This window comes from Mirounga angustirostris, unplaced genomic scaffold, assembly GCF_029215605.1.
Source record: "Mirounga angustirostris isolate CCGP_5_RB_7025 unplaced genomic scaffold, mMirAng1.0.hap1 SCAF_14, whole genome shotgun sequence".
Taxonomy (NCBI): domain Eukaryota; kingdom Metazoa; phylum Chordata; class Mammalia; order Carnivora; family Phocidae; genus Mirounga; species Mirounga angustirostris.
Window position 1 is genome coordinate 71,669,956 of NW_026991722.1, and position 114,121 is coordinate 71,784,076.

General features: G+C 50.4%; 3 protein-coding genes, 5 non-coding genes and 1 pseudogene across 22 annotated transcripts; 6 read left to right on the forward strand and 3 right to left on the reverse strand.

The window, feature by feature from the left end:
* Positions 1-3,535: 3,535 nt before the first annotated feature.
* BRI3BP (BRI3 binding protein) lies at positions 3,536-32,970 on the reverse strand. 2 transcript variants are annotated; one of them, XM_064578210.1, is made up of 4 exons: positions 32,652-32,970; positions 19,166-19,268; positions 8,864-8,947; positions 3,536-8,459 (listed from the first exon to the last, which is right to left on the reverse strand). In XM_064578210.1, the coding sequence occupies exons 1-4, from the start codon at positions 32,853-32,855 to the stop codon at positions 8,038-8,040; spliced, it is 813 nt and encodes a 270-aa protein (XP_064434280.1). In that variant the 5' UTR covers positions 32,856-32,970; the 3' UTR covers positions 3,536-8,037. The 2 variants fall into 2 exon arrangements, with proteins under 2 accessions (XP_064434280.1, XP_045743797.1); XM_045887841.3 differs by lacking the exon at positions 8,864-8,947.
* Positions 32,971-35,824: 2,854 nt separating this feature from the next.
* On the forward strand, positions 35,825-67,178 carry DHX37 (DEAH-box helicase 37). Of its 14 annotated transcripts, none has more exons than XM_064578213.1 (30): positions 35,825-36,040; positions 37,478-37,647; positions 39,907-40,019; positions 41,369-41,669; positions 44,611-44,759; positions 45,911-46,003; positions 47,609-47,705; positions 48,607-48,720; positions 48,935-49,036; positions 49,311-49,425; positions 50,694-50,789; positions 51,227-51,309; positions 52,071-52,218; positions 52,814-52,890; positions 53,283-53,515; positions 55,136-55,247; positions 56,356-56,462; positions 56,602-56,790; positions 57,472-57,596; positions 57,683-57,799; positions 59,067-59,239; positions 59,960-60,074; positions 60,222-60,359; positions 60,561-60,655; positions 60,750-60,823; positions 62,059-62,156; positions 62,293-65,144; positions 65,418-65,514; positions 66,155-66,260; positions 66,791-67,178. In XM_064578213.1, exons 1-27 carry the CDS (start codon positions 35,935-35,937, stop codon positions 62,376-62,378), a joined length of 3,426 nt encoding a protein of 1,141 aa, XP_064434283.1. In that variant the 5' UTR covers positions 35,825-35,934; the 3' UTR covers positions 62,379-65,144; positions 65,418-65,514; positions 66,155-66,260; positions 66,791-67,178. The 14 variants fall into 14 exon arrangements, with proteins under 14 accessions (XP_064434283.1, XP_064434286.1, XP_064434289.1 ...); XM_064578216.1 differs by having other exon boundaries at positions 66,183-66,260; XM_064578219.1 differs by having other exon boundaries at positions 65,423-65,514; positions 66,183-66,260.
* Positions 64,807-64,878, reverse strand: TRNAA-UGC (transfer RNA alanine (anticodon UGC)). Its single transcript has one exon. It is a non-coding gene; the product is annotated as a tRNA-Ala (tRNA).
* On the forward strand, positions 65,128-65,199 carry TRNAD-GUC (transfer RNA aspartic acid (anticodon GUC)). The gene has a single exon. It is a non-coding gene; the product is annotated as a tRNA-Asp (tRNA).
* TRNAF-GAA (transfer RNA phenylalanine (anticodon GAA)) lies at positions 66,854-66,926 on the forward strand. The gene has a single exon. It is a non-coding gene; the product is annotated as a tRNA-Phe (tRNA).
* A 240-nt stretch (positions 67,179-67,418) lies between the features above and the next one.
* Positions 67,419-67,490, forward strand: TRNAD-GUC (transfer RNA aspartic acid (anticodon GUC)). The gene has a single exon. It is a non-coding gene; the product is annotated as a tRNA-Asp (tRNA).
* A 2,348-nt stretch (positions 67,491-69,838) lies between these two features.
* Positions 69,839-69,910, forward strand: TRNAA-UGC (transfer RNA alanine (anticodon UGC)). The gene has a single exon. It is a non-coding gene; the product is annotated as a tRNA-Ala (tRNA).
* A 6,260-nt stretch (positions 69,911-76,170) lies between these two features.
* UBC (ubiquitin C) lies at positions 76,171-79,076 on the forward strand. The gene is given in 3 exon segments (XM_045886481.2): positions 76,171-76,328; positions 77,175-78,968; positions 78,970-79,076. Coding segments are annotated over 2 exon segments (1,815 nt in total). The 5' UTR covers positions 76,171-76,328; positions 77,175-77,177; the 3' UTR covers positions 78,994-79,076.
* Positions 79,077-92,912: 13,836 nt separating this feature from the next.
* LOC123853345 (U6atac minor spliceosomal RNA) lies at positions 92,913-93,031 on the reverse strand (annotated as a pseudogene).
* Positions 93,032-114,121: the final 21,090 nt, after the last annotated feature.

Below are 114,121 nucleotides of genomic sequence, written 5' to 3' on the forward strand. Positions count from 1 at the left end.
TCTGAAAACAAAGGGAGGCGATGTTGCAGTCTTTTGAAATCTAAGTTGATACAGGACACAATTGGTGCTCGGTTTTGTCTGATTCCTGAGGCCAGAACGATTTCACTCTCCCTGTGACAAGATCTTAAATCCTAGTAAATCAATGGCCTCTTTGAATAGAATAGGGCATCCTGAGACCCCTGAAAAACAAGCATATCCAGAAGATATCAATCCAAGCTGGGGGTTCTCCTGAGCATCTAATAAGCTGTAAATGTACGTGAAGCTCCAACTTGCCCAGCGTAGCTGGAGACAGGAGAACCTCCAAAGGCACGCATCTATAAGTTCTCATACTGTCGGGAGGAAAGATGGCTCCGTGTAAACGCTGACCATACGGAAGGTGCTCTCTATGCTTCAGGGTGCGGTGGCACCCTGGATGTGGATCAGAGCCACTGGGTTTCGGTCCTGGCTCCCCACGCTCCCTTACTAGCTGTGCCACTTTATACAAGTCACTTAACATCTCTGGGCCCCCGAACGAAACAGGAATTCGTTGTAAGGCTTAAATTTTTTAAAAAACAGTAAGCTGTAAAACAAATACAGTTGATCCTTGCTTCCAGCTGTGACACTTCAGAGTAGAGAAGATGGTGGCTCTTTGGTTTGGGGTGGGGGGGGGTTAAGATTTTTTTTTTTTTTTTAAGGAATTTCTATTCTCATGTGGAGATCAAGACTCATATGCTCCACCAACGGAGTCAGCCAGACACCCCTTGAGTTTTTTGATTGTTAGGATCTATAGTCATTGTTTCCTTAGGGTCACCAATGAACATCTCCGTTGATGCAAGTCCCAAAAAACAAAAACCCACCAAACAAAAAAAAAACCCATGAAAGCTACAGCTTCTACAGAAAGGAGATCCTGGAGGGACTTTTGCCTTTAGGGAGGTAGCCTGCAAGACTGGGCTCTCACCCAGGTTCCCCGAGGACTGGCCATTGACCTTGGGCAATGTTCCTCAGCCTCTCTGAGCCTGGGTGTTCCCCTTTGCATTACCGAGATAATCTGTTCTTAGCAGAGTGGTTGTGTAACTCTAACAAGCTGGGGCCGGTAGAGCGGAGCGGAGACACACACAGAAGGTTCTTAGTTTCTATGACTGCTGTCATTTATGGGGTACATCCAGTCACCACACCCCTCCCTCATCACCTCCTACAGCAACCTGTGGTGCTCTGGGTCCTGAAAATTCATCTCAAGGAAAACTGTTCCTCTGCTCACAACACTGGCACCAAACGTGAGTTTTCCCTCCCATTAAGCAACTCTGACACTAGCTTCCCAGAATTACTGCAGACCCCACGGGTTAAGAGCGGAGCCCCACAAAACCATCCCTTGCCTTCAGACATCAATCCCAAGTTCAGGGACCCCGGGGTTGCCCTCACTTCTGTTCCACTTGGTGACAAATCAGAGGTTCCGTGACCGCCTCCTCGGGTTCAATAATTTGCTAGAATGACTCACAGACCTCAGGGAAACACGTTATGTACTATTACTGGTTTATTATGGCTTAATTAAAGATGGCCAGCTTTCAGTTGAGACGATACCTTTCAGTAAATGAATTTTTTTTTTTTTTTGAGAAAAAAACTGACCATACCAAGTATTGGTGGGGATGTAGAGGAACTGAATTCTCATACACGGCTAGTGCAAATGTGGGTGCAAACCCCTCAGAAAATGGTGTTTTGACCAATTAAACATATGCCCATTATAGGATTCAGCCTTTCCGCCCCTAAGTATTTGCCTAAGACAAACGAAAGAAAATGTTCATACAAAGATCTGCACATACATGTCCACGGCAGCTTTATTTGTAATAGCCCCAAACTGGAAACCGCCCAAGCCCATCAGCAGGTGAACGGAGACACAGAAGTATATTCACACCGTGGAATACTACCCAGCAATAAAAGGAAGGGAGCTGCCCACACCCACAACCTGGATGAATTTCAAAATAATTATTCTGAGTCAAACAAGACAGGATAGACTAGCAAGCACCTGCTGTTTGATTCCATTTATGTAAAATGCTAGAAAATGCAAGCGAATGTGTGGGGACAGAGAAGCGATCAGGGGTTGCTTGGGAACGGGAGACTGGGGAGGTTCAGAGGCAGGGACAGGAGGGACTCCGGAGGTGGGGGACGTGCTTCCTTTCTTGATGGTGGCCATGTTTCCACAGGTACAGAAATATATCCAAAGTGATCAAAATCGACACCTTAAACATGCCTGGTTCATCGTATGTCAATCATACTTCAGTAAAGCTGGGGTTTTTTGGGTTTTTTTGTTGTTTAAATGAAACGAACAGCACAAGAGCCCAGGCTGGGGACGGGGGCCGAGGTATCGCTGACCAGCTCGCCGCCCTGGGTATCAAGTAAACCACCTGCTGGCTGGAAGAAGCCGGTGGCTTTTGACAGAAGGGATAGCAGAAGTGGAGACGGTCCATCGGTAAACCGAGGCCAGGCCGGGGGCAGGGCCGTGCATGCATGCTCTCCGCGGCTCTGTGGCACCACGCTGCTCAGCCCAGCACAGCGCCCGGCAACGCCTCATTTCAGTTAATGTTCTTCTTGCTCCTGGGACCTGCTCCCACCCCTCCTTTCCCACCTACTGTTTCACTGCATCTTTTTTTTTTTTTTTTAATGTGCTCTTGCACGATGATTAACCACATGTATTTAGTTCACTCAAATGGACAACGTTTTCATATCTCACTCTGGTTCCTACTTAAGTCACCCAGAACTGCGGCTGAGGCTACTCACTGCTGTCCTGTCCTCCAGGGTGTGGGGTCCCTTCCTCTAAGCTGCTCTTTCCCAGGCTGGGGCCACCCAGAGGGCCTCCAGAGAGCACCCCCCCCCCCACGAGCAGTAGTTTTGGGTCATAAGTGTATTTAGCTGGACTATTCTGTTACATTTGCTTCTGAATATTTGCTAAGGAAATAATGTTTACCACCCATGAAAGCATCTCGGTCCAGGGTGGGATAGAGGGGTATACATCTATTGCAAAACCCTGTTAGGGTTGCCCGGATCCGCAAATATAAATACAGGATTCCTGGTTAAATCTGAGTTTCAGATAAACAACCGGTACTTTTTAAAATATATCTCATGCAATGTTTGGGATATACTTTTAAAAAGTATTGGTTGGGGCGCCTGGGTGGCTCAGTCGGTTGAGCGACTGCCTTCGGCTCAGGTCATGATCCTGGAGTCCCGGGATCGAGTCCCACATCGGGCTCCCTGCTCAGTGGGGAGTCTGCTTCTCCCTCTGACCCTCCTCCCTCTCGTGCTCTCTGTCTCTCATTCTCTCTCTCCCAAATAAATAAATAAAATCTTTAAAAAAAAAAAAGTATTGGTTGTTTATCTGAAATTCAAATTTCACTGGGTGTGTCTGTATTTTATCTGGTAACCCTCCTTCCAATTGAACACATCAAGATTATTTGACTCTTCTCAGACAGGGGAATAGAACCATAAAATCACCATTACATGTCAAGACTGGGGAAGACTCCACAAATGCTTGGTCAGAAATAATGAAACATATTTAAGAAATCTGTACAACAAAATTACAATAAACGTTTATTAAGCTGTAATTTTCACAATATTTTCATTCCGTTCTGAAATCAGTCTACAAATATCTCTACAGAACACTAAAGCCAGTGATTTAATAAATAGGAGGAATGTAGGTACCATTTTGCAAATAAAATAAGCCTTATACATTTATGTCTATATTTGATATTCATAGAATCAGTTTTCCAAGGCTTACGGAACTAAAGGGTGCACACATCACATACACACACACCACCATATTCAAATCAAATGGGTTTATATTAAGTGTGAAATCAAATGCTATAGAAAATTTACTATCAGATACACAAAATATGAACTGAATCATGAATACACTGTTGATAATGGACACCATACCTCACAAATATGATTTCCAGTTAAGAGGGGAAATAGTTGCTTCGCTGGATTTTAAGTGAGCACTAATCACCGTCACCACCACAAGAAATCAGTTTAATTACACGGTATCCAGAGATTTAACACACATGCGAATATTAAAGCTGACAGTATAACAAAAACTTTAAATCCGCAAAAAGACATTAGAACATAGGGTCAATGACATCATTAGCTGCCACAGGTTTTTCAGTAGACGACGCAAATGACAATCAGCCTTTTATGCCACCACAATGGCAAAACCAGTCCTGGTATATCTCCTGCAAATCGGGGAATCATTGAGGAGGAAAGCACAGAATTCAGTGCGCTGAACTAAGTTTGGTTATCCCAGATACTGTACATCATATTGACGGCTGTCCAATACTAATTTTAAGGGTACTACGTTAGATCCTGCAAAAAAATATATAATTCTATTACTCACTATTCACCAGTGAGAAGCAAAAGTCCAATTACTCAGATGACCATAAACAAAACTTTGCAGAATGGAGATATATATATATATATATATATATTTTTTTTTTTTTTTTTTTTAAGTTGTGGAAGGGGGAATGACAACTTAGGGCCTTAGGAACTCCTTCTAACATGAGCCAGTTAGACGGCCAGAGCTGGCTTTTGGGTTAAGTCAATCAAACCTCATCAGGGAGCGGTGATCAGGTGCCAATCATCTAGAGCAGCTTAAGAAGCAGAAGGCGTAGAAATGAAGCGGTTCGGGATTGCCACCAGGCACAGGGTGTATGCACCATGTTTTCGATGCTGCATTGGCTACGTGACATTGTTCCTCACCTCTCCGTAAGGCTGCTGAGTCAGAGACAGACTAGCAGCCAATGGGGTTTACATCTTCCCCACGAGCCTACCCTCAGCAAAGTCCTAGTATAATCCTCCCAACCACTGACCCCAATCTGCACGTTTGCCCCTGGCACCCAGGAGGGGTTGTTCGAACCTGGTCACCTCCCACGACCACAGTCATCAAGCACGGACCCCCTTCTCTGATTCCCGACCCTGCACATGAAGGGCTTCGGGGGGCCCTGCGTGGCATGCAGTGCCCATTGGCTTTAGGGAACCCTGTGACAAACCTTCTTTCAGTGGTATTGGCCTCCCGTGCCAGTCACCCAGTTACCTTTCTCAATAAAGACCGTGGCACAATGCACAAGACCGGCTTTCGAGAAATTCTATCGCTGCATTTTGTTACCAGAAGGGATGGGGGTAATCGCTGAAACAGAAAGCCCCAAGCCCCCAGAAGGCTGATGATGCCGATCCCGGTCGCTGCGGGGAATGTACTGATGGAGGCCGGTGCGCCGCGGAAACACCTTTGTTAGCTCTCAGGGCAGAGGTCACTGTCAACCCAGACTCCGCAGCAGCCGCACAAATCCAGCCAGTCAGAGAGAGAGTTGGTCCTTTCCCTTTTCTATTCGTGGCGTGTGTCGGGACACTGAGGCACTGGGAAATAAACACTGATGAACTTTAAGAGATCTAGAAAACAGAGTTGTAGTGACAACCCATTCACAGTAGTTCTCATCAGGACTTTTTACATCACATTGACCGAAGGGTTGCACTAATATGTTCTACGGCCCGGGAGACATAAAAAAAGGGTTTCTCTTCCAGGTATGAGCTATGGTACAAAAATACATTTTTTTTTTCCATGTACAAAAGAGAGGAAAAAGAAAGAGATGGGGAGCTCTGGGAGAGGCCAAGTACCCTAACAAACTTCCATGGAAGGGAGAAAGAAAAAAAAAATCCCAAACTATTTGGAGGTAAGAAGATGCCCAAAACAAAAAGCAAACATGTGCATCAAAGAGCAAGATTTATCCAGATCTAACATCCACGATTCCTACCCAAATTTCAAATAACGTTCTGCCCTGAAGTGATACGCCTATTTAACTATAGGTTCTTTCATTGAAAATAAAGCCATCTTTCATCTGAGTGTATCAGATTCTAAGACTGGCCTCAGAGCCCACACTTGGCTCATTGGGTAAAAGTGGTGCATCTTCCCAACAGCGATTTCTAGTTGCTGCTCCCGGTCTCAGCGCAACGGGGCCCAGAGGCACGAGCCGTCCTTGATTTACTGGAGATTAAAACAGTGTTCCTGTCTACACCTTCAGGCTTCCTGTGGGAAGGTGGCAGGGGGAACGAAGTGGATATTCTATCCAGACCCATGATAGTTGAGGACTTTAAAGCCTTGCGCACCAAATGCCAATTCTCCCCCCGCCAACGTGGGCAAAGCAATGTTTTATTTAGTACCAAACACTCCCAATACACAAAAGCCAAATGCACAAAAGGAAGGAGGGCAAGGATGGCCTCCCTGGAGGCCTTATTCTGTGCCTTATACCCTGTGCTAAAAGAGATTTGTCTGGAAGTATCTAAATGGCAAAACTGGAACAGCTTCGATCCAGAAACCACGGGCTCCAGATGCCCATGGATAAGGATTTGCCCGAGCACACCCTGGAGAACAGGTATGCGTTTCAGGACATGAACCAAGTTTGGGTCCCATTATGTGCACCTTAAAAGCAGAAGTTTCATCAACATTCTCAAAAACAGCTGCTCCTGTTTTCCCGATACTTGCAACCCAAAATAAAACTTCCCGGGAATACCGCACAAGAGTTGACAGACAGCTGGGTTTTCTCCAGAATGCTATGTGGACCGTGCGCTCTTGGTTCTGCCCAATCTGACAGGGGTCTCTGCAAATCTGCATACAGGGGCTCCGTGAGGGGACCCCCGGGGCACAGAGGGGGGCCGGGAAGGATCGTGGACGGAGTCACAACCCCTGGCCGCCTTCGAAACTGACTTCCACCAAAGCCTGAGCCTCCCCTCCTTGCTGTGTGTTCCCCGGTGCTTACCGACAGGCCCAGGGGGCCGAGACTGGGGTGTTTCCCTGCACCCCTGACCCAGCCTCGCAAGGCGCCCCTGCCGAGGCCCCCCACTGCTGTCTGCCTGGTACGTCCCTCTCTGCCCCTGGGCACTACCTAAGATGAGGGCACCACGGACTTCAGACAGAAAGCACCTAACACATGGATGGTAAAAATTTCAGGAAAAATAATTCGGATCTTCTCCAAGGAGTGTTTCTCGCTGCTTATTGTTCCTGAGAATGCCTTAGAAGCAGCGACAGACTCAGAAATGTTATTAGCTGCTACGGTTTGTCTTCCTTCCATGGTCCTGAGTCCACCAAAACCACAAGGAAACAAACAACAACCCTGCAGGGCAGACCTTTCGTCCGGAGGTCTAGCTGGCAGATGGCGTCACGAGGGCATCAGATAGACTCCTGCCAGAGGGAGCTTCGGTCCTCCCCCGCCCATGGCTCTCGGCATCAAACCCCAGAGACGTTTCTTCGCCTGGTCCTTGAGTTTTCCTTTACAAAACGTGGAGGTTAAAATACATCAAAGTTCAGAAGGGAAATAAACAAACCAACCAAGGAATCTCAGGTTTTCCACAAATAATAATCTTTCCTTTTAGAAATATAGTTGACAGGCACCTGGCTGGGGTCACTAGGACCCAAAAGATGTTTAGTTCCGTCCTGGACCCCAAGCGCCCACACCCAGGACCGACAACATCCATCAGCCCAGTCACCATCAGCTGAAAGTAACATAAAATGAAGCCCACCGTTTTGGAACATGAGAATAACGCACCCAGACCTCCCCCACCAAGCCCTATGCTGTGAAAACAAATGCTAGCATTGGAGCTTTTAGTCGAAAGTGTCCCATTAGCATATTCTTCCCCTCAATGTAAAGTTTTATTAAACTTGACTCGATCTGCCTTTGTTAAAAAACCTTACAAAAGATGTATTTAAGTGCTTGAAAAAATTAACTTTATGCTCTATGCACAAACTCTTACTATACAGCTAATATGATTATATCCTTTGTTTAAAAAATATTTTTCCCCCACTAATGACACTTGGTGGGTGGTTCTACACAAGCGATCCCGTCATTCCTCTGGGAACGTGTCCTCAGGGTCGACACGTGGCCGGAAAGACCCTCACAGAGCGCCCCCCGCCGTGCTCAGGAACGTTTATTGAGATTGTTTGGGGTTTGGTGCTCTTTTCTTCCTTCTCCGTTTTTGTTTTCTGAGAGCGGGCGCTGGCGTGAGGGGACCCGGCCGGCTGGCTGATTGTCACTTGCCGTTGGCGCGGTCGAGACTCTCCAGCACTTTGTTGAGGCGGATGTTGAGCAGTCTGACCTGGTTCTCCAGGTGCTCCAGCTTCTCCTCCACGCTGGGGCCGCTGGGCCCGCTGCGCCAGTAGAAGCCCATGGGCCCGGTCATGAAGTAGATGGCCACCACGAAGCAGAGGGGCAGGACGGCGTTCTCCGGCTCCCCCTCGTACTTGTGCAGGACATACACGCACGACATGGAGAACAGGATGACCCGCGCGACCCAGAAGAAGCGGCCGAACACCACGTGCAGGAGGCTGAAGGTGAAGCCCAGGGTCAGAGACAAGAACCAGTAGGCCAGGAGGACGACGCCGACCAGCAGGAGGGCGCGGGCCGGGCTGTTGGCCACCGAGGCCGGGCTGAAGTACTGGGACAGGTTCGACACTGCGGGACAGAAAAGAGGGACAGTGGCCGGTCACCAGGAGCCAGGGGTTTCTCTCCAAGTGGGGCTCGGGCAGCTCAGCTCCCTTGCTGGGTCTCTACAATAAGATGTCCCCAAAGTCGGCTGCCTCGCGATCCTTTGTGCTAAGCCCTGGGAGACTACCTGCCATATCCTGAGTTTAAGTCGCCTTTTTGTGGCAGGGCAGAGCTTACAAATTGACCTTGTATTTCCTCCCTTCCTGTCTTCCGGAGTCACAAACGCCCAATTTTAGGCCGGGTATGCGGCTGCCTAGGATGAAGGCATGTCTGGCCTCCCCTGTAGCTACAAAACCAAACTTTGGTCAAGGAGATGTTTTGTGGTGGCCTCCAGGGGTTTTTCCTAAAAGTAGCAGGAATGTGCCCTTTACCTCCTTTTCTTCTGTCTGCTGGAATGTGGACGTGATGGCGGGAGTGGGAGCAGCTGTCTTGGGCCATGAAGTAAGGGAAGTCACCTATTGGGAAGCAATAAGATGGAAGGTGCCTCGGTTCTGAGGACAACGTGCTGCAAAGCCACCTACCTGCCTAACCACCTACCTGTGAACTTTCACATAGAGAAATAAGCTTCCATCTTGTTTAAGCTGCTGATATTTTGGATCTCTTACTCACAGCCAAACCTAATCATACATGAAGTTCCATCTTAAACATGGAGTGAAATGGAGGAGTTGCATCTTCTGTGTACCCAACTTAAGAAAATTTTCAAACAGAAAAGTTAAAAGGATAGTAAAATAAATACTCCTATTGAAACCACTAGGTTTAATAGTTGTTAACATTTTACCATATCTTGTTTTGTCACATACTTTTTTTTTTTTTACCAAGCCATTTGAAAGATGCAAAAGATCATACTTTGGCATATTTTTTTCCAGTTTTATTGAGCCCTAACTGACATAAAGCACTGTATAAGCTCAAGCTGTAAAGCATGACTTATTACATATATTGTGAAATTACTACAATAAACTTAATTAACATCCATCACCTCATATAGATACAAAAAAAAAAAATAATTTTCTTGTCCTGAGAACTCTTAAGATCTACTATTCTCTTAATAACTTTCAAATATGCCATACAACAGAGTTAACTATAATCATTACATTGTATGTTACATCCCTGGGTACTTATTTATCTTGTAATTAGAAATTTGTACCTTTTGACCATCTTATTACAATTCCCCCACCCACTACCTCCTACCTCTGACCACAAATCTGATCTCTTTTTCTATGAGGCTTTTTTTTTTTTTAAAGATTCTACATATAAGTGAGATCATACAGTATTTGTCTTTCCCTGTCTGACTTATTTCACTTAGCATAATGCCCTCAAGTTCCATCCATGTTGTTGCAAATGGCAGGATTTCCTTCTCTTTTTATGGCTGAGTAATATTCCATTGTGTGTATGTATCACTTCTTTACCCATTCATCCATCGATGGACATTTATGTTGTTTCCCTGTCTTGGCCATCGTAGATAATGCTGCAGTGAACATGGCGGGGCACATGTCTCTGTGACATAGTGTTTTCATTTCCTTTGGGTATATTCCCAGAAGCGGGATTGCTGGATCATATGGTAACTCTAATTTTTATTTTTTTCAGGAACCCCCATACTGTTTTCCATAGTGACTGCACTACCTGACAATCCCACCAACAGCACACAAGGAACGGTTCCCTTCTGCACACATCCTCGCCAGCATTTGTAATCTCGTCTTTGTGACGATAGTCATTTCAGTAGGGTGTAAGATGATATCTCATGTGCCTTTGATTTGCACTTCCCTGATTAGTGATGTTGAGCATCTTTTTACATAACTGTTGGCCGTTTGTATATCTTCTTTGGAAAAATGTCTGTTTGGGTCCTTTGCTCGTATTTTAATCAGACTGTTGGTTTCTTGCTATTGAGTTGTAGGAGTTCTTTATATATTTTGGATATTAACCCCTTAACAGATATATGGTTTGCAAATATTTTTTCCCATTCCATAGGTACTTTTCATTTTGTAGGTTGTTCCTTCTGCTGTGCAGAAGTTTCTCGGTCTGATGTGGTCCCACTTGTTTATTTTTGCTTTTGGTGTCAAATCCCAAAAAAATCATTGCCAAGACCGATGTCAAAGAGCTTACCACCTGTTTTCTCCTAGGAGTTTTACGGTTTCTGGTCTTACATTTAAGTCTTTAATATATTTTGAGTTCATTTTTGCAAGGGGTGTATTATAGTGGTCTAGTTTCATTCTTTTACACATGAATATCCAGTTTTCCCAGCACCGTCTATTGAAGACACTGTCTTTTCTCCACTGAGTATTCTTGGCTCCCTTGTCAAATACTAGTTGACCAGAGATCCGTAGTTTATTTCGGTACTCTCAATTCTCTTCCATTGGTCTGCGTGTCTGTTTTTATGCCAGCACTATACTATTTTGATTACTACAGTTTTATAATACAATTTGAAATCAGCAAGTACCACTTTGTTCTTCCTTCTCAGGATTCCTTTGGCTAGTCTGGGTCTTTTGTGATTCCATATAAATTTTAGGACTTTTTTTCTACATCTGTAAAAAAAAAAGCCATTGGAATCTTGATAGGGACCACACTAATCTGTAGATGGCTTTGGGTAAACAACAGACATTTTAACAACATTAATTCTTCCAATCCATGAACAAGGGATAACTTTCCATTTATTTGTGTTGTCATCAATGTCTTGCAATTTTCAGAGTGGAGATCTTTCACCTCCTTGGTTAAGTTATTCCTAAGTATTTTATTGTTTTTGATGCTATTATAAATGGGATCATTTTATTTCTTTTTCAGATCATTCATTGTTAGTGTATAAAAATACTGCGATTTTTGTATGTTAATTTTGCACCCTGCAACTTTACTGAATTCACTGATCAGATCTAACAGTTTTTTGGTGGAGTCTTTAGGATTTTCTATAGATAAAATCATGTCTGCAAAGAGAGACAATTTTACTTCTTCCTTTCCAAATTCCGATGGCTTTGTGTTTTAAGAATAAACATTCTCCTCAAAACCATGATACCATGATTGTAACTAAGAATATTAAATTCCCTATTATTCATCCCCCTGACCGCCACCACTCCCACTGGGATCCAATCATGGTTCATGCACTGCAATTGGCCATGCTGTGTTTGCCATCTTTAATCTAGAAGAGTCCTGTGACAACGACTTTCTGAAGACCAGTTTTCAAGGCTAGTTTTCTTGCAGAGGGCCCTATATCCTGGAGCGGTCTGTCTCCTCATGGTGTTGTTTACCACATTCAAGGGGAGTTCTATCCTGAGTGCCTTCAATGTTCAACCAAAGTTCTCAACTCGAGTGTGTGCCTCAGACTGCCCTGGAGGGCCCTTCAACACACACAGCTCAGGCCCACCCCCAGGATATGGGATTTTGTAGATCTGAGGTGGGCCTCACTTTGAGACCTACTGGCTGATGCACAATCCACTCCATGCACGAGGGGGAAGGCATGAGGGGAGAGGTGGGACATGAGGATTTGAAGTGAGCATGAGATGGAAGACTTGAACCTTTCTGATGCTTTAAATGCATCCACAGCGCAACTGTCTCCCGTCCTCCCTTCACCCCCAGCGGCCTGCCGCCTCCAAAGTGATCAGATTACTGTGCATCAGCTGGCCACTTCATGGGGCCCAACCTCGGAAACTAAAACCTTGTCCAAGCTGAAGGCACGGGGTCACCCAGCACTCACTCCCCAAATGCCAGGGTGCTGCACTCCTTCATTGTGCCTTCCGGAGGCATCAGGAGCATCTGACTGAGTGTGGCTTTGACTTTGGAGTTTTCACACTTAACCCCAGCAAAAGATGAGACAAAACCAACTGTTTTGGTCTTAGGACTCCCAAGAGATTTTGTTTATATGGGTTCTATCTATTTATATTTATCACAGTATAAACTAAAACTAATTTCTAACCAATTGTTTTTTAAACACTGACCATTTTATTTTAACTTTTATTTATTAAGTAATCTCTACCCTGGACGTGGGGCTCAAACTCACAACCCCGACATCAAGAGTCACATGCTCTTATGACTGAGCCAGCCAGGCGCCCTTAATAAATTCTTAATTTATTATTTTTATTATTTTTTAAAATAAATTCTTTTTTTTTTTAAAGATTTTATTTATTTATTCATGAGAGACAGAGAGAGAGAGAGAGAGAGGCAGAGGGAGAAGCAGGCTCCCAAGGAGCAGGGAGCTCGATGTGGGACTCGATCCCAGGACCCTGGGATCATAACCTGAGCCGAAGGCAGACGCTTAACCATCTGAGCCACCCAGGCGCCCCTAAAATAAATTCTTAATTTAGGGGCGCCTGGGTGGCTCCCGTCGGTTAAACGTCTGCCTTCGTCTCAGGTCATGATCCTGGAGTCCCGGGATCGAGTCCCACATCGGGCTCCCTGCTCAGCAGGGAGTCTGCTTCTCCCTCTGCTCCTCACCCCACTCTTGTGCTCTCTTTCTCTCTCTCTCTCAAATAAATAAATAAAATCTTTTTAAAAATAAATAAATAAATTCTTAATTTAAAAAAGAATTTCATTGGGGGTGTCTAGGTGGCTCAGTCAGTTAAGCCTCTGACTCTTGATCTCAGCTCAGATCTTGATCTCAGGGTCATTGAGTTCAAGCCTCATATTGGGCTCCACACTGGGCATGGAGCCTACTTAAAAAAATAAAATAGGGGTGCCTGGATGGCTAAGCGACTGCCTTGGGCTCAGGTCATGATCCCAGAGTCCTGGGATCTAGCCCTATTTCGGACTCCCTGCTTGGCAAGGAGCTTGCTTCGCCCTCTCCCTCTGTCGCTCCCCTTGCCTATGTTCTCCTGCTCTCTCTCTGTCAAATAAATAAAATCTTTTAAAAAAAATAATAAAATAAAGTAAAATAAAATAGAACTTCATCATGATTTTGTACTTAGATATACCTCATATTTTAAGGCTAGTTTTTTCTTAAAAATTTTTTTTTATTAAATGGCCTTAATTTTTCAGAGTTTTAGATTTACAGAAAAATTAAGCAAAAGGAATAAATTCGTTTTTAAATATTATTATTATTTTTTTAAAGATTTATTTATTTATTTATTTGACAGAGAGCGAGAGCAGGAACACAAGCAGGGGGAGTGGGAGAGCGAGAAGCAGGCTTCCCGCCGAGCAGGGAGACCGATGCGGGACTCGATCCCAGGACCCTGGGACCATGACCTGAGCCGAAGGCAGACGCTTAACGACTGAGCCACCCAGGCGCCCTCGTTTTTAAATATTATTATCAATTTGTTTAAAAATAACAGTGAACCCATTATAGGTTCACACAAATAATATATTTTTCATGAAAAATAACTGCTTTCCAAAACAAAACCCCAAAACCCCCCACAATGAAAACAGTGGAGTTGTTTTGCGTTTTTACAAATCTCTGTAATATCCGCTTTGAGAGAGGAGGGCTGGATCCTCAGATCTGGTTTTGAATCCACAGAAACAGGATGCCAGCCACAGAGGTAGGCCACAGATGTAATTTAAATATTTCTAGTGGCCACATTAAAAAGGGCAAAAAAGAAACAGGTAAAAATTAATGTGAAGATACTTAGCCCAACGTATTCAACATATTATCGACGTGGAATCGATGTAAAAAACTATGGAAGCACTCCTTGAATGCCTAACCTCACGGTATTCCCTGAGGGGCCTCAGGGAACCCCCCCAGGGCTCCTCAGAGCATACTTTGAGAACCGCCAGACTAGCCTCTTACATCCAAAGCCACATAGCATGTACTATCAGGTTATCAAGGGGCCAAGTTCGGTGACCAGTGGGCCCAAGGACCCCCAGGTGGAATACCAGACTGGGGCAGAGAATGGTTAACACAGGTACAGCGACTCTAATAAAAACTGCACTTCTCTCCAGCGAGGCTCGTAAGAAGCACCCCGCCTCCCGCGGAGGCCCTAAAAGTCCTAAATAGGACCTGAGCAGCTCTAGATGTCCTGCCTGTATCTGCTTCCTGGGCCTGCCACAGTGAAGAACCACTGGCTGAGTGGCTTAGACAAGAGGATCATATTCTCACACAGCATGGAGGCCACGAGTGTGAGGTCAAGGTGTCGACAGGCGGTGCCTTCTGAGGCCGTGAGGAAGAATCCATCCCAGGCCTCTCCCCGGCTTCTGGGGTATGCGGGCCATCCCCGGCCTTCTTGACTCATGGAAGCATCCCCCGATCTCTACCTTCATCTTCGCGTGACCTCGGTGAGGTCGCCGGTCATACTGGATTAGGGGCCCACCCGATCCAGAGCCCAGGGAGAGCTGGCTCTGAGCGAAGCCGGGCACAGGCGGCCCTCAGCGTAGAGAATAGGGATTGCGTGAGTCCCAGAAGCGCATGGTGACGTATTTTTTAGAGCACAGCCCCTTCGTAAGCCATGGAGTGTTCACGAGGCCTTTACCGCGGGCCCAGGCACTGTTCTAACGGCTCTGCACCGATTGTCATCTGGTCCTCACGACGTGCTGAGGACACGTGGCATTTCCCACGTGGGGACTCGGGCGCAGAGCGTGACTTGCCCCAAGTCCCACAGCTAGAGCGGGGCGGGGCTGGGATTGCGATGCAGGGCGTCTGGCGCTTGGAGTCACCCACTACCTGCACTATCCTGATGCGTGGTCACAGCATGTGTGGGAAGTGGCTTCCAAGCCTTCAGAGAAAGCAAACAACTTGATGAAGGCATGAGACTTAAATCCATCCTTCCGACTCCTGGACAAGGGCTCCATTTCCCAGAACAGTGGCTTGAGCCACCAGGTCTAGAGTGGGGCTAACGCCATGGTGTCCATTGTGGTAGCTACTGGCCATGTGCGGCCACGGAGCGCTTGAGATGGGGCGAGATGGAACGGAGATGTGCTGTGTCAAATGCAGGCTGGCTTTCGACAGCTTAATACCCCCCAAAATGTAAGATACCTTAATAATTTTTTGTATTGATCAAAAGTTGAGATGACAATATTTTGAACCTATTGGGTCAACTAAAACATCTTATTAAGTTAATGTCTTTTTACTCTTCTAATGGAAACTGGGACGTGTAATACCATCTGGCGTTCTATTTCCATTGGACCGCTCTGGCTCAGGAGGCTCCAGGACCCTGAAAACTTCTGGAGTCGGAAGTTAGAGGATTGTACTCATGGAAACATTTTGCACCAGAATATCCAACTTTGGGATACAGTTTCCTGCCTTTTGCACACTCAAACTTCTAAGCCTAAGATGCAAATTCCAAAGGCCTTTGGATGCTTTGAAGCTGATGCACCAACTACGAGGGGAAAACATGACGTGGAAGGGAGTTCTTTCACCTCTGGGATGTCCAGCGACCCTGGCCGTGAACACAAGCACGTGGGGCCTCTGTGGAACGATACTGTTCTGATCCTGTCCCGTGTAATCAGGAGGCTGTCGCTACTCTAGCTTTCCGTTCCAAGCTGCGTGCAACTTTTTGCAATCAGGCTCGCTTCTGCAGGGCGCGTCGGTCGGGGATGGAATCTGGGCAGGTGGTGAATACGGAGGCCGAGCAGGTTGCACGCAGTTGCTGTATCTGTGCTGTGTGTTGACTCAGCCTGACTCCCAGGAGGGGTCCCCAGCAGCCCCAGGAGGGTGCAGGTGGCACAGCATCCTCCCAAAGGGCCGTCCCGCTGCCGCGGATTCTTTGCCTGAGCGGTGAGGTGCCCTGAGCTGGTCTAAGGTCTCTCACAGGTTGAACTCGGTGACTCAAGGCTGGAGTCAGGTTCCCAGGGGCTGAGGGGGGACGACAGCGGGTGTGAAGCAGGGAGCCCCACCTGTGGGGCCAGTCTCCAGTCCGTCAGGTGGGAGTGTCAAAGGCAAGCAGGAGGGCTCCCAGAGACCCTACACGTGGCCAGGGTTTCCCTCAGCCGCTGTAACAAATGACTAGATGAGGTGGCTTAAAGCAATAGGAATGCACTGTCTTGCCGGCTGGGGGCCAGAATTCCGAAATCAAGGTGTAGGCAGGGCTGCTCTCCCTGAGCACTCCACAGGGGTCCCTCCTGCCTCTTCCAGCTCCTGGGGGCTCCAGGCGTCCTGGGCTTGTGGCCGCAGCTCTCTGGTCTCTGCCAGCGCCGTCTCTTCTCTGGGTATTTCTGTCTCTGTGTCCAAATTTCCCTCCTCATACAAGAACATTGGCCATAGGACCCACCAGGATGACCTCATCTTAACTTGATCATATCTGCAAAGACTATTCCCAAATAAGCTCATGTTCACAGATATGGGGCTTCTGGGGTGCTTCAGGGGGGACACAAGTGAACTCACACCAGCAGCGAAGTAGTGGGACCAACAGTCCTCCAACTTTTATGAGCGATGGGCCCCTGTGCACCAGGGGCAGAGTAAGGCAGAGGGGGCAGTCTGGAGGAGATGGGCAAAGCCCCACTCACAGGAGCAGAGATTCCAGAAGGGAGATGAGCAATAAACACACACACAGGCGCATGCGTGCGTGCACACGGGACATCACAGCTGGTGAGGGATGGTGGGTGTGAGGACAGATGGGGTCCCTGTACATGGGTTAGTCAGGATGGGCCCCTTGGAGGAGGTGTCATGTGCCAGAGAGCAGAGGATAGGAAAGACTCAGCAGGCAAAGGGCTGAGGGACTGCTCCTGGCAGGGGACACCTAACGGAACCAAAGCTGTGTCCAAGAGCAGGATGGAGGCGGGGGACTGGGTAGGGGGCTGGGCAGATCCTCAGTGCTGACTGTCCTCGGTGGGAGCTCTGTGTCGATTCCAAGTGCGACAGGGGTCACTGGGCAGTCTGAAGGTGAATGACTTGACCTGACTAAGGTTTTTGTTTTTTTTTTTAATCACTCTATGCAGCAAAAGTTGTAATAAAAACAAAAAACACCCTGGCTATCGGTTGAGAAGGAACCACAGGGGCCAAGAGAGGACGCTGAGTTAGGAGGTGTGCAGGAAGGGTTAACACAGCGGGCCTGAGGCTGCTCTCTAGAAAGGTGTGCAGGTAAGTTGGGCCCTTGGCTGGCATCTGGGAACTTGGATTTCTGGAGTGTGATATGGTGATTTGTAATAAGAAGTATATATATTTGGTCTTTGTCCCTATGCCTGGCACAGAGCAGCTAAATCCTTTGGAGTTTTCTAAGGGACGAGAGCGATAACGGTATCTTGATAATTCAGAACAAGCCCCTTTGAGCCACACCTGAGCACGTTCCAAGGCGGTGACTTTTGGAAAGGCCCTAAGGAGGGGGGCTGGGTGCTGGGAGAACCAACTGTGAGGAGGGGGCTGGGATTTCTGTCCCATGCCCTGACCTCCAGGGAGGGGAGAGCGGCTAAAGGTTGAGTCAATCACCGACAGCCAAGGACTCGGTCAATCATGCCTCTGTCACGGAGCCTCCATAAAGACCCCGACAGGACGGGGTTTGGGGAGGTTCCAGGTCGGGGAGCTCAGAGAACATTAAGGCTCCCTGGCCCTTCCCACGGACCTCGCGCTGCATATCTCTTCCATCTGGCTGTTCCTGGGTTACATCCATCTATAACAAACTGGTGACCTAGTTAAGGAAATGGGTTTCTGGAGTTCTGTGAGCCGCTCTAGCAAATCAGTCAAAGCCAGGCAGGGGCGCGTGGCCACCTTCGATCGAGAGCCGGTCACTCAGAAGCACAGGTGGGCTTGCAACTGACATCTAGAGAGGAAGGGGCAGTCTTGTGGGGGGAGCCCTTGCCCTGTGGGTTCGCTCTGACACTATCCAGATAGACAGGGTCAGAATTCAGTTAAATTTCTGGGATGCCTGGTCAGTGTCCACGGAGGACGGAGTTTATTGCTTGGTGGTGTGGAAAAAACATATGTATGGAGGGGACTTCCCTCCATTCCCTCATAAGGGACTGTGCCTGGACTGTTCGTACGAATCACGTGGTTTATGCTAACCGCCTGCTTTCCTGCGGGCAGTCAGGAGTTTTGGTCGGTGCCAGGCGGAAAGTGCCTAGGTGACCAGCCCTAAGAAACACCCCGGGCACTGGGTCTCTAACGGGCTTCCCTGGTAGACGACACTTTACACCTGTCGTCTCAAATTGTTGCTGGAGGAATTAGAGCGTCCTGTCCCCCTTGCTCATGGTGCTTTGTGTCCTTGCGCTCTAATAAGTCACAGCCATGAGCATGACCATAATGCTGAGTCCTGGGTCTTCCTAGTGCCTCACCGAACCTGGGGCTGGTCTCGGGGACCTCAACACAGGCTACTGGAGACTTCCTGGCAAAAGAGGTGGCAGCCTGGCCCGGGGCCCGTGACCTTCAATTCAACCGTCCCAGAGGCAGCCTCCTGATTCCTGGGGCTGAGCAGCAACTCCCCTCACAGGCCAGTTCGGTAGTGTTCTGGGGGCCACACACCGCTTCTTCTGTCCTTCTGATAACTCTGTGAGTGCCCCAAGCTCTGTATGAAATCCCTTTCTGCCTAAATAACTGTCTAGTCTGATGGATCCCAACAACCCAGAGGCTTCACCTCTGGTCCGTGCGGCTTTGCCGGGGGCAGACGAGTCAGCACCACCCACCCGTACCTTACCCTAAACAGCATCTGTGAATCTCAGTTTGGATGGGCCATTTCTTTATGCAACTATTACAAGAAAAAATGTTCATTTGTGTCCCCCTGCCCCCCTCCAAGGGGTCCCCTGTGCCACCCACTGCAGATATTGCATCCACACCTTGAGAACCACTAGAATAAAAGAGCACCTTAAATGAATGCCCCCCCCCCCCATACACGTACCATCAAGTCCAAGAACATCCAAGAGCTCCATCCAAACTTTCCACAACGTTTCGACAAACATATCCACCCCCAGCACGAACCTCTCCGTCAGCCTGGTCAGGAACTGCAGAAAGAAGAGAATGGTCACTATGCTGACTTGGACAACGCTCCCTTCTCCTCGTCCAGCCAGGCCCGGTGGTGTACACGTCAACGGGAAACAGAGCCGGGTAGCCTGGGCGCTGTCATGAGCCCGGTCGGCCAGGAGCTGGGGGAAGTCTGGTCAAGCCTCCTCCTCCACAGGCCGAGCGGCACGCCTATGGGAGACGGGAGGTCCCCGCAAAGCAGCTTCACTCCACTTCTGATTTCTCCTAGAGCCCTGCTGCTCACGACAAGGTGAAGGTCTCTGCTTTTCTCTGCCTGATTTCTCATTTTTATTTTTATTTTTTTTTAAGATTTTATTTATTTATTTGAGAGAGAGAGAGAATGAGAGACAGAGAGCATGAGAGGGAGGAAGGTCAGAGGGAGAAGCAGACTCCCTGCCGAGCAGGGAGCCCGATGCGGGACTCGATCCCGGGACTCCAGGATCATGACCTGAGCCGAAGGCAGTCGCTTAACCAACTGAGCCACCCAGGCGCCCTGATTTCTCATTTTTAAACAGTGGGAGTTTCCGACCCCCAACCCATTTCGCCTGGAGTGTGGGTGCTGCCTCGAGGGATGAGGACGAGGGTGATGGTGGTTCTCACATGTGAGCTGTATCCCATGTCCTGGGCACGTGGAAATGCTAGAAGCCCACGCCCCACCCAGCTGTAAGGACCCGGGCCGCCGGAGGGCTTCGTGAGCTCTCCGGGTGATTCCGGAGGAATACGAATAGGAGGTGCAGCCTCGTTCACCTATTTTTCTGGAGTAAGTAATACTCTGCACACATGGTATAAAACTCAAAGCTGCAAATGGGAACTCAGTGAAAAGTAAGCCTCCCACTTCACTCCCCATGATGCAAACCTCCGTCCGGAGGCACCTGCTGTTATCAGTCGCTTCTGTGGCCTCCCTTAGAGCCGCCCAGGGAGCGATGGCGGACAAATGTTCTTCCCACCAGCAGCAGCGAATGTGCACGGTTTTGCAGTTTTTCTCCCGTGCCACTCTGTCTTGGTGATTACTCAACCTCAGCCTGGACAGAGCTGCCTCATTCTCCATAAAGAGGTTTAAGCAATCCCTCCCCATGGGCACCTCGGTTGTACCCACCTGCACTATTACAGCAAACAGGAGTGCCGAGCGGAGCCCTGGACTAGTGCCCTTTGACTCACATGTGGGCAAGAAGTGCCTCGGAGTGAAGTGGCTACGGCATTTGGAATCAGACTTCGTGGGTGGATCGCTGCCCCAGGACAGGGGTAAAAGAGGCAGGGTTGAATCAGCAACCGGGAGAGAGAGGACTCAAATAACCTCCATGTCTGTTCTGTGTCTTGGCTGAGAGTGCGTGCGGCTGGGAGTCTAAGTGCCTGGGTTCAAATCTCAGATCTGCCTCTTACTGCTAGCTACGCAGCCGTGCGTGTGATACACAGATACACACGTACCATACACAGCAGAGCTCCAGCTCAGAGATACATGCCCTTGTACCACCCCATCTGGTTTTCCGAGCAGTAAGTGCGCTATTCACATGAAGTGCCTTGAGCACCCGGTAAGTGATCACAATCCCTACTGACATCCCATATTCTCACAGAGCATTGACCCCAACATATCCTGCAAGGAATCATCCTTTTATCCTGAGGTCATTGCCCTAACGGGGTTTGTACACGCAAAGACCGTGTGGCCATCAGCTGATGGATGGACGAACAAAGCCTGGTCTATCCAGACAACGGGATATTATTTGGCCATAAAATGGAAGTACTGATGCATGCTTCCACGTCAGCAAACCTTGAAAACGTGACACTCGGGGAACGAAGCCAGATGCAAGAGGCCACATAGCAAATGATTCTCTTTGCATGAAATGTCCAAGAGAGGCAAAGCCATAGGGACGGAAAGTAGATGGGCGGTTGCCAGGGGCTGTGATAGCTAAAAGGTACACGATTTTCCTAGAAATGACGAAACATCCTACCACGGACTGTGGTGATGAGTGCACAACTCTGTGAACAGACTAACGAGGGTTGAACGGCACACTTTAGGGGGATGAATTGTATGGTACTTGACTTATACCTCCATAAAGCTATTTTAAAATGGAAGGGTAAAAAAAAAAAAAAAAAAGAAGAGCTGTGATTAAAAAAACCAAAAACCAAAAAATAGGGCACCTGGCTGGCTCAGTCAGTGGAACATGTGACTCTTGATCTCAGGGTCCTTAGTTCAAGCCCCACGTTGGGTGTAGAGTCTCCTTAAAAAAAAATAAAAACAAAAAACAAAAAAACACATACATACACAAACGAAAAGACTGTGTGGAGAACACCAGAAGGAAGCATACGTGCCACAAAAAAGAGAGGGCGGCTGCCCCTCTTGTCAGTGGAGGAGGTGGTGTGATGCATCTTCCCCCAGGGTAGAAGGCCCATTGGTAATGGTCTAATTAAAACTCCGTTTTTAGGGGCGCCTGGGTGGCTCAGTTGGTTGGGCGACTGCCTTCGGCTCAGGTCATGATCCTGGAGTCTCGGGATCGAGTCCCGCATCGGGCTCCCTGCTCGTCAGGGAGTCTGCTTCTCCCTCTGACCCTCCCCCCCTCTCATGTGCTCTCTCTCATTCTCTCTCTCAAATAAATAAATAAATAAATCTTTAAAAAAAAAAAAAAACTCCGTTTTTAGGGGTGCCTGGGTGGCGCAGTTGGTTAAGCATCCAACTCTTGGTTTTGACTCACATCATGATCTCAGGGTTACGTGACTGAGCCCAGGGTTGAGCTCTGTGCTCAGAGGGGACTCAGCTTGGGATTCTCTCCTTCTCCCTCACCCTCTGTCCACTCCCCTCTCTTTCTAAAAAACAAAAACCAAAAAAAAGCTCCTTTTTAAAAAAAGAGCTTTACTGGCATATGATTTACACACCATTAAGTTCATGTCTTCAAAGTGTCCAGTTGGGTGGTCTTTGGAATAGTCACGAGGTTACAAAGTTATACAACCATCACCATAATCTAATTTTAGAACATGGTCATCGCCTCCAAAGAAACCCCGCATCCCTCCACCTCAATGTAGGCAACCACTAATCTGTCTCTACGGATTTGCCTTTCCTAGACTTTCCACACAAACGGAATCGTATGACACGTGACCTTTCATGTCTGGCTTTGTTCTCTCACAATGACATTTCCTATGTCATACCAGGAATCAGGAGTTCATTCCTTTTTATGGCCATATAGCATTCCACTTTGCAGATATGCCCTGTTCTGCTCATCCTGTTGCATAATGGATGTACGACCCGTACATGTTGGTCTGGAATTGGGTAGCAGTTTTTTTTTTTTTTTTAAAGATTTTATTTATTTATTTGAGACAGAGAGAATGAGAGACAGAGAGCACGAGAGGGAAGAGGGTCAGAGGGAGAAGCAGACTCCCTGCCGAGCAGGGAGCCCGATGTGGGACTCGATCCCGGGACTCCAGGATCATGACCTGAGCCGAAGGCAGTCGCTTAACCAACTGAGCCACCCAGGCGCCCTGGGTAGCAGTTTTTATACTTTGTTCAAATGGAGGAAAAAAGAAGGGCCCTAGGCTTTTCTAGAAGAGGCTTTTGGGCCTTTGAGATGGCACCAGCTCCCCCAAAAAGGGTGTGAGGAAGCAGCTATTTTGGAAGGAAGAGGCACCAGTGCTCACGCCACTGAAACTCTCTGTGCCTCAGTTTTGTCAGCTGTCAAATGGGGCCAAGACAGGATTGGACACTGCAACCTGGAAAGGCCTCCGCACGGGGTGGGCACGCACCGGGGGCCCAGGCACCGGAGCTGCTAAGGATGCTTGTCACAGCACCTAATCACGCAGGTCTCCAGGTAGGTGACTGCAGACCTGCCATCCTGGGGAAATCCCCGTGCCCACGCAGGACGGGCATTGCTCAGAAGGAAGAACAGGCCCTTCCTGAAAACTGGCCCAGGGCAGGAGAGGCTGAAAGCAGAGAAGGGCCCACCCTTGGCCTTTTAACCACGCTTGGGCAAGCTCGCTCTCTGCCCTGTGGACACACTGTTGCTTTAGCTACTGCTCCCAAGATGTAGGACACCTTGGCCCATTTCACTGGGCGAAGACACGGGAGCCCTGAGGGGGATGAACTGTGTTCTCCCTAAACCCCTACCTTGAAGCCTGAATCCCCAGGACCCCAGAACGTGACCGGAGTTAACGATAGGGTCTTCAGAGAGGTAAGGAAGGTAAAACCAGGTCACTAGGGTGGGCCCTAACCCAATGGGACCCATGTCCTTATAAGAAGAGGAGATCAGGACACAGACACACAGAGAGGGAGGGCCACGTGACAACACGTGTGCGCATCAAGGAGAGAGGCCTCGGCAGAAATGACCCTGCCAACACTGTGGTCTCGGATTTCTAGTAAATTCCTACTGCTGGAGCTGCACTGTGTGGCCCTGTTCGGGCAGCCCCGAGCCACTCCTACAGGGGTTATACCGCAGCCCGGAGCCCAGAGCGCTGCACCTGCCCAGTGTGGACGTGGACTCACCTCAGGATGAGGGCCCGGCTTGCCCACCACAGAAGCCACAGGGGACACAAGAAGCAGTGAGAGGGAAAGAGCCCTTCAAACTAAGGCCACTTGAATCAGGCCGAGAGTCTGTGCCCTTGATGTGTCTTCCACTCAAACCCACACGAGAAAAACCTCAGACCCATCAGAGCTGATGGGTGTCTTGCAGAATCCTTGACCGGGGCTCCTGCAAACTGCCCAGGTGGCCTCCACCAAGGAGAGGCCAAGAGATGTCCCAGCTCGAGGACAGCTAGATCCAGTGCGCTGTCCTGGATGCGATCCTTGGACACAAAAGGATGTGGGGTAAAAACCAAGGACATCGAAAGAAAGCATGGACTCTGAGCTACTAATAATCTATCAATACTGGTTCATTCACACAACAAATGTGCTATAAGAATGTAGGACGTTCCCAACAGGGGAATCTGGCTGCAAGGTATGAGGGGATTCTGTACCATCCTCTCAGTTTTTCTATAAATCTAAAACTGTTCTTAAAAAAATAAAGTTATACCTATTTTTAAAGATTTTTTTTAAAGTCATCCCTACGCCCACCATGGGACTCGAACTCACAACCCGAGATCAAGAATCGCATGGTCCACCGACTCAGCCAGCCTGGCACCCCTTAAAGGAAAGACATTTTTTTTAAAGGGTGCCTTAACAGACACATTGGTTAAATGCAGGGTAAACTTCGTTTGGATCCCAATGCAAAGGAAGCAATTTTGTCAGGAGACCTTTCGAGTCCGTTGAAAAACTAGAAAATGGACTGGGGTTATCACTACAGAATATTGCCATGAGCCGCGTGTTTTGTGGTCATGTTTTTGTTGTTTGTTAAAGAAAGACTAAGGGGCACCTGGGTGTCTCAGTCATTGGGTATCTGCTTTCGGCTCGGGTCATGATCCCAGGGTGCTGGGATCGAGCCCCGCATCGGGCTCCCTGCTCGGTGGTAAGCCTGCTTCTCCCTCTCCCACCCCATTGCTTGTGTTCCCTCTCTCGCTGTCTCTCTCTCTGTCAAATAAATAAAAATCTTAAAAATAAATAAATAAGTAAAAAAAATACAGACTACAGTATTCTCAGGTTAACTAATATGTCTTGGATTGGCTTTAAGATATTATTGCAGGTTAAATGTCGTTTTTGGCAAGGGGATAAACGTAACAGGAATGGCAGAAGGTTGATAAACAGAAGCCATGGGTGTTAGGTGTAGGGTTCATTACAAGATTCTTTCTCCCTTGGTGCAGGTTGTACAATGTTCGGGATGAAAAGTTAGAACAAGGGAGAATCAGGTGAACAGACTCGGGAGGCCCGCAGCTGTCCCCGAGGAAGGGACAAAATTACTCAAGCCAGGATTTCATTATCCCTCTTCTTGCGGCAGAGAAGCCTGGACACCCACCTCCGGGTGGCGTCCTGCATCCCAATCTCACCCCTGTCACCCTCTGGCTCATGCAAACTGACTCCAAGGAAAATCAGCAAATGTGTCTTGATGAGCAAGTCAGAGAAGGAATGACATTTCTGTTTTCAAGTTTGCCCGAGCATGTGAAGGACACACCACCTGCAAAGACTGCATGAACGAAAAATACCGGGACATACACAGAGATCACAAATGAGTCACAAAGGGGAAAGGCACCCTGATGTGCCTCCAGGGCAAACACACAGACCCCTTCGGTAGAATTCTTGCCAGATATGTACATGTGCCCTTATGCAACCGCGAAGGAACAGACAACACACACTGCAGGACATTTCAAGAAACGACTGGTCTGGGGGCACCTGGCTGGCTCAGTCAGTGGAACTGCGACTCTCGATCTCGGGGTTGTAAGTTCAAGCCCCAGGTTGGGGGTAGAGATAACTTAAAAATAAAATCTCAAAAAAAAAAGAAAAGAGTGGTCTGTCAAGACCACAGTGAGATACCATTTCAGCCTTACTCCGATGGCTATAACCAAAAGGACAATGACAAGTGTTGGCAAGAATGTAGAGAAATGGGGATCCTCATATGCTGCTGCTGGGAATCCAAAATGGTGCGTCTATACAATGGTTGCTTGAAATGTCAGTTACCATGTGACCCAGCAATTCCACTCCTACTTATACACCCCAAATGTTGAAAACATATGTTACATAAAAACTTGTACATGGGGCCACCTGGGTGGCTCAGTCGGTTCAGCGTCTGCCTTTGGCTCGGATCGTGCTCCCAGGGTCCTGGGATCGAGTCCCGCATTGGGGCCCCTGCTTCTCCCTCTCCCTCTACCTATTGCTCCCCCTGCCTGTGCGCTCTCTCTCTCTCAAAAAAAAAAAAAAAAACCCAAAAAACTCGTATGTGAATGTTCACAGTAGCATTATTCATAGTAGCCAAAAAGCGGAAACAACCCAATATCCATCAACTGATGAATAAATAAAAAGTCATAAGAAGGGATGAGGTTCTGATGCAGGTCACACCATGGATGAATCTTGATGGCAGCCAGTTACACTGTGTGATTCCCTTTGTAGGAAACGTCCAGAATAGGCAAGTCTACAGAGCCAGAATGCAGATTAGGGGTTGTCTAGGGATGGGGGAAGGGGAATGACGGTTAATGGGTGCAGGGTTTCTTTCTGGGGTGAAGAGGATGTTCTGAAATCGATTGTGGTGACGGCCGTACAGCTCTCTGAATATACTCAAAACCGCTGAACTCTCCATGACCGAAGGGTATGGTACCTGAATTATAGCTCCCTAGAGCTGTTACCAAAACAAGGGGGAAGAAAAGGCAATTGGTCTGTGCTGTTCAAAAATGTCAATGTCAGGGGGCGCCTGGGTGGCTCAGATGGTTAAGCGTCTGCCTTCGGCTCAGGTCATGATCCCAGGGTCCTGGGATCGAGCCCCACATCTGGCTCCTGGCTCGGCGGGGAGTCTGCTTCTCCCTCTCCCTCAGCTTTTCCCACTGCTCATGCTCTCTCTCTCTATATATATCTCTGTGTCTCAAATGAATAAATAAAATCTTAAAAAAAAAAAATGTCAATGTCAGAAAAGCTCTCCACACCCACCCCTCCAAGAAACTGAGGGAACTTTGACAAAGTAAAGGACACTAAGGAGATGTGAAAACTAAATGCAGTAAGCAATGCCTGATTATGCATTAGATTTTTATGATTACGCATAAGCTGTAAAGGAAATGTAAATATAGACTGTATATGATGAGTTTTTATTGTACTAAATGTAAGGTTTTTTCTGGAGGCGTGGACAATAGTATTGTGGTTCTGTAGGAAGAGTGTCCTAACACCTGCAACTCACTTTCAAATGTTTCTGTGAAGAAAAAAACATGCCTGTGCATGTGCACATGGGAGCGTGTATGCATTTGTGTGCGTGTGCATGTGTGTGTGGTGTGTGCAAAGAAAAAGAGAAAAACAAGTTTGGGGAAAATGTGAACCATCAGTGGGCCAGGTGAGGAGTTTCTAGCTGTTCTAAGCTGTTCTTTCAACTGCTCTGTACTTCAAAATTTTTCAAAGTAACAAGTTAGAGGAAACATTTTGATTGTGGTGATGTTTTCACAGACCTACACATACATCAAAATGTATCAACTTGTCCACTTTTGGATACTTTCACCCCATTTTAAATAGGTAGTCTCTTGAAGTGTAATGTCAGTTACACCTCTATAAAGCTGTTCCATGGGGTGGGAAAAAAAGACTGGAAAGTGTCAGAGTTATTTTGCTCAAAATACTTTCTTGCAAACAGCTAACAATGCAAGCCTCTTAAAAAACAAAAACAAAAGACCAAGAACTCAATAGAAAAATGGCAAAGAAAACAAAAGGCAGTTTCCAGAAAAAAAAAAACGCCAGTGGATTTTGAATAAGTGAAAAGACCACCTATCTCAAAGATAATAAAACCAAAAATTTAATGACACACTTCGTTGGAGAAGGTTGGAAGTCAGCCTTCACATGTCTGGGAGGAGTGGAAACGCATCATTCTTTGGAAAACAATCCAGCATTCTCTCTTGGTATTAAAAGTGTATATGGGGTGCCTGGTGGCTCAGTCGGTTAAGAGTCTGCCTTCAGCTCAGGTCATGATCTTGGAGTCCTAGGATCGAGTCCCGTGTCAGGCTCCCTGCTTAGTTGGAAATCTGCTTCTCCCTTTCCCCCTGCTCGTGCTCTCTTTCTCTCTCTCTCAAATAAATACATAAAATCGTTTTTTTTCTTAAGTGTATATGGAATTAGAACTGGGTGTAAAGACAAAACTAATTTATGTTGTCAAAGTCAGGAGAATGGTTGTCTTGGGTTGAGGGGTAGAGGGCCTGGGACAATCCATTTCCAGATCGCATGCTGGTGACATGGATGCGTTCAGGGTATAATGATTCACTATGCTTTATACTTCTCATGCAGAAAAGAACACCAAGTAGAATTCAATTTAAAAATTTATCAATGCACAGACCCTTTGACTCAGCAATCCCATTTCTAACAGTCTGCAGATGAACCTGTCTATGTGCACACACAACAATCTCCATATGGAGACCTTTATTGCAGCTAGGTTTGGAGGGGCAAAAGATGGGAAGCTAACAAAATATCGACTAGTAGGGGTGGGTTAAATTATGGTACATCCTGAATGATAGTTTGCTTTTTGCAGCCCTCCAAAAAGAAGGAATCAAAGCTTTATGTACTGGGGCGCCTGGGTGGCTCAGTTGGTTAAGCGTCTGCCTTCGGCTCAGGTCATGATCCCAGGGTCCTGGGATCGAGCCCCACATCAGGCTCCTGGCTGAGCGAGGAGCCTGCTTCTCCCTCTCTCTCTGCCTCTCTCCCTGCTCATGCTCTCTCTGTCTCTGTGTCTCAAATGAATAAATAAAATCTTTAAAAAAAAAAAAAAAGCTTTATGTACCAATAAGATCTGGTCTCCAAAACTCATTAATTAAAAAAGGGGGAGGGGGAGAGTGCAACAGCATGCATAATGAAAAACAAACAGAAAACCCATGAAGAGGCAGGATCTATCTGTATGCTCAGAATATCTAGCTGCTCTGGGAAGGAGAATAGAGATGGGGTCAGAGGTAGCAAGCAGATTTCTTTTTCTTAACTTTTGAACTATTTGAAATGGCATTCCATGCAACTGTGGCCTTATTTAAAAAACAACAACAACAACAACAACAAAACTTTAAATGTTAAGCTTCTTAGAAAAAAACACACACACAAAAACTAAAAAGCAAAGGGATAAGAAAAAAACACCAGCTCTCAGCTTAGCATTCAGACGTTCCCACCATGTGAGTCCAGCTATAATTTTTCCCTGTGCTCCCCAAGATCTACACCCCAATGCAGCCAACCTGTGAACCGTGCCCCAACCTGTCCCAGCCCTTTCCTTCCCTGCCAACCCATCTTTCCCAGACCCAACTCATGCCCCTTCCTCCACCCCCTGCCCAATGCCTCCAGGCAGGGTACTCCACCCCTTTCTCCTGGCTCCCCAAAAGGCCTTTATTGCATCACTATTGAGCCTGTTTTGTTAAGCCCTAGGTCCTGCCTGACATGGCTGTCTCCCTCTGTTCCTTGCTCAGTCTGTCACAGCCCTACAACTGGCCCTCCCTGGCCCTAATACACCAAACCCATTCCCACCGCAGGGCCTTTGCTCCCGTTGTTCCCTTTGCCTGGCATGCTCGGTCCCTCCACCTCCTTTCTCATTCAGCTCACTCTATTCCACGTATTTCCAATTCTGCAGAGGTTACAAGTGTAGGCATGCCCAGCCCTCTCCCTCTGATTAGCTAGACTGGGGACAAGAGATCCAACCTTTCCATGCCTTGCTGTCCTCATCTGTAAAACAGGGAAGGTCATCACAGAGCCTCTCTCTTATAACAGTGCAGACACATACTAAACTTAAACAAAGATTCTTCTTCATTATGATTACATCATCTTCTCTTATTTCTGTTACGGCATTTACTACTCGGAAATAATCTTGTTTTATGTATCTGACTTACCTATCGCCTGTCCCATGAAAGGTCCACAGGAGGGGCCATTTTGTCTGGCTTGTGCTCATATAATAGGTGCTTAAGAAATTTTTTTAAATTGTTGTAAAATACACACAGCATAAAAGTAGCCATTTTAAAGTGCACAGTTCAGGGGCATTTAGTACACTCACACTGTTGTGCGATCTCTACCTAGTTCCAAAACATTTTCATTGCCCCAAAAAGAAACCCCCTCTCCAATTAAGCAGTCACTCCCTATTCCCCCCTCCCCTTAGCAACCATTTTACCTACTTTCAGGCTCTACGGATTTGCTTGCTCTGGATATTTCATACAAATGGAATCATACAACATGTGGCCCTTGGTGTCTGGCTCCTTTCATTTGTTTTTCAAGTTTCATCCAAGTGCTTTATTCCTTTTTATGGCTGGATAATATTCCCTGCTTGCACAGGCCGCAGCTTATCCATTATTAGCTGATAAACATTTGGGTTGTTTCCACTTTTTGGCTCATATGCAAAGCACTATGAACACTCATGTACAAGTTGCTTAATAGTTTTTAAAAAATAAATGAGTTGATCACTCTCCTACCAGATGAACCTGTTTCTTATATAATAAATATCTTCTACCATTTACTAAATGCTTATTCAGTACCTAGTATTGTACAGTGTGGCTAATTGCATTCAACCTCTAGTTCATCTCCCCTGTGCAAATGAGACAGAGAGGTCAAACAACTGGCCCACGATCACAGAGCTAGGGATTCCGACCCATGTCTGCTGGACAGCAAGGCCCATGCTCCAAACCAGAACATCACGGGTTTATTCTAGTCGTGGCCTAGATTAGAATATGGGGTGTGTCTTTAAATACCCTCAAACTTCAAACCCACCAAGCCGGTCTGGCTCCAATTAGTAACCCCAGGCATGCTGAAAACTACAGTTGCCAGCAGACCCAGTTTTTGTTTAATTAAGAGTAACAAAACAGCCTCCCCCAAGCCTGGCCAGTCTGGGCTACATGCAGCAGGAAATGTCAGGTCAGCCTCATTCTAGATGCTGCATTGATGGGGGGAACCAGAAAGGGTCATGAGGCAAGAAGACCTGGGAAGGTACCAGTGCGGACTCCAGGCGCACTCTGCCTGGGTTCAATTCCCGGCTCTGGCACTCAGTTTGACTGAGGCCACTCTGTGCCTCAGTTTCCCTACCTATAACATGAACACATTAACAGTACCTACTCATAGGGTTGTTCTAAGAATTGAGTTACTTTAGCTACAAAAGCACTCAGCACATTTCAAGCAAATAACAGTTGTATTATCCCTATTGAAGGCACAAACCCTGGTTTACCCCAGGAAGAATTCTGACCTTGAGATTCCCAGGTTCTTTGCCAGAATAGAGCTGTCTTGTTGTATCAATAGCCCAGAGCTTAGGCCCTTAAGTATCATTCTGTATTTCATGCCCATAGAACTTAGATTCTCACCTAGGACCATCTGACGAAACAGGAGTTGCCGTGCTTACACCTGCACAAATCAGACTTTCAAAATTTTTGCTCCAAAACAAAAGATTTTTGCCTTCAAATCATTCAAGAACAATGGCACCTTGCTCACACCATTGATGCCCAGGCAGACAGGATGAGCATCTTTTTGCACTCAGGTGTTGGGTCATGCCACTTACAAAGTGATCTTCTCCCCGCAGAACCCACCACCTCCACAAGTGTCTGCACACCCATAGGAGAGGACAGTCAGAAGTCACCTTTTTCCTACTAAATTAATCTTTTCATTTCACCCAATAAGAATATCCAGCCAATCTGATTTGGGTTTTAATTTTTTCCCCCCTCCATCTCAAGCACCAGAAAACTTTTTTTTTTCACCCTGAAAGTCCTTCCAACAGGGCTAAAAGCAATATGGATTTGCACCTTGGCCAGGATGTAGCTGATACTGATTCAGCCATTACTCTGGGCCAGGAAGGCACCAACGATTCCTAATTACCACCTCATAATGAAGGGGATATTATGATTAACCCCTTTTAAAGGATAAAGAAACTGAGGCTCAAAGAAATGAAGCCACTGGTGCAAAGCCAGCCGGCTTGTAAGTGGTAGGGCCAGAACTTGAGTTCCCAAACCCCAGGGCTAGCTTAGCGCAAAGATTTTAACAGGAGGAACAGCAAGGGCTGCGCTCAGGGAACCACATTACCGCAGGCAACTGTCCCTCATTCACTTCCCCTTTCTCAGCGGACTTGGCCCCAAACGAAGCCCGTCCCACCAGGCTCCAGAGGGCAGACAGGGTGTGGGGAGAAGTTCCCGCGCTCCTCCTGGGCGCTCAACCTACAGGGGTCTGCAGGTTGATAAAAGCTCCAAAATAAAAACACTCCAGATCAAAGGGCGGCACACAGTAGGAACTCAGGAGAGCTTCTGGGCCAGGTTGCCAAAGCAACAGAGCAGACTGCACTACTCCCCTTTCTTTTCTTGTCAAGTTAAAAAAAAAAGAAAAAGGCCTAACTAGCCTCAAAGCAGGAGGAGGAGGGCCTAAGGTGCTCAGGGGAAGTGGGTCGGTGGGAGGCTAGCAGAAATGCGGGGTTGCTGGGGAGCGGGCTGGGCGCCCCCTGGGCAGCCCGCGCGGCGCCTGGCTCATAGTAGGTGCTCCTCCAAACGCGCTGAATGAATGAATGAGAGGCGCGGCGGGCGTCAGCGCAGCCCAGGGGCCGCCCCGCCCGCGCCGCGCTAGCGGGCAAGGTCCAAGGAGAAGCGCCGGGCGCTGAGCAGAGCGCGCCCGAGGCCCCGCGCCCCCGCCGTGCGCGGGCAGCGGCCGCGGGGCCCGACCACGGCCTGGCGCGGGGGCGGGGGCGGGGGCCCGCAGGCGGCAGGCCCCGGGGCGCAGGCCGGCCTCCCCCCTCCCCCCTCCCCGCCGCCCCGCAGCCCCGGAGGCCGCGCACGGCCCAGGCCGGCCCCCGGCGCCAGGTGCGCGGAGGCCGGGGCAAGGTGACCGCAGCCTCGAGCCCGGCGCCCACCTTCTGAGCGGCGCGCACGTTGTCCTCGCCGAACAGGCTGCTGACGCTCTGCGAGAAGGTGTGGACCGTGCGGCGGTAGCTGTTCTTCTCGGTGCCGCCGCGGCCCCGCGCCCCCTGCGCGCCCGGGGCCAGCAGCCCGAGGAGCAGCAGAAGCAGCAGGAGCCCGGCCCGGGCCCGGGGCCCGCCCGAGGCGCGCGCGCCCATCCTGGGGCCGGCGGGATGCGGGGTCGCGAGCGGGGCTGAGGGCCGCCCCGGGGACGCCGCGGCTCCGGCGGGGACCGCGCTGGCGCGCTCGGGGGGCTGCGCGCCGCGCCTCTGTCGGCCGCCGCCGCCGCCGCCGTCGCAGCGCCACCTGCCCCGCCCCGCGCGCAAAGCCGCGGCGGCCCTGCCCACGCCTCGCCCCGCCCCCGGACGCGGGGTCCCGGCCAGCGACCCCCGCAACGTCCCCGGCAGCGTCCCTGCGAGGGGCCGCGGAGGCCGGAGGCTGCTTTGTCTCCCCGCCCCACTGAGTGTGTGTGTGTGGGGGGGGTTAACCTTTAAAAAATATATACTAATTTTTATTTTTGACTTTTCGGTAAAAAGCAGCCCGTGCCCCTAAAACTTGCAACGGCCTCAGCAAGGATAATGACCTTAACTGATTGGAGAACCTGATACAAACGTGTCACGGAGTTTATAACGGTCCCCAATCCTTGGCCACCGTTGGCGATGGCAAGGGCCCCAGCCCATCCATTCATCCATTCTGAAATTTGGAAATGAAGGGGAAGCAGCGAGCATCCCTCCTGCCCTTCCTGAACGAACTGTAATTCAGCCTCACGGAACAGGTGAGGAGGGAAAGTTTTCTGAAGATGAGGTCCAGCTGGTTAAAAAAGGAGGGCGCGAGAGAGTTAGAGAATCATGTTGCACCCCGTTCGTGAAATGATAGATGCAGGAGCCGGGCAGCAAGAGACTGAAACCAAGACGGTGACTTGAAATGGAGAGGCCACGCTGTCCTGACCGGGCGCGCCCTACCCTACTAGCAGGAAGTACCTGAGCCACTTACGATGGATTCTTGCCAAAACACTTTGAACCCTCACCCGATCTAACCTCTACATCTAACCCGACAGTTTACAGGAAATAGGGGGGATGGAGGAGTAAATGAGGAGAAGCCTCCAGTCAAATCCAGAACGTGGAGCCTTCTACAGGGCAGACGACCCAGTTTCTTCAATAAGTAAATGGTATAAAAAGTGAAGGAGGATGATTGATTTTAAAGGACTGAAGAGCCATCATTAACCAAATGCAACACAAGGGCCTAAAGCAAACCGTGACCAACCAGACATTTTTTCTGAGAGGGCCAGGGAAATAAAACTTAACCTTTGCCAATCCAAAGAGTGAAAAATTGTATCTTACTTTTGAACTTACACTTTCTCTGGATTCCTGGTGAAGTTTTCATATACTTATTGACCACATATTTTAAGGTTTTTTTTTTTTTTTAAGATTTTATTTATTTGACAGGGAGCACTAGAGGGAGCGTGAGAGGGGGAAGCAGGCTCCCCGCTGAGCAGGGAGCCCAATGTCGGACTTGATCCCAGGACTCAGGGACCATGACCTGAGCTGAAGGCAGATGCTTAACCAACTGAGCCACCCAGGCTCCCCGTAAGTTCTTATTTTTTAAGAAAACTTTTTTTTTACTGAAGTATAGCGTACAAACAGAAAAATACCCAAATCATAAGGTGCTTTTTTATGAGTTTAAAAAAACAACACATGAGGTAACCAGCACCCAGGCCCACTTACCAGCCCCTGGGGAAAACTCCCTTTGTCCTCTCCCACTCACTATTTCCCCTCCAAAATTTAGGGAATTCATTTTGCCTGTTTTTGAACATGATGTACATGAGATCACACAGTATGCTCTTTTGTGATTGGTTTCTTTTTTCAACATATTTATGAGAGGTCTTTCTCATTATATTTTCTGGAGATAATCCTTTGGTATATAATATTTTAGGAGAAAATATAGGAGAATGTACTATTACCTACTTAATTTTAAAATGGGCACACTTTTTATTTAAGTAAAGATATTCAAGGGGAAAACTGCAGACCACTATCATCCTAAGCTATAAAACCTACGGAACCAGAGGTTTGATATGCTAATTATGTTTTCCCCCACAAAATCCATTTAATATATATCTTTATAAACATGTTCATACATTCACTACCTAAATCCTCTCATGCACCACCTGTGTGTGTGTGTGGAGATTTGTTTTTGCTTTTGTTTTTGGGGGGCAGGAGGGAAGATAATGCAATCACATTCTTCATTCCTTCCTATATTCAATAACTACTTATCTACTCTGCAGCCAGGTCTCGTTCTAGGTTCTAAAATTCTAAAATCCTAATGCCTTCACCTTTTTCTTTCTTTCTTTTTTTTTTTTTTGGTAATATATTTTAAATGTCTGCCCTTAACAAATTAATGCTTTTTTTTTTTAAGATTTTATTTATTTATTTGAGAGAGAGAGAATGAGAGACAGAGAGCATGAGAGGGAGGAGGGTCAGAGGGAGAAGCAGACTCCCTGCCGAGCAGGGAGCCCGATGCGGGACTCGATCCCGGGACTCCAGGATCATGACCTGAGCCGAAGGCAGTCGCTTAACCAACTGAGCCACCCAGGCGCCCCAAATTAATGCTTTTAACAGAAAAAAAATGCTGCCAATAGAACTGTTCCATATGCAAGATAATTACAGGATCCAGAAAATACATTGTTTCCAAGTGCGCTACAGACAATGTGATATGGTAATGAGAGTTTAAAGCCCGGGCCTAATAGATGCTTTCTTCTCTTAGTGCTTCTGTCCCTGTAATGGAAACATTTGTGCCTTTTTACTACACAACTAATTATGTCTCTTATAGGAATATCAAAAAGTCCAAATGAACAAAAAACAAGAGGGAAGAAGTTTGCAATGGGGGCGGGGTTATATTTCAAAAGGTGACAAAACAGTCCCACTCCCAAGTAACTAAATTAGTATTAGCAGATGACCCAGATTTAGAGACTCAGCCACACCACGTGCGAACCACTCAGGGCTTAAATTCAGGCCTCCCCTGCGGCCTCAGGCTTCGCTCCCGCCTCTAAATTGGCCCCGCCCCGCCCTTTCGCAGGCCCCGCCCCCAAGCCCGCCCCCAGGCCCCGGTTGTTCCCAGCTCTCGCGAGAACGCATCCCGGAAGTTCGGGGCCTGAGCCTGGGGTCTGAGAGACCACGTGGGCTGGGCTTCGGGGTGAGCGGCTGCCTCGGTCCCGCCGGAACCCGGGCAGTACTGGGCGTCATGGGGAAGCTGCGCCGGCGCTACAACGTCAAGGGGCGCCTACAGGCGACCCCAGGCGCCTCGAAGGGCCCCCCGGAGCCGCCCCCCGTGCGGCTGGAACTAGAGGGTAAGGCGTCCGGGCCGGAGCCTGGGCCCGGGCTGGCCTGCGCCCTGCCTCCGCGACTCTGGGGCGGGGGGACCAGGAGGAACCTCCTCTCCTGAGATGATCCAAAGAGTAGGACACAGTGACAGTCTAGTTTTAACTGTGACTTTGGGACAGTCCCGAGGCTTTCTCGCCTGTGGAGTCCGGCACTAGTTTTTTTTAAGTTTTATTTACGTTCTCTCCACGCCCAACGTGGGGCTCGAACTCTGAGATCAGGAGATCCCCGCTCTTCCGACCGAGCCAGCCAGGCGCCCCCAGCCCTAGTTTAGTAGCATGGGGATCGTGCGCAAGAAAATAAAGTAATCCCATCTATTTCTCTGGCTTCTATTATAATCTTATTGCCAGCGACCCCTGAATATGTTTTTTTTTTTTTTTAAGATTTTATTTATTTATTTGAGAGAGAGATAGCGAGAGCAGGAACACAAGCAGGGGGAGTGGGAGAGGGAGAAGCGGGCTTCCTGCCGAGCAGGGAGCCCGATGCGGGACTCGATCCCAGGACCCTGGGATCATGACCTGAGCCGAAGGCAGACGCCCAACGACTGAGCCACCCAGGCGCCCCCTGAATATGTTTTTTAGCCCAGACATTTCTGCTCAGCTCCAGGCTGCTTGACACTTCTGCTCAGACGCCCCCTCGTTAGTAGGAGCGCCCACTGTGTGCCAGGGTTTATTGTAGGAGACGTAGCAGGCGTTTTTTTGTTTTTGTTTTTCGTTTTAATCTCTGCCCTGCTGAGCTTAGATGCTTGTGGGAGGAGACAGCCAGCCTCTCCTAACTTTGTGACACAAGGACGGACAAAGCCAGAGGCTAGTGGAGTCAGACGCTGTCCACAGGGAGCACAGGTTTTTTTTTTTTGTTTTTTTTTAAAGATTTTATTTATTTGACAGAGAGACACAGCGAGAGAGGGAACACAAGCAGGGGGAGTGGGAGAGGGAGAAGTAGGCTCCCCACGGAGGAGGGAGCCGGATGCAGGGCTCGATCCCAGGACGCTGGGATCTTGACCTGAGCCGAAGGCAGACGCTTAACGACTGAGCCACACAGGCGCCCCACACAGGCGCCCCGGGAGCACAGTTTTGACCTCAGGCGTCCCCCGAAAGCAGGACCACGTTCTGAGGGAGCGCTGTTGCAGCACATACTCTCCCTACTGGCACCCCGCTCCCTCTCCCCTGACCACTAGGATGCAGGTGCCCTGGCTCACGGAGGAGTCTGACACGTGGCGGGTGCTGGGCAGACAAGTTGAGAGAACAGTGACGGGCCTGCACCCCCATTCCTGTGTGGGCATTCAGGGGGTCTCACACATGGGGCAGGGTGCCCATGAGAGGTAGCACGGAGCCGCCTCAGAGAACATGGTATTAATGTGGACTCTGGTCCCTGGGCTGGGGGTTCAGGCAAGTGTGTCTTTTCAGATAAAGACAAGTTGAAAGGAGTAGATGCAAGTAATGCACTCGTTTTGCTGGGAAAGAAGAAAAAGAAGCCTAAAGCCCCTCCTCCGTCAAAGAAGGAGAAGAAGCCTCTGACCAAGAAAGAGCGGAAAATGCTGCAGAAAATCTTAGAACAGAAGGAGAAAAAGAGCCAGGTAGGCCTGTTCTGACAGGGTCTGCACACAGCTCCCCACACTGGGGAGGGACGAGGTATGTGTCCCCCAACTTGATCTCTGCCGCATGACTGGCCGAACTTTCCGGAATGAGGGGCATGCTAGGCACATGTGGCTAGCATGGTTGAGGAATTGAATTTTTTATGTGATTTAATTTTAATTCGAATGGCTTCCTGTGGCTAGCAGCCCCCATACCTGACTCAGCTCCAGAGCCTCCAGACCCTCCAGGAGCTCTGTCAGTCTGGATGAACCCAGGTTTGTTGAGGCCAGATGTTCGTTAACTGGGGAGTCAGCCCATCAGCATGCTCATTTCTTCTTTATTTGTCTTAATCATCTTGTGTCACTTATTTTTTAACTTTATTCTGGAGAATTTCAACCTTTCTCCATACTTTTTTAAGGAATACATTTTATAATGGGAAATTCCAGCATCTGCAGAAATGGAGAACCTAATGCACTGAGCTCACTGGTACCTATCACCAGTGTCAGCAGCTGTCAACCCACGGTCCCCCGGTCATCTCCACAGCTGGCCACTTTCCCACCTCCTGGGTCAAAGCCTGGGTAGCATAAATCTGTATTTGGGTCCCGGAGTTGCTGAAAGAGAGGACCACAAACTGGGTGGCTCACAACAGGGATGTATTCTGTTGTAGTTCTGGAGGCCAAGGGTCGAAATCAAGGTGTTGGGCAGGGCCCTGCTCCCTGTGTGGTGGCGCTCCCCAGCTGTCTCTGGTGGGAAAAAATATAGCGCAGGATTTTAAAAGGACACCCTTGCGGCAAAGTGAGCCTCCCTGTGCCAAGGGCTCTAGGGCCTGAGTAATATATACCTTCCTACCATCCAGCTTGGGGTGGCCCCAGGCATTCTTGGCCTCTGGCCACGTCCCTCCAGTCTTGGCCCCTGTCTTCACATGGCTGTCCCCTCTCTGTGTGTTTTATAAGGACACTTGTCTTGGGATTTAGGACCCACCTGAATAATGCAGGATCTCACCTCGAGATCTTTGACTTAATTACATCTGAAGAGACCCTTTTTCCAAGTAAGATCTCGTTCTGGGACATGGCATATCTTGGGGGGGGGGGCACTATTCAACCTCGTAGGCATGATATTTTATCCATGTATATTTACAATTGTATCTCTAAAATAAGGACCATTTAATACACCTAAATTTTTAAAAAATATCAAATATCCAGTAAATGGTCGAATTTCCAGTTGTTTCATAAATGCTCCCCTACCCCACCTCTTTTGTTTTTTCCCCCCTAGTCATTTATTTGTTGAAGTTAATTAGGTTGGTTGTCTCTAGAGTTTCCCATAGTCTGCATTTTTAAAACTTCATCTCTGTGGTAAACTTAAACACATCCCTTTGCCCTTCCAAATTTCCTGGAAATGGTATTGGGCTCTGGGGCAGTGGTGCGCGGCCGGGACAGTTTTGCCCCAGAGGACCGCTGGCCATGTCTGGAGACACCCGGTGGAGGCGTGAGGCGCTGTCACACGGCCTCCAGCGCACAGAACAGTAGGACGTTCTCTGGCCCACAGTGCCTACAGCACAGAGACCGAGGAACCCCCATCTGGAGACTTCATGGGATTCCCATTTGCCTTTCTGTCGAGGCCACCACCCAGGGTCCCCTGTTCGCAGCCCCGACACTCAGGCCCTAGAGCCCTTGGCACAGGGAGGCTCACTTTGCCGCAAGGGTGTCCTTTTAAAATCCTGCGCTGTATTTTTTCCCACCGTTCTGTACACGGTTTTTCCTTTTATTGATTGCAAAATACATAGACGTATAAAAGTGCATAAACATAATTTCAAGAGTAATAAAACTCCTGACCTGCTCACCAGGGGAAGGAGGCCACCTGTCCCTGCCCCCACGTGCTGCTCTCTTGAAGGCAGCGTGGGGACCCCTCGCCGGCACACCAGAGCCTCCCCTACCCTTTGAGACTGCTGGGGAGCGCCGCATCCCATACACGGGCCCTCCTTTATTGGGTCTCCCTCGGATGGGCATCTGGATGGTGGATAATCCCTCCTGACACGCAGTGATGCAGAGACAGCCTGGTTCATGCAGCGCCAGACTCCGTCTGGGGGTAGAAAGCCCCCCCAGCTCACGGGGAGGCAGGACCGCCACGCAGCACTTGTAACGTGACCTTTGGGTTAAAAAGACTAGTTGTTAGCGAGGCTGAAACCTGATGTAGAGTCTCGCTTCCTTTCCGAAGAGAGGGTCGTCCTGCCAGATGACTGACACACTCGTTTCCTTCCCCAGCGAGCAGAGATGCTGCAGAAATTGAGCCAAGTCCAGGTTTCGGAAGCCGAGCTGAGACTGTTCTACACCACGTCCAAGCTGGGCACTGGGGACCGCATGTACCACGGCAGAGAGTGAGTGCGCCGGGCCCTCCTGCCAGCGCCCCGGGGGTGAGCAGACATGCGCAGTGGCAGTGGGGGGAGGCCCGGACACTGCCAGAACCCCGGTGACACACAGGGCTGCAGAGTTTCTCGGTCCAGCCATGTCGGGGCTTCCTGCGATGCAGAGTCCTGTGATGCAGAGTCCTGCGATACAGGTTTCCAGCTCTGGCACACACGAGGAGGCCAGCATTTGCTTCCAGGCGGTCAGGGATTAGGTTTGGCCTATCGGCAGGTTTTGTCGGGTTTATATCCTGTCACGAAGGCATTCAGGTCTTCCGCCAGTGTGTTCATCCAGGCTCCCGGGGTGGCCGCAACAAAACGCCGCAAACCCGGTGCCTTAAAACAAGGGAAATGTAGCCTCTCGTGGTGTTGAAGGCCAGAACCCCAGCCATCAGGGTTGGGCCCTTCTGGAAGCTGGAGAATTCCTTCCTTGCCTCTCTCCCGGCTTCTGGTGGTCTCCAGCAGTCCTGGGCGTTCCGTCCTTGCCAACCTGACACTGAAGTTGGCTTGTCTCCTGGCGTATCTCCATGTCTTCCTCGGTCTTCTCCTGTCTGTGTCTGTGTCTCTCTTCTCTCCTTGTGAGGACACCGGGCATTGGATTTAGGGCCCACCCTGATCCAGGATGCCCTCATTTTACCTTACTTACATCTGCAAAGACCCTGTTTCCAAAAGGGTAATATTCTGAGTTTCTGGACATGAATTCTGGGGAGGCACTGTTCAACCCAGAACAACCAACATTCGAGAAGTAGATGTCACATGAAAATCCAGGTTCGTACCTGGTCTTGAGCCGCACCAGCTGGCATTGCTGCAGGGCAGCTGAGCCTTAGATGGAGCCCACGTGCCCCCCCTACCCTAGACCCGCCCCACGTACTGCTGTCTTACTCTTAGCCTTCTCCTTTAAGCATTGTGCATTTATGGCTGCTGTGGGTGCAAACTAGGTCCAGGCTCTCCTCCAGGTCCTGGGGGTAGAGGGGTGCACAAGAGTAAAATAATAAGTAAGCTTCCCTTAAGAAGCTTACATTCTAATGGTGGGGAGATGGACAATAATCAAATGACTATGTCTATATCTAGTGCTGGCAGGCACTAGGCAGAAAATAAAGCGGGGAAAGAGGGTGGAGGGAAATGGGAGAGTCTCCCTGTTGGGTGACATTTGGGTCAAGTGAGGGAGAATGTATGTGCAGAGAGCAGGAATGGCAAGTGCAAAGGCCCTGAGGTGGGAAAGGGTGTGGCCTTTGGATCCTGACTTCTGTGGGGTATATAGCAACACAGAGCTGCATCAGGTCCATTGTAGGACTTTCGTGCCTGACTTTTGGCTGTCCCAGCAGGAAGTCTGACAAGATCGAAGCCCAGGGGCAGGAGAAGATCAGCAGCCTCAGCGGGGCCCACCGGAAGCGCTATCACCAGGAAGAGGAGGAATCGGAGTCCTCAGTGGAGTCTGAACCCGATGAGGCCCCTGCCGCTGAGCTGGTGGAGACTGGTGCAGGGAATGGGAGCCCAGGGCCCAGTAGCCAACCCTGTCTGGCGGGGACTACCTCGGCACCTCCAGCAGTGGCCTCCACCCTGGCCAGGCCCCTGGCGAAGCCTGCCGTCTTCATTCCTGTGAACCGCACCCCTGAAATGCAGGTTTGCTGCTCTGGTGTTGGTGATCGGAACTCAGGCTAGCACAGTGGGGGTCTGAGGGTGTGGAAGGGGGGACATGCCTGATTCGAGCAGGTCACATCACCTCCTATGCCCCAGCGGCCTCGCTTGGAATGGGAACAGCTGTACCGACCTGGTAGGGTTGTCATGGAAACGAGAGACGTAGGAGTATGTGCACCTGTTGCAGGTCCGGCACAGGGCCAGGGCTGTTGAGGTGGGTGCCAGCTGCTTCGGTCATCACCTGCTCACCATCACCCTCGGCCTCTGACCATGGGTCCTGGCCCAGGGGGCCACTTGGCCAGACGAGAGCCAGCGGCTGTGGAGTCTGTTGACCTGAAGTGGACAGCTGGTTCCACCACTCTCTAGCCCATTCCTGGGCCTCCCTTTCTTCATCTGCAGAACGGGGGGCGCAGGGGGCCTCCACCTCCATGCCCGAGTGTGTGCTGTGGGCCAGGCCCCGGGAGTGCGATCATCTGTAGCCTCTGGCTGTCAGCTCACCAGAGGATACGGACATGGACCCCTCACTGTTGCGAACAGGGACGAGCCGCGTCAAAGGATTGGGGGCCGTGAAGGGGGATAACAGGAGGGCCTGGGAAGCCATCTAGGGCAAGCATTAAGAGCCCAGCAGGAGCCAAGGAGAGGGACTATCCCACACTTAGAACCGCGGAGCCGAGTCCCTGAGGCAGGCGGCCTCCTGGGTCCAAGAGGGGCTGTTTCAGACCACAGATTGTATTGTGGAAACCCGTGGGATGTGACCAGCTCCTTTTTTTTTTTTTAACGGAAAAAAAAAAAAAAGAACCGAAGATATCCATGCAGTGTTCTACGTAAGAATAAATACTATTTATTGAAATTGGTTTCAGTTAGTTACAGGTAAATTTATGTGCTTACGTGTAGTTAGGGCAAGCTGACTGACTTTTTTTGAGAGAGTGTTTGCAAGCAGGGGTGGGAGAGGGGGAGAGAGAATCTTTTAAAGATTTTATTTTTATTTAGAGAGCACAAGTCAGGGGAGGAGCAGAGGGAGAATCCTAAGCAGACTCCCCACCAAGTGCAGAGCCCCATGTGCGGGGCTCAATCCTAGGACCCTGAGATCATGACCGGAGCTGAAACCAAGAGTCAGACGCTTAACTGACTGAGCCACCCAGGTGCCCCTAGATTTCCTTCTAGGTGAAATCAGAGCCCAGTGCCATCTGATGGCTGGTGGTGGTGTGGGATTCTGCTTCACACCATCCTTCAGGGACCCGGGCTCCACCATCAAGTGTCCCTGCTGCCCGTCCCGGCATTGTCCCCTCTCTCTGCTTTTTCCACATACATGTTACCGAGCTATTTATTACTTAGGTTTACCTGGTTTTATCAAGGACATGTCATTTTTTTCCCTGCGTTTTGCTTTTTTGTTAGTTTTCTGTTTCTGAGATTTATTTATCCACGTTGATGCATGTAGCTGAAGTTCATTTGTTCGGGGGGTTTATTTTTTCCCCCTGCTGTGTAGTATTCCACTGTGTGAAAAGAGCACAGTTCAAGTATTCTTCTCTTGCAAGTATTCCTTACACGTGCAACATTTTCTCTTGGGCAGTGTTTGCAAACTGAGGGTCACGGCTGTCATTGGTCATGAGATGACCAGCACTTTTTGTTTTTGAAGCAAATAGAATAGAAATAGAGTAGAATTTTTTTTTTTAATTAGCATGTGAGCATGCTTCACATAGTGAAGGTAAACAGTAATTCTTAAAACTTTTTCAGTATATGATACAGTTGACCTTGAACAGAACGAGTTAGGGGCACTCCCCATGCAGTCAGAAACCCACATTCAACTTTGACTTCCCCAGAAACTTAACTGCAAATAGCCCCGTTGACCGGAAGCCTTATCAGAAACATGAAACAGTTGATTAATAGTGTTTTGTGCGTTATATGTGTTGTGTAACGTATTTTTACAACAAAGTAAGCTAGAGAAAAGATGTTATTAAGGAAGTCATAGGAAGAGAAAACACATTTATCGTTCTGGACTTTTTTTTTTTTTTTTTTTAAGTAACCTGTATGCCCAACGTGGGCTCGAACTCATGACCCTGAGATCAAGCATCGGATGCTCTCCTGACAGCCAGCCAGGCGCCCCTAGTCCTGTACTTTATTTATAGGGAAAATATCTGTGCGTAAGGAAGCAGACCTGCGCAGTTCAAACCCACTTTGTGTTGTTGAAGGGTCAGCTGTACATGCGTGTGTATGTCTGTGCACACGAATGTAGTGCGTCACCACAAAATGTGTTCTGTGTGCAGGTTGTAGGAAAAAGGGTTTGAAAGTCACTGCTCTGGGGTCCCTGGGTGGCTCGGTCGGTTAAGCACCTGACTCTTGATTTCGGCTCAGGTCATGGAATCAAGCTCCACACTCAGCAGGGAGTCTGCTTGTCCCTTTCCCTCTGTTCCCCCTCCCTAACGTGGGCACTCGCTCACATGCTGTCTCTCTCAAGTAAATAAATCTTAAAGTCACTGCTCTGGAGTACGTGTCTAGGGGAGGAGTTGCCAAGTCTCACATCCTTGACTTGGATAAAATTAGCGCCAGGTTATTTACTGGAGTGATCATATATAAATGACCCCACCCAGCTCCCCGCAACAGCCGAGACTGCTGTGTCTCGGGGGGCTCCTCTGCACCGGCCAAGCCGCCCCCAAGAACGTCCGCTCGGACACTGAAGGCCCCCACCCACATCTCTGTGTCCTGCGGGCTATGGCCCTCTGTCCCTCTCCTCAGCGGTCAGGGGCTCACCTGTTCCCCTGTGGCAGGGTGTCATTGACTTGCTAGGAAGGCTCACGGCATCTCTGTGCCCACAGGCACCGTTCCACAAACTGCGTCACCTTCGTAGTCCTCGTGACGCCATCTGCCATTCTGCAGGGGACTCCCCCCACCCCCCTTCCCTGAGCAATGACTTCGTCTCTTTTGCCAGGAAGAACGGCTGAAGCTCCCCATTCTTGCTGAAGAACAAGTGATCATGGAGGCGGTGGCCGAGCACCCCATCGTCATCGTGTGCGGGGAGACCGGCAGCGGGAAGACCACGCAAGTGCCACAGTTTCTCTACGAAGCAGGCTACAGCAGGTGGGGGCTGGCCACAGGGTCCTCCGCAGGGTCCTCTGCGGGTCCCTCGCGGGACAGTGGAGGTGCGATCCCCAGAAGTTATTCCAAACATGAGCCCCCACGGATCTAGTCCTGGCTCTGCCGTTTGTGTGCCGTGTGGCCTTAGGCAAGCTGCTTACCCTCTCTGGGCCTCCGTTTCCTCAGCTCTGAGATGAGGACAGCCATGGCACCCACTTCACAGGTCATGTAGACGGAATGAGGGAATTTGTGTGAAACGCTTACATCAGTCCCTGGCATGTGGGGCCCTGCATTTGCTAATGTCACCTCCTGTTGGCACTTTTGACCCGTGTGTGTCATCGGTCCCCAAGACCACCCAGCTTCATGGATTTGCTGGGAAGGCTCATGGGACCCAGCCTGTAGCTGTATGCATGAGAGTGATTTATTAGAGCAAAAGAGCACAGAACCCAGCTGGCAGAGGGGAGAGGCGTGTGGGGTGAAGTCTGGGGGATCCAGGCACAGCCTTCCAGAATCCTCTCCCGGGAGAGTCACACGGAAGCAGCAAGTTGTGACAATACGTGTGAGGAGTTGTCACCAGGGAAGCCTAGTAGAGACGGAGCACCGGAGTGTTTGTTGGGGTCACCTCGGCACCCTCTGCCTGGTACCTCCCCGAGTCCCAGATGCCCACAGGGAAAGCAAATGGTCCGGCATCAGCCACATCGTTTGTACAAACAGTCCAGGCACAGGACCGGGAGTCCTCCCGAAATTCAGATCCCACACGCCAGCCACCACCAACCCAGTACACAGACCTTTCTCAGGAGAGCAGCCGTGGGCCTGCTGCATTAACTGTTTTCGGCATGGCCTGGAATCCAGCCCCTGTCCCCTTGGCAGGTTCTGTGTCGGGACAAGCATGTGCTCCGCTGGCTGAGGGCCTGCTCCCCCCAGGCCCAGTTCTAGCAGCCGCTGCCTGGCTTCTGCTGGGCTGCGACCAGCGAAGCGTTTGTGTGCTGACTGGCGGGCTGGTCCCTTTTGCTGTTCAGCTTGTCTGGTGCCCGTCCCGTCACCCCTGGAGAGGGCCGCTCCACACCCCAAATCCTGACATGGACCTGCGTGTGACTTTGGGACGGACAAGCGGGCCCGCACACCGCTGATGTGTTGTGCTCTCCCTCCCCCAGTGACAACAGCATCATCGGCATCACGGAGCCCCGCCGAGTGGCCGCTGTGGCCATGTCCCAGCGAGTGGCCAAGGAGATGAATCTGTCACAGAGGTGAGGGCTCTGCCTCCTGGAGGAGGGCTCAGGGTGGTCCTCTGGCCTTGCCTGTGGGCCCTGTCCGTCCCGAGGGTGCTGGGTGGGAGTGTTGCTTTCTCATCTAAGTACAAGGAGACCCTCGTGCAAGAAGGCTTCCCACACTCTGGACAGCAGGACCTTCCTGGGGAGGGGGCCACAGAGCAAGGACCAGGCAGCCAGGCCCTGGCGCTCACATCACGCGCAGTGCGCTGAGGACCCTGACGGGTTCGGGGGCGGAGCAGAGTGGCAGGCGGCCAGATGCGGGCAGGCAGTGATGAGTGCTGGGCATGGGCGAGTTATGTCAGGCGAGGTTCCTGAGTGCAGACCCTGTGCTACATACAGTAAGCCTGTCGGACGGGCTTCGGCAAGTACAACACTTGCTCGGGAATGGCTCGGGGCCGTGTTTAGAATGCACGTGCCTGGGCCCCAGCCTAGACCACGGTATTCTGGTTCGAAGGGGTAGCTCGTCCAGTGTGGTCTAAAATTGAGAAAGCACAGAAAAACATAGAGTTCCCTTCATCTGCCTTGTTAGTGAATATTTAGGGAGCGGCACCTGCTGTGTACCTGGCCCCACCCCAGACTGGCATGCGAGTGGGGAGCCTTGTTCTGTTTGCCTGGTGGGGGTGGGCGAGGTGCCCCCAGCATGTTTCCTGTGGCTCCTTCTAGACTTGTAGGCACAGACAAGCAGCTATGTGCATCTCTCTGTATTTCTTCCTGTCTGACTTTTACAGAAATCGTTCCTACTGCCCACGCCCTTCTGTGTCCTTCCTGTCGCATTGAGTGGTATATATTTGAAAATACCAATACATACAAAGCTGCCCTTTTTTCTTATCCTTTTTAACTTCTTATTGTGGACATTTTAAGCATGGACAGAAGTAGAAAGACTAGGGAAGGAGCCCCCGCAGACCCTAAACCCAGTTTCAATGATTGTCAAGTCATGGCCAAGGTTGTTTCACCTCTGGGGGCCCCCCCCGCTCCCGACAGGGGGTTTAGAAGCCAGTGCTGGCTGCAGAGAGTTCATCTCAAGGTTCCACTGTGTGGGGCTGCAAGATCAAGACTTTGTTTTATTTATTTTTTATAAAAATAGGGAACAGAAGCAGGGGGAGTGGGAGAGGGAGAAGCAGGCTTCCCGCGGAGCAGGGAGCCCGATGTGGGGCTCGATCCCAGGACCCTGGGATCATGACCTGAGCCAAAGGCAGACGCTTAACGACTGAGCCACCCAGGCACCCCAAGACTGTGTTTTATTTTTTGAGATAAGGACTCTTGAAAGACTTGTAATACCCTTACCCTAGCTAAAACTGGAGGAACTCTGGAGCGTCCTCATGTCCACGCTCTCCTAAAAGGTTTTCAGAGTTGGTTGTTTAAATTGCGCTCCAGCCGAGGTCCGTGTCTGGTTGGCGTATCCTTCAGAGGGCTGTGACAGCCCCCTCCGCGTCACGTTGGTGACAGAGCGGGGGCCGGGTAGCGTCTGTGCCTTGCTGGGGGTAGCTGCTGGGCCAGGCCTCTGCTGTCTGTCTTGGTGTGGCCACAAAGCTGCAGCTGGCCGGGGCCTTGCCCGCCCTGAGCCGTAGCCTGTCTCTGCAGGATCGTCTCCTACCAGATCCGATATGAAGGAAACGTGACCGAAGAGACCAGAATCAAGTTCATGACGGATGGCGTGTTGCTCAAGGAAATCCAGAAGGTTGGTCGCTCATCTTGTCTCACAAAGCAAGGCCGATGAGCATGGGGTGGGGAGTCCGCGTGTCACCGTGTGAGGTGAGCAGTTGGCATGCCGACCGCCGGCAAAGCACCACACGGCGCGGCGCCACTGTGTGACCGTGGGCAAGTTACTTAACCTCTCTGAGCCTCAGCTTCTTGATCTGCAAGCCTGTACTTTTCTCATATAATTGTTTCGAAGCAGAAATTTTATGACGCATGGAAGCACCTTAGCGTAACACCTAGAAGGTGCTCCTTACACGTAAACTCATGTTACTGTGATTTGGTTCACAGACTCTGTGCCTCAGCCACATGCGTACCGCTCCTTGCTGGCTGTGTGACGTCCACCTGGGCAGGGACCTCTGGGGAGGGCAGAGGTGACGCCTGCCTCTGCCAGGACACCAGCTGGGGTCACCCAGGAAGGTGGCTATGAATGTGGCCCCAGTGTGGTCGAATACGGCTGCTTTACGTCTGGCGTACGCTGTCTGGTTGCCCTCGGTCCCGCCCACCACCTCCTCGTTTCTGTTTCCTGCCTGCCCTCCCTGCCCTACGGGCATCTGGATTTGGTAGCTGGGCTCTAATGCATGGTAGCTGCCCTTCCTCCATCAATTTCTCTGCCAGGTTCCGGGCCCCAGGCCATGCACCTTACAGATGGTGATTGTCATGGAAACCTCGCTGTGACCCCGTGAGGTGGGTCCTGTTGCCCCATCTTACAGATGGAGAAACGGGCAGAGGGAGGCGAAGTAGCTTGCCTGAGGTCACGGACCAGGTGCTCCAGGATCCATGCGAGCTGTGACGGGCTCCTTGAGGGGGAGCTGTGGGGTGTGAGTGACCCTGGAGCGGCTCGGGCCCGGGCTGGCAGGCCTCACCACGCTGCCTCTCCCTAGGACTTCCTGCTGCAGAGATACAAGGTGGTGCTCATCGATGAAGCCCACGAGAGGAGCGTGTACACGGACATCCTCATCGGCCTCCTGTCCCGCATAGTGTCTCTCCGGGCGAAGGTAGGGCAAGGGGGCGGGGGGGAGGGGGGAGCCAGGGAACCCCCCGAAGGCCAAGGGCGGGGCTCCTGCACCTTGTCGGGAGCATGGGCTCCCTGAGCCCAGCACCAGGACTGTGGCTCTCCATAGCAACAGCCCCTGTGGGACTCCACCCTATAGAAATCTAGCCTTGTGAGCTGCTGCCCTTCCCTCTGTCACCGAGTCTGTCATCCCCCAGAGGCACATGCCACTGAAGCTGCTCATCATGTCGGCCACGCTGCGGGTGGAGGACTTCACCCAGAACCAGCGGCTCTTCCCCCAGCCGCCCCCGGTCATCAAGGTAGTGCCCGGGCCAGAGCCTCGGGCTGGCGGGGGCAAGCGGGGCCTGTCGGCGTTGACAGTCGGATGCCTGGTTGGAGGAGGCTGAGCACTTGGGGGGGGCCCCTCTCTGCCGGTGGAGGCCCCACTCTGGGGAGTGAGTGCTGGGAGGCGTTAGGGAACTGCTCGTGCTGAGCTAGAAGCTCTGAGGTTGGCCAGGCCAGGGAAGGGGGAGGTACCAGGCCGCGGCAGAGGCTCAGCGCGCGGCCTGGGTGCCTCCTTGGGGTGTGTCCCAGGTGGAGTCCAGGCAGTTCCCGGTGACGGTGCACTTCAACAAGCGGACCCCGCTAGAAGACTACAGTGGCGAGTGCTTCCGGAAGGTCTGCAAGATCCACCGCATGCTGCCAGCAGGTGAGGCCTTGGGGACCAGAAAGGCCGGACCTGCCCTCGAACCCCCAGTGTGCAGGCTCGGGGTTCCAGGCCTCCCGGTCACTGCTCTTTTCCCGTGGGGCACCCTTGCCCTGGTGGTGGACCGTCCATAATATAAGCTTTACATCCTAACTGTTTGTAAGTGTGCAATCCGGTGGCATTTCGGGCGTTCACAACACAGGCAGGCTCCGTTTGCTGTGCTTGGCTTTATCGGCCTCCACAGACACTGCATTTTTTTCACAAACTGAAGGTTTGTGGACAACCCTGAATAATCAAGCAAGTGTGTCCGTCCTGTTTTTCCAACAGCGCTAGCTCACTTCCTGTGTCAAACATCCTGGTAATTCTCACAGTATTTCAAACTTTTTCATTATCACGTTTGTTACAACGATCTATGGTCCGGGATTACGGCTCGCCAAAAGCTCAGGTGACGGTTAGCAGTTTTTAGTAAGAAGGTATTTTTAGTTAAGGGGTAGGAGTTGGTTTTTAGAAGTGATGCTATTACATACTTAATGGGTTACAGTGTGGCGTCCACATAACTTTCATAGGCCCCGGGAAAGCAGACATATTGGCCGTAGTGGGGTGGTCTGGAAGCAGACCCGCAGCGCCCCTGAGGTGTGCGTGTGCGGTGCAGCCGTCCCCGCCATCCCTCTGCAGAGCGTTTTCGTCACCACCGGCAGAAGCTCCGTCCCCACTAAACGCAAACTCTCCTCCCCCTCCCCTGGCCCCCACCATTCGACTTTCTGTGTCTCCGCCTTCACCCATCCTGGACGTTTTATACAGATGGACTTAGGCGATATGTGGGCTTCCGTGCCTGGCTTTGTCAAGGAGCATCTCGTCCCTGAGGTTCATCCATGTCGTGGTGGGTGTCCACGCATCACTCCTGTGTGTGGTGGGACCACGTTCTGCTGTGTGGATGGGCCACATCCTGTCTAGCCGTTCACCAGTTCGCGGACACTTGGGTGGCTTCCCCCTCCTGGCTGTCGTGAACAGAGCTGCCATGAGCATCCATGTGCGGTTTTGGGCTGCGTCCCTCTCTCCTGGTTTCCTGGGCTCACGCCGAGGAGTCGAGCAGCCAGGTCGTGCAGGAGCTCTGTCCAGCTCCCCGTCACACGTCCCCCGTGTGGGAGGCCGCTGTCCGCTGCTCGTCTGCGTCTCTCAGGGCTGCTGTGACCGGCTCTTCCTCACGCCCAGCTCTCGGCAACCTGCTCTGGGAATGCATGCATAGCAGAGGAGTCTCGCTCTTTCCACAGGCGGCATCCTGGTGTTCCTGACGGGGCAGGCAGAGGTGCACGCACTGTGCTGCAGGCTGAGGAGAGCCTTCCCACGCCCCAGACGCAGGCCGCCAGGTAACCGCAGCACTTGGCCTGAGAGCCGGCGGGTGGTCAGCCTCCCTGTGTGAGAGCCGGCGCCTTTGCCTGCCCGACCGTTCCCCGAGGAATGGCCAGCGGTGGGCGCCTGGGTGGCTCAGTCGGGGAAGCGTCTGCCTACAGCTCGGGTCGTGATCCCGGAGTCCTGGGATCGAGCCCCGCATCGGGCTCCCTGCACAGCAGCGGGTCTGCTTCTCCCTCTGCCCCTGCAGCTCCCTCTGCTTGTGCGAGCACATGTGTGCACGCATGCTCTCTCGCTCTCTCTGTTTCACTCTCCCAAATAAATAATTAAAATCTTTAAGAGAAAGAAAGAAATGGCCAGCAGTGCAGCGACCTTACTCTGGACGGCGAAGAACAGAGCCCTCATAGCCTGGGTCTGGCCTCAAGGTGTCTTCCTCAATCTGTTCCTCTTGCAGAAAAAGAAGATCAAGAAGATTCAGTAGAGGACATGCGGAAGTTTAAGAAGTCAAGGACAAGGGCAAAGAAGGCCCAGGCGGCGGTATGTAGAGGCTCGTGTGGTAGGGGCAGCTCGGGGCTCTGAAGCGGCCTTGTTTCTACGGTGGCTCACAGCCCCATGAGGCTGTGTAGAGGCACATTTAACTAAAATGAAATAAGATTAAAATTCAGTTCCACAGTCGCATCAGACATGTTTCAGGGGTTCAGTAGCCACGTGGGGCTGCTGGGGACCGTATTGGGCACACGGGGTCTGAAACATTCCTACCATGGAAGGGAGTTCTGTCGGATGGTGTGGCTCCAGAGCCTGCAGGGTGGGCTGTGATTTGAAATGTTTAAGGTTCCCTGTGCTGTGGGCCAGGAGGAAGCTTCTGGAAGGCTGGCCCTGAGCAAGGCCTGTGAGGATCTCTGGGAGGGCAAACAGAACAAGGACACGGGGTCCCTGGTGTTGGCTGTAGAACTGGGGAGGGGGGTGCTTTCCCCTGGTGTCCCCACGTTGTCATGGATCCATGGGTAACAGCGTTCTCATTTGGAGGTCACTAACCCCCCTGCTGCGTTTAGGACCCGCCAGGTGGCACTCTTAAGTGCCTTCCGAATGTTGCCTCGGTCCTCACGGCAGGCCTGCGGCCGTGTGCGATGAGTCCTATGGTTATCCCGAGTGTTAGGGCAAGGACGGTTGCCAGAGCTGCCCGAGGCCTCATGGCTCATGGGTGGGGGGATGGGGCCTCGTGCTGGAACGCGCTTGTCTTTCCTGCCTGTGACCTGCGTCTCCTGCAGTCTGTGGTTCTGACGTCTTGTTTGCCGTAGACATTGCCCCAGATCAGTTTGGACAACTACTCGGTGTTGCCAGCAGGCGAAGGCGACGAGGACAGGGAGGCAGAGATGGACGAGGAGGAGGAGGAGGCCCTGGGCTCCGACCTTGACCTGGACTTGGGGGATGACGAAGCAGACGGAGGTGTGGCCTGGGCGGAGCCCCTGCTCACGCTCCTTTGGTCATTCACTCAGTCCGTGTCTGTTGAGCGCCTGCTATATACCAGGCCCCGTTGTTAGGCCCAGACGTCTTTGTCTCGAGCCTCAGGAAATCTGGGCTTGCTGCCGCTTTGTGCCTACTGTTTGCTGAGCTCCTTCAACTGCCTGGCAAAGTAGACCCTCAGATATTTGTAGTGTTGATTGTAATGGGGGTGCTCAGCTTTGCTGGGTAAACGCAGGCCTCAGGGCTGGCTGGGAGGGCTGCCCAGTTCTGGGCCCCCTGTTCGGAGATGGGTCCAGGGCTGCATGGGGTCTCCGGAGGGCATGAGGTGGGGAATGTCCAGGTGGGAATGCCTGCCAGACTCATGGCCAGACTTCCAAGAAGGCGGGCATTCCCCACCTGGATCAGGATCATGGAGCCGCTCAGACTGTGACCCAGACTGTGCTCACCCACTGTGCTGGTCTGGAAGGTAGAGGCCCCTGGCAGCAGGCAGAACAGGTCGGGGGGGCGCTGGGCAGCCTGAGGAGGGCACCTGCCATGGGCGCTTGGGAGTGGCAGCAGGCCTGTGCTTTCCCTGCAGGTGAGCAGCCGGACGCCTCGCTCCCCCTCCACGTGCTCCCACTCTACTCTTTGCTGGCCCCAGAGAAGCAAGCTCAGGTAACAGCGTGGGGCCTCGGGAGGATGCTGGGTGGATGCTTGGCTGGGGGCACCATCCTGCCTCTTGGGGGCACCTCAGGGCATCGAGAGAAGGGCAGGGCAGGCCCTGGGTTGTCCTTGTCATCAGATCAGCACCCCGTTTTAAAAGGTGTTGGGATCTCTTTGGAGAACAGGAACGCTTCCCTGCATTTATGCTGAGGAGCGCTGGGGCCCAAGGCAAGGAGAGGGCTTGTCACCCTCGCCACCTCTGGGGTCCCACCCAGCCTGGCCTGACTTCTCTGTGATCAAGAGAAATTTCCTGGCTCCCCCTCTGACCCCCACCCGCATGTGTCGCACAAATTCTTTCCTGATTCTGGTGGTTTTTGGCTGCTTCCCCTCCCCCACAATCCCAGGTCTTCCAGCCTCCCCCAGAGGGGACGCGGCTGTGTGTTGTGGCCACCAATGTGGCTGAGACGTCCCTCACCATCCCGGGCATCAAGTACGTGGTGGACTGTGGGAAGGTCAAGAAGCGGCACTATGACCGTGTCACCGGCGTGTCCTCCTTCCGTGTCTCCTGGGTGTCCCAGGCCTCAGCCGATCAGCGGGCGGGCCGAGCGGGCCGGACAGAGCCGGGCCACTGCTACAGGTGGGCTTCCCTGGGCCTCTCCAGTGATGGGGGAGGGGGGCGGGGAGTCACCGTGCAGCAGCCACCACCAGGGACAAGGAAGGGGGGTCCCCTCCCCAGTCCACAGCGAGTGCCATCCCATTGGAGACAGTCCTTAGGGTCTCTGCGGGGCCTCGTTGGCACTCGGACACTTGTGTTCTTTCTTTAATCTGACCCCGAAATAGACACTTACTTTTAGTGGCTTTCTTTTTGTTTTATTTTGCGACAGCTTCATGGCGGTGAAGTTAACCTCCCAGAAATGTCGCCGTCCTGGGGGGTGTAGTGTTCTCGGGGTGTGCAGCATCACCCAGCCCGTACCCAACGTTCTCACCACTCCGAAAGAGGCCCGCACCCCCCTCCCGTCCCCACTCTTGGGCATGTGTCTCCATCTCCCCGGGTCCGTCCCTGGGGGGGGTTGCTGGGTCCCGTGGCCACTCTGCCACGCTGGGTCCTGCAGCGGCTACACCATGTGGCGCTCCCACCAGCGCACGAAGGTTTTCCCTGGTTGCCCCACGTTCTCACTGACGCCTGTTATTTTTCCATGTTTTTTAAACCGGAAGTGTGCCGTGGTGATGTGCTGTGGTCCTGGTCTGCGTGTCCCCGATGGCTGGTGACCCTGCACGTCTTTTCCTGTGCTTGTTGGCCATTCGTTGGTGTTCTTTGGAGAAATGCTTTTTCAGATCTCTTATTTTATTTTTTTTAAAGATTTTATTTATTTATTTGAGACAGAGAGAATGAGAGAGAGAGCACATGAGAGGGGGGAGGGTCAGAGGGAGAAGCAGACTCCCCACCGAGCAGGGAGCCTGATGCGGGACTCGATCCCGGGACTCCAGGATCATGACCTGAGCCGAAGGCAGTCGCTCAACCGACTGAGCCGCCCAGGCACCCAGATCTCTTATTTTTTAACAGGGTTATTTGTCTTTTATTGTTGAGCTGAGTGGCCACGTTCTCTTCCTAATCTGGACATTAGATCCGCCTCAGAGGTGCCATTGACAAGTGTTTTCTCCCAGTCTTTGTCGTGTTGCTAATTTTCGATAGCTTTATTGCTGGTTTTGTTAATACTGTTTTATTTATTTATTTATTTATTTTAAAGATTTTACTTATTTGACAAAGAGAGACACAGCGAGAGAGGGAACACAAGCAGGGGGAGGGTCAGAGGGAGAAGCAGGCTCCCCGCCGAGCAGGGAGCCCGATGCGGGGCTCGATCCCAGGACCCTGGGGTCATGACCTGAGCCGAAAGCAAACACTTAACGACTGAGCCACCCAGGCGCCCCCGTTGAAATTGTTTTAAATGATGAAGAAAGGAAATTGAAAAATCGTGCACAAAAACCTAGTGAGAACCGACGGTGGTTGCTCTTTGCCGGGGACCGCACGTGAGGCGCTGCTCTCCATCCCCCACATGGCGGCTGAAACATCCTCCCCGCCCTGGGGGTGCACCTGCTGCTGAGCCGCAGCTGCAGGAGAGGAACACGCGGTAGGGGCAGCGTACCTGCTGGCCTCCTCAGTGGCCGAGTGGAGACCCGCTGCTGGGTGGCTTGCTGAGTTCCCCTTTTATTTATTTCTACAATAATTCTGTTATCGTTGGTGCCTGTCCCGGCCCAGGCTCTATTCATCTGCAGTTTTCGGTGACTTTGAGCGGTTTCCTCCTCCTGAAATCACCCGGAGGCCTGTTGAAGACCTGATCCTTCAGATGAAAGCACTCAACATTGAAAAGGTCAGTGGCGACCCCAGCCCTGCCCGCACCCCACTGAGCTCCCAGTGTATGTACTGTGTCTACATGGCCCCCCACCCCCACCCCGGCACAGGCCGGCTCCCGAGACGCAGGGAACCCCGGGGCTGAGCCCAGCAGTGCCTGCCTGGCCGCCTGGTGCTCTCGTGCGGGACACCGCATCAGCACATGCCTCCGGGGTCTCCCAACTCCCAAGACCCCCTACTTCCCCAGGGCCGCACCCCTCCAGCACGCAGAGGGCCTGCCCACGGCACAGAGGGCTGTCGTCGTCCTGGGGCGCACAGAATGTTCTGTTGACACAATCCTCTGCCTGACGAAGCAGCATCCTCACATTGCCCCATCCAGGGGTCCCCCGCCTCTCTGCTGCTCCCAGGGGGTGGTGCAGGCAGAGCGAGACGAAACCCTGGGCCCATTATTAGTCATTCCCATTCCTTCTTCCCCAACCCCAAAGTTTCTATGGCTCCGTCTGTTTTGGACATTTCATATAAACGGAATCATTCCTGTAAATGTCTTCAGGGGTCACCCCCCTTGTGGCATGTGTCAGTACTTCAGTCCTTTCCGACTGAGTCATGCTCCATCGTGGGCCCAAGCCGGGCCACCTTCTGTGTAGCCGTTCATCTGTCAATGGGCATCTGGGTTGTCTGCACTCCCGGCCGTTAGGGACAGAGCAGCTGTGAACACGGCTGTATGCGGATTTACTAGATGAGTTTCTCAGGTGCCACTGTCCCTGAGCCCGGTCCCTCTGCCCCTCACCATGTTCTCCTGCAGGCACGTGCACCTGTCTCCATGCTCACTCCCTTCCGGCTGAGGCAGAGCCCTTGTCGTGTGCTTTCTTGGTCTCTGTGGCCAAGAACAGCCGTGCCACACATTAGGTGCTCAGTACGTGCTTTTGAGTACGCAGATCGTGTGAATAAAAGAAGGAAGGGGACATTTGGGCTTCCCCTGGCTCACAGACGTGGAGAGTGCCTGGGGCTGTGAGTGGTCTCAGGACAGGTGCAGGAGCACTGTCCTCCTGCTAGGCCTGCCATGCTGCCCCTTGTGGTCGCTGCTTCCCTGCGTTCACGCTGTCCCTGCCACGTCTCTCCCTGCCCAGGTCATCAACTTCCCCTTTCCAACCCCTCCCTCCGTGGAGGCCCTCATTGCCGCCGAGGAGCTGTTGGTCGCGCTGGGTGCCCTGGAGGCACCCCAGAAAACAGAGAGGTAGGTGGGGGTGTGGGGTAGGGGGGTGCCGAGAGCCCAGCTCCCAGCCCGTTCTCGGCCCTCTCCCTCCTGAGCTGCCCTGAACACCAGGGTCGCTTAGCTGCGACACCACCCCCGACCACACACCCCTGTCGTCCAGCATGAAGCAGCTGCAGAGGTCCCGGCTGAGCTGCCCCATCACTGCACTGGGCAGGACCATGGCCACGTTCCCCGTGGCGCCGCGCTACGCCAAGATGCTGGCACTGAGCCGGCAACACGGCTGCCTGCCTTACGCCATCACCATTGTGGCCGCCGTGACAGTCCGTGAGCTGTTCGAGGAGCTGGACAGGTGAGCACTGGGGGCCCCGCTCAGGCCGGTGGGGGCTGCCCCGTGCTGAGCGGTGACCGGGAGCCCGGCCTCCGGGGGGATAACTGGCACGTCGCGTGGCCTCGTGCTGGTGCCCGTCCTCCCCGGGCCCAGCAGCGACGTGATCCCTGCAGAGCTCTGTCTTCATTTCTGGAGCCCGCCGAGCGTGTACTGGCTAGGAGCCCAGGCTCTGGCCCACACCACCTGGGTTCAGATCCCCCTCTGCCACTCCGGGCTCTGTGGCTTCAGGGCGGCGACTTCACCTCTCTGCGCCTCATCTTTCCTATCTGGAAAATGGGGGTGAGACGTTAATGGAGTTGTAGTCAGGGTGTCAGCCCTTCCTTACGGGTTGGGGAGCCGTGATTCACTTACCCAGGCTGCCCTCGGTGGACGTAATGGCGGCATTCAGGGTTTTTTGTTGTCACAAAAGCGGTGCAGCCACATGTGATGATTCTGTGGTTGCTGGAGTCTTTCTTCGTTATCAGTCTAGACGTGGAATGGTCGGCTTAGGAGACACGCACATTTGTAATCTCCTGGGCTGCAGGTAGTGCCTTTTGAGCCCAAGACCTTAACCGTCTTAGTCGGTGGCTCCCCCAGGCATTTTCTCTGCCCTGAGGGCGGCCAGGCCGGCAGCCCGGGTGGTGTGTGTATGTGTGTTTGCAGACCTGCGGCCAGCGACGAGGAGCTCGCCAAGCTGAAGGACAAGCGGGCCCGGGTGGCCCAGATGAAGAGGATCTGGGCGGGGCAAGGCGCCTCTCTGAAACTCGGAGACATCATGGTGCTGCTGGGTGCGTGCCCCCTGCGGCGTGGGGGGGTGGCGGAGGTCAGGCAGGGCTAGGGCGGGGCAGCAAGCGAGTGCACCCCTCCTCCGCAGGTGCTGTGGGAGCCTGCGAGTACTCTGGCTGCTCACCCCAGTTCTGCGAGTCCAACGGGCTTCGGTACAAGGCCCTGTTAGAGACCCGGCGCCTGCGGGGCCAGCTGACCGCTGCAGGTAACCGTCCGCCGCGTCAGCCTCTGGGGACTCCCCAGGTCCCCCCGTCTCGGGCAGCACCCACCAGAGAACTTGACTATTTTAATGATTAAAGTTGTTTTGAGCAGCATTAACCACATACCACTGATCCCCATTATCCACAGATTCCACATTTACAAATTCACACACTTACTGAGACTTAGTATAACCCCAAAATCAGTCCTGACCCCTTCTTGGACACCTCCACAGGGAGGGGTAAGGTGCACACTCTCTCCCCTGAGGCTGTTCCTCAGTTTGCTCTTTTCCTTAGTAACATCCTTCTTCGTCACCCTCTGTCCCCAGGACAGGCCTGGACCTGCTGCTTGCCTCACACCTGGCTCTCCCCGCAGTCAATACTGCATAGTCCCCCCATAGTCTCATCCTGGGGTTCCCCCCTTGCACCAAGTGGACTCCCTTTTGGGAGTCAGGGAGCAGATGACAGTGCAGTCCCCCACTTTCTGAGCCGGTGGAGACCAGACCTAAGGGAAGCTAGGTGTGGGAGGCAGGGCCTCCAGCGGACATTGGAATCTGCTGGTCTTCTGCGTTCTGTCCTTGGGCCTGCTTCCTTTCTCTTTCTTTTTTTTTTTTTCTTTACATTGAACAACATATGTTTTGCCAAAGATTTTGTAGAAAATACAGAGGAGGTTTATATAGCGAATCTTAGAAACAATCTTCCTTCCAGGTCCTGAGCCTCTTGTTCTTCTCCCTGCTGTGTCCCCCTCTGAGCTGCAGGGCTCAAAGCCCCCATCTCCTTTCTCCCCTTCCAAGGTGTCTCCACAGCTTCAGATCCTCCTCCCCCTCCTCCCCCCTGCAGAAGGGTGAGGCCCCACCTGATCTCAGGCCTGGCTCAGCAGTGCCTGCAGGAGCTCCAGAGGCGATGTTCTTGCCTTGCTGTGCACACTCGGGGATGACCCACTCATCGGGTCCCTTCTGGGCACACATGCTCTTGCACTCAGGTCAAGGGGGAAGTCCCATGCGGACCCAACAGGTTCTCCCTTAGCAGCTCCCTCTGCTGCCCGCTAAGGAATTGGGGTTTTTTCCTAAGGGAGAGAAGGACGTGGATTTGGGGCAGGCAGCTAGCTGTGCCCTGCTGAGGGCTTCGCCTCCCCTGGCAGCCTCAGTAGAGAGGAGCCAAAGTGAGCAGGCAACCACGTCTGGAGCTCCACGTTGAGTGGTGTGAGGCCTTCCAGAAGGTCAGGGCAGAGGCAGCCCCGGGCTCTGCCGTCCTCACACCTGGCTCTCTCCGCAGTCAATACCGTGTGCCCTGAGGCCGGGCTCTTCATGGACCCCAAGATGCAGCCTCCATCTGAGAGCCAGGTGACCTACCTGCGGCAGATCGTGGTGGCCGGCCTGGGCGACCACCTGGCCCGTAGGGTACAGAGTGAGGACCTGCTGGACAACAAGTGGAAGAATGCCTACAAGGTTGGCCCCGGGCGCTGTGCCAGGCTCCCTGCCACCCCGCCCTCCCCATCTGTCTGGCGTCCTGCCAGCCTGGGCACTCAGCCCTCCTGGCGAGGGGCTGCTGGGGGCCCCCTCCTCCTCACACATGAGTCCCTGCAGCCTCTGGGAGAGTCCCCACCAAGGATCAGGGTGGGGTGTGAGGTGGGGTCACATCTTCCTTTGGGTCTTAGCTTTGCCCCCAATTTTGTTTTTGTAACTGCTTATTTGAGAGGGAAATCATATACGCTACAATTCCCATTTTAAGGTGTGCAGTTCATTGGTTTTCCGTCTCCACAGAGCTGTGTGGCCACAACCACAGTCAGCTTCAGAGCATCTTCTTCCTCCCCCAAAAGACGACAGTGCCCGTTAGCAGTGGCTCCCCGTTTCCTGCTCATCTCCCCACCCCGTGAATCTGCTTTCTGTCTCTATGGATTTGTCTGTTCTGGACGTTTCACGTTAGCGGTTTGTGTGTGGCTTCTCTCACATGACACCACGTTGTTCAGGGTCATCCCTGGCCGCCTGGGTCAGCACGGCGGCCGCAGGGCTCAGTGCTGCTCAGCGTACAGATCCGCCCCACGTGCGTGTCCGCGTCCAGACCACACGCTCTCCCGCCTTCAGGCTGAGTGTCTAATGGAATTCGCGTGGGTTAATCTCACTGGTGTTTGCACCTCTCCTAGACTCATACTCTCCTTCTCTCGGCAGACCCCTCTCCTTGATGACCCCGTCTTCATCCACCCCAGTTCCGTCCTTTTCAAAGAGCTCCCTGAGTTTGTGGTCTACCAGGAAATTGTAGAGACCACCAAGATGTACATGAAAGGTAGCCAAGCTGGTGGCCGGCCCCTCGCCTGACCCACTGCGGCTCCGTGAGCTGTGTCACCAGGACCCTGTGGGGGGAGAACCTGGGCGCCCCTCCCGTGCAGCGGTGTCCGTGGCGACCCCCGGCCCTTCTCTTCCTGGTTCCCAGGCGTTTCAGCCGTGGAGGTCCAGTGGATCCCGGTCCTGCTGCCTTCTTACTGCCAGTTCGACAAGCCCTTGGAGGAGCCGCCCCCTGCCTACTGCCCGGAGAAGGGGCGGGTAATCTGTCATCGGGCCAGCATGTTCTGTGAGTCAGGGTGACTTCCTGCCAGCCTTGGGCGCCAGCAGACACATGGTCGCACGCCATGGGCCCTGGAAATGCAGGTCACAGGCCGTGTCACCTCAGGCCTTCTGCCTCTTTGCTGGGTGGGACCCGGGGCCCAGGGACAGGACTAGGGGCCTGTGGGGACCCAGCCCAGACCCTCGTTCATGGGCTCTTGCCCTCCAGATCGTGTCGGCTGGCCACTCCCTGCAGTGCAGGTGGATTTTCCGGAGGGCATTGACTGTTACAAGCACTTCGCCCGGGTTCTGCTGGAAGGGCAGGTAGGCAGCCCAGCAGCTCCCCCGGCCCCTTGCCTGGTGCCGTGGGCAGAAGGTGAGCCAGGACCCCTCCCCCCGTCCTGTGGTCTCTCCTCAGGTCTTCCACAAGCTGGCCTCCTACCGGGGCTGTTTGCTGTCCAGCCCTAGCACAATGCTGAAGACATGGGCCAGGTAGAGGCTTCCCCCTGGAGCAAGGGTGGTGGATGGTGGGGAAGGGGGCCGTATTAGTGTGAGAATTTATTCTCACAGCCCTGGAGGCCAGAAGTTGGAAGTCAGGGTGTCAGCAGGGCTGTGCTTCCTCTGCATGCTCTAGGGGAGGATCCTTTCTGCCTCTTCCAGCTCCTGGTGCATCCAGGCATTCCTTGGCTTGTGACCACGTCCTTCCAATGTCTTCCTCTGTGTTCAGGAGGCTGTGTCTCCCTGTCTCTGGGTTTTCTCTTCTTATAAGGACACCAGTCACTGGATGTAGGGCTCACCCCAATCCAGTATGAGCTTCTAAGTAATTGCATCTGCAAAGATCCTCTTTCCAAATAAGGTCACATTCTGAGGTTTTGGGGAGATCCTGGTCAGCCCCATTTTGAGCTCCAGGTTTCAGCAGGAGGCATCCTGTACCAGAAGCCCTGGGGGCTGCCTGCCAGCTGAGCACAGACCCCCCCCCCATCCCAGTAACCTTCTCCTCCTCCTTATCCCTGCCCCTCCCTTTTGCTTTCTTTCTACCCATGGCCCAGCTCCAAGAAGACACCTCACCCTTCCTAAGGCAGCATCCTAGATGGTGCAGGGGGCTTGACAAGAGCAGGCAGGCAGGCGTGCACGTGCACCAGCATTCCCTGGGACTCGGGGTGGGGGCATGGGGCCAGGTGCCCCTTGCCGATCAAGTCATTCACCCAGCAAGCAATCTGGAGCACCTGCTCTGTGCCAGGCATGTCCTCGTGCTAGGACGCGAGCACAGCCCCGTCCCTGTGGAAGCTAACACCAGAGAGAATGTCACTAGGACAGATGGCATGTGGGGCCTGGGCTACAAAGGGACAGAGCAGGACATCCGGTGGAGTAAGTTTGGTCAGGGGAGTCTGACCAAGCAGATGGGGAGGGGGTAAGGCTGTGAGCAGAAACATGGAGGAAGGTTCTAGGTGGGATGAGCAGCATGTACAGTAGCAGCCTGGGTGGGAGTACTCAAGGACCATGAAGAAGGCCAGGGTGGCGGATCAGAGGCAGCAAAGATTCAAGTGTGAGAGGAGATGAGGTTGGAGGGGTGATAGAGTCTAGATCCTTCTCTTTGGCCAACACCCCCAGCATGACAGAGGCAGACCGTTCACCATCCTAGGTAAGGCTGCCCTGGCAGTGGTACCCGCCCCTTCCCACAGCTTCTGGACACAGTGATGCCCTACAGCCTGCGTCCCCACCCACAGGCTGCAGCCCAGGACAGAGAGTCTCCTGAGAGCCCTTGTTGCTGAGCGAGCCAACTGCCGAGAGGCCTTGCTAGCTGCTTGGAAGAAAAACCCCAAATGTGAGTGTGGCCAAGGGGTTGCGAGTGGACAGGATGGGACCCACCGAGGCATTCGAGGGTTGGTGGGAGGATCTGCCCTGTAGTGGGCAGCCGGGTCCAGAGCCACTCTGACTGTCATCCGTCCTGCCCCCTGTAGACCTGCTGGCTGAGTACTGCCAGTGGCTTCCTCAGGCCATGCACGCCGACGTCGAGAAAGCCTGGCCCCCCACCTCTGACCGCTGACCTGAGGCCTAGCTGCAAGGCGGGGGGCTGGTCTGGGGAGCCACGGGGGCTGGCAGTGGCCGCTTTCTAGCCTGGTCATCCTGGTCTGTGCACCGCTCCCAGGAGGTGGGTCAGGCCTCTGGAAACCTCGCTCATCTTGGATACAAGACATCTGGACACAGCTTGCTGCTGCCCTGGGCAGTCTGACCCCAGGGGGCTTTTTTATAACTATTTATTATGTGGCGGAGAATGGTTTCACCTCACATGCCGCTCTGGGGACGACATTAGTCCCTCGCGGAGCGGCAGGGCTGGAGAACGAAGCGGCGGCGAGCAGGAGGGTGCCTACGGGCCCTTCCTCTGCATCCCCTCCCCAGCGGGGGCGGTGCTCCCTTGCCGCCCATGTCGCTGTAATAAATCTCAGCTGTCAGAACAACGGTGTGCAAGTCTAGCAGATCTCTGAGTGGGCATGGTCTGGGGGACACCGCCCACCCCCCACAGGCACGTATGGAAACTGGCCTGGGTGGGTGCTCGCCCAGCTGTCCGCCGGGCCTTTAGGGCTTGATGCCATCTCCCTCACCCGGGTGTTTGTCCTAAATCAGTTTGTTCTGATATTATAGTATAAATGCATAAAGTCCATTAATGCAAATATGTAAATAAAACAACAGAGGTACCTGTTTAACATTCCAAAATTACTCACTTTCTCCACAGACTGGCCACTAATCCCAGTATACCCCCAAACCAGAAGGTATCCCCTACTCTCCCCACATTCAAGCCATCTGCAAGTTTTGTGGGCCCTACCCCAGAATATGTCCAGAGCCCCCTCATGCTCCCCAGCTCCACACCCAGGATCTCAGATTCCCAGCCCCTGCCCAGCAGACCTCCAGCAGCTTCTGCCTGGCCATGGTGGTGACTTCCTGGCTGGTCTCCCAGCGTCCACCTGCCGGCCTATGGTGTGTTCTCCACATGGCAGCCAGAGGGAACCGTGTTAACACCTGCATCTGATCGTGGCATTTCACATCAGGCCTTCTGGAATCTTTGATGATAGAATTCAAGCTCTCATACCCTCATTCACCAAACTCCGGGCACAGAGCTTGCTTTCCGTCCCTTCAACACAGAGCGCCCCTCCCCCTCCCCCTCCCAGCTTCAGGCCTTAGCACCTGGCATTTCCTCTGCTTCTGCAGACAGGCCTCCCTGGCAGCTCATGCACCGCAGTGCCCACACGCTCCCCCTTCAGTTTCCAGCCCATCAGTGTTACTGTGTTGGCAAAACTTACCACTACTCGTGGAATGCTTGTCTTATCTGAGAATACCAGGGTACTTAATTAGCACTGTACCTGGGCACACAGTAGGTGTTCAATGCATGCACATTACCAGCATTAGGTGCTTAGGACTCACTGAGTACACAGCCAGTTGCAAAATCCTCCTTAGAAATCACTGCCTTAAATCCAGTTAAGAAATGGGCAGAGGATCTGAGTACACACTTTTCCAAAGACATCCAGATGACTAACAGACACATGACAAGATGCTCAACATCACTCCTCATTGGGGAAACACAAAACCACAATGAGATAATCACCTCACACCTGTCAGAATGGCTAAAATTAACAGAAGAAACAACAGGTGTTGGCAAGGACGCAGAGAAAGGGGAACCTTCCTGCACTGTTGGTGAGAATGCAAATTGGTGCAGCCAGTCTGGAGAACAGTATGGAGGGTCCTCAAAAGTTCAAAACAGAACTACCCCACAATCCAGCAAATGTCCACCGGCTGAGGAATGGATAAAGAAGATGTATATATGTACAGTGGAATATTACTCAGCCACCAAAAAGTGAATCTTGCCATTTGCAATGACATGGATGGAGCTAGAGAGTATTATGTTAAGTGAACTAAGTCAGAGAAAGACAAATACCATATGATCTCACTCATCTGTGGAATTTAAGAAAGGAAACAGTTGAACATATGGGAAGGGGGTGGGAGGAGGAGAGAGGGAAACAAACCAGAAGATTCTCTTAACAGAACAAACAGGGTTGATGGAGGAAGGTGGGTAGGGGTAGATGGGTGATGGGCTTTAAGGAGGGCCCGCGTTATGATGAGCGTTGGGTGTTAAATGTAAGTGATGAATCACTGAATTCTTCTGAAACCAATATTGCACTGTATGTTAACTAAAATTTAAAGGAGAAAAGAAAAAAGAAATCACTGCCTGACAGCTCGAATAACTAGGAGTGTAAAAATGCAGATTCCTGGGCCCACCTCCGTTCAACCGGAATCCCCAAGGGGGAGGGAGTTACCTGAGCATCCGCAGATGGGAGCAGGCTGGGGAGGTTTCCTAGCGCTGCCATGTCCATGGGAGCTTATTTCTCAGACCCACTAATTGGTAGCCTCTGGGTCCCCCTCCCTGCTTTGCCCTCCAGTGGTGCGACTGATTTTAAACAACAACAACCAAAAAGTAAAAGTGGAGATGCCGGGGATTGAACCCGGGGCCTCATACATGCAAAGCATGCGCTCTACCACTGAGCTACATCCCCTGGCGGTGAGTTCTTTTTCCTCGGAATGAGGATATCGGAAGCCGCGTCTTCGTCCCTTTTGCACGTTTCTTCCTTCGCAGAGGTTCAGTGTCTTATTGATTCCGAGAGGCCTCTTTGTGCCCAGGAAAGCCCATCAGCCACGGGCGCCGGGGACTTCATCCGTAAAAACTCCCGGGGAGCGGACAGGTGCAGTGGCAGGACGGCGCTATGTCTATATGAATTGATCCAGACAATGCTCAACACAGCTCATCCTCGTTAGTATAGTGGTGAGTATCCCCGCCTGTCACGCGGGAGACCGGGGTTCGATTCCCCGACGGGGAGGCTGGTCAATTGTTTTAACAGTAGAACAGGTTTTCCTGGCATTCTTAGGCACTACGGGAGCAGGCTACAGCGTACTCAATGGGTTCCTTCTTACGTATAAAATATGTGTATATTGTGAGTGTGTTATTACTTCTAATTCTGACGGGCATCGCCGGGGGGCGTTGACAAGCACAGGGGTGCACTCCTGTGATAACGGCAGGGGCTGTCTGTCTGGTCAGGTCAGGCAGGGGAGGAAGTGCACGCAGAGAGCAGCTCCGAATCTTGCCAAGGCTGCATCAGTCACAGTCTTCTTGGGACACTGGTTACCTCTGGAAGGTAGGACTGGCTTTGGTGGGAACCACTCTCACCTTCCATTCTGTACCTGTTTGCACTGTTTGAATTTTATTTTTCTCCCTCCCTCTCTCCCTCCTTTCCTTCCTTCCTTCCCTTTTCTCTTCTTTCCTTCCTTTTTTCCTTACTCGATTTTTACCAAAATGATACACTTAAGTGGTTTTTAAAGAACTACAGAGGTAGGGGTTGCACAGCATTGTCAATGTACTAAATGCTACCAAATTGTTTACTTTGAAATGGTTATTTTTATATTTTGTGAATTTCACCTCAATTTAAAAAAATACTTTAAAAAGAAAAGATCAAGACTCGTTTGGGGAAGAAAGGAATGGAAGGGGTGGATGGGAGTGTAAATGGCTTCAGCCCATTCAGAAAGCGCCTGGAAAGCTGTACATTCCACCATCTAACTTGATGATCCCATGCATGAAATTTTGCCTTTAGGGAAAGGATGCAAAAGGAAAAGCCTAGGTACAAACAACCTTGGTTTATTTTGCTTCTTAGCATTGTTATTATACCGAATATCTGGTTAGTGTATTTGTGACTGGGCCAGGGGGTCATTAGGTGCTTAGCAAAAACACTTATTAAATGACTTCATCATGAAGCCTCCCCACTCCACATCCTCTCCCAGACATCACTCCCCTTCCATTTCGCAAAAGGAGGGGAAGCAGAGAGCCCCAAACCTGGACGACAACCTTTTGATTTCTTCATGCCTTGAAGCTGAGCAGGAGCCACAGGTACGGCGGCCATGCTTGGAGCCGGATCCGAGTCACTCACTGCCCCGGGGAAAGTCACAATCCGGCCAATGTGTCCTCCATACGCTTTGGCTGGTCAGCATCCCTGTCACACCTCAGGCTGCTTGGGGAGTTGCACCCAGAGGGTGACCTTGTTCCTATCACAAAGAAGGGAGCTTGAGAAAGTGGAGTTCCGAGCCAGGTACCTACCGTTCGTTCATCCATTCATTTGTTCATTAATTCAAAAGATACTTATTAAGCACCGACTACGGGCCAGGCACTGTTCTAGACCTTGAAGGATACAGAAGTGACCCTCAGGGGTCTGTCATTTTAACTGGGCAGACAGAGAATGGACAAGGAAAAACCGTATCTAGGCTAACAGTAAGCGGTAAGGGGCTGGGGTCGTGCTGGGAGGCGTGGTCGCGGAGGTCGTCTCGGGGGCGGTGACCTTGAAGGGCGAGAAGGAGAAGGTGCCTGCGAGCCTGGCAGGCACGGGTCCCTGCCGGTCCTGCAGTCCCCGCATCGGTCCCCAGGCGGAGCACCCAGGGCTGGCAGCGCGACCAGGAGGCCCGGAGCGGAGCGCAGCACCACCGGCAGCCGAAATAGCTCAGTTGGGAGAGCGTTAGACTGAAGATCTAAAGGTCCCTGGTTCGATCCCGGGTTTCGGCAGCTCCGCTTTTTCCCGCGTGGAAAGGGGTTTAAAAACCAACACGTGAAGAGACGAGGAGAAAGGAGACGGCGTTAATCCTTTCAATCAGCTAACGGGATTCGGTCTGTTTAAAAAGGCTCCGAGCAGTATCCGTGGGAAACCGGCGCGGAGGGAAACTGCCTTGCGACGCGGCGAATTCCGGGAAGGCCGTGTTTTTCCTGACTCCGTTGCTCCGATTTCGTAAACGAGCGCTAATCTCTGTTACATGTTTGCTGATGGCTGCTCGGTAATTTTGGCTCCCAGTTTATTAACTTCTGTTCCCCGAATCCTCGCGACGGAATTAAGGGCGGAGCGGTATCCCTACAACCTAAGACGGGGTTAAATCGAGGGGGACTTTTGTTCTCCAGTTTTGAAGAAAAAGGAAAACATGGCCCCCTTTGATGAGTAGTGATACTCAGCGGAGTTTGAATGTGCCTTAAAAAGGGCCCCCGAAGGCGCGCCCGCAGGGCCGGTCCTCGTTAGTATAGTGGTGAGTATCCCCGCCTGTCACGCGGGAGACCGGGGTTCGATTCCCCGACGGGGAGGCCGCGGAGTCTTTTCATCCTCTCCTCATGTTGCTTCCATCTTCCTCCCAAATTAAATTCTTCCACTTTTGCAGAAACTCCTTACTCTGGGGAAATCAACCTGACTCGCCGTCGAGATTCGGTCTGGCGGGCGTCCATCGAGGACCCAGCTGCAGTCACTGTCCAGCTGCCTAGTGTCACACGGTTAGGAGAAAGAAGACCAAGTTTGCCGCCCTATTTCCATGCCCTGCATGCCCACAGCGCGGCTGCGAAGGGCTGGGTTTGGACGGTGCTGTCCCCGAACAAGACTGCCAACTTCCAAGGCCAGGAAATGCTCCCTCTGTCGCAAATAATTCCATCCTCTTGTATCTCGCTAGGGGCCCAGGCTGGCCCTTAAAAAAGGGTTTATGGGTTTCAGGCAGGAGGTAGGGGGACGCTGCACTGAAACGTCTTCTTGTCTTAACTCCGTTGCAGACTCCTTCCTGAGTAGCCATCAGCCTTCCCAGGCTCCTACTCTTTCATTTGTTTGTCTGGGTTCTCCCCACACCCCCACATTCATTCTGCAAATATTTACCGAATACTTACTAGGTGCCAGGCACTGTTCTAGGCGCTGGGGCTGTAGCAGGAACCGGAGTGGCCCGACTTCTGCCCTACTGACACAGACAATAAACAAATGCTATAAAAAAACAGTCTCCCAGAGTGATAAATGCTGTGAAAACAAAACAAAACAAATGGGAGGGTGTACTAGGGAGTGTGTGGAATGGGCAGGCCCCATTAGTGAGGTGTCCAGGAAGGTCCTGCTGAAGACCTGGACAATGAGAAGGAGCCACTCACCAGAAGATCTGGGGAGCACCCCTGCTGGCAGAGGAAAGGGCAAGTGCAAAGGCCCTGAGGTGCAAAGAAGGGGTCGTGCCTGCGGAACAGCAAGGAGGCAGGTGTGCCCACGGGAGGGGGAGAGAAGGAAGCGATGAGGTCAGAGAAGTGGATCAGAGGGCCTTAAAGGCCAGACTAAGGAGTTTGGATTTGACTTTAGGGTTTTATGCAGAGAGGAAACACAATCGGGTTTGTTTTGAGCAGAGTAGTGTGGCAAGAGAGAAAACAGGGGCATCTGCTGAACCGAACACAATCCCTTAGCTTGTTACCAAAGCATGTCCAAAACGTCACCTATGGCCAAGGCCTCTCCCCACCAGAGTTCACATAATAACAATGGCATTTACCATCCTGAGAACCCACACTCTGGCCAGACCTTGTAGCGGGCGCTGTTCTAAAAGTTCTGCGCATAGCTGCTCAATGGCCGCACCCATCCCAGGGAGCAGGCACTACTCAGACCTCCATTTTATGGATGACGCCCAGGGAGGTGAGGATATGAAATCACAGCTCCTGGTCTGGTGTCCTGGGCTCCAGCTCAGTTAGGCCTTTACCCGAGGAGGGTGTCAGGCATCAGCCGGCCGTGAGGGAGCTGACTGGACCAAGGTGGCAGGACAGTTCGGGGTGTGTTCTCCCCATCAGAGTAAGTGCCTGTTTCCCGCCAGGAAAGCTCAAGCGCTGGTGGAAAGAGGTGAAGCCCCCGTTTTCTGCCCTCTCCTTGCCTTCAACCGTTCCTTCACCCCTGAGTGACCCCCTGAGGACTTGGAGGATGTGACATAGACATGTTCTCTCCCCTGCGGTGCTTCATAAGCACTCTGCACAGCTGTGCTAAGTGACAGTTAAAAATGGTTCTTTTCAGTGGGCTATGCAAAGCGATTCCTCCCTCAAAGCCATGATTCTGGAGCTGGATCTGTTTCTTTTTAATTTGCTTATTTTTATATTTGGAAGAGTTCTCTGGGAGGGGGGCAGGTCTGCAAACCTCAAACTTACTGAAGACTGGATACTTCTTATTAAGTCTTTTAATTTCAGTATAGTTAACATACAGTGTTACGTTAGTGTCCGGTGTACAATGTAGTGATTCAACACTTCCATACGTCACCCGGTCGCATCACGGCAGGTGCGCTCCTTAGTCCCTCCCCATCACCTATTTCTCCCTGGAATGGTTTTAAGGGACAGGGAGCCAGACATTTCTGGATAGTGGTGTAATCAGGGCAACACCCTTATTTATTGGAAAGAAACTCATTTTCCTTCCCTTCTTTTCCATGATGAGCAACATTCAAAAACAGGTCAATTTCCCTTTGTTCCTTAGTCCTGATATCAGCTAGAATTTCAGGTGCAGGGCTATACAGAATGGGCCTATTTGGGAATATTTATTTTGGTTTGCTTATGCTAAACTCCAACACACACTTAATTATACAAAATTTTAACTTAGGAAAACAAGAAAAAAAAATCTTAAGTATAGAGTATAGCAGAGACTTTCAGAAAGCAAGGCAAAAGAGGAGGGGGATGTAGCTCAGTGGTAGAGCGCATGCTTTGCATGTATGAGGCCCCGGGTTCGATCCCCGGCATCTCCACCATGCTTTTTTCTGATTCTTATTTTCTATTCCCGTTCTTCATCATTAAAGCGCCATTTATGTGATTATTACTCCTCTAATCACTACTTGGAGGTGAGATTTTCACGATAGGCATGATTCCGTTTCTGAAACCCATAACACACCTGATGTACTTTTGTTGGAAGGGGCTAGGGGGGGTTTTAGCAGACAAATGCGACAGCAAAGATCACCTGATGACTAAAACCTCAGTGAGAAAGATCAACTGGGGAGGTCACGGTCCTTTTCCTGGCACTGTGACTGCAGTTAAAGGCCCCCAGCACTGGTGACTGATTCCTCGCCATCAGAGGGCAAGTATGAAAGGTCTGACTGTGTTGGCCCTTGCCCTTTATTTGTGCTGTTAATAACCAACCAGCTTGGGAGTGACCCAAAAGGAAACCAGCATTCCCGGCAGGCAGGAGTTTATTTCCTGCTTCATCAGCAACAGGGCACTAATGAATGAATGAGTGAATGAATGGTTTTGATGTACATTCTGTTCATGTTTATATTTACACATAATCTGTATTTTATCATTAAAGATCAAAGATGTGGGGCGCCTGGGTGGCTCAGTCGTTAAGCATCTGCCCAGGGTCCTGGGATGGAGCCCTGCATTGGGCTCCCTGCCCAGGGGGAAGCCTGCTTCTCCCTCTCCCGCTCCCCCTGCTTGTGTTCCCTCTCTCGCTGTGTCTCTCTGTCAAATAAATAAATAAAATCTTAAAAAAAAAAGATCAAAGACGTATTTTATTAAAAGAAGAGATCCTATTGCATTCTGCGGGTCCCGTTCTTTGTCTGCAGTAATAATGAATTCCTCACCCATCAAATCCTGTATCTCATGTGACTTGGCCTCATATTTTAAAGCATAAAAACTTCTCATCTTAGATGTGGGGGGACGTGACTCTGCAAAGCGTTCACTTCTGAGATGAAACTGAAATTTGTGAGATGACTCACACGCGGAGTGATGGCATTTTGGTGAGCTTCTGTGAAGGTTATTTCTCTCCAAACGTCAACAAGGTTTTAAGGGAACAAAATGTTGAGGTAATTTCTAAAGTTATCAGGCCTAACACGAAAGTAATTATATGCTTCTCTTTTTACTTTGTATCTTATAATTAAATATTTCTAATAGCACACTGACAAGCACACACACCATGAGGCATGTTGGGAAATGTAGCTACCTAGAAAAGCTGTAGTGAATCTTTGAAAAACATCTTTTTCAACTATTGCATTTTATTTTACACTTAAAAAAAACCCAAGCTCATTATATGACATCGCTGGAGTAGTCAAATTCAAAGAGACAGAAAGTAGAAGAGTGGATGCCAGGTGCTGGGGGAAGGGGGAATGGGGAACTTTTTTTTTTTTTTTTAAGATTTTATTTATTTATTTGAGAGGGAGAGGGGGAGAAAGAGAGAGGATCTCAAGCTGACTCCACGCTGATTGTAGGGCCCGCTGCAGGGCTCAATCCCCTGACCCAGAGATCACAGCCTGAGCCAAGATCAAGAGTTGGAAGCCCAATGACTGAGCCACCCATGTGCCCCAGGGAGATTTTTTATTATTTATTTTTAAAGATTTTATTTATTTGAGAGAGAGTGTGTGAGTGACAGAGCACAAGCAGGGGGAGCAGCAGAGGGAGAGGGAGAAGCAGACTCCCCGCTGAGCAGGGAGCCCAAAGTGGGACTTGATTCCAGGACCCTGAGATCATGACCTGAGGGAGAGGCAGGCCAGCTGAGCCACCCAGGTGCCCCACAGGGAGCTTTTTAAAACAGGGACGGAGGATCAGGTTTCCAAGATGAAAGAATTCTGGAGATGGATGGTGGTGATGGTTGCACAACAATGTGAATATTGAAGGTAGTAGCATATGCCAGCCCCAAATGCACTTTGATATTACTTTGAGCTGAAGTCACTTGAAAAATAGCAGATAGGAGGAGAGGATGTCTGTGAACTCCCTTTTGTCCTACATGCAGATCCTTCCAACGGGCTCAGCAGTTGTAGAACCCCTCCCCGGAGCTTCATCAACCAGGGAAGACTGGCTCCTGTCACAGGAGAAGAGACTAGAAGTAATGCTGTAGGACAGACTTTAGGGTTTGAAGCCGATGGCAAAGAAAGAATTCTTGAGAGGTCTTTGGTGCAAAAAGGTGGTTTTATTAAAGCACAGGGACAGGACCCATGGGCAGAAGGGTCATGAGGAGTGGCCCATTATATACTTTCAAGTTGGGAGGGGGTTAGGGATAACTTAAGTCTCTAATGAATTTTGGACGCAAGGTTTCCAGGACCTTGAAGGGGCTAGCTATTGTTGGGAAAAGGTCATTTATTACCGTCTAATAAAACCTTAGTCATGAACCCCTTCAGATGTATATCGGTGGGCCATATGCTTGGGGGTGATTGCCAACACATATCTTGGGGGTTTAGAGATAAAGGAAATTTCTAAAGAAATTTTTATATGTTAAAGTAGACTTACAGGATCCTGGGAGGTGGGGGTCCGGCTAGGATTGTCTTTTGCCCTCAGCAAAGTATCAACTTCAAGGCAGCTGAGTCCCTAGAGGAATGTCACTCTGCTTGTTTCAAGGACTTGTCAATGGACTATAGGTAGTAAGGAAATTCAATAATTTTTCTTCTGTCTTTATTTCCCACATCAGTTAAACACTAAACTGTCACAAACTATCCTACCTCCCATCTCTTCTATTCATCTTTCCTAAAAACCATTTACTTTCCGCTGAGAGGCCTATATTCCCCTTCTCTTTCCCTATTAAGATGGTATTTAAGCCTAACTTCTAAAACCACCTCTGAGTTATTCATTTTCCCCTGGGTATCTCCCATGTATACCTGAAAGATACATGTTAATAAACTTCTGGGTTTTCTTTTTTTTCCCCTCTCTCTCTCTTGTTTGTCTTTCATTACAGGGGTCTCAGCTAAGAACTCAGAGGGTCAAGGGAAAATGACTACCCCCTCCCCCGCCCTGCAGTATACCTAACACGACTGAACTGTTCGCTTAAAAATGGTTAAGATGGTAAATTTTGTTATGTGTATATTTTGCCACAACTTAACAACGAATTAAGAACAAAACAAATCCACTGTTGACTAACTTCTCCATCTTCCTAAAGTCGGCAAATTTGGGGACTGGAACTGAAGTCTGATTTTCTGCCTGGTGGGGGATGAAACTGGTTATTTTTAAACTGGAGCAGCCAATGCTCTGCCACACAATGCAAATGCACTCATGTAAACAGGAGAAAGAAGAGTCCCTTGGGCTCCCCGCCCAAATCCGCCCTCCCCCCCCCCCCCCCCCCCGACCCCAAGCTGCAGATACCTTTAACTACCTTTTATGGTTATATAACCAATGACAAAGCAAGGCAAACATTTCCCAGCCAGCTCTTGATTTCACTCTTTCTCTTGGGGGGGAAAATGTTTGCTGATCCCTGTGCTCTTGGACTTTCTCATGACGCTGAGTTAAGTCCCATACATGGTTGTGACCTTCAGGGGAACTGAATCCTTCAGGGAAGGAAGAAAGGCAGGCAGACAAGCAGGGACCAGGCACCCCCACATCCCTCCCTACAGCAGCCCAACACCCAGGCCCTTTGTGAGCTCAGCCCATCACGTGCTCACTCCTGCCCACCAATCCCGCCCTGTTGCTGGGCCTGTCACTCTTCCATTGGTGCCAGTTCTGAACCAATCTCTTCTGGGGCGCTTGCAAAGGACGGATCTGTGGGTGGAAGGAACTGAAAATGGATCCAGTGACTCACCCTGCATCTCGCACATTCTAGCACATTACATTCTAGGTCAGGAGATTTTAGGTTTCAGGGACGTGACTTGATACCCAATTCCCGGGTCCAAGTGGGGCATGTAGGTTTTGGGAGGCCTTCTCAGCAAATAGAAAAGCAGTTGTAATGAGGACAAAATTCCTCTGTAGGGCAGGGTTTCTCAACCTCCTTGGCATTACCGACATTTGGGGCTGGGTGATTGTGTCTTAGCGGACGAGCATCTCCGACCTCTGTTACCAAATGCCAGTGGCACTTTCTCCTCCCCACTAACACCACTGTTGGGACAACCAAAAATGGTCTCCAGACATTGCCAAATGTCCACCAAAGGGCCGAGTCACTCCTGGTTGAGAATCACTGCTCTAGAAAAACACCAGCCACTTGCCTCACTTTCTCTTCCCCTCCCTGTCACCTCAGTGCCCTTGGACAAATGTTTACTTCTATTTCCTCTCACACAACCCATTGTTGGATGTAAGGAATGAAGGGGTGTTAACGAGCTTTTTTTTTCCCCCCTGCTAGAGACAACATCAGTGTTCTCAGCTCCTAAGACTGTTGTTTTCTCCTTACAGATAACCCTGGACCCACTTCCCACCCTCTGAGCCTCTCTTCTTCCTCCTTCCTCCTCTTCCTCCTCCTCTCCCTCCCCTGCCTCTGAAATCAGGCCTGTTTTTCTCTGTACCTTTTGGACTCTGGAAAAAGCTATGTCACAAAGCTCGTGACTCAGCCTTTAAACAACATGAATCATGAGGCTGGCAGCAAGAGCCACAGCCAAAAGCGAGCAGGGTGTGGTATGAAGCCAAGCCTGGTTGCCTTAGAAAGAACCTCAGTGTTCTGGTTCTCTGAAACTTCTCCCTGAAATTTGTGGAGAAATACGCCTATAAAGAGCCTCCATGTTTTGTTCCTTTAAAACCTCTTTCCGGAAATAACCTTCACAAAAATCTGGATAGGAAGTGACTGGGGTCTCCTGCTAACCTGATAAATGATTATTTTGTTTTTACTGTTCCTTTTAATTTTCCAGTTCATTCTCTTTGAAAAATGTTAAAAATTGCACAGATTAGTCTATTTTGAACGTTCCTCAGACCTTTTTCAAAAATACCTACATACATGGGTCACCGAAGAGAATACATAGCAGTTTTGTTTTGATTCACATTTTAAGAAAGTTTAATACAACGTTCATAATTTAAAACAGGAATGAGTCTTTTTTTTTAGTGGCAGAACATTTTTTAGGCAATTTTTCTTTTTTGGAAGGCTTTGAGGATGGAAATTAAAAGATCTTTCCCTCCTCTATATTGTAGAAATGGGGACTATTTCTAGAAGAGTCCAGAAGGGGCAGTGGCTGGGGAATTGAGCATGAGGGAAACTTTTCACTGTAAACTTCCAAAAACCTCTTAAGTTTTCACCATATTATATTTTTTTCATATTCATGTATTTTAAAAACAAAGAATACGTCAAAGAAACGACACCTAAAAACCACAAAATGGATGGTGGTAAAAACGAAAAAGATCGGGCCGGCAATCTTTTCCTCTTCTTTTATCCAAATGGAACTTTCCCGTAGAATTACATTTTATATTTGGGATATAAAGTTGTGTTTTTCTCCCCCCGCCACGATGTACAGGACTGGGATTCAGGCCGTGTGTTTAGAACCTCAGGCCTAACCAGGTGGGACTTCGGAGCTTCCCCCGAAGATCAACAAGCATGAGGCTGGGACGCCTCCGCGCTTGTGTTCAAGCACAGTCTTCTCGAACCCAAGCCCGCGCGGATGAAACAGGAAGGCCAAAGAACAATCTAGAAAGTCCGGTCGGCTTCCAGAGGCATCTCGAGCAGGCAGGCGGACAAAGCGTGTGGGGTTCCTGACCCCCTTTTCAGACTGCGGCTTGGGCCGCCCCGCCGCACTCCCCCGCGTGTCTCGCTCCCGAGCTGCCCCGAGCGCGGGCTGGGGGCCCAAGGCTGGCCCGCGTCCGGCCGCCGCGCCGCAACCTTGTCGAGTCATCCGTCTTGTCCGCGCGCCCGCGCAGGGGGGATGGGCGGGCCGCCTCAGCGGGAGGTGGGAGTGGGGGAGGGGACGCAGCCTGAGCGCGCCCCGGCATGAAGACCCCCGAGTTCGCGGAGGGGCGAGGGGCGCGCGACGCCTGGCCCCGCTCCGTGCAGGGCGGCTCTCGAGAGCCACGGGGACCGTGGCGGCTGAGGGGAGGGGGCGTCGGGGTCGGACGGCGGGGACAGCCCGCTCCGGGCGTCTTGAGGCCTCCGCGCCGGGTTTTTGCGCCTTCCGAGGGCCCTTTCCTCTCCTCCCCCCCGGCCCCGCCCCCGAGGTCGAGCGCCGGCCACGTCCCCGGACGTAGCACTCAACGAACGCGCTGATCCCTCCGCGCGGGCGCCAAGCGCAGCGGCCCCGTCCTCCCCAGATTCAGCTCTACAGCCCGTCCTTGACAGGTAAGCATTTCAGGGGGGCTCCTGGATGATCTGGGCTTGTGGTTTTCTCTCCGGGGGGCGGGAAGTGTGAGAAAAGTAGTCCCTTCTCGGCGTTTCTGCGGAGGGATCCATCAGAGCCGCGCTCCCGGTTGCTATATAAGGAGGCGCCGGGTGTGGCGCAGGCAGTTCCGTGGAGGTTGGGAGTCCGGTGGACGTTCTTGCGCGTGCCCTGTTGTCTCAGCCGCTTGGTGAGGAGTGGGCAGCTGCGCTGGCCCGGGGGTTTTGTGGCGGCGCGGGTGCAGGGGAGGCGGGAGGCCGAGCCGCCAGCTGCCGGCGGAGCGGCGGGGGAGGCTTTTAGTCGCGCGGGCGCGCAGTTCGCTGAGGGGGAGGGACGCCGCAAAATGGCGGCCGCTCCGGGTCCCTGGCTGGGAGAAGCCGCGCTGCGAGGCGGGCTTGAGGTCGGCGAGAGACGCCTGGAGGGGGATGGTTGCGCGTGGGTGAGAACGCGGCGGGCCCGTGAGGCCTTAACGGGGCTCATCGCTCGGTGGGAGTCGGGGGGCGCCCGGGTGTGTTCGGCGGCCGCGCCGGCGCCACGCTCCGCGTCTCGTCGCAGCGGGTGGGCACCAAGCGCGGGTGCCATTCAGTCCTGCGCCCGTTCCAGAGGAGGGGACCGCTCACCGGGCCGCTCACATGATGTCACCCCTTTGTCGGTTCATAGTCAGGGGTGGGGCCGCCTGGTCCTGTGAGTGCAGCCGACTTTGGTCAGTCGCGGGACTCAAGGGTTAGGCCCGGGGCAGACATCAGTGAGGTGGGAGGGGAAGATAGGGCGGCCCGCGCCTTCACTTGACTGGTATCCGTGCTCTTCTCTTCCTAGGGGTTTGAACTTGGCTCTGGAGCTTGCTTGGGCTGAGGGGGCTTGTCCTCCCCTCCCCCCCCCCCCCCCGTTGGCTTACTTGCTTATGTGAGGCTTATTTTAGTCATTGGGTGAACATAAAATGATTAGGAACTGACCAGCAGGATCGTGTTCGCATGTGAGTTGTCTCCTACACTCGGGTTTTTTGTTTGTTTGTTTGTTTTGTTTTTTTTTGTGACAGACGATGCAGATCTTCGTGAAGACCTTGACCGGTAAGACCATCACCCTGGAGGTGGAGCCCAGTGACACCATCGAGAACGTCAAGGCGAAGATCCAGGACAAAGAGGGCATCCCCCCCGACCAGCAGAGGTTGATCTTTGCCGGGAAGCAGCTGGAGGATGGGCGCACCCTGTCAGACTACAACATCCAGAAGGAGTCCACTCTGCACCTGGTCCTCCGCCTCAGAGGCGGCATGCAGATCTTCGTGAAGACCTTGACCGGTAAGACCATCACCCTGGAGGTGGAGCCCAGTGACACCATCGAGAACGTCAAGGCGAAGATCCAGGACAAAGAGGGCATCCCCCCCGACCAGCAGAGGTTGATCTTTGCCGGGAAGCAGCTGGAGGACGGGCGCACCCTGTCTGACTACAACATCCAGAAGGAGTCCACCCTGCACCTGGTCCTCCGCCTCAGAGGGGGCATGCAGATCTTCGTGAAGACCTTGACCGGTAAGACCATCACCCTGGAGGTGGAGCCCAGTGACACCATCGAGAACGTCAAGGCGAAGATCCAGGACAAAGAGGGCATCCCCCCCGACCAGCAGAGGTTGATCTTTGCCGGGAAGCAGCTGGAGGACGGGCGCACCCTGTCTGACTACAACATCCAGAAGGAGTCCACTCTGCACCTGGTCCTCCGCCTCAGAGGCGGCATGCAGATCTTCGTGAAGACCTTGACCGGTAAGACCATCACCCTGGAGGTGGAGCCCAGTGACACCATCGAGAACGTCAAGGCGAAGATCCAGGACAAAGAGGGCATCCCCCCCGACCAGCAGAGGTTGATCTTTGCCGGGAAGCAGCTGGAGGACGGGCGCACCCTGTCTGACTACAACATCCAGAAGGAGTCCACCCTGCACCTGGTCCTCCGCCTCAGAGGGGGCATGCAGATCTTCGTGAAGACCTTGACCGGTAAGACCATCACCCTGGAGGTGGAGCCCAGTGACACCATCGAGAACGTCAAGGCGAAGATCCAGGACAAAGAGGGCATCCCCCCCGACCAGCAGAGGTTGATCTTTGCCGGGAAACAGCTGGAGGACGGGCGCACCCTGTCTGACTACAACATCCAGAAGGAGTCCACCCTGCACCTGGTCCTCCGCCTCAGAGGGGGCATGCAGATCTTCGTGAAGACCTTGACCGGTAAGACCATCACCCTGGAGGTGGAGCCCAGTGACACCATCGAGAACGTCAAGGCGAAGATCCAGGACAAAGAGGGCATCCCCCCCGACCAGCAGAGGTTGATCTTTGCCGGGAAACAGCTGGAGGATGGGCGCACCCTGTCAGACTACAACATCCAGAAGGAGTCCACTCTGCACCTGGTCCTCCGCCTCAGAGGGGGCATGCAGATCTTCGTGAAGACCTTGACCGGTAAGACCATCACCCTGGAGGTGGAGCCCAGTGACACCATCGAGAACGTCAAGGCGAAGATCCAGGACAAAGAGGGCATCCCCCCCGACCAGCAGAGGTTGATCTTTGCCGGGAAGCAGCTGGAGGACGGGCGCACCCTGTCAGACTACAACATCCAGAAGGAGTCCACTCTGCACCTGGTCCTCCGCCTCAGAGGCGGCATGCAGATCTTCGTGAAGACCTTGACCGGTAAGACCATCACCCTGGAGGTGGAGCCCAGTGACACCATCGAGAACGTCAAGGCGAAGATCCAGGACAAAGAGGGCATCCCCCCCGACCAGCAGAGGTTGATCTTTGCCGGGAAGCAGCTGGAGGACGGGCGCACCCTGTCTGACTACAACATCCAGAAGGAGTCCACTCTGCACTTGGTCCTGCGCTTGAGGGGAGGTGTCTAAGTTTCCCCTTTTAAGCTGTTGACAAAATTCATTGCACTTTTCTTTCAATAAAGTTGTTGCATTCCCAAATAGTGTGAGTTTTTGCGGGGAGAAGGGGTTCTTTTTAGTTTGGTTGGGGTGTGAGGGGTTGGGGTTTTCAGTCTCTCAAGTGATTCTAGTAACCAGGACGTAAGTAATGTCCATAAAAAGAGTTCGGAGGTTGCAGTTAGAATTCTCCGTTATTTAGCCTATATGTAGCTGTACTTGTAAGCTACTGATTTTAAAAATCCTGAATTTGAGGTTGGTTTGTGAGGTAACAAAATGGGAGTTTTGGGCTGCCAGCAGGAAGGAGATAACTAAAAAGAGGGTGGGGGTGATGGAATCTTAAGAAGAACCGGGTTTAATAGGTCTATTTAAACTTACACTGAGCTGCGCAGGAAGCAGTTTTACCAGATATTTTTAAAATGGCAAGTAATCTGTATTAAGTGTGTCTGGCATTATGCTCAAAAGTTATAACAATTGGTAGAAGAGGCCACTGTCTTTGTCTTCACTTGGGAAAGTTTATAGTAGCTTTTACCCCATCAGATACTGCTGGTGAGGAATTCTTTGTCATAATTACAAGCAAAGGTGGAAGTCTAAGGAAGCTAGTATAATGTTAAGGAATCGGCACTGGATGGTAGGTACCCCACACATCAGGACCATTAAGGGACTTAGGAAGGGAATGTTCACAAAGCACCACTGCCTTCCACTTGCCCAGTTTTAGGGTATCCATGTGCAACCTTAGGGGTACAGGGAATTTTGTGTTGTCTATAAAATAGCTTAAGACTACATCCTTAGCTTTAGGGATCAAACTAGAAAATGCCATTTGAGAAATCTGTAAATCTTAGGGAAACTTGCAGTTTTTCACTTTGTTGATAGAAGTGTACAAAATGTACAGTGCACTTAATTTCCATGACTCCTATATGTAAGGTTACATAGGTTAAGAAACAACCTCAAGGGGGCGCCTGGGTGGCTCAGTCGTTAAGCGTCTGCCTTCTGCTCAGGTTGTGATCCCAGGGTCCTGGGATTGAGCCCCACACTGGGTGTAGAGATTACTCAAAAATAAAATCTTGGGGCGCCTGGGTGGCTCAGTTGGTTAAGCTCCTGCATTTGGCTCAGGTCATGATGTCAGGGTCCTGGGATCGAGCCCCACATCGGGCTCCCTGCTCCACGGGAAGCCTGCTTCTACCTCCCCCACCCCCCCTGCTTGTGTTCCCAGTCTCGCTGTGTCTCTGTCAAGTCTTAACCTCAGGAACTCGACTGGCACTTCTGGTCACCATGTTAGGTGACCTGCAAAAAATATGCTCATTCCAAACTGGTTCTAGCGTTGGGAAAAAACCTCAGCATCCTGAAAATGATCACTCTGAAGGACAGGCATCACATGGTTCCTAAATCAGTGATGATGAGTGCTTTTTTAGTCTTCCAGGGGTGCCTGGCTGGCTCTGGAGTGTGCAACTCTTGACTTCAGGTTTGTTAGTTTGAGCCCCAAGTTGTGTGTAGGGATTACTTAAAAAATCTTTAGTTTTCCAAGTACAAGAGGTTGAGTGGCTTACAGTTTTTGAGAACGTGGGGCTGGGTCATATTGTTACAGCTGAATTTCTTAGGGTGGAGGCCCTGAGTACCTTGTGCAGAGCTAGAGGGATCTTGGCGTTGGAGCATAAGCGCATCAGAGCACCGTCTGATAAAATTGTTACCCGGGTGGGGATGCTCATTTGGGAACTCACTGAAGAACACTTGGTTCTTTGAAGTAAAGTGCTGCCTGTCAAGTTCAATGAAAGGAATTGCTAATTACAAGTGTAAATACCAGAAGGGTTCTGAAAAACAACTACAAACACGTTAAAATCAATGATGTAGAGTTCATACAAGCTTACTCCCAGGAGGAAACGAGTTTGGAATAGATTTGGTGCTTATTTCAATTACGACGTATATATACATCGTGTGTGTGTGTATCAAAGTCAAAGATAGTCCACCCAAGTTCATAATTTCCCGGTGTTAGCTTTTTCCCCAGTGATAACTACTTTTAAGTTTTGGTACCTTTTTGGACTTTTACCTTCTGTTCTCTAATAAATACACCATAGTTATGTACATACATAATGTATACACATATGTACATAGGACCATTCACAATATAGAGTTTCTCAGCCTTTTTTAAGCAGAGTAATTATGGACACCTTTTCATGTCACCATATCTAGATCTACCTCATTCTTTTTAATACTCTTGCTATCCCATTGTATGGATGCCCTATGATTTAACCTGTGCACCAACATTTGTTTCCAGGTTTCTGCTGTTATACTGCTCTGCACAGTACATCCTTACACACAGCTCTTTTGTATACTAATATTTTGAAAGTATGGCATAAATACGAGATTTCTATGTAATAACGTTCTCAGGGATAATTAAAAATAATCCGCCTTAGAACTTACAATTATTTGTCCCATGATATTTTTCTATTTTTAATTTTTTGAGTAACACTTCACGTGTTTTGGATACATAAAAAGTTTAAAATAGGGGCGCCTGGGTGGCTCAGTCGGTTAAGCGTCCAACTCATGATTTCAGCTGAGGTCATGATCTCAGGGTTGTGGGATCGAGCCCCATGTCAGGCTCCCCACCCAGTGGGGAGTCTGCTTGAGTTTCTCTCCCTCTTTTCCTCCCCCTGCTTGCACTCTCTCAAATAATTAAATCTTTAGGGGCACCTGGGTGGCCCAGTCAATTAAGCGTCTGCCTTCAGCTCAGGTCATGATCTCAGGGTCCTGGGCTCCAGCCCAGCATCAGGTTTCCTGCTCAGTGGAGAGTCTGTTTCTCCCTCTCCCTCAGTCCCTCCCCCCATTTGTGTGCGTGCGCTCGCTCTCAGGTAAATAAATAAAAATCTTTTTTTTTTTTTTAAGATTTTATTTATTTGACAGGGAGAGAGAGAGCACAAGCAGGGGGAGCAGCAGGGAGAGGGAGAAGCAGGCTCCCCGCTGAGCAAGGAGCCCGATGTGGGGCTTGATTTCAGGATCCTGGGATCATGACCTGAGCTGAAGGCAGCCACTTAACCTACTGAGCCACCCAGGCACCCATAAATGAAAATCTTTTAAAAAAATCTTTGACAGTTTAAAATAGTATGTAATGTCCTTCATGCTGTCTTCCATCCACCCAGTTCTCTAGCCCCATCCCCGCCCCAACGTACTTTCAGAGTTTACGCATATGAAAGCAACCACTAATTAGTATCTTTTACAAAAGGTAGCATACTGTTTGCAGCCTGTCCTGTATCTTGCTTCTTCACTTTACATCTTTTATAATTTTGACAAGAGTTCTAATATCTTCTCATTTTGCATAAAGGAAAAATACCTCATGTCATTTTCTCAAGAATAAAACCACCAAGCCAACAGAATTCCTCCTGAAACATTTACAGGCCCCTCCAACAAATACAGGAACCACAGTGATACAGTGATGAATAAGTGTTTCTGCTATTAAGGGGTCTTCAGTAGATTGAAAGAACAGATACTAGACTTAGTTTCACGGAGTGACTGTGAAGTTTGGTTTCACACATGAATTAATGCTATGAGAGGATTCACTTAGATGAGTCCTGAAAAAACCAGAAAAGCATGTAGCTTGCATTTATTTAAAACAGTTTTCCTTTTTATGTTTTGTCTGAAAGCACAACAAAATCCTCGCCAAGTTATAAATATGGCCCTCACAGAGGTATATATTCTAACAGCTTGGCAAGTGCCTTTTAATAAAGGATTTGCCACGTCAGTGTGTAGTGCTCATTTCTGCCGGAAGAGGGAGCTCCTAGGACAGGTTTTGGTTTAGTCCTGAGGCCCGCAGCGCCCCCAGGCGGTTGTGGTTGACAAAGCAATTTATGCTTTTACCTTAACTCCTTACAGAGACTTTTTACTGTCCCACTCCCTCTGGCCCCAATGCCTTTTACTTTCTCCTTTTCCTTTCAGTCCTGCAGCCGCTTCCTGTTGGAATTACTCCACAACATCTAATATAGCTGTTATTCAGCGTAGATCCTCTATTACTGTATCTCACTAGATCTAACTCCTCAAAATGCTGTCTTCCCTGTTTCCCTTACCTCCTGGCCACTTTCTCCATATGCTCCCTTCCATTTTCCACCTTTTTCTACTCAAGCTGCTTCCTCTTTTTAAAATACCACCACTCCCACCTTAACAAATCAAATCCTACCCAACGTCAAGACCTAACTCAAAGGTTGCACTAACTAAAGTTCCTTGACTGTCCTGATTGGACATTATCTGAATTCCTGAAATCTCCTAGCTCTTCCTAATTTTTTAAAAAAGATTTTATTTATTTATTTGTCAGAGAGAGAAAGAGCACAAGCAGGGGGAATAGCAGGCAGAGGGAGAAGCAGGCTCTCCAGCTGAGCAAGGAGCCCCCAAGACTCGATCCCAGCACCCTGGGATCATGACCTGAGCTGAAGGCAAACGCTTAACAACTGAGCCACCCAGGCGCCCCGACTCTTCCTAATTTATTTTTATTTTTATTATTTTTTTTAAAAGATTTTATTTATTTGACAGAGACATAGCGAGAGAGGGAACACAAGCAGGGGAGTGGGAGAGGGAGAAGCAGGCTTCCCGCAGAGCAGGGAGCCCAATGCGGGGCTCAATCCTAGGACCCTGGGATCACGACCGGAGGCACCCAGGTGCCCCTACTCTTCCTAATTTTGTATTAGAGTTCTTTATTCAAATGAGATAGCTCTGTTTCTTTATTTGATAATAAATAACTACACACAGCAGCAGAGATGATCAGGTTGAATGGGAGAAGTTTGGGATCCTACTTATGATCAGATGGTTAGGAGAGGCTTTCTGGGAAGGGGACTCTTTAAGTGGGGCCTGAAAGATGAATCGAGGCAGCTTTGCGAAATGTGGGGCAGCATACGGTAGTGCAGGAGCCCTGGCAGTGGCAGGGTTTGGTGTATTTGAGGAACAGAGAGGAGACCAGCATGGCTGGAGTGCAATAAGCAAGTGCAGATAGAGAGGGGGCCGGGTAGGGGGTGGGGGATGGATATCAACAGATACTAAATGCTTGGTCTGGAGGGGGGTCCGGGCGTCAGCATTTAAAAAAAACTCTCCTAGTGGATCTTAAGTGCAGCCAGGGTTGGGAACCACTGTTTGAAAGTATTGCTATCCTACTGGGTATTTACCCCAAAGATACAAATGTAGGGATTCGAAGGGGTACGTGCACCCCGATGTTTATAGCAGCAATGTCCACAATAGCCAAACTGTGGAAAGAGCCAAGATGTCCATCGACAGATGAATGGATAAAGAAGATGTGGCATATATACACAATGGAATATTATGCAGCCATCAAAAGGAATGAGATCTTGCCATTTGCAACGACGTGGATGGAACTGGAGGGTATTATGTTGAGTGAAATAAGTCAAACAGAGAAAGACATGTATCATATGACCTCACTGATATGAGGAATTCTTAATCTCAGGAAACAAACTGAGGGTTGTTGGAGTGGGGGGTGGGGTGGGAGGGATGGGGTGACTGGGTGATAGATATTGGGAGGGTATGTGCTATGGTGAGCGCTGTGAATTGTGCAAGACTGTTGAATCACAGATCTGTACCTCTGAAACAAATAATACATTATATGTTAAGAAAACAAAAAAAGAAGAAGATAGCAGGAGGGGAAGAATGAAGGGAGGGAAATCAGAGGGGGAGACGAAACATGAGAGATGATGGACTCTGAAAAACAAACTGAGGGTTCTAGAGGGGAGGGGGGTGGGAGGATGGGTTAGCCTGGTGATGGGTATTAAAGAGGGCACATTCTGCATTGAGCACTGGGTGTTATGCACAAACGATGAATCATGGAACACTACATCAAAAACTAATGATGTAATGTATGGTGATTAACATAACACAAAAAGTAAAAAAAAAGAAAAAAAGAAAGTATTGCTATCATTCCACTGGTGAAATACTTTTTAATCAAACTGTTGTTACCAAAGAATTGTATTGAGGAAGTTCAAGTATAGTTTGAAAATAATAAGTGACTACCACTTATTAATAAATTACTATTGGGGATCCTATTTTTAGCAAATGTAGGTATCCACTTAATTAAAACTTTATTGAGCCCCTACTGTATCAGAATGTTTCCAGTAATAGAAAACCAGTGGGCCTAAACCATAGGGAAATACATTATCTTTATTATTTATTTGGTTAGTTTCACATTTTTATTTAAATTCTAGTTAGTTAACATATAAGGTAATATTGGTTTCAGGGTAGAATTCAGTGATTCGTCACTTACATACAACACCCAGTGCTCATCATAACATGTGCCCTCCTTAATGCCCATCACCCATCTAGCCCATCCATCCCCCACCCACCTCCCTCCATCAACCCTCAGTTTGTTCTCTATCATTAAGAGTCTCTTATGGTGGGACGCCTGGGTGGCTTAGTCGTTAAGCGTCTGCCTTCGGCTCAGGTCACGGTCCCAGGGTCCTGGGATCGAGCCCCACATCGGGCTCCCTGCTCGTGGGAAGCCTGCTTCTCCCTCTCCCACTCACCCTGCTTGTGTTCCCTCTCTCACTGTGTCTCTCTCTGTCAAATAAATAAATAAAATCTTTTTAAAAAGTCTTATGGTTTGCCTCCCTCCTTCTCTCTTTTTGTTTCCTTCCCATATGCTTATCTGTTTTGTTTCTTAAATTCCACCTATGAGCGAAATCATACGGTATTTGTCTTTCTCTGACTTATTTCACTTAGCACGATATACTCTAGCTCCTTCCATGCTGTTGCAAATGGCAAAATTTCATTCTTTTTGATAGCTGAGTAATATTCCATTGTATGTACATATCACATATATTTTTTAAAGATTTTAGTTATTTGAGAGAGAGTGCAAGTGGGGGAGAAGCAGAGGGAGAGGGACAAGCAAACTCTGTGCTGAGTGCGGACTCAGCTCGGGGCTCCATCTCACAACCCTGAGATCGTGACTTGAGCTGAAACCACGAGTTGGATGCCTCACCACCTGAGCCACTCACATGCCCCGTACCACATCTTCTTTATCGATTCATCAGTCAATGGACATTTGGGCTCTTCCCATAGTTTGGCTATACATTACCTTTATATCAAGAGACTCAGAGCTAGGGCTCCGGCCTCTTCTGTGTGGTCTTTTTTGGGGGGGTCATCAGCAAGATGGCTGAGCAGTTCCAGACATCACATACAGATCCGACAATGTCCAGAGGAAGAAAAAGTGACATCTCCTTCCTGTGACTCTTGTTAGGAGCAAAAAAAAAAAAATCTTTCCTGGAAGTCCCCACGGTAGACTTGCCATCATTGACCAGAAAAGGGCTACATGCTCATTTATTTTATTGTTGTTGAAACTGCTGAATCTATTTTTTTTAAAGATTTATTTATTTGAGAGAGCGAGAATGAGAGAGAGAGAGAGAGAGTACATGAGAGGGGGGAGGGTTAGAGGGAGAAACAGGCTCCTCGCTGAGCAGGGAGCCCGATGCAGGACTCGATCCAGGGACTCCAGGATCATGACCTGAGCCGAAGGCAGTCGCTTAACCAACTGAGCCACCCAGGCACCCCTGCTGAATCTATCTTTTAATTTTTTAGTTGTTCTTACTGCTTTTCTTCCTCTTATGGTTAGAATATAGGTTTTGACAGGAAACAATGATTAGGACACATTTATCTCTCAGAGATGGTTCTACTAAACAGGACATATTTACAAGCTGTCAAATGAATCTTAAAATGCGTTGAAAACCCAAGTTCTATGGAGTGGAAGGGTGAAGCCCATCAGGCTGGACTATGGCAGGGGAGTGACCCGTTGTAATGTAGGCAGGAAGGACCAGGGAGGTGGACCCCAGCGTCAGTGTGAGCCGGTGTGGAAGGGTCAGCATTTCCTTTAAGCCCCTATGACAGAAATCTGTACTGCATGGGTGGGACTGCTTCTAGGAAGCCCCTCCCTAAGCCCCTAATGGATGCTTACACTTCCAACAAATCTGTGCTCCTAGTCCGTTGTCACTCACACAGCCAGCCTACTGCTCTGGGGAATTCTGCCAGTGACTTCCTGCCATCTTCAATGTGGCTTTTCTGGGCTGTGATGACTTTCTCCGGGCTGCCTCAGAAATCCAGCTGTTCTCTCTTTCCCTTATTATAGCTGAGTGTAGGCTGTTGCTTTTTTCCTTTCCTTTCCTTTCCTTTCCTTTCCTTTCCTTTCCTTTCCTTTCCTTTCCTTTCCTTTCCTTTCCTTTCCTTCCCTTCCCTTCCCTTCCCTTCCCTTCCCTTTCTTTTCTTTTGAGTCAGATGAAGAGATATTAAAAAGAAATCACAACGTGAAGTCACAGTTGTATGTTGCAGATATTAATGCTCCATGGGTGAGTTCCCTCCCCTGAGAGGCCATCTCTCTCTTTGGTCCTGAACCGGCAGCCTTCTTTGGCCCTGTAGGGGTATTTTTGGCTGTCCTTTGAATCTAGAGTCAAACCCCACCTTCACTGGGGCCAGGTGTAAGGAAAAAAGAGACTTATCTTGCACTCCAATGACACCATCTAATGTCCACACACGTTGAAGATGCAGTCCCACCTACCTGAAGACAAAGCTGACATTAATTCACAGGAAAATTAGGTTCTTGCTCTTCAAATTTCATCCAGAATAGAAGTTTGGCTTTCCCTTTGGGTTGAAACACTCACAGAAGTGTTTTCTCAAAACAAGAGTTGTTTGCTCCAAATGAAAAATCAGAAAAATATTTTTTTTAATTTTTTTAAAAGATTTTATTTATTTATTTGAGAGAGAGAATGAGAGAGAGAGCATGAGAGGGGTGAGGGTCAGAGGGAGAAGCAGACTCCTCGCTGAGCAGGGAGCCCGACGCGGGACTCGATCCCGGGACTCCAGGATCATGACCTGAGCCCAAGGCAGTCGCTTAACCAACTGAGCCACCCAGGCGCCCAAAAAATCAGAAAAATATTGAAAAATTTAAAATAACAGCATTCCTGTGTTTCCAGACATCAAGCAAATGCCTGTTCTTTTTTTTATTATTATTAACATATAACGTATTATTTGTTTCAGGGGTACAGGTCTGTGTTTCAACAGTCTTACACAATTCACAGTGCTCACCATAGCACATACCCTCCCCAGTGTCCATCAGCCAGCCACCTCATCCCTCCCACCCCACCCCGCACTCCAGCAACCCTCAGTTTGTTTCCTATGATTAAGAGTCTGTTATGGTTTGTCTCCCACTCTGGTTTTGTCTTGTTTCATTTTTCCCTCCCTTCCCCTATGATCCTCTGTCTTGTTTCTCAAATTCCACGTATCAGTGAGATCATACGGTAATTATCTTTCTCTGATTGACTTATTTCGCTCAGCATAATACCCTCTAGTTCCATCCACATTGTTGTAAATGGCAAGGTGTCATTTTTTGATGGCTGCATAATATTCCATTGTATATATATACCACATCTTCTTTATCCATTCATCTGTCGATGGACATCTGGGCTCTTTCCATAGTTTGGCTATTGTGGACATTGATGCACAAATGCATGTTCTTAAGTCATTTGCTAGCAAAGGGAATGGGGTGGGCAATGATTGACCAAGTGTAGCTGGGATCTTCTCCTGGGGGTGAGATTGCCATCCCTAACTCAAGTGGACATTGAGGTTCCATAAGGAGGAAGGATAAGTTAGGACTGGCTGCTAGGTAGGCAACCAGCCACAATTCTGACGCCTCCTGTGTTCACTGATTAGTTACCCTAAGTACCTGATGTATTAGTTACCTAACGCTGTCGAGCAAATGACCCCCCAAACGTGGCAGCTTAGTCATGCAAGATTCTGTGGGTCAGGAATTCGAGTGATGTGTAGCTAGTGGTTCTTGGGTCTCATGATGTTGCAGTCCTACCTGAAGGCTTGGCTGTGGCTGGAGGAGGTACTGCTGAGATGGAGCACTCACAGACTGGCAAGATGATGCTGATGCTGGTACCTTTTCTTAGGGCTGCGTCAGCGACCTCCCAACATGGCCGCTGGCTGCCCCCAGAGTGAGTCACTCAAGCAAACACACCGTGGAGGATGCCATGTCTTTTATGATCTAGCCTTGGAAGTCACACCCCTACATTTCTACAATACCCTATTGGTGACAGGCCACCCTGCCCACTGTAGGAGGGGACGACACAGGGCATGGATCCCGGGAGGTGGGGGACCACTGGAATCATCTTGGAGGTAGATACCATCTCCTCATCGAGTCCCTGATCGATTCTTATTTGGCCTTGTTCAAATCAATGCAAGCAATTTCCTATCGTCTCAGTCTTTAGCATTTTCTTTTGCAGAGACATTACAAATTCCCAGCAGTCATTGCTTCTGTTTAAAAAAATCTTGTTTGATACCTAATGATTTTTACTTGATGTATTTCATGTAGAATGTCATCAGAATTCATTTTTCTTTCTTTCCAGGGCCATATTGCCACTGAGATTCTACAGGCCCGGTTGCTGGGGTTTTCAAAGGCCTACTAAAATGCTTGAGACTGAAAAAAAGTACATTGTATCCAACGTATGAAAATTACAAACTTGAATTTAAAAATTTTAGTATCTATACAACATACAAACTGACACCCACCTCAACTCTGATGTAGGGAATTGTATCTAATGTGGGTACCTTTCATTTTTTTACTTTTAAAATTTTTATTTATTTATTTAAGATTTTATTTTTTAAGTAATCTCTACACCCAGTGTGGGGCTCGAACTTACAACCCTGAGATCAAGAGTCGCACACTCCACTGACTGAGCCAGCTGGGTGCCCCAAATGTAGGTACCTTTTAATGTAGGCTACGATATGAAATGTTTAATATTTGGTTGTGCTGTCCAAAGTAAAAATGTCTAGGGCCTACACAGGTCTTAAGAGGTCCTGTTCTTGTTTTTCTTTTATTAAAAAAATATTTGGGGGCGCCTGGGTGGCTCAGATGGTTAAGCGTCTGCCTTCGGCTCAGGTCATGATCCCAGGGTCCTGGGATCGAGTCCCGCATCGGGCTCCCTGCTCCTTGGGAGCCTGCTTCTCTCCCTCTGCCTCTGCCTCTCTCTCTCTCTCTGACTTTCATGAATAAATAAATAAATAAATAAATAAATAAATAAATAAATAAATTAAAAAAAAAATACAAAATAAAGGACACCTGAGGGGCTCAGTCGGTTAAGCATCTGCCTTCGGCTCAGGTCATTGTCCCCGGGCCCTGGGATCGAGCCCCGCATCGGACTCCTGCTCAGCAGGAAGCCTGCTTCTCCCTCTGCCGCTCCCCCTGCTTGTGCTCTCTCTCACTCTCTGTCAAATAAATAAATAAAATCTTTAAAAACAAAAGTACAAAATAAAGAAAAATTTAAAAATTAAAATAATAAAACAAAAGAATACAAAATAAATAGTAATACCTGACAGCAGTGAGTGACTAGGGTCCAGCCCCACCTCCAAGCCTGGGAGGAATTTGTTTCTGTCTCATAGCAGGGTCAGGTCAGGACTTGGGGAGTCCTTATTTCCCTATTTAAGCCATTCGGCCCCTCCACTGGCTCCCGTGGAAGCACTTAACTATTTACTTGCAGAAGAGAAGCGTAGGGGGGGCTCTAACCAGAGCAGAGATTGCTGAAATCTTGTTGGTCTGCCAGCTAGAATCAGAATCAGACTCAACAGCAGTGCGTGAAGCGAGGAGTGTTTTTGGCTACAGGAAACAGAAAGAACAAATCGCAGAGGATTAAACAAAGGGGTGTTGATTTTGTCACTCAACAAGAAGTTTGGATGTGGGCAGCAAGGGCCTGCCCTGGGATTCTGTGAGCCTCCTTTGGCCACAGCTCCAGATATCCCATCTGTACTCAGAACAGGAAGGGAGAGGAATGAACTCGGCCATATCCGCATCTTTTTCTTTTCTTTTTAAGATTTATTTATTTATTTGAGAGAGAGATCATGAGTGGGGGGAGGGCAGAGGGAGAAGCAGGGTCCCCGCTGAACAGGGAGCCTGATGCCGGACTCGATCCCAGGACCCCGGGATCATGACCTGAGCCGAAGGCAGTCGCTTAACGACTGAGCCACCCAGGTGCCCCCATATCCGCATCTTTTATGAAGACAATAAACGTCTTCAAGGACCTACCCTCAGGTCTCATTGATCGGAACAGGCCAGACTGGTAGTAGACCGGGGTTTCTTAAACTCAGTACTATGGACCTCTGGCCTCGGTAATTCTGTGGTGTGGGGGCCGTCCCGAGCACTGTAGGGCGTTCAGCAGCATCCCGGGCCTCTATTTACTAGACGCCGGCAGCCTCCAGTTGTGACAACCAAGGATGTCGCCGGATTCCCAAAGTCCCAAGCCCCTCCCCCACCCTTGAGAACCACTGGATTTGACCAATCATGAGGCCCTACTTGATGCTGGCTACGTTACCACCTTAAAAAAACATCAAAATGAGCAAAGGAAGAAAGAATGATACAATACATAGTGTAATGAACCCTCCCCCTGGATTCAGTAATTTACATTTTGCTGTATTTGCTTTATCTATCTAGCTCAATCATTTGAAAGCAAATTGCAAACATCCTATTTTGATCCCTAAAGAGTGATTCTTCTAGTCTTTCCTAAGAAGGGCATCCTCTGGGCGCCTGGGTGGCTCAGTCGGTTGAGCGACTGCCTTCGGCTCAGGTCATGATCCTGGAGTCCCGGGATTGAGTCCCGCATCGGGCTCCCTGCTCGGCAGGGAGTCTGCTTCTCCCTCTGACCCTCCTCCCTCTCGTGCTCTCTGTCTCTCATTCTGTCTGTCTCAAATAAATAAATAAAATCTTAAAAAAAAAAAAAGGGGCATCCTCTTACACAACCACGATGCCATTATCATCCAGTACAATGAATAACCCTAATTTTATCTATGATCCAGTCTACATTCAGATTTTCTTAATCATCCCAAGAATGTCTGTATAGCCGATTTATTTTTTATTTATTTATTTTTTAAAGATTTTATTTATTTATTTGAGACAGAGAGAATGAGAGACAGAGAGCATGACAGGGAGGAGGGTCAGAGGGAGAAGCAGACTCCCCGCTGAGCAGGGAGCCCGATGCGGGACTCGATCCCGGGACTCCGGGATCATGACCTGAGCCGAAGGCAGTCGCTCAACCAACTGAGCCACCCAGGCGCCCCAGCCGATTTATTTTTTGAACCAGGATCCAATAAAGATTTATGCTGCATCTCTCCCCCTCCCGCTCCCTCTCCCTCTCCTCCCTTCCTCCCTACCACTCCCTCTCTCTCTCTCTCTGGTTGTCGAATGATCCTTTACTGAAACATTTTCCTTTCTAGTTTTTTTTTTTTTAAAAGATTTATTCATTTATTTGAGAGCAAGTGTGAGGGGGGAGGGGCAGAGGGAGAGCATCTCAAGCAGACTCCCCATTGAGCATGGACCCTGATGTGGGGCTCAATCCCAGGACCCCGAGACCATGACCTGAGCCGAAACCGAGAGTTGGATGTCCAACCGACGGAGCCACCCAGGCGCCCCTCCGTTCCAGTTCTTAAGTAGCTGGACATTCCCCTGATACCATGGCGGTGGCGGCCATCAACACTGCAGCCCACAGGCTGGGCCAGTCCCTAGGGTCTCGCAATGGCTCCAGAGAGTTCTCTGGCCAAACACCAGCGGTGCATCTGTCGGGCAATGTTGACAATCTCACCAACGGGGATACTTCCACTGCGCCTAATGTTTTCCTGCTTCTTTCTGTCTCTTGGATGTCCTTGAGGATTTTGATGACCCGGGTGGAGGCAGAAGGTACCACCTCAGTGTGGGCCTGTCTGGTTCTGGATGCTCAGTGACACTGTCACCCTCAGACCCCTCCATCCATCGTCTGTTGCGTTGGCCATGTCGTCAGCAACTTTTATTGGACGGGGGCTGATCTTGGGGGCCGGGGCAGACATAGCACCGACTTCCCTACCAGTGAACCTCAGAGATATGACTTTGGAAAACCATAGTTAGGTGACCGTGGCTTAAGCCACCTCTGTAGGCATGTTGTCAGGCCAGGGGGCCTCTCCCTTTGTTGCCGAGGGGAGTGCAAACCTTCTCTCCCTTCACTCAGCACTCCTTCCTCTCTCAGTCTAGGACAATGCTCTGCCTTATTTTATTTCCTAAATAGTGACATTGACTTTGGAGAAGCAGGCCCGCCGGATTCTGGATTCATCAGATTGTTTCCTCATGGATGTGCACCATCTTGAAAAATACAATACAAAGTAGAACAGATTTAATGTCTGGGATTCGCACTCCCTTCTCCACCCACCCCTCCCTTAGTCTTTCTGGCCCAGTTCACATCTCCACCGTGTCCTTGTGTTCAGGCTGAAGAATTTACCTTCCTCTTCTCGAACCTCCAGCGGCGTCCATCAGCACCTACCACCGCTCAGCCTCCAAAACATAGGTGGACTCCGGCGGCTCTGCCAGCACCTTGGTCCAAGCCACCGATTTCCCTCCTCTTAATCCCCTAGCTGGTCCTTCTGCTCCCTCTGGGGCCCTGGACAAGCCACTCTCCTCCCAGCTGTGTGGGGCGCACAGATTTCCAGAAGGATGATGGCTTGAGCCCATGGCCCTCATTCTTCATTTCCAACTCTCTTAGGGCAAATGCAATGACCAGAAGGGGAAAGCATGTGGGGTGTGAAGGGCATGAGGAAGGGGGAGAGCTCAGGGACCCCTGGAAGGTGACTGAGTCTTTCCTCGTGCTGGTTTGCCAGACCCAGTTAGATGTTGAAAACCAGAAGCCCGCCCCCCTTAGAACCGTCCAAGGACCACACGTCCCACTTAGAGCGCCATCCCAGCCCTTGGCCTTGGCTCACCCCGCGGTCCTGTGGCCTCAAGGTTTATTTCTGCCTCCGGCCCTTTGCAGCCTCCTCTGCCTGGTCTCCCCTGACATCTCTCATCAGGGCCCCCCTGCTCTTTCGGGCGTCCCTTCCCTGCCCACCGCCGGGGGCGACCCACTTCTGCATCCTTCGTTGCGTGTGTCAGTATTAATCTTCTGACTGGTTGTGTTGGTGAAACAGTGGAAATGAACAGCTGACACATGGCCAGCACTCACTTTAATTTGGCATTTCTTAACTACGCCGTGATTAAGGCTTGGTTATCTCCCAGATTTTACTCATGTGGAACGTGAGGTCACCAGGCAGTCTGGCTCCAGCACCATGCTCTTCACCACCGAGCTCGCAGAGCCCCCATTTAAGCACCATGAACACGGTGTGTGTGTGTGGGGGGGGTTCCCTTAGCTTCACTGCTCTGGCCACAGCATTCGCAGCTCAGGGCCCAAAGCTTCTGAATCAGCCTCCGATTCTGAGAAGCAGCGTTTTACCTTCTTCTGGGCTGGCTGGTTGAGCCGCTCTGGGGAGCCAAGGGCTCGGGAAGAGTTTGTCCGGGGGCACATTTAAGGGCAGCAGAACAAACAGCTTCAGGGACTTCTTGGGAGTCACTCCGTGGTGTGGAAAAATGAAAGACCACCAAGTGGTCCCAGGTTTGTAACTTGAGTCTAAAACGATGGCCACACGTGGTTACTTAAAGTTAAATTAAAATGACAGAAAATGGATTCCTCAGTTGCAGTGGTCATACTCCCCCCTCCCCCCCCCCCCGCTTCCCCCCCCCCCCCCCCCGCTGTGCTCAGGAGAAACACGTGGCTAGGGGCCACCGTACTGTAGGATGCAGATCTAGGATGTCCTTATCCCCTTGCACCTCACAGCTCTGCAGGCTGAAAGTCCAAGATCAAGGTGTGGCAGAGGGAGAAGCTCCCGCTGAGCAGGGAGCCCGATGTGGGGCTCGATCCCAGGACCCTGAGATCTTGACCTGAGCAGATGCTTAATTGACTGAGCCATGCAGGCATCCCAGGGATTAGGATTTCACCATATGAATTTGGGAGAGGGGGACACAAATATTCAGACCTTATCAGTTCTGTTTTCTCATAGTTATGTTTCCTGTGTATCCTTCTAGATGGTCTATGCATCTGGGAGACTACTTAAGTGAAGCATACCATACATACTCTTTCTACCTTGCTTTTTTTGTGTAAGAATATAGTTTGAAAATACTTTTTTCAAAAAAAGATTTTATTTTATTTTTTTATTTTTTTAAAGATTTTACTTATTTATTTGACAGAGAGAGACACAGCGAGAGAGGGAACGCAAGCAGGGGGAATGGGAGAGGGAGAAGCAGGCTTCCCGCTAAGCAGGGAGCCCGATGTGGGGCTTGATCCCAGGACTCTGGGATCATGACCTGAGCTGAAGGCAGACGCTTAACAATTGAGCCACCCAGGCACCCCAAAAAGATTTTATTTTTTTAAATAATCTCTACCCCCAACATGGGGCTCAAACCCACAACCCCAAGATCAAGAGTCGGAGGCTCCACCTACTGAGCCAGCCAGGTGTCCCAGAAGTACTTTTTTTTTTTTAAATCAGTACATACAGATCCTCCTTTCTTGTTCCCAGCTGCAAAATATTCCATTGTGTAGGGACGCCTGGGTGGCTCAGTCGGTTAAGTGTCTGCCTTCGGCTCAGGTCATGGTCCCAGTGCCCTGGGATCGAGTCCTGCATCGGGCTCCTTGCTCAGCAGGGAGCCTGCTTCTCCCTCTGCCTGCAGCTCCCCCTGCTTGTACTCTCGCTCACTCCCTCTCGCCCACACTCTCTCTCTCTAACGAATAAATAAATAAAATCTTAAAAAAAAAAAATTCCATTGCGTAGGTTTGCCCCTAATATCATAGCCACTAATCACACATGGCTATTACATCTAAATTAGTTTAAATCTAACAGAATTAGTTCCTCAATTATACTAGCCACATTTCAAGCGCTCAGTAGAAAGATTTGTTGGGGCTCACATCCTGGGCAGCGCAGACAGAGACGAGTTCCATCATCACAGAAAGTTCTGCTGGTGTAGATGGGCCATAATTTAGTTAAGCAACCCCCTACTGTTGGGCATTCACGTGCCTTCCAGTATTTTGCTTCTATGCAATCAGTGTGACGAAGGCTATTCGAACACAGAGCCCTTTGCCCACGTGTGCATGCATATTTGAAAGACAAACTTCTCAAGGGAACTGCTGGGTCAAAGGGCACATGCATTTTAAATTTAGACAGGCTTTGCCAGATCCCCCTCCAAAGAGGTTGTACAAGTTTACACTTCTGCCAACAAGGCCTGGTTCCCCACAACCAAGCCAGCACGGGGCTTCTCAAACTCTGATCCTGGCCTGGCGAATCATGGGATCTTAGAGCAGTTTTAACTTAAGCATTATTTTAAGTTGCCCCCAACATAAGAAGGACCTCGTTCAGTATCCCACCCGACAAAACCCACTTTCAGGGTGAAAAACATCTCTTAAAGCCCTTTGTGTATCAGTTGGGGACTTTGTCCTTCAGGAGGGCGTCGGATGTTTATACTGATTGCCTCACCCTGTCATTAGGTGTTGAACTATGTGCTAATTATTAGCTATGGTGGATGGGGAGGGAGGGAGAGGCAAAATCGGATAGGGGATGCCCACAGCTATGACAAACTGTACGGGTGCCTGGCTGTCACTTTTTAAAAAATGTGTGATGTTTCTCTTTGGAGACTTAGTTACCGGGTACAGCCTGTTCACTTACCTGAGCAAGGAAAGGGCTGTCACCTGGTCCTCATCCTTAGGGACCGATTGAGTGACTGGCTCTTGGGACCCAAGATTTATGCAGCCACAGTTACACAGGACCATTGCCTTGGCTAAACTGTGTGACATTCCCCAGCAGAGAGTCCATGACCAAAAGCCCTGTTACGCGTTTGCAGTGCATGCACAGGACTGTCCCCAAGACGCTCGCAGCAGCTCCAGCAGCCGCAAGGGGGCGCAAGGAAGCGGCTGGACACCCCAGAAAGGGTGTGAGCAAGGCCCGTCTCCCTCTCTTCCTCCCTCCCGGCATTTCCTTCTCGTCCTCCTTTACGATCTTGTTTAGTAGACCTTATTTTTTAGAGCAGTTTCAGGTTCACAGCAAAACTGAGGGGAGGGGGGTACGGAGGGTTCCCATGCACGCCTTGCCCTCCCCACGCGCACAGCCTGCCCGTCAGTAGCGTCCCTCACCAGCGTGACATCCTTCCCTTCTTCAAACTGTGGTGACGGTCACATAATGTAAACTGCACCGTTTTAAGGATTTGAGGACGCACAGTTCGGTGGCGATTTGTACATTCGCGACATTGTGCAAGCGTCCCCTCTACCTGGCTCCAGGACATTTCATCACTCCAAAAGGAAACTTCGTACCAGCCAAGCGGTCGCCCCTACTGTCCCTCCCCCAGCTCCTGGCAGTGCCAGTCTGTGCTTTCTGTCCCTGCAGACGCACCTGTTCCAGGCATTTCACCTACACGGAGTCACGCGCCCCGTGGCCTCCGGGGTCTGGCTCCCCTCGCTCGGCATCCTGCCTTCAGGGTTCATCCACCACGTAGCTGTGTGTGTCCTGCTTCTTCCTCTTTGTGCCTGAATCATATTCCATCGTGTGGATGGACCACATTCTATGTGTCCATGCATCTGTTGATGGACATATGAGTTGTTTCTCCAATGGTTTAAAGTGATGAATTTTTTAAAAGATTCTATTTATTTATTTGAGAGAGAGAGAGAGTGTGTGCATGAGCGTTGCGGGGAGGGAGGAAGAGGGAAAAGCAGACTCCCCGCTGAGCAGGGACCTGAGATCATGACCTGAGCCTAAGGCAGACGCTTACCCCACTGAGCTGCCCAGACGCCCCTAAAATGGTGAATTTCATGTTACGTGTATTTTTGTTCTTGTGAACGGTGCTGTGATGAGATGCCCGTGTAAGCGTCCGTTTGAGCACCTGCCTTCAGTCTTTGGGAGTGTATGTCTAGGGGAGGCACTGCTGGGTTGGATGGTGACCCTGTGTTGGAGCTGATAACCACCAGACGTCCCCCCCTTTTATTTTTTATTTCGATGAGCAAACCTTCTCAACATAAAAGCCTTTTCAGGTCATTTCTGAAACCCCTCCACTCTCCACCGGATTCCTTTAAAACGTACGCCTGATTCCTGACCCTTTGCTGCTTAAACCCCTCCACTGGCTTCCTCCCAGCGCAGGCAAAAATAAAAGTCAGTTTTTTCATGCGGCCGCTAAGGCTCTATGAGATCTGGCCCTTGCTGGTCCTTCCAACCTCACCTCCTACCTCCCTCTCGCCAAGCTTTCAGGGCTTATATCCAAGTCATTTCTTCAGAGAGATCTCCAGGGCTTCTCCCGCCCCTCACTCTCTTGTACATGACTTGATTTTGTTTCCTCACTATATTTATCAAATTGCCGTGTTCTTTAACATATTGAATTAGTTCAAACGTCCCAAGGATAGCACATCCTATTCCCTCTGCCAGGAATGCTTTTCCCTGTCTTTGAGTGGCAGACTCCTTTTGTCATTCCAGGTGTAGGTTAACTGTCCGAGAGGCCTTCCCTGGCCTCCCAACCGAAAGTGGCCATCGGGTCATGCCTGACCCCACCACCCTGTTTTATTTCTTTACTTAACACGTTTTGCTATTTCCTTTTTTTAAAACATTTTATTCATTTATTTGAGAGAAAGAGAGAGCACGAGCAGGGTGAAGGGCAGAGGGAGAAGGAGACTCCTCTTTGAGCAGGGAGCCCGATGCGCAACTCCATCCCAGGACCCCAGGATCATGACCTGAGCCGAAGGCAGATGTTTCACCGACTGAGCCACCCAGGCACCCTGAAGATCATATTTTTAAGTAATCTCTACACCCTATTTGGGGCTCGAACTTACAACCCCAAGATCAAGAGTCACATGCTCCACCGACTGAGCCAGCCAGGCGCCCCAGCATTGCATTTCTTAAAAACCAGCAGAGACATAAAGACCACATGTTGCATGATCCCATGGATATGAAATATCCAGAATCAGCCAATCTAGAGACACGGGAAGTACATTGGTGGTTGCCAGGGGCTGGGTGGGGGGAGGAACGGCCAGTAATGTTAGTGGGTCCGGGGTTTTGTTTTGGGGTGATGAAAATGTTTTGGAACTTGACAGAGAGGGGGGCCGCATGGCATTGTGGATAGAATGAATTGCCATTGCATTGTTCCCAGTAGAAGGTTACTGTTCTTTCACCTCAGTTAAAAAGAAAGAAAGAAGCCAGTCCCCCCAAAGCCAGATACTGTATGATTCCACTTATACAAAGTATCTAAAGTAGTCAAATTCACTGAAACAGAAAGTAGCATCCTGGTTCCCAGGGGCTGCGGGAGGGAGGAAGCTGGGGGGATGTTTACCATCACAGAGTTTTACTTTTGCAAGATGCAGAAGTTCTGGGGAAAAGATGGCAAATTTTATGTTATTATTATTTTTTTTAACCCTCATTAAAATTGTTTTAAGTCTTTTCAAAAACCAAGCAGAAAGAAATATGTCATGCTATTAAGATTTGTTCGAGCTGGATGCCGGGCACATGGTGTTCATGATATTATTCTCTAGACTTTCAGGATATTCCACAATTAGGAAAAAAGAATCTGAAAGTACTTCCCTGGGATACGTGGGCGAAAAACTGATCTAGAAATTTTTTTTTAGCTTTTGGGCAAACCTTTAGGCTTCAAAAGCTGCAGTCGGGCTTTAATTATCTTTTAAATTATATTTCTAAAAGATGATCTTTTAATTATACTTATTAGGTATGAAAAGCCTACCCAATATATACAGACGATTAAAAGAATTCAACAGGATTGTTTAGTTACCTACCGCTGCTTCCTAAACTATTCCAGACTCGGTGGTGGAAAACCACAAAGTATGAGGATTATGTCTCCCTGGCTCTGGGGGTGACTGGGCTCTGCAAGGCGGTTCTGGGCACAGCTCTGTCAGGCACGTGGGTCAGAAATGGTCAGGGGAATCGAGAGGCTTCCTCACTTACTTGGGGGTTGTTGCTAGAACACAACACACAGCATCGTCACGTGGTCTGGGCTACAAGAGCGAGCACCAGGGAGAGTCAGGTGGACACGGCTTCAGCTCCGCCCCATTGGCCACATCGTGTGCATCAGAAGCGAGTATAAGCAGAAGGTGCAACTTTGAGGTCATGTTATTCAAAAGGAACCCGGTTGTCCTCCAGCCTCTCCCCCTGTCTTCCCTTGGGCCGGAGGGCCGGAATGTGGACAGGGTGCTGGTCGAGCCAACCGTGACCCTGGGAGGGGAGGCAGCAGCACGAGAACAGCCCACATGCAGAGGGAAGAGAATTAACGTGCACCTTTTTGTTTGGGTTTTTGCCATTTTTTTTTTAAACCGTGATAAAAAGCTTATATAACGTAAAATGCACCATCTTGACCATTTTTAAGTGTGTAGTTCAGTGGTGTGAAATATATACACATTGCTGGGCTCAGAGCTCTAGAACTTTTTCATCTTGCAAAACTGAAGCTCATCAAACACTCACTCTCTGTTCCCTGCCCCCCTCCAGACCCTGGCAACCACCATCTGACTGTCTCTAAATCTGACCACTCTAGGTCCCTCATGTAACTGGAATCTGTATTCGACTTTTGTGACTGACTAGCTTATTTCACTTAGCATGTTCACAAGGTTCATCCATGTTGTAGCATGTGACAGAATTTCATTCCTAATTTTTAAGGCTGAATAACATCCCATTGTATGGATAGACCACATTTTGTTTATCCATTCATCCACTGATGGACATTTGGGTTGCTTCCACCACTTGGCCATTGTGAATAACGTTGCTGTGAACATGAGTGTGTGCATATCTCTTTGAGATCCTGCTTTGAATTCTTTTGGGTGTATACTCGGAAGTGGGATTGCTGGATCGTATGGTAATTCCATATCTAGTTTTTTGAGGAGCCGCCATACTGTTTTCCATCATGACAGTGCCATTTTACATTCCCACCAACAGGGCACAAAGGTTCCGATGTCTTCACATCCTTGCCCATACTTGTTATTGACTGTTTTTTGGATAGTAGCCATCCTAATGGGTGTGAGGTGATACGTCACTGATTTGCATTTCGCTGATAATTAGTGACGCTGAGAATCTTTTCATATGTTTGTTGGCCATTTGTATATCATTTTTGGAGAAATTTCTACTCAAGCCCTTTGTTCATTTTTTAATTGGGTTATTTGTTTTTTTATTTTTTTATTTAAATTCAATTCATTGACATATAATGTATTACTGGTTTCAGAGGTAGAGGTCAGTGATTCATCAGTCTTATGTAATACTCAGTGCTCATTACATCAGTACCCTCCTTTTTTTTTTTTTTTTAAGATTTTATTTATTTATTTGACAGAGAGAGACACAGCGAGAGAGGGAACACAGGCAGGGGGAGTGGGAGAGGGAGAAGCAGGCTTCCCGCCGAGCAGGGAGCCTGACACGGGGCTCGATCCCAGGACCCTGGGATCATGACCTGAGCCGAAGGCAGACGCTTAACGACTGAGCCACCCAGGCGCCCCACATCAGTACCCTCCTTAATGCCCATCACCAATTGAACCCATCACCCCAGCCCTCACCCCTCCTGCAACCCTTAGTTTGTTTCCTTCTTTTTTTCCTCAGTTTGTTTCCTATGATTAAGAGCCCTTTGTCTCCCTTTCTGATTTTGTCTTATTTTTTTCCTCTCTTCCCCTATGATCCTCTGTTTTATTTCTTGAATTCCACATAGGAGTGAGATCATATGATAATTGTCTCTCTGATTGACTTATTTCGCTTAGCATAATTACCTCTAGTTCCATCCATGTCGTTGCAAATGGCAAGATTTCATTTTTTTGATGGCTGAATAGTATTCCATTGTGTATATATACCACATCTTCTTTATCTATTCATCTGTTGATGGACGTCTGGGCTCTTTCCATAGTTTGGCTATTGTGGACATTGCTCTATAAACATTGGGTGCACATACCCCTTCGGATCACTACATTTGTATCTTTGGGGTAAATACCCAGTAGTGCAATTGCTGGGTCATCAAGCAGCTCTATTTTCAATTTTTTGAGGAACCTCCATACTGTTTTCCAGAGTGGCTGCACCAGCTTGCATTCCCACCAACAGTGTAGGAGGGTTCCCCTTTCTCCACATCCTCACCAACATCTGTCGTTTCCTGACTTGGTAATTTTAGCCATTCAAACGGGTGTGAGGTGATATCTCATTGTGGTTTTGATTTGTATTTCCCTGGTACCCTGTGATGTTGAGCATTTTTTTCATGTGTCTGTTGGCCATTTGGATGTCTTCTTTGCAGAAATGTCTGTTCATGTCTTCTGCCCATTTCTTGACTGGATTATTTGTTATCCTGACCTTTCTTCACAGGGTTTATGTAGCTTGTGTCTTGACTTGAAAGGTGATTTCGTTCTTTTTAAGATTTTATTTATTTATTTGAGAGAGAGAGAGCTAGAGCAGGGTCGGGGGCAGAGGGAGAGGGAGAAGCAGACTCCCCACTGAGTGGGGAGCCCCACAAGGCAAGATCATGACCTGAGCCGAAGTCAGGCGCCCCTGGAAAGGTGCTTTCTTAAAGGAGAAAGTGTTAGCTCCCAACAGTGTCTGAGCAGTTTTGTTCTGCAGGAAGATAAGAGTTCCTGTTTTGTTTTACTTAAATAAGAACTCCGTTCCTATTGTCAGCTCTGTGCTGGGCAAAACTCTGATTTCAGTTCTTTATTTTTTAGAAATTCCAGGGAACGTGAGATGTGGAAACAGGAAGAAAACAAAACTGGTGAGATAGCAGCCAGTGCGGAAGGTGCAGCGTAAAGGGAGAGGGCGGAGAGAGTTCAAGTTACCCTCAGTTACCATGCACCCCCCTTTCTCTGTTAGCGTTGGAGACCCTGGCGTTTCAGGGGGCATCTGGCCACCCAGCTAGAGATGATGTTTCACAACAGAAATTACTCTCCCTCAGCTCTGGAGGCCAGAAGTGGGAAACCGAGGTGTGGACAGGGGTGCTCCCTTGGAAGCCTGTAGGGAAGGAGTCCTCCTTGCCCTTCCAGCCCCGGTGATGCCTGTGTCCTTGGCTTGCAGACACATCACTCCCAGCTCTGCCTCCCTCTTCGTGTGGCCGGCTTCCGCCGGCGTGTCTCTGTGTCCTCTCTTCTTACAAGGACATTCGCCGTGGATTTAGGGCCCACCCTCGTGCAGTATGACCTCACCTGAGCATGATCACATCGGCAAAGACCCGACTCCCAAGTAACGTCACCCTTGCGGGTCCCGAGGGTAGGACTTGAACGTATCTTTTTAGGGGGACACGATTCTGTCCCCCCCCTTTTTAGGGGGACACTCCAGGTGGAGAGAAGTGAAAGAATTCAAGAACTATCAGAACAAGAGAACAGATTCGATGGGGCGGGGGAGTGGAAGTAGAGGGACAAGGGAAAGACACCCCCCCCACCGCCCCATGTGGCTGTTACTTGCACAACAAATTGCACAGTGCCCAGGTGGCTCAGGTGTCCGGGTCCTCGGGAGCAGGTTTCTGAGGATCGTGTTTCAGGAACTTGGGGCCCACAGACACGTTGCTGAAATAAACACCTTCTGCCCTGACAACCTTTCTCCCTTGCTGGTGGAGCAGGACTGGGCCAGAGGAGCACGCAGAGAAGAGCCCTTCTCCCACGGAGCCCGGCGATTGCACTAACTCCAGTCTGGGTAGGAGCACGAGAGCCAACATGGAGCACAAGATCAGGTGAGGCCGCCCCGGATCTCAGCCTCCTCAAGGAAAGGGCGGCATGGGACACAGCCTGGGGCCTGTCTCAAGGAGAGAGAGCTAGAGAAGAGGGCAGCGTGGGAGGCCCCCCCTTCCATTGCAGGCATGGGTCACAGCATTTGGCTGTCTGGGCTCCCTCCTCCCACGGCTTATCTTGAGTGAATATCAGAATCCTCTGGAAGGCATGTGAAAACACAGATCCCTGGACCTCACCTGATTCAGCGGGTCTGGGGTCCGAACCAAGAACTTGCATTTCTGTCACTTTCCCAGGTGCTGGGCCCATGGCCCGAGCTGAGCGGCTCTCCACCCTCGCTGTGCGCGAAGGTCGCACGGGGGGTCGCACGGGGAGGCAGAAACGGCACCAAGCGCTGTGCTGGACCCACACCAGAGAATCTCCGAGGTTGGGGCCTGAGCTCGGCATGTGGTATAGCACCCAGGATCCTGGTGGTCAGCCAGATTTAAAATCTGGGTGAATAGCCCGGTTCCTCCTTGTCCGTCAGATGGCAACTCAGAAAGCCTTCCCTGACTTCCCCCAGTGGGACCAGGTCCTTTAGTCATTCATTCATTCCACAAGCCCTCATGCCCCTCGCATGCTGTGGGCCCTACTGTGACGAAAGGTAAGGTCTTTGTCCTCGTGCTGCTTTCATACCAGTGGAGGAGACAGACAGAAACAATCAGGCTAGACAATAACGAGGGTGTCATGGAAATAAAACAGGACAACGTGATGAGGAGTGTTTCTCTAGATGCGATGGCCAGGGGAGGCCTCTCGGCGGAGATGACATTGGAGCTGGACCTCAAGGGAGCTGCCGGGGGGGAGGGGCAGCTGAAAGCAGTGAACACAGCACGTGCCAAGGTCCTGCGGTGGGCACAAGCTGAGCACATCAGAAGATCCACAAGAGGCTAGGATGGCTGCAGCTCAGGGAGGGAAAGGGGGGAAGAAGTAGGGGAGGGGAGGTGGCCCAGGGCCTTGTGACTTTATGGCCGTGTAATGGGAAGCCGGTGCCGGGTTTAGACAGGAAGTAACTCAATCCTGTTTGCTTTGAAAAATGGCCCCTCCGCGACCTCGGTAATACACCCTCACCGGAGCAGATTCCTTTCCCTGAGAGCATTTCTCCTAAGTGTTAGTATGGACTCAGTGGTGTGAGAGTAATACATTTGTCCCTACGGGTCTCTAACCTGTATGAGGCTGTGGCGGATGCACCCCCATGCCCAAGGAGACATGCTGAAACCAACAGCCCTGTGAGTGTCCGGGGGTCCCCCTTGGCACCACCCTGTCTCTAGCGACAAGCCATCTCAGCTGTTGGCCGCTGTGTCTAGAGTGGTGTCCACACCCATTGCTTGCCAGATACTGTTTTTTGGAAGCTGCTTCTGCCTAGGTTCCAGCCACCGCCACCACACGCCTCAGTCTGGTGGCCAGAATAACCCCCAGCTCAGAAAAGCAAAGGCAACTTTGCTGTTCTACAGCTGAGTGAATTTTTAAAACAGGCAAGTGCCTCTCTCTATCTGTCCTCAAGGATCCTTTGTACCGACGTTGGCACGCTCCTGGCCAGCTGCACCGTGGCCATCTTCTTGCCCTGATGCTGTGGACCGCGTCCCCATGCCTCAGTGGGCCCCAGGCGAAGGAGATGGGTACTGCTGAGGAGGGGCCCCCAACAGGAGCTGCAGTTTTCTGGGCGGGACAGAAAAGGGTACTCCAGCCGGACAAACAGCGAAACAGACAGGGACTTGCTGCAAATGAGCTGCTTAGTCAGGCTGAAGCACAAAAACTTGGCTTTCATTTGAAAAGCCAGTGTGGTGTCAGGCCTACACATGGTGAGAGGTTAAGTGGTTCTCTTGAGTTAAAAAGAGGAGCCTGAAAACTCAGCCCAGATTTCAACAAACCAGCGCTCATACACTTTAGACCTGGGAACAAAAGCCCTGAGGGAGAGAAAGAGTGAGAGAGAGAGGAGGGAGGGAGAGAAGAAGGGAGAAGAGAATATTGGACTGTGAGCCTTTTGTGCCCTTCCAGATACTTCCCTGAAAGTTGCTGTCATAACCATGCCACCCTCACCTCTGCGTTTTAGTTCCTTGACCGCACAAAGTTCGCTCTCACCTCAGGGCCTTTGCACTTGCTGTGCCCTCTGCCTGGAATGCCTTCCCCAGGTCCTCACATGGCTGGCTCTTCTTCATTCAGTGCTCTGCTCAAATACCACCTTCTCAGAGAAGCCCTACCGTCACTCTCTCTATCCAACCGCTCCATTTTGTTTCTTTCTCAGCAGTTAGCATTATCTGGAATTATTTTGTTTGCTCACTTATGGACTTGCTTTTGTGTCTGGCCCCACCCACTGGAATGCACCTCTACGAGAGAATGGACTGCTCTCGTGATCTCCAGTGCCCAGGACCGTCCTGACACATAGAAGACACTCGGTCAACATTCCCTGAATGAATCAATCAATAAAGCTGTTGATTGTGCTGCTGGTTGCTGGCCAGAGGGTTTCATATCTGTATTCATTGAGATGTTTTTGGCTGGAAGTACTAGAAAGCACCAACCCAAACAGTTTAACCATGAAGACATTTATTATTCCCACCCTGGGGAAGTCCTGCGATGGGGCAGCTTTGGGGTTCTCAGTTTCAGTGGTCGAGGATAGCCATACTGAGGACCCAGGTTCTTCCCATCCCCCTTCTCCAGCATTTTCTACAGAGCAGGATGGCTGCCTCCCACCCAGACATCTCATCCAGATGGGATAACATCGAGAAGGAAGAGGTGCAGGAAACATCTCCTCCCCGAGCCCTTTTGAGACCATTTTTCTCTGAAGTCCCCCGGCACCCCCCCCCTTGTCTTATTGGCCAGAATTTGGTCACGTATCCACCCCGCCCGCCAAGCCAATCAGAGTGAGGCGAATGGTATTACCAAGACTGGCTTAGCATCCTCAGCATCCCTTCCTGAGGAGGGCACAGGGTCCTCCTTTTGGAGCATCTTGTGGCCTCTTGGAGGAAGGTGGGCACTTTGCCATCGGTAGAGAAGGGGGTGGGAGAGAATGAGTTTTGGGAAGGTGGCCCATGGTGTCTATTACACACGGAATTTAATGTTGAATTTCATTGTCACAATAATCCTGTCAGCAATTGACCCTCGAGTGGATCATTTTTTAACACACTAGTTTATTTTATTTTTTAAAAGAGTCTATTTGAGCGAGAGAGCATGAGTGGGGGGTGAGGGGCAGAGGCGGAGGGAGAAGCAGGCTCCCCGCCAAGCAGGGAGCCCGATGCGGGGCTCGATCCCAGGACCCCGGGATTATGACCTGAGCCGAAGGCAGACGCTTAACCATCTGAGCCACCCAGGCGCCCCTTTCTTTAGTTTTTTATTTTATTTCAAGATTTTATTTATTTTTTAAACTATCTCTACACACAACATGAGGCTTGAGCTCACAACCTGGAGATCAAGAGTTGCACGCTCTGCCAACTGAGCCAGTCATTTGCCCCTCCTTCTTTAGTTTTAAACAAGCAAAAAGAGGAATACATTTCTATTTTGAAAGATATTTATTAAAATATTTCATGTGTGTGAATGGGTGTGTGTGTGTGTGAGGCATCTGTAAATCTGCGAACTAAATTTCGTGTAGGATACAGTATTACAGGGGAAGTGATACAAACGTGCTAATTGGAAGCGTATGTATATGTTATTAAGATGCAACAGTAACACAGCAATTGTTTAGTACAAGGATTGGTATGCTTTTTTCTGTAAAGGGTCAGATAAGGGGTCTCTGTCACAACTCCTCACCTCTGCCATGGAAGCAAGAAAGCAGCTGTAAATGAGATGTAGTGAATGGCTTGGCTGTGTTCCAGTAAAACTTTATTTGCGAAAACAGGCTGGGGGCCAGATTTGGCTTGTGGGCTGTAGCTTGATAATTCCTGCTTTAGAAAACGTAGGCCAATAAAAGATTTTTTTCATGGGGAATATTTCATCACTGACTCTTTTTTAGAGTGACTGCTGCATGGTGATAATAAGAAGCAGACTGAGTTTGAGTGGGTTTTATTATTGTTTTATTTTTATTTTAAAGATTTTATTTATTTACTTGACAGAGGGAACACAAGCAGGGGGAGCGGGAGAGGGAGAAGCAGGCTTCCGCTGAGCAGGGAGACCGATGTGGGGCTCGATCCCAGGACCCTGGGATCATGACCTGAGCCGAAGGCAGACGCTTAACGACTGAGCCCCCCAGGCGCCCCTTATTATTGTTTTAAAATAATCTAGAGGCAATGCATTGGGGGGGGCTGCGTCCGCTGGCTCAGCCTTGGTACACCTCCGACTTTCGTTTTATAGAGAGGGCATGTGGGTCTCAGCAGGGGTGCCCAGGGCTCAGAGGGGATGCCTGGGAAACAGCGAGCCCGCATTGCTGGCCTGTGTCCCCTTCCTGTCCCTCTGCGTGGCGGGGTCCTCTTTCTGGGACAGACCCTGTGTGGGTGTGTGTCGCTCAGGGAAGCCAGCGGGTTGCCCCACTCACACTCGGCAGCACTTCTCCCTCTGGCCCAGGATGGGCCCAGGAAGGAAGAGGTCCCCCCAGAGTGGACTTAGGGACAGTTTGGAGGCCCCCCAGCCCCTCACTTCCTTCTTCTGGAGGCTGCAGCGAACTCTCCAGGGGTCCACCAGACCTGCTCTTCCTCCCCAAGCCCTCCCCACCCATATCTCATCTGCCGCCTCCCTCCCCAGTTCTTGATCAAAGACCAACTCTCTCGGGTCGCTTCTTCATAGCTCAGCTTCCAGCCAGCTTCCTGAGAGGTTTCTCAACGCTCTAACCACACAGCCTGCACTTCGTGGGGGTTCCCCTTCTATCCTTGCACGGCTCAGACTTTTATCACTGTGTGGATATCAACCCTTTGAAAGTGTGCCGTCCGTGGCCATCATGCCATCCATCCTCCCAACGGAGACTCTGTCCCCAGGAAGCACCAGCGCCCCGGCCCCCTTCCCTGGCCCCTGGTGCCCCCATCCTGGGTCCATGTCTCTATGACCGGGGACTCCTCCAGCTGCCTCGTGTGAGTGGAATCTTGCGGTACGTGTGCCCCAGTGGTTTGTGACATTGGGCCTCAGCTTTTCTTCTCCTTTCTTTTCTTTTCTTCCCTCCTTCCTTTCTTCCTTCCTTCCTTCCTTCCTTCCTTCCTTCCTTCCTTCCTTCCTTCCTTTCTTTCTTTCTTTCTTCCTTCCTTCCTTCCTTCCTTCTTTCTCTTTCTTTCTTCCTTCCTTCCTTCTTTTTCTTCCTTCCTTCCTTCCTTTCTTTTTCTTTCTTCCTTCCTTCCTTCTTTCTCTTCCTTCCTTCCTTCTTTTTCTTTCTTCCTTCCTTCCTTCCTTCCTTTCTTTTTCTTTCTTCCTTCCTTCCTTCCTTTCTTTTTCTTTCTTTCTTCCTTCCTTCCTTCTTTCTCTTTCTTTCTTTCTTTCTTTCTTTCTTTTTCCCTTTCTTTCTTTCTTTCTTTCTTTCTTTCTTTCTTTCTTTCTTTCTTTCTTTCTTTCTTTCTTCTTTCTTAGTAGGGTCCACACCCAATGTGGGGCTTGAACTCCCGACCCCAAGATCAAGAGTCGCACGGCCCCTGCCTCAGCCTTTGAAGTCTTGTCCTGGTCAGGAGCCAACGTCCTGTGTACAGGAGGCAGCAAGCTATGGGAATAAATACAAGCTTCCATCCTCTTGTGAGCTGGCAGAAATGGAGCAAGAGTTCTTAGCCCATGGCTGCTGGCCGAGTTCTCCTGACACGCTTCCACCTTTGTCCTGGAAAGTGATTTTGTGTTGGAGGCTTAGCCCTTGTCAGAGAGGCACTCTTTCAAGTATTGAGAGCCAGGGGCAAAGGTAAGGTTCAGTTGCCAGCTCTTAGAGAAGGAAGGTGGCTGGAGGCTCACAAGGTATTGGATGATTCTGCAGAAAGCTGGGATTTCTTGGGGCCAGGCTGAGTGTCCAGGGAGATGGCTGGGGGCTCTGGAGACCTCCATTAATAGTCACAGTATTGTAGGGGCATTTTTGCCCATTGATGAAAAACAGCGCCTAAGACGTCATTTGCATCAGTACCAGAAATTGGCATCTTCAGATGCCTGGGTGGCTCAGATGGTTAAGCTTATGCCTTCAGCTCAGGTCATGATCCCAGGGTCCTGGAATTGAGTCCCACATTGGGCTTCTTGCTCAGCAGGAAGCCTGCTTCTCCCTCTGCCTGCCGCTCCCTCTGCTTGTGCTCTCTATCTCTCTGACTCATAAATAATAAAATATTAAAAAAAAAAAGAAATTGGCATCTTCATTAAAATCTATCCAGGGACACTTCTGCCTCAGGGCCTTTGCACTGGCTCTTCCCTCTGCCTGGGAAGCTCTTCCCTAGAAATCTGCGTGGCTCCTTTCTGCTCTTCAATCAGATGTCACCTTCTCACAGAGGCCCTCCCAACCACCCCCTTTACCATCGCATGCCCCGGGCGCCTGGGTGGCTCAGATGGTTAAGCGTCTGCCTTCAGCTCAGGTCATGATCCCAGGGTCCTGGGATCGAGTCCCGCATCGGGCTCCCTGCTGGGCGGGGAGCCTGCTTCTCCCTCTGCCTCTGTCTCTCTCTGACTCTCATGAATAAATAAATAAAACATTAAAAAAAAAAAATAAATCGCATGCCCCATCCCCACTGGTGGCACTTACCCTGCTCTTTTATTTCCCCTGCTAAAAGCACAGATCATTTTTCCCCCCCTCATGGCCCCCACCCTGGTCTGGATCATTCTTTAATACAGTGCTGTTCAAAAGAAATGCAATGGGAACCACATCTGCAATGAAAAAGTTTTTAGTAGCTGCATTTCTCCCCCAAAGACTTATTTATTTGAGAGAGAGAGTGCAAGCAGGAGGCGGAGCAGAGGGAGAGGGAGAGAGAATCTCAAGCTGACTCCCTGCTGAGGGGGGAGCCCCATGTGGGGCTTGATCCCAGGACCCCAAGATCATGAACTGAGCTGAAATCAAGAGCTGGCCACTCATCTGACTGAGCCACCCAGGCGCCCCTGCACTTATAAAAAAAAAAAGATTTTATTTTTAAATAATCTCTACACCCAATGTGGGGCCTGAACTCACAACCCCAAGATCAAGAGTTGCATGCTCTACCAACTGAGCCAGCCAGGCACCTTTGCATTTTTAAAAAGTAAAAAGAAACAGGTGAAATTCATTTTTTTAAAGATTTTGTTTATTCATTTGATACAGAGAGAGAGAGCACAAGCAGTGGGAGCGGCAGGCAGAGGGAGGGGGAGAAGCAGGTTCCCCACTGAGCAGGGAGCCGGATGTGGGACTCGATCCCAGGGCCCCGGGATCCTGACCTGAGCCGAAGGCAGACGCTTCACCGACTGAGCCCCCCAGGCAGCCCTGAAATTCATTTTAATAGTGTATTTTATTTAACCCAACATATCTGAATGTTGTCATTTCAACATGTAATCAATATAAAGATACTGAGATCTTTTGTTCTTTCTTTCATACCAAGTCTTTGAAACCTGGCTTGCGTATGACTCAGCCCCTCTCACTTGGGATGCGCCATGTGTGGCCGGCAGATACCTGCTAGACATCGCAGCTCTGACATGTCATAAAATTTACCAATGCTTAGGTTTATCACTTATTGATCTTGCGTGCCTGCTGGAGGGTCAGCTCCGCAAGGCCAGGGAGCTTTGTCAGGTCCACCGGTGGGTCCCTGGCATCTCGCGGGGCGCCTGGCACATAGCAGGTGCTCAGTCAGCACTGGACGAATGAAACACACACTCAGATGGGAGGTTCGGCTCTGCCCTTGCCCGAGCAGCAACCGAGGTGGCAGACGTGGCCATCACGACTGTCTCCTCTTCCTCTGGCTCTTTTCCTTTTCTTCCTGTCCTTTCCCTCACCTCTGTCTTCCCTCTCCTCTACTACTCCTCTCCCTTTCTCCACTTTCCCTTTTCCTCCGCAAGGAGCATCCTTATTCATGGCCGGGCTCTGGAGGCAAGTGACTTTGGTTCAGTCCCTGCTGTCCCACTCACCTTCTGTGACTCTTGTTAATCAAGTCGTTTCTTTATATGCAGGGATCTGGCTCTGCGTCCCTGAGGATAACACTGAAGCTTCCTGGGCTGGGGTGGGGCCCACAGCATGTGGCAACCTGTACAGAACAATGATTCCATCTAACGTTGGCACCTTGCTAAGTGTGTAATCAGCATTAACTCGTTTAATCCCCATGACTACCTGCCCCCCCGCCCCGGAGGTGGGCACAGTTGAGATCATCCCTGTTGCATAGGGGAGGAGGCCAGAGCACGGAGGATATAAACGACTTGCCAGAGGCCACCCCCCTAATGCAGCCTGGTTGCAAAGGCAGATTTTTAATCACTGGACTCCAGTAGCTATGATTCCTCAATACCTATCGATGAAGGACCTACTGTGTGTGTGTGCCAGGCACTGTTCTAGAAGCTGGGGACACAGTCATGGGCAAGACAGACAGATTCCTGCCCTTCTGGAGCTTTTCCATTCTAGACGGAGAGCATTATGTAGTATGCTGGGGGTGATAAGTGCCACACAGAGAAAGTGAAGCAGGGAAGGGAGATAGGGAGTGTTGCGGGGTGTGGTTTGTCATTTAAAAAAAGTGGATAGGAAGGAAGTTCTCGCTGAGATGACATTAGGGCAAGAATGTGAAGGGAGGGAGGGTGAGCTCCATGGGGGTTTGAGAGAAGAGTAAAGGGACTGGTAAGTGCAAAGGCCCTGAGGTGGGAGCAAGGCGGTGGGTTTGAGGAAAACCCAGGAGGTAAAGCAGGTGGGACGGGGGGAGAGGGGAACAGGAGGTCGGGGGATGATGGTGACCTTGTGGGTTGTGGTGAGGACTTTGGCTTTTAGTCTGAGTGAGGTGGGGGCTGGAGGAACGTTCTGATTTTTTCAATGACAGCTTTATTGACAGGTAGTTCATAAAGCATACAGTGGACTCATTTAATGGATACAAGTCACTGGATTTTAGGGTATTCACAGGGTTGTGTAACCACAACCAGGACATTTTCATCATCCCAAAGAGAAGCCTTGTACACCTTAGCTCCTGATTCTCCCCTTCGCTCCCCCGCCCCACCCCAAGCCAGGCAACCTCTAATCTGCTTTCGGTCTCATGGATTTGCCTCTTCTGGACATTTCCTATAAATGGGATCATACACTATGTGATCTTTTCTTTTTTAAAATTTTATTTAATTTTAGAGAGGGGGGAGGGGCAGAGGGAGAGAATCCATAAGCAGACTCCCTGCCGAGCACGGAGCCTGGCGCGGGGCTCGATCCCAGGAACCCAAGATCGTGTCCTGAGCTGAAATCACCAGTCGGACGCTCAACCAAGTGAGCCACCCAGGTGTCCTTATGTGGTCTTTTCTAAGTGGCTTCTTTCACTCAGGGTAATGTTTTCAAAGTTCATCCACACTGTGGTATGTATCAGTATTTTTTTCCTTCTCATGCCAAATAATGTTCCATTGTGTGATAGTCCGTAGTTTATTTATTACTCTATTTTATTCGTCAGCTGGGGGACATTTGAGCTGTCTCCACCTTTCAGCTACCTGTACAGGGCTGTAGTGACCCATGGCGCACGAGTTTTTGTGTGGACACAGTTTCCATTTCTTTCGGATGTGCCCCGGGCTCACACGGCTGGGTCTCACGCTAAGTCTGTGCTTGGCCTTTTGAGGAATGTTTTCCACAGTGGCCGCCCCATTTTACAACCCCACCGGCAGTGTCTGAGGGTTCCGGGGTCCCCATGTCTTTGTCCACACTCACCCTCTGTCTTTTGATCAGGGGAGACGTCTGAGCTGAGAAGGAACGTCACCTGACTTGGTTCGCACAGGATCCCTCCGGTACCCACGTTGAAAAGATCTTACTCTGACTCATCTTTCTTTTCCTTCTGCATTTTTGTCGGCTCTCCCTATCCCGGCAAGGCCTCTCTCTAAAGCATGACGAAGCCTTTTCTCCTGCTTCTTAGGCTGCACCCCCCACATCCTTGCCCCCCTCCCCCCCATCGGAAGTGACTCCCCTCAGTGAGATCAGAGCTGGTCACGTGTCTCAGAGAGCCTTTCATCTCTGCCTATGTCTCTTGTCAGATGACAGCCCCAGCCTGATGCGAGGGCCCCCTTGCCATGTCCTTGAGGCTCTCTGGGTAAGCACCACGCACATTTGGACCTTGAAGAGTTCGTAATAAATAGAAGTTACATTGGGTGAGAGGGTCAAGGCAAATGAGCCTCTTTGAGGGAGGATGGGTGTCAAGGAAGGGGGGGCGGGCATCGGGCCAGGGCAGACCCCAGGTTTTAGTTCATTGGTTAGTGCCCAAGAACTGCAAAGTCAATGGGAATAAGACAATCCCATAGCTGATGGCTGTTGAAGACCTTGAGGAATTCAATGAACTATGTTAATTCCTCCATGAGTGACTTGATTGATTAATGCCTCAGTGAGCTAATTTATTTATTTATTTTTTGGTTGCTTTTTTTTTTTTTTTAAAGATTTTATTTATTTATTTGAGAGAGAGAGAGAGAATGAGAGACAGAGAGCATGAGAGGGAGGAGGATCAGAGGGAGAAGCAGACTCCCTGCCAAGCAGTGAGCCCGATGTGGGACTCGATCCTGGGACTCCAGGAT

Bases quoted from the DNA above. Each gene is read 5' to 3' on its own strand.
- BRI3BP (XM_064578210.1), bottom strand. From the start codon at position 32,855: ATGGGCGCGCGCGCCTCGGGCGGGCCCCGGGCCCGGGCCGGGCTCCTG. The intron at 8,948-19,165 runs GTACGTGTATGG...GCTTCCCAATAG, and splicing joins GGATGTTCTTGGACTTGATG to GTGACTTCCCTTACTTCATG. The intron at 8,460-8,863 runs GTAAAGGGCACA...TCTGTCCCGCAG, and splicing joins AGCAGACAGAAGAAAAGGAG to TGTCGAACCTGTCCCAGTAC.
- DHX37 (XM_064578211.1), top strand. From the start codon at position 35,935: ATGGGGAAGCTGCGCCGGCGCTACAACGTCAAGGGGCGCCTACAGGCG. The intron at 40,020-41,368 runs GTGAGTGCGCCG...TGGCTGTCCCAG, and splicing joins CGCATGTACCACGGCAGAGA to CAGGAAGTCTGACAAGATCG. The intron at 52,891-53,282 runs GTAACAGCGTGG...CCACAATCCCAG, and splicing joins CCCCAGAGAAGCAAGCTCAG to GTCTTCCAGCCTCCCCCAGA.